This window comes from Hemitrygon akajei, unplaced genomic scaffold (assembly GCF_048418815.1).
Source record: "Hemitrygon akajei unplaced genomic scaffold, sHemAka1.3 Scf000076, whole genome shotgun sequence".
Taxonomy (NCBI): Eukaryota; Metazoa; Chordata; class Chondrichthyes; order Myliobatiformes; family Dasyatidae; genus Hemitrygon; species Hemitrygon akajei.
Window position 1 is genome coordinate 628,045 of NW_027331962.1, and position 137,978 is coordinate 766,022.

Below are 137,978 nucleotides of genomic sequence, written 5' to 3' on the forward strand. Positions count from 1 at the left end.
ACACACACACAAGTCCCCACCGGCCCTGCTGTAGCACTGTGAGTTTAACTGGCAGATCTCCTGGTTCGGTCTCCGATGCCCCCACCTTTCCTTGTGGGTTCCAACACTCAATCAGTGTCCACTGGCGTGTCTGAAGGGTGTCTCTCCAGACCTGTCTTTTATCCCTACTAACGGGGTCTCAGCTATCAATCAATTTTGAATGACTGTGTCCATCAAACCAGCCCACTCCTGCAGTCCACTGAGGAATGTTAATGTGCAAAATAGTAGAAGATAAGTAACCTTGCAGAAGTCATAATACAGTAAATCAACAGTCTCTCTCCACTCTCTTATCTGTAACAGATGTTCTTGCATGTTTTCCATCTCTCTCTCTCTCTCTCATGAGCAGCATAGCAACAGTAATGGGTCGTGATTCTCATGTGGGGGAATGGGTAACTCTGCACCCCATTGTCCATCAGATCTGTTCATCACTCATAACACCCCCATCCTTCTGGGAATTTTCACCAAGAATTTTCACACAGAATTACAGAGTTTAACAAAATACAGAAGTGTTCTTAACTACAAAAATAATGCAGATGCACATTCAAATTAATATCTAGATAAACAATCAGCAATTACATTGTCACTCCACTTAACATGTTGTATTTTAATATCGAATTCCGTAACTTCCTATTTTTATTTTTCATGTCAGCCAAAAATGCCAAGGGATTGTGTTCTCAGCTTAGGTGTATATCTAAAGTAAATTTTTCTCACTAACAACCCTTTGGCTTCTAAGCAAACAAAGTTATTTTACTTGCTTGATAATTATATTTTATGATAATCAGTTAAGTGCAACCGTGCAATACTTTGTCATATTATTAAGTATTATATGTTTAATTGTACCAGTTATACACTGAAATGTAGTGACAGGCTGTAATCTTGTTAATGTCTTAGCTAGCACTATATTTCTGTGGAGCTCTGGAATTCACATATTTCTTTCATCTTGGTTTACTGCTTGACATTATAAGAAGCCCTATATATGTCACACCCAATTTGTGTACCTGCTCATTACACGAATGGGGCAAGGAAGTTGCCCAGTACATGAAATGAACAGGTAGACAAATTGGGTGTCACACACGAAAGGTGATTGATAACTTCGTGGCCTAAGGTGGAACAAGTCAATTTTACAAAACCAAGCAATTTTCAATTAACTGAAACAGAAATACCGCAAAAGTTATTAATTTCAAACTGTGAGAGCTGAAGCCATAAATTAAAATGTGCGTTTCTGAAAGAGGTTGGGGGGGGGTCGGTGCAGTAAACAAATGTGATTTAATTATGTCTGATAAGCAGGAATGCAGAAGCCCTGACGAGATTAATTGCTTGTGGAATCATTGAAGTCCTGAGATACGGACTATTGTTTTACAGAAATGTGTAAAAAAAAACTCCAAATATGGAATGGGATAAGACTATGTACCTCCCGAGTCAGGGAGGGGAGGAGTAATGAAGAAGGATAAAACCTGTTGCCCTGTAAGGTTCGGGGTTCCCTTCTCTGAGGGAGCCCAGCTCTGCAGAACTGTTAATAAACTTTGTTTCCTTGAATTTGTCTTGAAGCCATTATTCGGGAGCGTGGCTCGTTTCTGACAAAACTTTATGCATAATCACTCAAAGAGTTGAACCACGTGCAGGTACCGAGAGTTGTACAACTTTAAGCCTTCTAACTTAGGCCACGAACTTATCAACAACGCCCCCCCCCACCCCCCCGTACAGCTCCCGCACCTAAAAAATTGCCACTGCACCCCTGCTCCAGCCGTCCGGCAGAGCTCGGGCCCGGCCCTTTCCCAATGATGCAACCGACCCACATTTACACAATTTCGGGATCAGCCCCGACTCACCCCCGCTCGAATCGGAGAACCGCCAACAGCTGCGAGAGCACTGCGCATGTGTATAGCAGACGTTTCTCCGCAGCGCCCCCCGTGGCCAGAGGTCCATGCAGCGCCACCAGTCTCTGGAGGCCCATGCAGCGCCCCCAGTCTCTGGAGGTCCATGGAGCGCCACCAGTCGCTGGAGGTCCATGCAGCGCCCCCAGTCTCTGGAGGTCCATGCAGAGCCACTAGTGGCTGGAGGCGGGAGGGACAACGGAGAGGTAAATCACAAACACCACAAAGTCTGCAGATGCTGGAAATTCAGAGCAACACAAACAAAATGCTGGCGGAACTCAGCAGGCCGGGCAGCCTCTATCGAAAAGAGTTTCAGTTGAACCCTCCTTCAGAACTGAAATGCGATGGGAGAAATATCTGAATAAAATCTCGGCGGGTGAGGAAATGTCTCGCTGGAAGGTGATAAGTGAAGCCAGGTTGGTGGGAAAGCTGAAGAGCTGAAGAAAATAGAGTCTAATAGGAGAGGGGAGTGGAGAATAGGAGAAAGATATGGAGCAGTGGACCCAGAGAGAAGTGATACGCAGGTGAGAGGACGTGAAAAGTCAGAGAGGAAGAGAGGGAGTGGGAGGGAGGGGTGTGAGGGAAATTTGTTCACCGGAAGGAGAAATCGATATTCATGCCATCAGGTTGTGGGGGTGGGGGGTACATACACGGAATATGAGGTGCTGATCCTGGACCCTGAAGGTAGCCGCATCTTGGCACAAGAGGAGGCGATGGGTTGACACGTCGGAACGAGAATGGGAATCGGAATGAAAATGTTTGGACACCGGGAACTCCCGCTCGGAGCGGATAGTTCAAAGTTTAATTTATTATAAAGCAGGTATCCATAAACAACTCTGAGTTTTTTTTGTTCTTCTCCGGAGAACCACGAAACAAAGAAAGAGCATGAAAGTCGCTCAGGGAGAAAAATCAAACTCCCACCCCACCCCCCGCATAAAACAGAACGTCATCCTGATCATCAACCCCCAAACCCACCCCTCCAGACAAAAGGGAACTATAATATTGATGCCCCCCGCAAAAAAAACAACCCTACCCCACATAACTGCGGAGGAGCCGGTGTCACGAGTGTAGAGGCGGCCGCATCGGGAGCAGCGGACAGAACAGGCGACCCCGGAAGATTCACAGGTGAAGTGTCGCCTCACCTGGAAGGATGTTTGGACAACGGAGAGAGTTCGGCCGTCCGGCCCTTTCACTGTGACACCCCGAACTCCACATCAAATCCGTCCAAACGAATCTGGGTGAACTTTAATGACCAATAAATATAATGCCTCTCAGCGATCAGCTGTCTGAGTGATCCCCTGACTCTGAGAGGAAGGGCTGTCTATGGTCCACACTGTCAGGGTGTTGAGTTTACCAGGAGACAAAGACTGCAGGGACGAGAGGTTTTCTGTTGACTAATACACTGTGTGGGGACCCCGCTGGAAATTCTGGTGTTGTGACCCGAATCGAGACAAACACCACGCTGCCCACTCCACCAACAACACGGCACAGCCGGACACATAACAGGGGACTTTACATCCCACAACACTGGATTCAGTGATGAAACCCGTCATTAATGTTGTTGTCCCACTGAAAGGTCCATTAAATGCCAGCGCTCTCCCACAGATGACGTCACACAGCTCCTCCCCCCACACGCCTGACGTCACACACGGGCTCCCGACACCGGGATCTGCCCTCACGTGCGCGGCGTCTTACGTCACCCACGCGCTGCTGCGCTCGAGCTTTATCGGTTGAACGGCTGGGCTAATAATCACGTGACCAGCCCCTCCCGCACCGCTGTCGACAGAGGAGTCAGGAGCTGCGCTACTCCCAATGGTGCGAAGCGATGTCAATCACCGGTTACAGCCAGTCGCGGAGGCGGACAGGCCGAGTGGGCGTTACCCCGCTGAGTCCGTCTCCCGCTCGGAGAAAAGCTCAAAGTAAATGTCCGCTTTCTGATTTATTTCCATTTCCCTCCGAGGGAAGTTGGGGCGTTTGTGAAGCGTCTCCCGCGGCCGGAGTCCGATGTATCGCCGAGAGGTAGGAGGAGACCGCTCGGCCCGTCGGTGTGATGCCGGCTCCCCGGGGAGGGGGGGATTTTATTGAGAGGGTGAAGATGGTGAGAGAGGGGGCGGACAGGATGTTTGTCCCGGTGGGAACAGGAGGGGCTCATCTGTGGAAATGTCTGAGCCCACGGTGGTGTCGAGCGGAGGGATTCACCACCTTGGGGGGCAAACACCGGCAGACTGTTGCCCTGCAAGCGGGGCAGAGTGACAATTATTTGTGTTTTGTTGGGATTGTACCTGGAATATGGTGTAAAATCCCGATCCCCACACTAACACGGGTTATACAGACCAAAGGACAAACTGCCGGAGGGTCGGGCAGAGTGACAATTATTTGTGTTTTGTTGGGATTGTACCTGCAATATGGTGTAAAATCCCGATCCCCACACTAACACGGGTTATACAGACCAAAGGACAAACTGCTGGAGCGTCGGGGCAGAGTGACAATTATTTGTGTTTTGTTGGGATTGTACCTGGAATATGGTGTAAAATCCCGATCCCCACACTAACACGGGTTATACAGACCAAAGGACAAACTGCCGGAGGGTCGGGGCAGAGTGACAATTATTTGTGTTTTGTTGGGATTGTACCTGGAATATGGTGTAAAATCCCGATCCCCACACTAACACGGGTTATACAGACCAAAGGACAAACTGCCGGAGGGTCGGGGCAGAGTGACAATTATTTGTGTTTTGTTGGGATTGTACCTGGAATATGGTGTAAAATCCCGATCCCCACACTAACACGGGTTATACAGACCAAAGGACAAACTGCCGGAGGGTCGGGCAGGGTGACAATTATTTGTGCTTTGTTGGGATTGTACCTGGAATATGGTGTAAAATCCCGATCCCCACACTAATACGGGTTATACAGACCAAAGGACAAACTGCCGGAGGGTCGGGGCAGAGTGACGATTATTTGTGTTTTGTTGGGATTGTACCTGCAATATGGTGTAAAATCCCGATCCCCACACTAACACGGGTTATACAGACCAAAGGACAAACTGCCGGAGTTTCGGGCAGGGTGACAATTATTTGTGTTTTGTTGGGATTTTACCTGGAATATGGTGTAAAATCCCGATCCCCACACTAACACGGGTTATACAGACCAAAGGACAAACTGCCGGAGGGTCGGGGCAGAGTGACAATTATTTGTGTTTTGTTGGGATTGTACCTGGAATATGGTGTAAAATCCCGATCCCCACACTAATACGGGTTATACAGACCAAAGGACAAACTGCTGGAGGGCCGGGGCAGGGTGACAATTATTTGTGTTTTGTTGGGATTGTACCTGGAATATGGTGTAAAATCCCGATCCCCACACTAATACGGGTTATACAGACCAAAGGACAAACTGCCGGAGGGTCGGGGCAGAGTGACGATTATTTGTGTTTTGTTGGGATTGTACCTGGAATATGGTGTAAAATCCCGATCCCCACACTAATACGGGTTATACAGACCAAAGAACAAACTGCCGGAGGGTCCGGGCAGAGTGACAATTATTTGTGTTTTGTTGGGAGTGTACCTGGAATATGGTATAAAATCCCGATCCCCTCACTAACACGGGTTATACAGACCAAAGGACAAACTGCCGGAGGGTCGGGCAGAGTGACAATTATTTGTGTTTTGTTGAGATTGTACCTGGAATATGGTGTAAAATCCCGATCCCCACACTAACACGGGTTATACAGACCAAAGGACAAACTGCCGGAGGGTCGGGCAGAGTGACAATTATTTGTGTTTTGTTGGGATTGTACCTGGAATATGGTGTAAAATCCCGATCCCCACACTAACACGGGTTATACAGACCAAAGGACAAACTGCCGGAGGGTCGGGGCAGGGTGACAATTATTTGTGTTTTGTTGAGATTGTACCTGGAATATGGTGTAAAATCCCGATCCCCACACTAACACGGTTTATACAGACCAAAGGACAAACTGCCGGAGGGTCGGGGCAGAGTGACAATTATTTGTGTTTTGTTGGGATTGTACCTGGAATATGGTGTAAAATCCCGATCCCCACACTAACACGGGTTATACAGACCAAAGGACAAACTGCCGGAGGGTCGGGGCAGAGTGACAATTATTTGTGTTTTGTTGAGATTGTACCTGGAATATGGTGTAAAATCCAGATCACCACACTGACACGGGTTATACAGACCAAAGGACAAACTGCCGGAGGGTCGGGCAGCATCTATGGAGGGAAATGGACCGTCAACACTTCGGGCCGAGACCCTCCCTCTGGACTGAGAGTGGACGGGAAATAGTCAGAGAAGAGAGGTGAGGGGTGGGGATGGGGCAAGAGCAGGGGAGAGAGAGGTGGATCCAGGTGAGGGGGGAGGTGGGAAGGTGGAAATAGTGACAGGGGTGGGAGGTGAGTGGTTGGGGCAACACGGGGCTGCAGAAGATGGAAATTAATTCCATAGAGGATGAACAAAGAGAGTATTTGTTATAGAGAGTGCGATGAAGATTCACCAGACTGATCCCTGGAGTGGTGGGGCCATCATATGAAGAAAGATCAAATGTGATAACCCTTTCATTTAGAGAATCGGGGACTGAGAGGTGAACACATTGAAATTCACAACATCATTACCGGCTGGACCAGGGATCCCAGTCTCTGAAAAAAGGGAGTGGACGGTCCGGGACTGAGATGAGGGGAAATGCATCCACTCCGAGGGTGGTGAATGTCTGTAAATCCCCACCACAAAGGGCGGTGAAGACTCAGTGATCGTCCCCACGTAAAACAGAGGCCGGCAGATGTGTGGAGATGGAAGGGATGGAGGAAATGAGGATCGGGCAGAAACATGTGGCTGAGATGGGAGAGCAGCCGCCATCTTGTTGATAGTTAGAGGGGCTGAATGGCCACCTCCTGCTGTTTCTCACTTGATGTCTCAGTGTTCCTCTCCAGTGAGGCAGGAGGAATGTGAATAGAAATTAGTGTTTATAAACATAGACTGATTTACATTAAACCTGCACAATTCTGTTCTGGATCTACAATGTCAGTCGGATCGGAATGGGATTCGAACCCGTAACAGTGACCCAGGGAGGTGGAGGGCGGGACGGGAATATACGGAGGGAAAATGTTAAACGTGTACCCGGTGGAAACATGGAATAATGTGGGAGATGCGGTGGGGAGGTCGAGCAGAGTGTGAGGGGCGAGGAGTGGAGTCACCGGGTCACGTGGGAGACCCTCCACCCGTCACGTGATCCCGTTTTACCGCGGATCCGCAGCATCTGCAACACACACAAAATGCTGGCGGAACGCAGCAGGCCAGACAGCATCTATAGGGAGAAGCTCTGTCGACTTTTCGGGCCGAGACCCTTCGTCAGGACTGACTGAAAGGAAAGATAGTAAGAGATTTGAAAGTACGAGGGGAGAGGGAAAATGCGAAATGATAGGAGAAGACCAGAGGGGGTGGGATGAAGCTAAGAGCTATAAGGTGATTGGCAAAAGGGATACAGAGCTGGAGAAGGGAAAGGATCATGGGACGGGAGGTCTCGGGAGAAAGAAAGAGGGAGGGGGGCACCAGAGGGAGATGGAGAACGGGTAGAGTGACGGGCAGAAAGAGAGAAAAGAAGGAGGAGGGTGGAAAAAAAAACTAAATATATCAGGGATGGGGTAAGAAGGGGAGGAGGGTCATTAACTGAAGTTAGAAAATTCAATGTTCATGCCATCAGGTTGGAGGCTACCCAGCCGGTATATGTTACTGTTCCTCCAACCTGAGTGTGGCTTCATCTTGACAGTAGAGGAGGCCATGGATAGACATACCAGAATGGGAATGGGGCGTGGAATTAAAATGTGTGGCCTCTGGGAGATCCTGCTTTCCTTGGCAGACCGAGCGTAGGTGTTCAGCGAAATGGTCTCCCAGTCTGCGTCGGGTCTCACCAAAGGCCACACCGGGAGCACCGGACGCAGTATACCACACCAGCCGACTCACAGGTGAAGTGTCGCCACACCTGGAAGGACTTTCTGGGGCCCTGAATGGTGGTGAGGAAGGAAGTGTAAGGGCAGGTGTAGCACTTGTTCTGCTTACAAGGATAAGTGCCAGGAGGGAGATCGGTGGGGAGGGATGGGGGGACAAGGGAGTCGCATAGGGAGCGATCCCTGCGGAAAGCAGAAAGGGAATGTGGAGGGAAAGATGTGCTTGGTAGTGGGATCCCGTCGGAGGTGGCGGAAGTTACGGAGAATTATACGTTGGACCCGGAGGCTGGTGGGGTGGTAGGTGAGGACAAGGGAAACCCTATCCCGAGTCGGGTGGTGGGCAGATGGGGTGAGGGCAGATGTGCAGGAAATGGGAGAGATGAGTTTCAGAGCAGAGGTGATGACAGACAGACATACTTTATTGACCCCAAGGGAAACTGGGTTTCGTTACAGACGCACCAACAAGAATAGTGAAGAAATATTGCAATATAAAACCATAAATAATCAAATAATAATAAGTTAATCATGCCAAGTGGAAATAAGTCCAGGGCCCGCCTATTGGCTCAGGGTGTCTGACACTCCGAGGGAGGAGTTGTAAAGTTTGATGGCCACAGGTAGGAATGACTTCCTATGACGCTCAGTGTTACATCTCGGTGGAATGAGTCTCTGGCTGAATGTAATCCTGTGCCTAACCAGTACATTATGGAGTGGATGGGTGTCAAGATGGCATGCAACTTGGACAGCATCCTCTTTTTGGACACCACCGTCAGAGCCCCTTTGTTTAAAAAAGGAAGACATCTCCTTCGTCCTGGAATGAAAAGCCTCATCCTGAGAGCAGATGCGGCGGAGATGGAGGAGTTGTGAGAAGGGGATAGCATTTTTGCAAGAGACAGGGTGGGAAGAATAATAGTCCAGGTAGCTGTGAGAGTCTGTAGGCTTATAGTAGATATCAGTAGATAAGCCGTCTCCAGAGATGGAGACAGAAAGATCAAGAAAGGGGAGGGAGGTGTCGGAAATGGACCACGTAAATTTGAGGGCAGGGTGAAAGTTAATGAAGTCAACGAGCTCAGCATGCGTGCAGGAGGCAGACCCAATGCAGTCGTCGATGTAGCGAAGGAAAAGAGGGGGATGGATACCCGTATAGACTTGGAACATGGACTGTTCCACATAACCAACAAAAAGGCAGGCATAACTGGGACCCATGCGGGTGCCCATGGCTACACCCTTGGTTTGGAGGAAGTGGGAGGAGACAAAGGATAAATTATTGAGAGTAAGAACTAATTCCGCTAGACGGAGGAGAGTGGTTGTAGAGGGGAATTGTTTAGGACTGGAATACAAAAAGAAGCGGAGAGCTTTGAGACCTTCCTGGTCGGGGGTGGAGGTATATAGGGACTGGACGTCCATGGAGAAAATAAGGTGGTGGGGGCGAGGGAACTTAAAACCATTGAAAAAATTCAAAGCGTGAGAAGTGTCATGGACATAGGTGGGAAGGGATTGAACAAGGGGGGGGGGGGGGATAAGACAGTATCAAGGTATGCAGAAATGAGTTCGGTGGATATATATCCGCCCACTTACCTGGTGACGCGCATGCTCGGTGGGGCAGGAGCAATCTCAGACAATGGGTCTACCTGGACAGGCAGGTTCAAGGTATCAAGGTATGCAGAAATGAGTTGGGTGGGGCAGGAGCAATCTCAGACAATGGGTCCACCTGGACAGGCAGGTTCAAGGTATCAAGGTATGCAGAAATGAGTTCTGTGGGGCAGGAGCAATCTGAGACAATGGGTCCACCCGGACAGGCAGGTTCAAGGTATCCACTACTTCTGGTAGGCTTTTTCTGTACATTGGTGTTTCCATTCTAGGTCTTGATGCAACCAGTCAATATACTCTTCACCTCACATCTATTGGAGTTTTTCAAAGTTTTAGATACCAAATCTTTGCAAACTTCTAAGGAAGTGGAGGCATTTCTTTGTACTTTGTAATGGTACTGCATGCTATGCTGGACCCAGAACAGATCCTCTGAAATGATAACACTAAGGAATTTGAAGTTGCTGACCCTCTTCACCTCTGATCCTCCAATGAGGACAGGCTCTTGGACATCGGTTTCCTCGGCTCCCTGGTCTTGCTGACGTTGAATGAGAGTTGTTGTTGTGGGCACCAGTCAGCTGTGTCTAATCTCCCTCCTATATGCTGCTTTGCCCAAGGACAGTGGTGTCATCAGCAAACTTAAATCTGGCATTGAAGCTTTGCTTGGCCTCCCAGTATAAAGTGAGTAGGGCAGGGAACTAATCATACAACCTTGAGGTGCACCAGTGTTGATGGTGATTGTGGAGGAGATGTTGCCAATCTGAACTGACTAGGGTCTGCAAGTGAGGAAATTGAGGATTCGATTCAAGTCAAGTCAACTTTTATTGTCATTTCAACCATAACTGCTGGTACAGTGCATAGTAAAAATAAGACAACATTTTTCAGGACCATGGTTTACATGACACAGTACAAAAAACTAGACTGAACTACGTAAATAAAAAAAAAACACAGAGAAAGCTATACTAGACTACAGACCTACACTGGACTGCATAAAGTGCACAAAAACAGTACTGGCATTACAGTAAATAATAAACAGTTGCACAAGTAGGTGTTGAGGCCTAGGTCTTGAAGCAAATTGATTTGTTTTGAGGGGTTAATAGTATTGAATGCAAAACTGTAGTAAGTGAAGAGCTAATGAAATGGCTTCTGCTATGGACCTGTGGTGGTGAAAGGTAAATTAGAATGGATCTAAGTCACTGCTCAGGCAGCAATTGGTATGTTTGGTCACCAACCTCTCAGAACACTTTTTCTGAGTGTTTTCTGGGGTCAAAAAGGACAGGGAGGGAGGGAATTGAAGTTGGGGAGAACACTTCTAATGAGGGAAAATATCATAGCTACATAAAGGGAAAGCGACACGAGGCATCATCTACAGAGTCTGTGTGGGTAACAGAACCAGGAATGGAGCAATCATCCTTTTGCAAGTATTCCATAGGTCCCCCAGTAGACACTAAGGAGCAGGTTGGTAGGCAAATTTTAGAAAGATATAAAATTAACAGGGAAAAGTCGTGGGAGAAATCAGATTCCCTCATTTTGATTGGCACTTCTGTTGTAAGAGATGTAGGAGGGGCAGAATTTGTTGGGTATGCCCAGGAAAGTGTTGTGATATGTGGACAGGCCAACTAGAGGAGAGGCCATACTGGATCTAGACTAGGCAGTGAAGCTGGTCAGGTGACGACTCTCTTGATGGGTGAGGATTTCAGGAGTGATCACAGCTCTATGACCTTTAGCTGGCCTTGGACAAGAATAGGAGCAGACAGTATGGGAAAGTATTTCATGGGGGAGGGTTGATTACAATGGTATTAAGTAGGTACTTGAGAGCATAAATTGAGAACAGATGTTCTCAAGCAAATGTATATTGAAAATCTGAATATTTTTTAGGGAGCACTTGCGTAGGGTTCTAGATAGGTTTGTCCTTATGAGGCAGGTAAAGGGTGATAAGATGAAAGAATCATGGTTGACAAGAGAAATGGAGCATTTAGTCAAGGAAGAAGGAAGAGTACTTGAGGTTTAGAAAACAAAGATCAGCTAAGATAGCTAAGAAGGAGCTTAAGAAGGGATTTAACAGTGCTAGGAGGGGACTTGAAGGCTTAGGATTAAGGAAAGACTTCAGCTCGAAAGAGGCGTTGGCTCTGGGTAAGCTTCTGTTAAGGTTCCCTTTTTTCCCCTCACTGTACATAGTGTAGTAAATGGCTGTTGTGTGTTCCTGTTAGGTGTTGGAGTCCTGAGAGACTCGATCTCCCAAGGAGCTACTTCTGCACGAAGTGCATCCAGCTGCAGCTCCTTGAAGACCATGCTAGGGATCTGGAACAGCAGCTGGATGACTTGCTTGTATGGGAGAGTGAGAAGATAATCGATCAGATTTGCAGGGAAGTAGTCATTCCAAAGTTGCAGAAGGCAAGTAGTTGGGTGACTATCAGGAGAAATGGAAAAGTGAATAGGCAGTTAGCGCCGAGCACCCCTGTGGCCATTCCTCTCAATGAGTAACACACTTTGGATACTGTTGTGGGGTATGACCTCCAAGGGGAATGCCACAGAAACCAGACTGCTAGCACTGAGCATAGATCTGTGGTGCAGAAGGGAAAGAGGGAGAAGAGAGGAGTGGTGGTGACATGGGAGAGTGTCAGTAGTCAGGAGAATAGGCAAGGGATTCTCTGAGCGTGAACGGGACACCGTAATGGTACATTGCCTCCCAGGTGCCAGAGTCAGGGATGACTCACATTGCGTCATTTGGAAAGGGAGGGAGAGCAGCCAGATGTCTCGGTATTTATAGGTACCAATGACGTAGGAAGGAAAAGCAAAGAGGTCCTGAAAAGAGAATTTAGTGAGCTAGGTGAAAAGCCGAGAGGCAGGACTTCCAGGGTAGTAATTTCTGAATTGCTGCCTGTGCCACGTGCCAGCGAGCATAGAAACTGGATGATTTGCCAGATAAATTCATGGCTGAGAAGCTGGTTCAGGGGGCAGGGTTAAGATGCTTGGATCATTGGGATCTATTCTGGGGGAGGTATGACCTGTACAAAAGTGACGGGTTGCACCTGGTCATGCACTTTGGTAGAGGAAATAAATGTGCAGAGTGTTTTCTAAATGGGGAGAAAATCCAACCATCTGAGATGCAAAGGGATTTGGGAGTCCTTGTACAGAGCACCCTAAAGGTTAACTTGCAGGTAGTCGGTGGTGAGGAAGGCAAATGCAATGTTAGCATTCATTTCAATAGGTCTAGAACAAGAGCAGGGATGTGATGCTGAAGCTTTATAAGGTACTGGTGAGGCCTCATCTTGAGTAATATGAACAGTTCTGGGCTCATTTAAGAAAAGATGTACTGGCATTAGAGAGGTTCAGAGGAGGTTCACAAAGGTGATTCCAGGAATGAAGGGGTTATTGTACAAGGAACGTTTGATGGCTCTGGGTCTGTACTTGCTGGAATTTAGAAGGGTGGGGGGGGGTGATCTCATTGAATGTTGAAAGACCTTGACAGAGTAGATGTGGAAAGGATGTTTACAATGATGGAGTCAAGGACAAGAGGACACAGCCTCAGGATAGCTGGGGATCCATTTAAAACCGAGATTCAGAGAAATTTCTTTAGCCAGAGGGTGGTGAATTTGTGGAACTTATTACCACAAGCAGCTGTGGAGGCCAGGTTGTTGGGTGTACGAGGCATCAAAGGTTACGGGGAGAAGGCTGGGGAGTGGGGCGGAGTAGGGGAGAAATAAAAGGATCAGCCAGGATTGAATGGCGGAGCAGGCTCGATGGGCCATATAGCTTAATTCTACACCCATGTCTTATGGTAAAACCCCATGTTTTTTAGATAGATAGATAGATAGATAGATAGATAGATAGATTAGATAGATAGATAGATAGATAGATAGATAGATAGATAGATAGATAGATAGATAGATAGATAGATAGATAGATAGATACTTTATTCATCCCCATGGGGAAATTCAACTTTTTTCCAATGTCCCATACACTTGTTGTAGCAAAACTAATTACATACAATATTTAACTCAGTAAAAAATATGATATGCATCTAAATCACTATCTCAAAAAGCATTAATAATAGCTTTTAAAAAGTTCTTAAGTCCTGGCGGTAGAATTGTAAAGCCTAATGGCATTGGGGAGTATTGACCTCTTCATCCTGTCTGAGGAGCATTGCATCAATAGTAACCTGTCGCTGAACCTGCTTCTCTGTCTCTGGATGGTGCTATGTAGAGGATGTTCAGAGTTTTCCATAATTGACCGTAGCCTACTCAGCGCCCTTCGCTCAGCTACCGATGTTAAACTCTCCAGTACTTTGCCAACGACAGAGCCCGCCTTCCTTACCAGCTTATTAAGACGTGAGGCGTCCCTCTTCTTAATGCTTCCTCCCCAACACGCCACCACAAAGAAGAGGGCGCTCTCCACAACTGACCTATAGAACATCTTCAGCATCTCACTACAGACATTGAATGACGCCAACCTTCCAAGGAAGTACTCTGTGCCATATACAAGTATATGAAAAAGAGGATGGCTAGAGTGACGGCAGGACTGATCAGGGAAGAGCGAAGAAACATGCCTGGAGTCAGAGGAGTTGGCGGAGGTCATTAAGTATTTTGCTTCAGTGAGGGGAATCTTGATAAATGTGAAGTCAGTGAGGAACAGTTCAATGTGCTGGAACATATGAAGGTTAAGAAAGAAGATGTCTTGGAACTTTAAAAAAATAAATATATCAGGGTAGGTAAGTCTCTGGGGCTGGATAGATTGTACCACAAGTTACTATGGGAGTGAAAGAGGAGATTCATATCACTGGCAGTGATCTTTGCATCCTCGGCCACTGGCGTAGTACTAGAAGTTGTACCAGAGGGTGGCAAATGTTTCCTTTTCTTCAGGAAAGGTAATAAGGATTACCCTGGGAATTGCAGACCAGTGAGACTTGCGTCAGTACTGGGCAAACTAATGGGGAGAGGATTCTTAGAGACAGGATTTGTGAGCATTTGGAGGAGGGCAGGCTGATTAGGGATAATCAGCATAGTTTTGAGTGAAGCAGGTTGGAAATCACGAGCTTGATTTACTGCTTTGTGGAAGTTACAAACTGAAGATGGGGCAGTAATTGTGCATATGGATTTCAGTAAGGCATTCAATAAGCTTTCCAATGTTAGGTCAGAAAATCAGTAGGCATGGGATCCAGGGAAGCTTTGCATGTATGCAGAATTAGCTTGCCTATGGAAAACAGAGGATGGTAATACACGGAGTGTATTCTGCCTGGAGGTCTGTGACTAGAGGCCTTCCACAGGGATCTATTCTGGGACCCCAGCTCTTTTGTAATGTTTATAAACAACTTGGATGTCAAAGTTGAAGGGTGGGTTAGTAAATTTGATAACAAGGGTTGATAATATTGTAGATGGTGTAGAAGCTCGTCATAAAGTACAATGGGCATTGATAGGATGTACAGATGGGCTGAGAGATGGCAGGTGGAATTGAAGCTGGAATTCATCCTTGCCACGTGTGAAGTGATACAAAGTTGAATCTGTATTACCAGGATTCTTGACAGCGTAGAGGAAAGAAGGATCTTGTGGTCCGCATCTATAGATCCCTTCAAGTTGCCACACAAGTTGATGAGGTTAATAAGGAGGCATATGGTGTGTTGGCCTTCATCAGCCGGGTGATTTGAGTTCAAGAGCCGTGACGCTGCAGCTCTGTAAAACTATTTAGACTTCACTTGGAGTCTTGTGTTCAGACCCGTCACCTTATCATTAGAAGGATGTGGAAGCCTTAAGGGAGGATGCAGAGGAGATTTACCAGGATGCTGCCTGGATTGGAGCATGTCTAATGAGGAAAGGTTTGGTGAGCTAAGGCTTTTCTGTATGGGGCGAAGGAGGATGAAATGCAATTTGATAGGTGTGTAAGATAAAGGGCATAGATAGTGGACAGCCAGCGCCTTTTTTAATTTAACACGGTGCTCAGTGCACAGAACACACTGCTGAGGATGATGATAGAGGCTGATACATTCAGGACATTTAAGACATTCATGTGCATAGGCACATGGATAAAAGAAAACTGGAGTGCTATGTGAGAAAGAAGGGTTAGATTGATCTTGGATTGGGTTAAAAGGATTGCGTAACATTGCGGCCTGTACTGTGCTGTATTGATCTATGTTACAATACTTTCAATTCAAGAGGTAACAGTATTTACTTGAAGGCCTGAAAGAAGAATTAAAAATCTGTTTTTTTTTAAATTGTTTCTAGCAGAAGCTTCTTTGTTAAGGATAGTTTCTTTTAGAAAGCAGTTTTACAGATAGTCAACAGTTCCTGGTGCCAGCAATGAGTATCCCTTTCTTAGGGAAAAAACATACTCCAATGTGTGCAGATATACTTTTCTCTCCCAGAATGGTAGTGGGATTGATTTACAAGCCATAAGGTTAATGTTCAATTGAATAGTTTTTGAGTGCTGTATTTTACGTCTCAATTTGGCACAACTATAATTTTAATGGCAAGAATCAGTAGAAAGAAGGTTGCTGCTTTTTTTTCTTATCTGAGCAATGTGATTTTCTTTACAGGCAGAGACGATGTCAATGGAGGACTTGCTGAAAACGCTTATGGTCGGAAGTCGCTGGGACAAGAGCTGAGGGTTAACAATGTGACCACTGATGTAAGCAGCATTCAGCATGGGAGTCGTGCTTTAGCTACAAAGGAGATGAGGAAATCACAGGGTAAGCTGACTATCCAGATAAACATTAATTTTGCCTAGAAAGGTATTCTGTAAAGCATCCTTAGTGCTGCAGAAATTTAAAGGCTGAAGGGTCTCGACCTGAAGCATCGACTGTTTGTTTCCCTCTATGATGTTAATTGACCCACTGAATTCCTCTAGCATTTTCCGTGTTGCAAGGAGAATTGGAGTTAATGTCCATGTCTTTTGTCAAAACTATGAAACAGAGTAAGCAAGTTAGATTTCAGTAACAGAGGTTAAGAGGATTGAGCAAACAAAATGATAATCTGTTTGAATCAGATCACATCTGGACCAACTGTTACATTCCAAGGACTAGTTTCGTAGAGTGGAACATTGATTCCTTTGTATACAGAAGACTTTCAGGGTGATGTGTTTGAAAATGGAAGAGGTGGGTGAGCTACTCAGATGGAAGAGTCTGAACACGTGGATGGTGGAACAATTCCATTCAGGGGTGATGCCCAATGGCACTTATTTACATAAAGAATAATAGAAGTCATGTCACCAGCCTCATTGAAAGGAATCAAAATTGATACATTTTCTCTAATTCTGTCAAATTGAGTTGGGGATGGCGGGGGGGTGGGGTAACACTGGGGTTGAAAGCACAGGGCAGCCATGGATCTGCAGCTTCGTTCCGAGGCCCCGCCCACTTACCCGGTGACGCGCTGACGACATCGCGCATGCTCAGTCCGGGAAGGGCGGTGTTGTTTTTCGTTCTTTGTTGAAGCGGGATCGGGAGGGGGTCCTCACCCTCGCCCCTTGGAGCGGGGAGCCGGGGACGGATCATTCTCTGCGGGGCGACACCAAGATTTTCCTTTCGGTGAGTATTGAAGCAGGTCCGGAGCGGGGAGGTCTGATGTGAGGCCGTGAAACCCATTAACATGGACTACTTGACAGATAGACCTCAGTATGTGCGGTTGGGAGACTGTAGGTCTGACACGGTGGTCAGCAGCACAGGAGCGCCGCAGGGGACCGTGTTCTCTCCGGTCCTGTTCACCCTGTACACATCAGACTTCCAATATAACTCGGAGTCCTGCCATGTGCAGAAGTTCGCTGATGACACGGCCATAGTGGGGTGTGTCAGGAATGGACAGGAGGAAGAGTATAGGAAACTGATACAGGACTTTGTGATATGGTGCAACTCAAACTACCTGCGTCTCAATATCACCAAGACCAAGGAGATGGTGGTGACTTTAGGAGACCTAGGCCTCATATGGAGCCAGTGATCATTAATGGAGAATGTGTGGAGCAGGTTAAGACCTACAAGTATCTGGGAGTGCAGTTAGACGAGAAGCTAGACTGGACTGCCAACACAGATGCCTTGTGCATGACGGCACAGAGTCGACTGTACTTCCTTAGAAGGTTGGCGTCATTCAATGTCTGTAGTGAGATGCTGAAGATGTTCTATAGGTCAGTTGTGGAGAGCGCCCTCTTCTTCGTGGTGGCGTGTTGGGGAGGCAGCATTAAGAAGAGGGACGCCTCACGTCTTAATAAGCTGGTAAGGAAGGCGGGCTCTGTCGTGGGCAAAGTACTGGAGAGTATAACATCGGTAGCAGAGCGAAGGGCGCTGTGTAGGCTACGGTCAATCATGGAAAAGCCTGAACATCCTCTACATAGCACCATCCAGAGACAGAGAAGCAGTTTCAGCGACAGGTTGCTATCGATGCAATGCTCCTCAGACAGGATGAAGAGATCAATACTCCCCAATGCCATTCGGCTTTACAATTCAACCGCCAGGAGTAGGATATGTTAAAGTGCCGGGGTTAGGACTCAATGTATTATGTAAACTACTTAAGAACTTTTTAAAAGCTATTTATTAATGCTTTTTGAGAGGGTGATTTTAGATGCATATCATATGTTTACTGTTAAGTATTTTTATGTAATTAGTTTTGCTACAATATGTGTATGGGATATTGGAAAAAATGTTGAATTTCCCCATGGGGATGAATAAAGTATCTATCTATCTATCTATCTATCTGGTGGAGATGAGATCCTGGGCTCCTAGACTGTGCTTGTCCGACCTCCCTCAGCCTGGAGCTGAGACGCTACTGTGTCAGTGTGAGGAGCTCCGACCCACTGTTGCAGTGCACAGGGTGTGGAGGGCAACAGAAACCTCAAATAAAACTCGAGTCCGACACAAGTCAGGAAGATACAGCGGTTTATTGATTTTTTATGAGAAATATAAATGAAACAATGTGTGAGCTGCTGACGTGCGGGAATAAATGATCTGCTCACGGTCACACACAATTAACTGAGCGGCGACAAGGAGTGACCGGTTGAATAATCAGTCCCGTTTCTCACCGTCACTCTGCATCGGGGAACCGATGATTATAAAATCACACTTCAGGACCGTGTCCGGGATCGCTGCAGATCCAGGGTCACTGCCGAGGGATTTGTCCATTTAACATCATTATATCGGCCAGGCTGCCGAATGCACCGTCCTCAGCAAAGGGAGCAAAAGGATTCTCTCCCGGGATCATCCCCCCCACCCCGGGACAACGGTGTCCCAGACTGAGCCCCGGACCCCCGGGCTCTTCCTGTCCGGGTAATTCCCCGGGGTGTCACGTGGGGAGTCTCGCACACGCACATCCGGCGGAAGCTGCCCCGCCGGACAGCAGGCGGAAACACGTCACTGCGGGACCGCTGCGAGCGACGCACTCAGCGCGAGGCCCGAGCCGGTTCCGTTAAAACCGTTGGGAATCAGCCCCGGCGCGCGGCCGTTAAAGGTAAGGGCGGGAGTTAAAGGGGAGGGCGGGGAGTCGGCCAAATGTCCCCATCCCGCGGGCGGGGATGTTCACACATTCAGAGGTTCAGATCCACTCTCAGTCCGGGTCTGGGTTCCTGCAGAGATCTCAGTTCCTTCTTCCCGGTCTCACTGAACCGATTCACCACCAGCCTGAAACAGATGGGAGAATAAAGATGAAATAAACAGATTACACAACAGTGTCAGTAACTGGGGACCGGGGTTAATGTTTCAACAACACTCACAGACAAATATCACCAGAAAACCCGCGGATCCGCTGATATTTTATCACATTGAACATTAACACAAACACTCACCGGATCCACTCCAGACTCGGGAGGGTCAGTATGAGGCGGCGGAGAGCGGGGACAGATCCGTCTGTCAGAGAGTTGAATCCCAGGTCCAGCCCCGTCAGTGATGGGTTTGTACTGAGAGCGGAGACGAGATCCTCGGCACCAGAATCTGTGAGACCGACCATCGTCAGCCTGGAGATGAGAGAGAGTGAGAGTGAAGGACACAGACAGACAGGAGACGGTACAAATCCCCAGTGTTTATCAGTAACACAATTACTGATCACATTAATGTTCAGTGTCAGACACCCAGTGACTGTAAACACAATCTCCCACAGTCTGGTACTTACCACAGTTTCTGTATTTTACACTCCGGGTTCCTCAGAGCCGCAGACACCAGTTTCACTCCTGAATCCCCCAGTTTATTAAAACTCAGGTCCAGCTCCGTCAGTGATGGGTTTGTACTGAGAGCGGAGACGAGATCCTCGGCACCAGAATCTGTGAGACCGACTCTGTTCAGCCTGGAGATGAGAGAGAGTGAGGGTGAAGGACACAGAGAGACAGGAGACGGTACAAATCCCCAGTGTTTATCAGTAACACAATTACGGATAACATTAATGTTCAGTGTCAGACACCCAGTGACTGTAAACACAATCTCCCACAGTCTGGTACTTACTCCAGTGTCTGTATTTTACACTCCGGGTTCCTCAGAGCCGCAGACACCAGTTTCACTCCTGAATCCCCCAGTTTATTACCACTCAGGTTCAGCTCCGTCAGTGATGGGTTTGTACTGAGAGCGGAGACGAGATCCTCGGCACCAGAATCTGTGAGACCGACACTGTTCAGCCTGGAGATGAGAGAGAGTGAGGGTGAAGGACACAGAGAGACAGAAGATGGTACAAATCCCCAGTGTTTATCAGTAACACATTTACGGATAACATTAATGTTCAGTGTCAGACACCCAGTGACTGTAAACACAATCTCCCACAGTCTGGTACTTACCCCAGTTTCTGTATTTTACACTCCGGGTTCCTCAGAGCCGCAGACACCAGTTTCACTCCTGAATCTCCCAGTTTATTCAAAGTCAGGTCCAGCTCCGTCAGTGATGGGTTTGTATTGAGAGCGGAGACGAGATCCTCGGCACCAGAATCTGTGAGACCGACTCTGTTCAGCCTGGAGATGAGAGAGAGTGAGGGTGAAGGACACAGAGAGACAGGAGACGGTACAAATCCCCAGTGTTTATCAGTAACACAATTACGGATAACATTAATGTTCAGTGTCAGACACCCAGTGACTGTAAACACAATCTCCCACAGTCTGGTACTTACTCCAGTGTCTGTATTTTACACTCCGGGTTCCTCAGAGCCGCAGACACCAGTTTCACTCCTGAATCCCCCAGTTTATTACCACTCAGGTTCAGCTCCGTCAGTGATGGGTTTGTACTGAGAGCGGAGACGAGATCCTCGGCACCAGAATCTGTGAGACCGACACTGTTCAGCCTGGAGATGAGAGAGAGTGAGGGTGAAGGACACAGAGAGACAGAAGATGGTACAAATCCCCAGTGTTTATCAGTAACACATTTACGGATAACATTAATGTTCAGTGTCAGACACCCAGTGACTGTAAACACAATCTCCCACAGTCTGGTACTTACCCCAGTTTCTGTATTTTACACTCCGGGTTCCTCAGAGCCGCAGACACCAGTTTCACTCCTGAATCTCCCAGTTTATTCAAAGTCAGGTCCAGCTCCGTCAGTGATGGGTTTGTATTGAGAGCGGAGACGAGATCCTCGGCACCAGAATCTGTGAGACCAACATTGTACAGCCTGGAGATGAGAGAGAGTGAGGGTGAAGGACACAGAGAGACAGGAGACGGTACAAATCCCCAGTGTTTATCAGTAACACAATTACTGATTTTTTTTTTCTTCAGCACAACTGTGCAAGTCGGCCAGTGAGAAGAGCGAGAAGAGTTTAAAAGGAAGACAGATTTACAGAGCGAGCGTCAGAGGAGCGGGAGACGGAGTAGGAAGGTTTTGGATCAACGGGGCTTCGGCGATAAACGGTCGAGGCGAGGTAAGTTATCTGTTTACAATACAGACAGAGAGTATGTGTGTGAGGCTGGTTTTCTGTGCTCGGTGTCAGATGTGGGAGATCCTGGAGACTCCCAGCCTCCTGGACGGCAACATCTGCACCCGGTGTGTCGAGCTGCAGCTCCTCAGGGACCGAGTTAGGGAACTGGAGATGCAGCTCGATGACCTTCGTCTGGTCAGGGAGAGCGAGGAGGTGATAGAGAGGAGTTACAAGCAGGTGGTCACACCGGGGCCACGGGAGACTGAAGAAGTGGGTCACAGTCAGGAGAGGGAAGGGCAAGAAGCAGGTAATAGAGAGTACCCCTGTGGCTATTCCCCTTGACGATAAGTACCCCTGTTCAAGTACTGCTGGAGAGGGGTGGGGACAGCCTACCTGGTGGAGACAACAGTGGCCCTGTGGCTCAGAAGGGCAGGGAAAGGAAGAGGAAGACAGTAGTGACAGGTGACTCTGTCGTTTGAGGGCCAAATAGACGATTCTGTGGACGCAGGAAAGAAACGCGGATGGTCGTTTGCCTCCCAGGTGCCAGGGTCCGGGATGTTTCAGAACACGTCCAAGATATCCTGCAGTGGGAGGGAGAGCAGCCAGAGGTCGTGGTACATATTGGTACCAGTGACATAGGTAGGAAAAGGGAAGAGGTCCTGAAAACAGAGTACAGGGAGTTAGGAAGGAAGTTGAGAAGCAGGACCGGCAAAGGTAGTAATCTCGGGATTACTGCCTGTGCCACGCGACAGTGAGTACAGGAATAGAATGAGGTGGAGGATGAATGCGTGGCTGAGGGATTGGAGCAGGAGGCAGGGATTCAGATTTCTGTATCACTGGGACCTCCTTTGGAGCAGCTGTGACCTGCACAAAAAGGACGGGTTGCACTTGAATGCCAGGGAAACCGATATCCTGGTTTGCTAAGGCTATTGGGGAGAATTTAAACTAGAATTGCTGGGAGGGGGTGGGAACTGAAATGAAGTGATGGCGGAAAGGGAGGTTGGCTCACAAATAGAGAAAATTTGGAGACAGTGCGAGAGGGAGCATAGGCAGGTGATAGAGAAGGGACGCTCTCAGACCGATGGTTTGAGGTGTGTCTATTTTAATGCAAGAAGTGTTGTGAACAAAGCAGATGAGCTTAGAGCGTGGATCAGTACTTGGAGATATGATGTGGTGGCCATTACAGAGACTCGGATGCTGCAGGGACAGGAATGTTTATTTCGAGTGCCCAGCTTTAGATGTTTCAGAAAGGACAGGGAGGGAGGCCACAGAGGTGGAGGCATGGCACTGTTGATCAGAGATAGTGTCACGGCTACAGAAAAGGAGGACATCATGGAGGGGTTGTCTACAGTCTCTGTGGGTGGAGGTTAGGAACAGGAAGGGGTCAATAACTCGACTGGTAGTTTTGTATAGACCTCTCAACAGTAACAGGGACATCGAGGAGCAGATAGGGAGACAGATTCTGGAAAGGAGTAACAATAACAGGGTTGTTGAAGTGGGAGATTTTAATTTCCCAAATATTAATTGGCATCTCCCTAGAGTGAGGGGTTTTGACGGGGTGGAGTTTGTTAGGTGTGTTCAGGAAGGTTTCCTGACACAATACGTAGGAGAGGCTGCACTTGATCCGGTATTGGGAAATGAACCTGGCCAGGTGTCAGGTCTCTCAGTGGGAGAGCATTTTGGAGATAGTGATCACAGTTCTATCTCTTTTACCACAGCATTAGAGAGGGATAGGAACAGGCAAGTTAGGGAAACCTCTAATTGGAGTAAGGAGAACTATGAGCATATCAGGCTGGAACTTGTAAGCATAAATTGGAAATTGATGTCCTCAGGGAAACGGACCAAAGAAATGTAGAAAATGTTCAAGGGATATTTGCGTGGGGTACTGAGTAGATACCTTCCAATGAGACATGGAAAGGATGGTGGGGTACAAGATCCGTGGTGCACAAAGGCCGTTGTAAATCTAGTGAAGAAGAAAGGAAGAGCTTCAAAAAGGTTCAAAAATTAGGTAATGATATGAATCTGGAAGATTATAAGGCTAGTCTGTCAGCGAGTTTGATATCAGGTTCAGTTCCGTCAGTGATGGGTTTGTACTGAGAGCGGAGACAAGATCCTCGGCACTAGAATCTGTGAGACCGACATTCTCCAGCCTGGAGATGAGAGAGAGTGAGGGTGAAGGACACAGGGAGACAGGAGACGGTACAAATCCCCAGTGTTTATCAGTAACACAATTACTGATAAATTAATGTTCAGTGTCAGACACCCAGTGACTGTAATCGCAATCTCCCACAGTCTGGTACTTACCCCAGTCTCTGTATTTTACACTCCGGGTTCCTCAGAGCCGCAGACACCAGTTTCACTCCTGAATCTCCCAGGCCATTCAACCCGAGTCTAAACACAAACAGATAGATTGATGAACATAGTGACTAAAACCGTGCGTCTGAGGCAATTTCTCTCACTCGGATATTTCAGCAAACATTAAACCCTTTATTAATTCACTGATCGTAGTTCCCATCACTGTCAATGTCCCTCACTGCCCAGCTCCAAAGAATTCACCGAATGTCAGTAATTTCGTCTGTCGGTATGACCCTGTAAACTCCACATATTCTCTCTCATTCCCTGATGGTTAGAAAAGTGTTCCTGACGTGAGACAGTCGGAAAGGGCAGGGATGAAGGGGAGAAAGTCAAACAGTGAGGAAGATTTGAGAATCAGGAAATGTCGATGGGACATGGAGGAAGAGACATCACCTAAGGTAAAGGATGGAAAGACACAGAAGGAAGCGGATGTGGAAGAGAGATCCCGCAGGAGGAAGGGGGATGGGGGAGAGAGAACCCACAGGAGGAAGGGGGATGGGGGTAGAGGGATCCCGCAAGAGGAACGGGAATGGGGGAGAGGGCTCCCGCAGGAGGACGGGGGATGGGGGAGAGAGATCCCACAGGAGGAGGGATGGGGGAGATAGATCCCGCAGGAGGAAGGGGGATGGGGGACAGAGCTCCCGCAGGAGGAAGGGGGATGGGGTAGAGAGGTGCCGCAGGAGGAAGGGGGATGGGGGAGAGAGCTCCCGCAGGAGGAAGGGGGATGAGGTAGAGAGGTGCCGCAGGAGGAAGGGGGATGGGGTAGAGAGGTGCCGCAGGAGGAAGGGGGATGGGGGAGAGAGGTGCCGCAGGAGGAAGGGGGATGGGGGAGAGAGATCCCTCAGGAAGAAGGGGGATGGGGGAGAGGTGCCGCAGGAGGAAGGGAGATGGGGGATTGGGATCCCACAGGAGGAAGTGGGATGGGGGAGCGAGACCCTGCAGGAGGAAGGGAGATGGGGGAGAGGGATCCCACAGGAGGAAGGGGGATGGGGGAGAGGGATCCCACAGGAAGAAGGGGGATGGGGGAGCGGTGCCGCAGGAGGAAGGGGGATGGGGGAGAGTGGTGCCGCAGGAGGAAGGAGGATGGGGGAGAGAGGTGCAGCAGGAGGAAGGGGGATGGGGGAGAGAGGTGCAGCAGGAGGAAGGGGGATGGAGGAGAGAGATCCCGCAGGATGAAGGGGGATGGGGGAGAGAGATCCCGCAGGAGGAACGGAGATGGGGGAGAGAGATCCCGCAGGAGGAAGGGGGATGAGGGAGAGAGGTGCCGCAGGAGGAAGGGGGATGGGGGAGAGAGGTCCCGCAGGAGAAAGGGAGATGGGGAGAGATATCCCGCAGGAGGTAGGGTGATGGGGGAGAGAGGTGCCGCAGGAGGAAGGGGGATGGGGGAGAGAGATCCCGCAGGAAGAAGGGGGATGGGGGAGAGAGGTGCCGCAGGAGGAATTGGGATGGGGGAGAGAGATCCCGCAGGAGGAAGGGGGATGGGGGAGAGAGATCCCGCAGGAGGAAGGGGGATGGGGGAGTGAGATCCCGCAGGAGGAAGGGGGATGGGGGAGAGTGGTGCCGCAGGAGGAAGGGGGTTTGGGGAGTGAGATCCCGCAAGAGGAAGGGGGATCGGGGAGAGAGGTTGCGCAGGAGGAAGTGGGATGGGAGAGAGAGGTGCCGCAGGAGGAAGGGGGATGGGGGAGAGTGGTGCCGCAGAAAGAAGGGGGATTGGGGAAAGAGATGCCGCAGGAGGAAGGGGGATGGGGGAGAGAGATGCCGCAGTAGGAAGGGGGATGGGGAAGAGAGATCCCACAGGAGGAAGGGGGATGGGGGAGAGAGATCCCACAGGAGGAAGGGGGATGGGGGAGAGAGATGCTGCAGGAGGAAGGTGGATGGTGGAGAGGGGTGCCGCAGGAGGAAGGGGGATGGGGGAGAGAGATCCCACAGGAGGAAGCGGGATGGGGGAGGGAGGTGCCGCAGTAGGAAGGGGGATGGGGGAGAGAGATGCCGCAGGAGGAAGGGGGATGGGGAGAGAGAACCCACAGGAGGAAGGGGGATGGGGGAGAGAGGTGCCGCAGGGAGGAAGGGGGATTGGGGGAGAGAGGTGCCGCAGGAGGAATGGGGATGGGGGAGAGAGATGCCGCAGGAGGAAGCGGGTTGGGGGAGAGAGATCCCACAGGAGGAAGGGGGATCCCGCAAGTGTAAGGGGGATGGGGGTAGAGGGATCCCGCTAGAGGAACGGGAATAGGGGAGAGAGCTCGCGCAGGAGGAAGGGGGATGGGGGAGAGAGGTGCCGCAGGAGGAAGGGGGATGGGGGAGAGGGATACCGCAAGAGGAAAGGGATGGGGGAGAGAGGTGCCGCAGGAGGAAGCGGGATGGGAGACAGGGATCCCACAGGAGGAAGGGGGATGGGGGAGAGAGGTGCCGCAGGAGGAAGGGGGACGGGGGATAGAGATCCCGCAAGAGGAAGGGGGACGGGGGAGAGAGATCCCCCAGGAGGAACGGAGATGGGGGAGAGAGATGCCGCAGGAGGAAGGGGGATGGGTGGAGAGAGGTGCCGCTGGAGGAAGGGGAATGGGGGAGAGAGGTGCCGCAGGAGGAAGGGCGATGGGGAAGAGAGATCCCACAGGAGGAAGGGTGATGGGGGAGAGAGGTGCCGCAGGAGGAAGGGGGATGGCGGAGAGAAATCCCGCAGGAGGAATGGGGATGGGGGAGAGAAATCCCGCAGGAGGAATGGGGATGGGGGAGAGAAATCCCGCAGGAGGAAGGGGATGGGGGAGAGAAATCCCGCAGGAAGAATGGGGCTGGGGGAGAGAGATGCCTCAGGAGGATGGGTGATGGGGGAGAGAGATGCCGCAAGAGGAAGGGGGATGGGGGAGAGAGATGCCGCAAGAGGAAGGGGGATTTGGAGAGAGATCCCGCAGGAGGAAGGGGGATGGCGGAGAGAAATCCCGCAGGAGCAATGGGGATGAGGGGGAGATAACCCACAGGAGGAAGGGGGATGGGGGAGAGAGATGCCGCAGGAGGAAGGGGGATGGGGGAGAGAGATGCCACAGGAGGAAGGGGGATGGGGTGGAGAGGTGCCGCAGGAGGAAGGGGGATGGGGGAGAGATATCCCACAGGAGGAAGGGGGATGGGGGGAGAGAGATGCCGCAGGAGGAAGTGGGATGGGGGAGAGAGAACCCGCAGGAGGAAGGGGGATGGGGTAGAGAGATCCCGCAGGAGGAAGGGGGATGGGGCAGAGAGGTACCGCAGGAGGAAGGGGGATGGGGGAGAGAGGGGCAGCAGGAGGAAGGGGGATGGGGGAGAGAGATCCCGCAGGAGGAAGGGGGATGAGGGAGAGAGGTGCCGCAGGAGGAAGGGGGATGGGGCAGAGAGCTCCCGCAAGAGGAATGGGGATGGGGGAGAGAGGTGCCGCAGGAGAAAGGGGGATGGGGGAGAGAGATCCCACAGGAGGAAGGGGGATGGGGGAGAGAGATCCCACAGGAGGAAGGGGGATGGAGGAGAGAGATCCCACAGGATGAAGGGGGATGGGGGAGAGAGGTCCCGCAGAAGAAAGGGAGATGGGGAGAGTTATCCCGCAGGAGGTAGGGTGATGGGGGAGAGAGGTGCCGCAGGAGGAAGGGGGATGAGGGAGAGGTGCCGCAGGAGGAAGGGGGATGGGGGAGAGAGATCCCGCAGTAGGAAGGGGGATGGGGGAGAGAGAGCTGACGCAGGAGGAAGGGGGATGGGGGAGAGAGATCCCGCAGGAGGAAGTGGGATGGGGGAGAGAGGTGCCGCAGGAGGAAGGGGGATGGGGGAGAGAGATCCCGCAGGAGGAAGGGGGATGGGGGGGAGAGGTGCCGCAGGAGGAAGGGGGATGGGGGAGAGAGGTGCCGCAGGAGGAAGGGGGATGGGGGGAGAGAGATGCCGCAGGAGGAAGCGGGATGTTGGAGAGAGGTGCCGCAGGAGGAAGGGGGATGGAGGAGAGAGATCCCACAGGATGAAGGGGGATGGGGGAGAGAGATCCCACAGGATGAAGGGGGATGGCGGAGAGAGATCCCGCAAGAGGAACGGAGATGGGGGAGAGAGGTGCCGCAGGAGGAAGGAGGATGAGGGAGAGAGGTGCCGCAGGAGGAAGGGGGATGGGGGAGAGAGGTCCCGCAGGAGGTAGGGTGATGGGGAGAGATATCCCGCAGGAGGTAGGGTGATGGGGGGAGAGAGGGTGCCGCAGGAGGAAGGGGGATGGGGGGAGTGAGATCCCGCAGGAGGAAGGGGGATAGGGGAGTGAGATCCCGCAGGAGGAAGGGGGATGGGGGGAGAGTGGTGCCGCAGGAGGAAGGGGGATGGGGGAGAGAGATCCCGCAGGAGGAAAGGGGATGGGGGAGAGAGGTGCCGCAGGAGGAAGGGGGATGGGGGAGAGAGATGCCGCAGGAGGAAGGGGGATGGGGGAGAGAGATGCCGCATGAGGAAGGGGGATGGGGGAGAGAGGTGCCGCAGGAGGAAGCGGGATGGGGGAGAGAGGTGCCGCAGGAGGAAGGGGGATGGGGGGAGAGAGATGCCGCAGTAGGAAGGGGGATGGGGGAGAGAGGTGCCGCAGGAGGAAGCGGGATGGGGGACAGGGAACGCACAGGAGGAAGGGGGATGGGGGAGAGAGGTGCCGCAGGAGGAAGGGGGACGGGGGATAGAGATCCCGCAAGAGGAAGGGGGACGGGGGGAGAGAGATCCCGCAGGAGGAACGGAGATGGGGGAGAGAGATGCCGCAGGAGGAAGGGGGATGGGGGAGAGAGGTGCCGCAGGAGGAAGGGGGATGGGGGAGAGAGGTGCCGCAGGAGGAAGGGCGATGGGGAAGAGAGATCCCACAGGAGGAAGGGTGATGGGGGGAGAGGTGCCGCAGGAGGAAGGGGGATGGGGGAGAGAGGTGCCGCATGAGGAAGGGCGATGGGGAGAGAGATCCCTCAGGAAGAAAGGGGATGGGGGAGAGGTGCCGCAGGAGGAAGGGGGATGGGGGATTGGGATCCCACAGGAGGAAGTGGGATGGGGGAGCAAGACCCTGCAGGAGGAAGGGAGATGGGGGAGAGGGATCCCACAGGAGGAAGGGGGATGGGGGAGAGGGATCCCACAGGAAGAAGGGGGATGGGGGAGCGGTGCCGCAGGAGGAAGGGGGATGGGGGAGAGTGGTGCCGCAGGAGGAAGGAGGATGGGGGAGAGAGGTGCAGCAGGAGGAAGGGGGATGGGGGAGAGAGGTGCAGCAGGAGGAAGTGGGATGGAGGAGAGAGATCCCGCAGGATGAAGGGGGATGGGGGAGAGAGATCCCGCAGGAGGAACGGAGATGGGGGAGAGAGATCCCGCAGGAGGAAGGGGGATGAGGGAGAGAGGTGCCGCAGGAGGAAGGGGGATGGGGGAGAGAGGTCCCGCAGGAGAAAGGGAGATGTGGGGAGAGATATCCCGCAGGAGGTAGGGTGATGGGGGAGAGAGGTGCCGCAGGAGGAAGGGGGATGGGGGAGAGAGATCCCGCAGGAAGAAGGGGGATGGGGGAGAGAGGTGCCGCAGGAGGAATTGGGATGGGGGAGAGAGATCCCGCAGGAGGAAGGGGGATGGGGGAGAGAGATCCCGCAGGAGGAAGGGGGATGGGGGAGTGAGATCCCGCAGGAGGAAGGGGGATGGGGGAGAGTGGTGCCGCAGGAGGAAGGGGGTTTGGGGAGTGAGATCCCGCAAGAGGAAGGGGGATCGGGGAGAGAGGTTGCGCAGGAGGAAGTGGGATGGGAGAGAGGTGCCGCAGGAGGAAGGGGGATGGGGGAGAGTGGTGCCGCAGAAAGAAGGGGGATTGGGGAAAGAGATGCCGCAGGAGGAAGGGGGATGGGGGAGAGAGATGCCGCAGTAGGAAGGGGGATGGGGAAGAGAGATCCCACAGGAGGAAGGGGGATGGGGGAGAGAGATCCCACAGGAGGAAGGGGGATGGGGGAGAGAGATGCTGCAGGAGGAAGGTGGATGGTGGAGAGGGGTGCCGCAGGAGGAAGGGGGATGGGGGAGAGAGATCCCACAGGAGGAAGCGGGATGGGGGAGGGAGGTGCCGCAGTAGGAAGGGGGATGGGGGAGAGAGATGCCGCAGGAGGAAGGGGGATGGGGAGAGAGATCCCACAGGAGGAAGGGGGATGGGGGAGAGAGGTGCCGCAGGAGGAAGGGGGATTGGGGAGTGAGGTGCCGCAGGAAGAAGGGGGATGGGGGAGAGAGATGCCGCAGGAGGAAGCGGGTTGGGGGAGAGAGATCCCACAGGAGGAAGGGGGATCCCGCAAGTGTAAGGGGGATGGGGGTAGAGGGATCCCGCTAGAGGAACGGGAATAGGGGAGAGAGCTCGCGCAGGAGGAAGGGGGATGGGGGAGAGAGGTGCCGCAGGAGGAAGGGGGATGGGGGAGAGGGATACCGCAAGAGGAAAGGGATGGGGGAGAGAGGTGCCGCAGGAGGAAGCGGGATGGGAGACAGGGATCCCACAGGAGGAAGGGGGATGGGGGAGAGAGGTGCCGCAGGAGGAAGGGGGACGGGGGATAGAGATCCCGCAAGAGGAAGGGGGACGGGGGAGAGAGATCCCCCAGGAGGAACGGAGATGGGGGAAAGAGATGCCGCAGGAGGAAGGGGGATGGGGGAGAGAGATGCCGCAGTAGGAAGGGGGATGGGGAAGAGAGATCCCACAGGAGGAAGGGGGATGGGGGAGAGAGATCCCGCAGGAGGAAGGGGGATGGGGGAGAGTGGTGCCGCAGGAGGAAGGGGGATGGGGGAGAGAGATCCCGCAGGAGGAAAGGGGATGGGGGGAGAGAGGTGCCGCAGGAGGAAGGGGGATGGGGAAGAGAGATCCCGCAGGAGGAAGGGGGATAGGGGAGTGAGATCCCGCAGGAGGAAGGGGGATGGGGGAGAGTGGTGCCGCAGGAGGAAGGGGGATGGGGGAGAGAGATCCCGCAGGAGGAAAGGGGATGGGGGGAGAGAGGTGCCGCAGGAGGAAGGGGGATGGGGGAGAGAGATGCCGCAGGAGGAAGGGGGATGGGGGAGAGAGATGCCGCATGAGGAAGGGGGATGGGGGAGAGAGGTGCCGCAGGAGGAAGCGGGATGGGGGAGAGAGGTGCCGCAGGAGGAAGGGGGATGGGGGAGAGAGATGCCGCAGTAGGAAGGGGGATGGGGGAGAGAGGTGCCGCAGGAGGAAGCGGGATGGGGGACAGGGAACGCACAGGAGGAAGGGGGATGGGGGAGAGAGGTGCCGCAGGAGGAAGGGGGACTGGGGATAGAGATCCCGCAAGAGGAAGGGGGACGGGGGAGAGAGATCCCGCAGGAGGAACGGAGATGGGGGAGAGAGATGCCGCAGGAGGAAGGGGGATGGGGGAGAGAGGTGCCGCAGGAGGAAGGGGGATGGGGGAGAGAGGTGCCGCAGGAGGAAGGGCGATGGGGAAGAGAGATCCCACAGGAGGAAGGGTGATGGGGGAGAGGTGCCGCAGGAGGAAGGGGGATGGGGGAGAGAGGTGCCGCAGGAGGAAGGGCGATGGGGAGAGAGATCCCTCAGGAAGAAGGGGGATGGGGGAGAGGTGCCGCAGGAGGAAGGGGGATGGGGGATTGGGATCCCACAGGAGGAAGTGGGATGGGGGAGCGAGACCCTGCAGGAGGAAGGGAGATGGGGGAGAGGGATCCCACAGGAGGAAGGGGGATGGGGGAGAGGGATCCCACAGGAAGAAGGGGGATGGGGGAGCGGTGCCGCAGGAGGAAGGGGGATGGGGGAGAGTGGTGCCGCAGGAGGAAGGAGGATGGGGGAGAGAGGTGCAGCAGGAGGAAGGGGGATGGGGGAGAGAGGTGCAGCAGGAGGAAGGGGGATGGAGGAGAGAGATCCCGCAGGATGAAGGGGGATGGGGGAGAGAGATCCCGCAGGAGGAACGGAGATGGGGGAGAGAGATCCCGCAGGAGGAAGGGGGATGAGGGAGAGAGGTGCCGCAGGAGGAAGGGGGATGGGGGAGAGAGGTCCCGCAGGAGAAAGGGAGATGGGGAGAGATATCCCGCAGGAGGTAGGGTGATGGGGGAGAGAGGTGCCGCAGGAGGAAGGGGGATGGGGGAGAGAGATCCCGCAGGAAGAAGGGGGATGGGGGAGAGAGGTGCCGCAGGAGGAATTGGGATGGGGGAGAGAGATCCCGCAGGAGGAAGGGGGATGGGGGAGAGAGATCCCGCAGGAGGAAGGGGGATGGGGGAGTGAGATCCCGCAGGAGGAAGGGGGATGGGGGAGAGTGGTGCCGCAGGAGGAAGGGGGTTTGGGGAGTGAGATCCCGCAAGAGGAAGGGGGATCGGGGAGAGAGTTTGCGCAGGAGGAAGTGGGATGGGAGAGAGAGGTGCCGCAGGAGGAAGGGGGATGGGGGAGAGAGATGCCGCAGTAGGAAGGGGGATGGGGAAGAGAGATCCCACAGGAGGAAGGGGGATGGGGGAGAGAGATCCCACAGGAGGAAGGGGGATGGGGGAGAGAGATGCTGCAGGAGGAAGGTGGATGGTGGAGAGGGGTGCCGCAGGAGGAAGGGGGATGGGGGAGAGAGATCCCACAGGAGGAAGCGGGATGGGGGAGGGAGGTGCCGCAGTAGGAAGGGGGATGGGGGAGAGAGATGCCGCAGGAGGAAGGGGGATGGGGAGAGAGATCCCACAGGAGGAAGGGGGATGGGGGAGAGAGGTGCCGCAGGAGGAAGGGGGATTGGGGAGTGAGGTGCCGCAGGAGGAATGGGGATGGGGGAGAGAGATGCCGCAGGAGGAAGCGGGTTGGGGGAGAGAGATCCCACAGGAGGAAGGGGGATCCCGCAAGTGTAAGGGGGATGGGGGTAGAGGGATCCCGCTAGAGGAACGGGAATAGGGGAGAGAGCTCGCGCAGGAGGAAGGGGGATGGGGGAGAGAGGTGCCGCAGGAGGAAGGGGGATGGGGGAGAGGGATACCGCAAGAGGAAAGGGATGGGGGAGAGAGGTGCCGCAGGAGGAAGCGGGATGGGAGACAGGGATCCCACAGGAGGAAGGGGGATGGGGGAGAGAGGTGCCGCAGGAGGAAGGGGGACGGGGGATAGAGATCCCGCAAGAGGAAGGGGGACGGGGGAGAGAGATCCCCCAGGAGGAACGGAGATGGGGGAGAGAGATGCCGCAGGAGGAAGGGGGATGGGTGGAGAGAGGTGCCGCAGGAGGAAGGGGAATGGGGGAGAGAGGTGCCGCAGGAGGAAGGGCGATGGGGAAGAGAGATCCCACAGGAGGAAGGGTGATGGGGGAGAGAGGTGCCGCAGGAGGAAGGGGGATGGCGGAGAGAAATCCCGCAGGAGGAATGGGGATGGGGGAGAGAAATCCCGCAGGAGGAATGGGGATGGGGGAGAGAAATCCCGCAGGAGGAAGGGGATGGGGGAGAGAAATCCCGCAGGAAGAATGGGGATGGGGGAGAGAGATGCCTCAGGAGGATGGGTGATGGGGGAGAGAGATGCCGCAAGAGGAAGGGGGATGGGGGAGAGAGATGCCGCAAGAGGAAGGGGGATTTGGAGAGAGATCCCGCAGGAGGAAGGGGGATGGCGGAGAGAAATCCCGCAGGAGCAATGGGGATGAGGGTGAGATATCCCACAGGAGGAAGGGGGATGGGGGAGAGAGATGCCGCAGCAGGAAGGGGGATGGGGGAGAGATATCCCACAGGAGGAAGGGGGATGGGGGAGAGAGATGCCACAGGAGGTAGGGGGATGGGGTGGAGAGGTGCCGCAGGAGGAAGGGGGATGGGGGAGAGATATCCCACAGGAGGAAGGGGGATGGGGGAGAGAGATGCCGCAGGAGGAAGTGGGATGGGGGAGAGAGAACCCGCAGGAGGAAGGGGGATGGGGTAGAGAGATCCCGCAGGAGGAAGGGGGATGGGGGAGAGAGATCCCACAGGAGGAAGGGGGATGGGGGAGAGAGATGCTGCAGGAGGAAGGTGGATGGTGGAGAGGGGTGCCGCAGGAGGAAGGGGGATGGGGGAGAGAGATCCCACAGGAGGAAGCGGGATGGGGGAGGGAGGTGCCGCAGTAGGAAGGGGGATGGGGGAGAGAGATCCCACAGGAGGAAGGGGGATGGGGGAGAGAGATGCTGCAGGAGGAAGGTGGATGGTGGAGAGGGGTGCCGCAGGAGGAAGGGGGATGGGGGAGAGAGATCCCTCAGGAGGAAGCGGGATGGGGGAGGGAGGTGCCGCAGTAGGAAGGGGGATGGGGGAGAGAGATGCCGCAGGAGGAAGGGGGATGGGGAGAGAGATCCCACAGGAGGAAGGGGGATGGGGGAGAGAGGTGCCGCAGGAAGAAGGGGGATTGGGGAGTGAGGTGCCGCAGGAGGAATGGGGATGGGGGAGAGAGATGCCGCAGGAGGAAGCGGGTTGGGGGAGAGAGATCCCACAGGAGGAAGGGGGATCCCGCAAGTGTAAGGGGGATGGGGGTAGAGGGATCCCGCTAGAGGAACGGGAATAGGGGAGAGAGCTCGCGCAGGAGGAAGGGGGATGGGGGAGAGAGGTGCCGCAGGAGGAAGGGGGATGGGGGAGAGGGATACCGCAAGAGGAAAGGGATGGGGGAGAGAGGTGCCGCAGGAGGAAGCGGGATGGGAGACAGGGATCCCACAGGAGGAAGGGGGATGGGGGAGAGAGGTGCCGCAGGAGGAAGGGGGACGGGGGATAGAGATCCCGCAAGAGGAAGGGGGACGGGGGAGAGAGATCCCCCAGGAGGAACGGAGATGGGGGAGAGAGATGCCGCAGGAGGAAGGGGGATGGGTGGAGAGAGGTGCCGCAGGAGGAAGGGGAATGGGGGAGAGAGGTGCCGCAGGAGGAAGGGCGATGGGGAAGAGAGATCCCACAGGAGGAAGGGTGATGGGGGAGAGAGGTGCCGCAGGAGGAAGGGGGATGGCGGAGAGAAATCCCGCAGGAGGAATGGGGATGGGGGAGAGAAATCCCGCAGGAGGAATGGGGATGGGGGAGAGAAATCCCGCAGGAGGAAGGGGATGGGGGAGAGAAATCCCGCAGGAAGAATGGGGATGGGGGAGAGAGATGCCTCAGGAGGATGGGTGATGGGGGAGAGAGATGCCGCAAGAGGAAGGGGGATGGGGGAGAGAGATGCCGCAAGAGGAAGGGGGATTTGGAGAGAGATCCCGCAGGAGGAAGGGGGATGGCGGAGAGAAATCCCGCAGGAGCAATGGGGATGAGGGGGAGATATCCCACAGGAGGAAGGGGGATGGGGGAGAGAGATGCCGCAGCAGGAAGGGGGATGGGGGAGAGATATCCCACAGGAGGAAGGGGGATGGGGGAGAGAGATGCCACAGGAGGAAGGGGGATGGGGTGGAGAGGTGCCGCAGGAGGAAGGGGGATGGGGGAGAGATATCCCACAGGAGGAAGGGGGATGGGGGAGAGAGATGCCGCAGGAGGAAGTGGGATGGGGGAGAGAGAACCCGCAGGAGGAAGGGGGATGGGGTAGAGAGATCCCGCAGGAGGAAGGGGGATGGGGCAGAGAGGTACCGCAGGAGGAAGGGGGATGGGGGAGAGAGGTGCAGCAGGAGGAAGGGGGATGGGGGAGAGAGATCCCGCAGGAGGAAGGGGGATGAGGGAGAGAGGTGCCGCAGGAGGAAGGGGGATGGGGCAGAGAGCTCCCGCAAGAGGAATGGGGATGGGGGAGAGAGGTGCCGCAGGAGAAAGGGGGATGGGGGAGAGAGATCCCACAGGAGGAAGGGGGATGGGGGAGAGAGATCCCACAGGAGGAAGGGGGATGGAGGAGAGAGATCCCACAGGATGAAGGGGGATGGGGGAGAGAGGTCCCGCAGAAGAAAGGGAGATGGGGAGAGTTATCCCGCAGGAGGTAGGGTGATGGGGGAGAGAGGTGCCGCAGGAGGAAGGGGGATGAGGGAGAGGTGCCGCAGGAGGAAGGGGGATGGGGGAGAGAGATCCCGCAGTAGGAAGGGGGATGGGGGAGAGAGAGCTGACGCAGGAGGAAGGGGGATGGGGGAGAGAGATCCCGCAGGAGGAAGTGGGATGGGGGAGAGAGGTGCCGCAGGAGGAAGGGGGATGGGGGAGAGAGATCCCGCAGGAGGAAGGGGGATGGGGGGGAGAGGTGCCGCAGGAGGAAGGGGGATGGGGGAGAGAGGTGCCGCAGGAGGAAGGGGGATGGGGGAGAGAGATGCCGCAGGAGGAAGCGGGATGTTGGAGAGAGGTGCCGCAGGAGGAAGGGGGATGGAGGAGAGAGATCCCACAGGATGAAGGGGGATGGGGGAGAGAGATCCCACAGGATGAAGGGGGATGGCGGAGAGAGATCCCGCAAGAGGAACGGAGATGGGGGAGAGAGGTGCCGCAGGAGGAAGGAGGATGAGGGAGAGAGGTGCCGCAGGAGGAAGGGGGATGGGGGAGAGAGGTCCCGCAGGAGGTAGGGTGATGGGGAGAGATATCCCGCAGGAGGTAGGGTGATGGGGGAGAGAGGTGCCGCAGGAGGAAGGGGGATGGGGGAGTGAGATCCCGCAGGAGGAAGGGGGATAGGGGAGTGAGATCCCGCAGGAGGAAGGGGGATGGGGGAGAGTGGTGCCGCAGGAGGAAGGGGGATGGGGGAGAGAGATCCCGCAGGAGGAAAGGGGATGGGGGGAGAGAGGTGCCGCAGGAGGAAGGGGGATGGGGGAGAGAGATGCCGCAGGAGGAAGGGGGATGGGGGAGAGAGATGCCGCATGAGGAAGGGGGATGGGGGAGAGAGGTGCCGCAGGAGGAAGCGGGATGGGGGAGAGAGGTGCCGCAGGAGGAAGGGGGATGGGGGAGAGAGATGCCGCAGTAGGAAGGGGGATGGGGGAGAGAGGTGCCGCAGGAGGAAGCGGGATGGGGGACAGGGAACGCACAGGAGGAAGGGGGATGCGGGAGAGAGGTGCCGCAGGAGGAAGGGGGACGGGGGATAGAGATCCCGCAAGAGGAAGGGGGACGGGGGAGAGAGATCCCGCAGGAGGAACGGAGATGGGGGAGAGAGATGCCGCAGGAGGAAGGGGGATGGGGGAGAGAGGTGCCGCAGGAGGAAGGGGGATGGGGGAGAGAGGTGCCGCAGGAGGAAGGGGGATGGCGGAGAGAAATCCCGCAGGAGGAATGGGGATGGGGGAGATAAATCCCGCAGGAGGAATGGGGATGAGGGAGAGAAATCCCGCAGGAGGAAGGGGATGGGGGAGAGAAATCCCGCAGGAAGAATGGGGATGGGGGAGAGAGATGCCGCAGGAGGAATGGGGATGGGGGAGAGAGATGCCGCTGGAGGATGGGTGATGGGGGAGAGGGATGCCGCAGGAGGAACGGAGATGGGGGAGAGAGCTCCCGCAGGAGGAAGGGGGATGGGGGAGAGAGGTGCTGCAATAGGAAGGGGGATGTGGGAGAGAGATCCCGCAGGAGGAACGGAGATGGGGGAGAGAGATCCCGCAGGAGGAAGGGGGATGGGGGAGAGGGATGCCGCAGGAGGAACGGAGATGGGGGAGAGAGATCCCGCAGGAGGAACGGTGATGGGGGAGAGAGATCCCGCAGGAGGACTGGGGATGGGGGAGAGAGGTGCCGCAGGAGGAAGGGGGATGGGGGAGAGAGATCCCTCAGGAAGAAGGGGGATGGGGGAGAGGTGCCGCAGGAGGAAGGGGGATGGGGGATTGGGATCCCACAGGAGGAAGTGGGATGGGGGAGCGAGACCCTGCAGGAGGAAGGGAGATGGGGGAGAGGGATCCCACAGGAGGAAGGGGGATGGGGGAGAGGGATCCCACAGGAAGAAGGGGGATGGGGGAGCGGTGCCGCAGGAGGAAGGGGGATGGGGGAGAGTGGTGCCGCAGGAGGAAGGAGGATGGGGGAGAGAGGTGCAGCAGGAGGAAGGGGGATGGGGGAGAGAGGTGCAGCAGGAGGAAGGCGGATGGAGGAGAGAGATCCCGCAGGATGAAGGGGGATGGGGGAGAGAGATCCCGCAGGAGGAACGGAGATGGGGGAGAGAGATCCCGCAGGAGGAAGGGGGATGAGGGAGAGAGGTGCCGCAGGAGGAAGGGGGATGGGGGAGAGAGGTCCCGCAGGAGAAAGGGAGATGGGGAGAGATATCCCGCAGGAGGTAGGGTGATGGGGGAGAGAGGTGCCGCAGGAGGAAGGGGGATGGGGGAGAGAGATCCCGCAGGAAGAAGGGGGATGGGGGAGAGAGGTGCCGCAGGAGGAATTGGGATGGGGGAGAGAGATCCCGCAGGAGGAAGGGGGATGGGGGAGAGAGATCCCGCAGGAGGAAGGGGGATGGGGGAGTGAGATCCCGCAGGAGGAAGGGGGATGGGGGAGAGTGGTGCCGCAGGAGGAAGAGGGTTTGGGGAGTGAGATCCCGCAAGAGGAAGGGGGATCGGGGAGAGAGGTTGCGCAGGAGGAAGTGGGATGGGAGAGAGAGGTGCCGCAGGAGGAAGGGGGATGGGGGAGAGTGGTGCCGCAGAAAGAAGGGGGATTGGGGAAAGAGATGCCGCAGGAGGAAGGGGGATGGGGGAGAGAGATGCCGCAGTAGGAAGGGGGATGGGGAAGAGAGATCCCACAGGAGGAAGGGGGATGGGGGAGAGAGATCCCACAGGAGGAAGGGGGATGGGGGAGAGAGATGCTGCAGGAGGAAGGTGGATGGTGGAGAGGGGTGCCGCAGGAGGAAGGGGGATGGGGGAGAGAGATCCCACAGGAGGAAGCGGGATGGGGAGAGAGATCCCACAGGAGGAAGGGGGATGGGGGAGAGAGGTGCCGCAGGAAGAAGGGGGATTGGGGAGAGAGGTGCCGCAGGAGGAATGGGGATGGGGGAGAGAGATGCCGCAGGAGGAAGCGGGTTGGGGGAGAGAGATCCCACAGGAGGAAGGGGGATCCCGCAAGTGTAAGGGGGATGGGGGTAGAGGGATCCCGCTAGAGGAACGGGAATAGGGGAGAGAGCTCGCGCAGGAGGAAGGGGGATGGGGTAGAGAGGTGCCGCAGGAGGAAGGGGGATGGGGGAGAGGGATACCGCAAGAGGAAAGGGATGGGGGAGAGAGGTGCCGCAGGAGGAAGCGGGATGGGAGACAGGGATCCCACAGGAGGAAGGGGGATGGGGGAGAGAGGTGCCGCAGGAGGAAGGGGGACGGGGGATAGAGATCCCGCAAGAGGAAGGGGGACGGGGGAGAGAGATCCCCCAGGAGGAACGGAGATGGGGGAGAGAGATGCCGCAGGAGGAAGGGGGATGGCGGAGAGAAATCCCGCAGGAGGAATGGGGATGGGGGAGAGAAATCCCGCAGGAGGAATGGGGATGGGGGAGAGAAATCCCGCAGGAGGAAGGGGATGTGGGAGAGAAATCCCGCAGGAAGAATGGGGATGGGGGAGAGAGATGCCTCAGGAGGATGGGTGATGGGGGAGAGAGATGCCGCAAGAGGAAGGGGGATGGGGGAGAGAGATGCCGCAAGAGGAAGGGGGATTTGGAGAGAGATCCCGCAGGAGGAAGGGGGATGGCGGAGAGAAATCCCGCAGGAGCAATGGGGATGAGGGGGAGATATCCCACAGGAGGAAGGGGGATGGGGGAGAGAGATGCCGCAGCAGGAAGGGGGATGGCGGAGAGATATCCCACAGGAGGAAGGGGGATGGGGGAGAGATATCCCACAGGAGGAAGGGGGATGGGGGAGAGAGATGCCACAGGAGGAAGGGGGATGGGGTGGAGAGGTGCCGCAGGAGGAAGGGGGATGGGGGAGAGATATCCCACAGGAGGAAGGGGGATGGGGGAGAGAGATGCCGCAGGAGGAAGTGGGATGGGGGAGAGAGAACCCGCAGGATGAAGGGGGATGGGGTAGAGAGATCCCGCAGGAGGAAGGGGGATGGGGCAGAGAGGTACCGCAGGAGGAAGGGGGATGGGGGAGAGAGGTGCAGCAGGAGGAAGGGGGATGGGGGAGAGAGATCCCGCAGGAGGAAGGGGGATGAGGGAGAGAGGTGCCGCAGGAGGAAGGGGGATGGGGCAGAGAGCTCCCGCAAGAGGAATGGGGATGGGGGAGAGAGGTGCCGCAGGAGAAAGGGGGATGGGGGAGAGAGATCCCACAGGAGGAAGGGGGATGGGGGAGAGAGATCCCACAGGAGGAAGGGGGATGGAGGAGAGAGATCCCACAGGATGAAGGGGGATGGGGGAGAGAGGTCCCGCAGAAGAAAGGGAGATGGGGAGAGTTATCCCGCAGGAGGTAGGGTGATGGGGGAGAGAGGTGCCGCAGGAGGAAGGGGGATGAGGGAGAGGTGCCGCAGGAGGAAGGGGGATGGGGGAGAGAGATCCCGCAGTAGGAAGGGGGATGGGGGAGAGAGAGCTGACGCAGGAGGAAGGGGGATGGGGGAGAGAGATCCCGCAGGAGGAAGTGGGATGGGGGAGAGAGGTGCCGCAGGAGGAAGGGGGATGGGGGAGAGAGATCCCGCAGGAGGAAGGGGGATGGGGGGGAGAGGTGCCGCAGGAGGAAGGGGGATGGGGGAGAGAGGTGCCGCAGGAGGAAGGGGGATGGGGGAGAGAGATGCCGCAGGAGGAAGCGGGATGTTGGAGAGAGGTGCCGCAGGAGGAAGGGGGATGGAGGAGAGAGATCCCACAGGATGAAGGGGGATGGGGGAGAGAGATCCCACAGGATGAAGGGGGATGGCGGAGAGAGATCCCGCAGGAGGAACGGAGATGGGGGAGAGAGGTGCCGCAGGAGGAAGGAGGATGAGGGAGAGAGGTGCCGCAGGAGGAAGGGGGATGGGGGAGAGAGGTCCCGCAGGAGGTAGGGTGATGGGGAGAGATATCCCGCAGGAGGTAGGGTGATGGGGGAGAGAGGTGCCGCAGGAGGAAGGGGGATGAGGGAGAGGTGCCGCAGGAGGAAGGGGGATGGGGGAGAGAGATCCCGCAGTAGGAAGGGGGATGGGGGAGAGAGAGCTGACGCAGGAGGAAGGGGGATGGGGGAGAGAGATCCCGCAGGAGGAAAGGGGATGGGGGGAGAGAGGTGCCGCAGGAGGAAGGGGGATGGGGGAGTGAGATCCCGCAGGAGGAAGGGGGATAGGGGAGTGAGATCCCGCAGGAGGAAGGGGGATGGGGGAGAGTGGTGCCGCAGGAGGAAGGGGGATGGGGGAGAGAGATCCCGCAGGAGGAAAGGGGATGGGGGGAGAGAGGTGCCGCAGGAGGAAGGGGGATGGGGGAGAGAGATGCCGCAGGAGGAAGGGGGATGGGGGAGAGAGATGCCGCATGAGGAAGGGGGATGGGGGAGAGAGGTGCCGCAGGAGGAAGCGGGATGGGGGAGAGAGGTGCCGCAGGAGGAAGGGGGATGGGGGAGAGAGATGCCGCAGTAGGAAGGGGGATGGGGGAGAGAGGTGTTGCAGGAGGAAGCGGGATGGGGGACAGGGAACGCACAGGAGGAAGGGGGATGGGGGAGAGAGGTGCCGCAGGAGGAAGGGGGACGGGGGATAGAGATCCCGCAAGAGGAAGGGGGACGGGGGAGAGAGATCCCGCAGGAGGAACGGAGATGGGGGAGAGAGATGCCGCAGGAGGAAGGGGGATGGGGGAGAGAGGTGCCGCAGGAGGAAGGGGGATGGGGGAGAGAGGTGCCGCAGGAGGAAGGGCGATGGGGAAGAGAGATCCCACAGGAGGAAGGGTGATGGGGGAGAGAGGTGCCGCAGGAGGAAGGGGGATGGCGGAGAGAAATCCCGCAGGAGGAATGGGGATGGGGGAGATAAATCCCGCAGGAGGAATGGGGATGAGGGAGAGAAATCCCGCAGGAGGAAGGGGATGGGGGAGAGAAATCCCGCAGGAAGAATGGGGATGGGGGAGAGAGATGCCGCAGGAGGAATGGGGATGGGGGAGAGAGATGCCGCTGGAGGATGGGTGATGGGGGAGAGGGATGCCGCAGGAGGAACGGAGATGGGGGAGAGAGCTCCCGCAGGAGGAAGGGGGATGGGGGAGAGAGGTGCTGCAATAGGAAGGGGGATGGGGGAGAGAGATCCCGCAGGAGGAACGGAGATGGGGGAGAGAGATCCCGCAGGAGGAAGGGGGATGGGGGAGAGGGATGCCGCAGGAGGAACGGAGATGGGGGAGAGAGATCCCGCAGGAGGAACGGTGATGGGGGAGAGAGATCCCGCAGGAGGACTGGGGATGGGGGAGAGAGGTGCCGCAGGAGGAAGGGGGATGGGGGAGAGAGATCCCTCAGGAAGAAGGGGGATGGGGGAGAGGTGCCGCAGGAGGAAGGGGGATGGGGGATTGGGATCCCACAGGAGGAAGTGGGATGGGGGAGCGAGACCCTGCAGGAGGAAGGGAGATGGGGGAGAGGGATCCCACAGGAGGAAGGGGGATGGGGGAGAGGGATCCCACAGGAGGAAGGAGGTTGGGGAAGAGAGATCCCGCAGGAGGAAGTGGGATGGGGGAAAGAGACCCCGCAGGAGGAAGTGGGATGGGGGAGAGAGACCCCACAGGAGGAAGGGAGATGGGGGACAGGGATCCCACAGGAGGAAGGGGGATGGGGGATAGAGATGCCGCAGCAGGAAGCGGGATGGGGGAGAGATATCCCACAGGAGGAAGGGGGATGGGGGAGAGAGATGCCACAGGAGGAAGGGGGATGGGGGAGAGAGATGCCGCAGGAGGAACGGAGATGGCGGAGAGAGATCCCGCAGGAGGAAGGGTGATGGGGGAGAGAGGTGCCGCAGGAGGAAGGGGGATGAGGGAGAGAGGTCCCGCAGGAGGTAGGGTGATGGGGGAGATAGGTGCCGCAGGAGGAACGGAGATGGCGGAGAGAGATCCCGCAGGAGGAAGGGGGATTGGGGAGAGAGATGCCGCAGGAGGAAGGGGGATGGGGGAGAGAGTTGCCGCAGGAGGAAGGGGGATGGGGGAGAGAGATGCCGCAAGAGAGAGGGGGATGGGGGAGAGGGTTGCCGCAGGAGGAAGGGGAATGGGGGAGAGGGGTGCCGCAGGAGGAAGTGGGATGGGGGAGAGGGGTGCCGCAGGAGGAAGGGGGATGGGGGAGAGGGATCCCACAGGAGGAAGGGGGATGGGGGAGAGAGCTCCCGCAGGAGGAAGGGGGATGGAGGAGAGAGATCCCGCAGGAGGAATGGGGATGGCGGAGAGAAATCCCGCAGGAGGAATGGGGATGGGCGAGAGATATCCCACAAAAAGAAGGGGGATGGGGGAGAGAGATGCCGCAGGAGGAAGGGGGATGGGGGAGAGAGCTCCCACAGGAGGAAGGGGGCTGGGGGAGAGATATCCCACAAGAAGAAGGGGGATGGGGGAGAGAGATGCCGCAGGAGGAACGGAGATGGGGGAGAGAGATCCCGCAGGAGGAAGGGGGATGGGGGAGAGAGTACCCGCAGGAGGAAGAGGGATGGGGTAGAGAGATCCCGCAGGAGGAAGGGGGATGGGGCAGAGAGGTGCCGCAGGAGGAAGGGGGATGGGGTGGAGAGGTGCCGCAGGAGGAAGGGGGATGGGGGAGAGATATCCCACAGGAGGAAGGGGGATAGGGGAGAGAGATGCCACAGGAGGAAGGGGGATGGGGGACAGAGCTCCCGCAGGAGGAAGGGTGATGCGGGAGAGATGTGCCGCAGGAGGAAGGGGGATGGGGGAGATAGGTGCCGCAGAAGGAAGGGGGATGGGGGAGAGAGCTCCCGCAGGAGGAAGCTGTATGGGGGAGAGAGATCCCGCAGGAGGAATGGGGATGGCGGAGAGTAATCCCGCAGGAGGAATGGGGATGGGGGAGAGATATCCCACAAAAAGAAGAGGGATGGGGGAGAGAGATGCCGCAGGAGGAAGGGGGATGGGGGAGAGAGCTCCCACAGGAGGAAGGGGGCTGGGGGAGAGATATCCCACAAGAAGAAGGGGGATGGGGGAGAGAGATGCCGCAGGAGGAACGGAGATGGGGGAGAGAGATCCCGCAGGAGGAAGGGGGATGGGGGAGAGAGATGCCGCAGGAGGAAGGGGGATGGGGGAGAGAGAACCCGCAGGAGGAAGAGGGATGGGGTAGAGAGATCCAGCAGGAGGAAGGGGGATGGGGCAGAGAGGTGCCGCAGGAGGAAGGGGGATGGTGGAGAGAGGTGCAGCAGGAGGAAGGGGGATGGGGGAGAGAGATCCCGCAGGAGGAAGGGGGATGAGGGAGAGAGGTGCCGCAGGAGGAAGGGGGATGGGGGAGAGAGATCCCACAGGAGGAAGGGGGATGGGGTAGAGAGATCCCGCAGGAGGGAGGGGGATGCGCAGATAGCTCCCGCAGGAGGAATGGGGATGGGGGAGAGAGGTGCCGCAGGAGGAAGGGGGATGGGGGAGAGAGATCCCACAGGAGGAAGGGGGATGGGGGAGAGAGAACCCACAGGAGGAAGGGGGGTGGAGGACAGAGCTCCCGCAGGAGGAAGGGTGATGCGGGAGAGAGCTCCCGCAGGAGGAAGGCGGATGGGGTAGAGAGGTGCCGCAGCAGGTAGGGTGATGGGGGAGATAGGTGCCGCAGAAGGAAGGGGGATGGGGGAGAGAGATGCCGCAGGAGGAACGGAGATGGCGGAGAGAGATCCCGCAGGAGGAAGGGGGATGGGGGAGAGAGGTGCCGCAGGAGGAAGGGGGATGGGGGAGAGAGATGCCACAGGAGGAAGGGGGATGGGGGAGAGAGATGCCGCAAGAGAAAGGGGGATGGGGGAGAGGGGTGCCGCAGGAGGAAGGGGAATGGGGGAGAGGGGTGCCGCAGGAGGAAGGGGGATGCGGGAGAGTGGTGCCGCAGGAGGAAAGGGGATGGGGGAGTGGGATCCCACAGGAGGAAGGGGGATGGGGGAGAGAGCTCCCGCAGGAGGAAGGGGGATGGGGGAGAGAGATCCCGCAGGAGGAATGGGGATGGCGGAGAGAAATCCCGCAGGAGGAATGGGGATGGGGGAGAGATATCCCACAAGAAGAAGGGGGATGGGGGAGAGAGATGCCGCAGGAGGAAGGGGGATGGGGGAGAGAGCTCCCACAGGAGGAAGGGGCTGGGGGAGAGAGTACCCGCAGGAGGAAGAGGGATGGGGTAGAGAGATCCCGCAGGAGGAAGGGGGATGGGGCAGAGAGGTGCCGCAGGAGGAAGGGGGATGGGGTGGAGAGGTGCCGCAGGAGGAAGGGGGATGGGGGAGAGATATCCCACAGGAGGAAGGGGGATAGGGGAGAGAGATGCCACAGGAGGAAGGGGGATGGGGGACAGAGCTCCCGCAGGAGGAAGGGTGATGCGGGAGAGATGTGCCGCAGGAGGAAGGGGGATGGGGGAGATAGGTGCCGCAGAAGGAAGGGGGATGGGGGAGAGAGATGCCGCAAGAGGAACGGAGATGGCGGAGAGAGATCCCGCAGGAGGAAGGGTGATGGGGGAGAGAGGTGCCGCAGGAGGAAGGGGGATGAGGGAGAGAGGTCCCGCAGGAGGAAGGGGGATGGGGGAGAGAGATCCCGCAGGAGGTAGGGTGATGGGGGAGATAGGTGCCGCAGAAGGAAGGGGGATGGGGGAGAGAGGTGCCGCAGGAGGAACGGAGATGGCGGAGAGAGATCCCGCAGGAGGAAGGGGGATTGGGGAGAGAGATGCCGCAGGAGGAAGGGGGATGGGGGAGAGAGATGCCGCAGGAGGAAGGGGGATGGGGGAGAGAGATGCCACAGGAGGAAGGGGGATGGGGGAGAGAAATGCCGCAGGAGGAAGGGGGATGGGGGAGAGGGATCCCACAGGAGGAAGGGGGATGGGGGATAGAGCTCCCGCAGGAGGAAGCTGTATGGGGGAGAGAGATCCCGCAGGAGGAATGGGGATGGCGGAGAGTAATCCCGCAGGAGGAATGGGGATGGGGGAGAGATATCCCACAAAAAGAAGAGGGATGGGGGAGAGAGATGCCGCAGGAGGAAGGGGGATGGGGGAGAGAGCTCCCACAGGAGGAAGGGGGCTGGGGGAGAGATATCCCACAAGAAGAAGGGGGATGGGGGAGAGAGATGCCGCAGGAGGAACGGAGATGGGGGAGAGAGATCCCGCAGGAGGAAGGGGGATGGGGGAGAGAGATGCCGCAGGAGGAAGGGGGATGGGGGAGAGAGAACCCGCAGGAGGAAGAGGGATGGGGTAGAGAGATCCAGCAGGAGGAAGGGGGATGGGGCAGAGAGGTGCCGCAGGAGGAAGGGGGATGGTGGAGAGAGGTGCAGCAGGAGGAAGGGGGATGGGGGAGAGAGATCCCGCAGGAGGAAGGGGGATGAGGGAGAGAGGTGCCGCAGGAGGAAGGGGGATGGGGGAGAGAGATCCCACAGGAGGAAGGGGGATGGGGTAGAGAGATCCCGCAGGAGGGAGGGGGATGCGCAGAGAGCTCCCGCAGGAGGAATGGGGATGGGGGAGAGAGGTGCCGCAGGAGGAAGGGGGATGGGGGAGAGAGATCCCACAGGAGGAAGGGGGATGGGGGAGAGAGAACCCACAGGAGGAAGGGGGGTGGAGGACAGAGCTCCCGCAGGAGGAAGGGTGATGCGGGAGAGAGCTCCCGCAGGAGGAAGGCGGATGGGGTAGAGAGGTGCCGCAGCAGGTAGGGTGATGGGGGAGATAGGTGCCGCAGAAGGAAGGGGGATGGGGGAGAGAGATGCCGCAGGAGGAACGGAGATGGCGGAGAGAGATCCCGCAGGAGGAAGGGGGATGGGGGAGAGAGGTGCCGCAGGAGGAAGGGGGATGGGGGAGAGAGATGGCACAGGAGGAAGGGGGATGGGGGAGAGAGATGCCGCAAGAGAAAGGGGGATGGGGGAGAGGGGTGCCGCAGGAGGAAGGGGAATGGGGGAGAGGGGTGCCGCAGGAGGAAGGGGGATGCGGGAGAGTGGTGCCGCAGGAGGAAAGGGAATGGGGGAGTGGGATCCCACAGGAGGAAGGGGGATGGGGGAGAGAGGTGCCGCAATAGGAAGGGGGATGGGGGAGAGAGATCCCGCAGGAGGAACGGAGATGGGGGAGAGAGATAACGCAGGAGGAAGGGGGATGGGCGAGAGAGATGCCGCAGGAGGAACGGAGATGGGGGAGAGAGATCCCTCAGGAGGAACGCTGATGGGGGAGAGAGATCCCGCAGGAGGACTGGGGTTGGGGGAGAGAGGTGCCGCAGGAGGAAGGGGGATGGGGGAGAGAGATCCCTCAGGAAGAAGGGGGATGGGGGAGAGGTGCCGCAGGAGGAAGGGGGATGGGGGATTGGGATCCCACAGGAGGAAGTGGGATGGGGGAGAGAGACCCCGCAGGAGGAAGGGAGATGGGGGAGAGGGATCCCACAGGAGGAAGGGGGATGGGGGAGAGGGATCCCGCAGGAGGAAGGGGGATGGGGGAGAGGGATCCCACAGGAGGAAGGAGGATGGGGAAGAGAGATCCCGCAGTAGGAAGTGGGATGGGGGAGAGAGACCCCACAGGTGGAAGGGAGATGGGGGAGAGTGATCCCGCAGGAAGAAGGGGGATGGGGGAGAGGTGCCGCAGGAGGAAGGGGGATGGGGGAGAGGGATCCCACAGGAGGAAGGAGGATGGGGAAGAGAGATCCCGCAGGAGGAAGTGGGATGGGGGAAAGAGACCCCGCAGGAGGAAGTGGGATGGGGGAGAGAGACCCCACTCGAGGAAGGGAGATGGGGGACAGGGATCCCACAGGAGGAAGGGGGATGGGGGAGATGTATCCCACAGGAGGAAGGGGGATGGGGGAGAGAGGTGCCGCAGGAGGAACGGAGATGAGGGAGAGAGGTGCCGCAGGAGGAAGGGGGATGGGGGAGAGAGATGCCGCAGCAGGAATGGGGATGGGGGAGAGATATCCCACAGGAGGAAGGGGGATGGGGGAGAGAGATGCCGCAGCAGGAAGGGGGATGGGGGAGAGATATCCCACAGAAGGAAGGGGGATGGGGGAGAGAGATGCCACAGGAGGAAGGGGGATGGGGTGGAGAGGTGCCGCAGGAGGAAGGGGATGGGGGAGAGATATCCCACAGGAGGAAGGGGGATAGGGGAGAGAGATGCCACAGGAGGAAGGGGGATGGGGGACAGAGCTCCCGCAGGAGGAAGGGTGATGCGGGAGAGATGTGCCGCAGGAGGAAGGGGGATGGGGTAGAGAGGTGCCGCAGGAGGTAGGGTGATGGGGGAGATAGGTGCCGCAGAAGGAAGGGGGATGGGGGAGAGAGATGCCGCAGGAGGAACGGAGATGGCGGAGAGATATCCCGCAGGAGGAAGGGTGATGGGGGAGAGAGGTGCCGCAGGAGGAAGGGGGATGAGGGAGAGAGGTCCCGCCGGAGGAAGGGGGATGGGGGAGAGAGATCCCGCAGGAGGTAGGGTGATGGGGGAGATAGGTGCCGCAGAAGGAAGGGGGATGGGGGAGAGAGGTGCCGCAGGAGGAACTGAGATGGCGGAGAGAGATCCCGCAGGAGGAAGGGGGATTGGGGAGAGAGATGCCGCAGGAGGAAGGGGGATGGGGGAGAGAGATGCCGCAGGAGGAAGGGGGATGGGGGAGAGAGATGCCAGAGGAGGAAGGGGGATGGGGGAGAGAGATGCCGCAGGAGGAAGGGGGATGGGGGAGAGAGGTGCCGCAGGAGGAAGGGGGGTGGGGGAGAGAGATGCCACAGGAGGAAGGGGGATGGGGGAGAGAGATGCCGCAAGAGAAAGGGGGATGGGGGAGAGGGGTGCCGCAGGAGGAAGGGGGATGGGGGAGAGGGGTGCCGCAGGAGGAAGGGGGATGGGGGAGAGGGGTGCCGCAGGAGGAAGTGGGATGGGGGAGAGGGATCCCACAGGAGGAAGGGGGATGGGGGAGAGAGCTCCCGCAGGAGGAAGGGGGATGGGGGAGAGAGATCCCGCAGGAGGAATGGGGATGGCGGAGAGAAATCCCGCAGGAGGAATGGGGATGGGGGAGAGATATCCCACAAGAAGAAGGGGGATGGGGGAGAGAGATGCCGCAGGAGGAAGGGGGATGGGGGAGAGATATCCCACAGGAGGAAGGGGGATGGGGTGGAGAGGTGCCGCAGGAGGAAGGGGATGGGGGAGAGATATCCCACAGGAGGAAGGGGGATAGGGGAGAGAGATGCCACAGGAGGAAGGGGGATGGGGGACAGAGCTCCCGCAGGAGGAAGGGTGATGCGGGAGAGATGTGCCGCAGCAGGAAGGGGGATGGGGTAGAGAGGTGCCGCAGGAGGAAGGGGATGGGGGAGAGATATCCCACAGGAGGAAGGGGGATAGGGGAGAGAGATGCCACAGGAGGAAGGGGGATGGGGGACAGAGCTCCCGCAGGAGGAAGGGGGATGGGGTAGATAGGTGCCGCAGAAGGAAGGGGGATGGGGGAGAGAGATGCCGCAGGAGGAACGGAGATGGCGGAGAGAGATCCCGCAGGAGGAAGGGTGATGGGGGAGAGAGGTGCCGCAGGAGGAAGGGGGATGAGGGAGAGAGGTCCCGCAGGAAGAAGGGGGATGGGGGAGAGAGATCCCGCAGGAGGTAGGGTGATGGGGGAGATAGGTGCCGCAGAAGGAAGGGGGATGGGGGAGAGAGGTGTCGCAGGAGGAACGGAGATGGCGGAGAGAGATCCCGCAGGATGAAGGGGGATTGGGGAGAGAGATGCCGCAGGAGGAAGGGGGATGGGGGAGAGAGATGCCAGAGGAGGAAGGGGGATGGGGGAGAGAGATGCCGCAAGAGAAAGGGGGATGGGGGAGAGGGGTGCCGCAGGAGGAAGGGGGATGGGGGAGAGGGGTCCCGCAGGAGGAAGGGGATGGGGGAGAGGGGTGCCGCATGAGGAAGTGGGATGGGGGAGAGGGATACCACAGGAGGAAGGGGGATGGGGGAGAGAGCTCCAGCAGGAGGAAGGGGGATGGGGGAGAGAGATCCCGCAGGAGGAATGGGGATGGCGGAGAGAAATCCCGCAGGAGGAATGGGGATGGGGGAGAGATATCCCACAAGAAGAAGGGGGATGGGGGAGAGAGATGACGCAGGAGGAAGGGGGATGGGGGAGAGAGCTCCCACAGGAGGAAGGGGGCTGGGGGAGAGATATCCCACAAGAAGAAGGGGGATGGGGGAGAGAGATGCCGCAGGAGGAACGGAGATGGGGGAGAGAGATCCCGCAGGAGGAAGGGGGATGGGGGAGAGAGATGCCGCAGGAGGAAGGGGGATGGGGGAGAGAGCTCCCGCAGGAGGAAGGGGGATGGGGGAGAGGGATCCCACAGGAGGAAGGAGGATGGGGAAGAGAGATCCCGCAGGAGGAAGTGGGATGGGGGAAAGAGACCCCGCAGGAGGAAGTGGGATGGGGGAGAGAGACCCCACAGGAGGAAGGGAGATGTGGGATAGGGATCCCACAGGAGGAAGGGGGATGGGGGAGATGTATCCCACAGGAGGAAGGGGGATGGGGGAGAGAGGTGCCGCAGGAGGAACGGAGATGAGGGAGAGAGGTGCCGCAGGAGGAAGGGGGATGGGGGAGAGTGATGCCGCAAGAGGAAGGGGGATTTGGAGAGAGATCCCGCAGGAGGAAGGGGGATGGCGGAGAGAAATCCCGCAGGAGGAATGGGGATGAGGGAGAGATATCCCACAGGAGGAAGGGGGATGGGGGAGAGAGATGCCGCAGCAGGAAGGGGGATGGGGGAGAGATATCCCACAGGAGGAAGTGGGATGGGGGAGAGAGATGCCACAGGAGGAAGGGGGATGGGGTGGAGAGGTGCCGCAGGAGGAAGGGGATGGGGGAGAGATATCCCACAGGAGGAAGGGGGTTAGTGGAGAGAGATGCCACAGGAGGAAGGGGGATGGGGGACAGAGCTCCCGCAGGAGGAAGGGTGATGCGGGAGAGATGTGCCGCAGGAGGAAGGGGGATGGGGTAGAGAGGTGCCGCAGGAGGTAGGGTGATGGGGGAGATAGGTGCCGCAGAAGGAAGGGGGATGGGGGAGAGAGATGCCGCAGGAGGAACGGAGATGGCGGAGAGAGATCCCGCAGGAGGAAGGGTGATGGGGGAGAGAGGTGCCGCAGGAGGAAGGGGGATGAGGGAGAGAGGTCCCGCAGGAGGAAGGGGGATGGGGGAGAGAGATCCCGCAGGAGGTAGGGTGATGGGGGAGATAGGTGCCGCAGAAGGAAGGGGGATGGGGGAGAGAGGTGCCGCAGGAGGAACGGAGATGGCGGAGAGAGATCCCGCAGGAGGAAGGGGGATTGGGGAGAGAGATGCCGCAGGAGGAATGGGGATGGGGGAGAGAGATGCCGCAGGAGGAAGGGGGATGGGGGAGAGAGATGCCAGAGGAGGAAGGGGGATGGGGGAGAGAGATGCCGCAAGAGGAAGGGGGATGGTGGAAAGAGATGCCAGAGGAGGAAGGGGGATGGGGGAGAGAGATGCCGCAGGAGGAAGGGGGATGGGGGAGAGGGGTGCCGCAGGAGGAAGGGGGATGGGGGAGAGGGGTGCCGCAGGAGGAAGGGGGAGGAGGGAGAGAGGTCCCGCAGGAGGAAGGGGGATGGGGGAGAGAGATCCCGCAGGAGGTAGGGTGATGGGGGAGATAGGTGCCGCAGAAGGAAGGGGGATGGGGGAGAGAGGTGTCGCAGGAGGAACGGAGATGGCGGAGAGAGATCCCGCAGGATGAAGGGGGATTGGGGAGAGAGATGCCGCAGGAGGAAGGGGGATGGGGGAGAGAGATGCCAGAGGAGGAAGGGGGATGGGGGAGAGAGATGCCGCAAGAGAAAGGGGGATGGGGGAGAGGGGTGCCGCAGGAGGAAGGGGGATGGGGGAGAGGGGTGCCGCAGGAGGAAGGGGGATGGGGGAGAGGGGTGCCGCAGGAGGAAGTGGGATGGGGGAGAGGGATCCCACAGGAGGAAGGGGGATGGGGGAGAGAGCTCCCGCAGGAGGAAGGGGGATGGGGGAGAGAGATCCCGCAGGAGGAATGGGGATGGCGGAGAGAAATCCCGCAGGAGGAATGGGGATGGGGGAGAGGGGTGCCGCAGGAGGAAGTGGGATGGGGGAGAGAGATGCCGCAGGAGGAAGGGGGATGGGGGAGAGAGCTCCCACAGGAGGAAGGGGGCTGGGGGAGAGATATCCCACAAGAAGAAGGGGGATGGGGGAGAGAGATGCCGCAGGAGGAACGGAGATGGGGGAGAGAGATCCCGCAGGAGGAAGGGGGATGGGGGAGAGAGATGCCGCAGGAGGAAGGGGGATGGGGGAGAGAGCTCCCGCAGGAGGAAGGGGGATGGGGGGAGAGGGATCCCACAGGAGGAAGGAGGATGGGGAAGAGAGATCCCGCAGGAGGAAGTGGGATGGGGGAAAGAGACCCCGCAGGAGGAAGTGGGATGGGGGAGAGAGACCCCACAGGAGGAAGGGAGATGTGGTATAGGGATCCCACAGGAGGAAGGGGGATGGGGGAGATATATCCCACAGGAGGAAGGGGGATGGGGGAGAGAGGTGCCGCAGGAGGAACGGAGATGAGGGAGAGAGGTGCCGCAGGAGGAAGGGGGATGGGGGAGAGAGGTGTCGCAGGAGGAACGGAGATGGCGGAGAGAGATCCCGCAGGATGAAGGGGGATTGGGGAGAGAGATGCCGCAGGAGGAAGGGGGATGGGGGAGAGAGATGCCAGAGGAGGAAGGGGGATGGGGGAGAGAGATGCCGCAAGAGAAAGGGGGATGGGGGAGAGGGGTGCCGCAGGAGGAAGGGGGATGGGGGAGTGGGGTGCCGCAGGAGGAAGGGGGATGGGGGAGAGGGGGTGCCGCAGGAGGAAGTGGGATGGGGGAGAGGGATCCCACAGGAGGAAGGGGGATGGGGGAGAGAGCTCCCGCAGGAGGAAGGGGGATGGGGGAGAGAGATCCCGCAGGAGGAATGGGGATGGCGAAGAGAAATCCCGCAGGAGGAATGGGGATGGGGGAGAGATATCCCACAAGAAGAAGGGGGATGGGGGAGAGAGATGCCGCAGGAGGAAGGGGGATGGGGGAGAGAGCTCCCACAGGAGGAAGGGGGCTGGGGGAGAGATATCCCACAAGAAGAAGGGGGATGGGGGAGAGAGATGCCGCAGGAGGAACGGAGATGGGGGAGAGAGATCCCGCAGGAGGAAGGGGGATGGGGGAGAGAGATGCCGCAGGAGGAAGGGGGATGGGGGAGAGAGCTCCCGCAGGAGGAAGGGGGATGGGGGAGAGGGATCCAGCAGGAGGAAGTGGGATGGGGGAAAGAGACCCCGCAGGAGGAAGTGGGATGGGGGAGAGAGACCCCACAGGAGGAAGGGAGATGTGGGATAGGGATCCCACAGGAGGAAGGGGGATGGGGGAGATATATCCCACAGGAGGAAGGGGGATGGGGGAGAGAGGTGCCGCAGGAGGAACGGAGATGAGGGAGAGAGGTGCCGCAGGAGGAAGGGGGATGGGGGAGAGTGATGCCGCAAGAGGAAGGGGGATTTGGAGATAGATCCCGCAGGAGGAAGGGGGATGGCGGAGAGAAATCCCGCAGGAGGAATGGGGATGAGGGAGAGATATCCCACAGGAGGAAGGGGGATGGGGGAGAGAGATGCCGCAGCAGGAAGGGGGATGGGGGAGAGATATCCCACAGGAGGAAGTGGGATGGGGGAGAGAGATGCCACAGGAGGAAGGGGGATGGGGTGGAGAGGTGCCGCAGGAGGAAGGGGATGGGGGAGAGATATCCCACAGGAGGAAGGGGGATAGGGGAGAGAGATGCCACAGGAGGAAGGGGGATGGGGGACAGAGCTCCCGCAGGAGGAAGGGTGATGCGGGAGAGATGTGCCGCAGGTGGAAGGGGGATGGGGTAGAGAGGTGCCGCAGGAGGTAGGGTGATGGGGGAGATAGGTGCCGCAGAAGGAAGGGGGATGGGGGAGAGAGATGCCGCAGGAGGAACGGAGATGGCGGAGAGAGATCCCGCAGGAGGAAGGGTGATGGGGGAGAGAGGTGCCGCAGGAGGAAGGGGGATGAGGGAGAGAGGTCCCGCAGGAGGAAGGGGGATGGGGGAGGGAGATCCCGCAGGAGGTAGGGTGATGGGGGAGATAGGTGCCGCAGAAGGAAGGGGGATGGGGGAGAGAGGTGCCGCAGGAGGAACGGAGATGGCGGAGAGAGATCCCGCAGGAGGAAGGGGGATTGGGGAGAGAGATGCCGCAGGAGGAATGGGGATGGGGGAGAGAGATGCCGCAGGAGGAAGGGGGATGGGGGAGAGAGATGCCAGAGGAGGAAGGGGGATGGGGGAGAGAGATGCCGCAAGAGAAAGGGGGATGGGGGAGAGGGGTGCCGCAGGAGGAAGGGGGATGGGGGAGAGAGATGCCAGAGGAGGAAGGGGGATGGGGGAGAGAGATGCCGCAGGAGGAAGGGGGATGGGGGAGAGGGGTGCCGCAGGAGGAAGGGGGATGGGGGAGAGGGGTGCCGCAGGAGGAAGTGGGATGGGGGAGAGGGATCCCACAGGAGGAAGGGGGTTGGGGGAGAGAGCTCCCGCAGGAGGAAGGGGGATGGGGGAGAGAGATCCCGCAGGAGGAATGGGGATGTCGGAGAGAAATCCCGCAGGAGGAATGGGGATGGGGGAGAGATATCCCACAAGAAGAAGTGGGATGGGGGAGAGAGATGCCGCAGGAGGAAGGGGGATGGGGGAGAGATATCCCACAGGAGTAAGGGGGATGGGGGAGAGAGATGCCACAGGAGGAAGGGGGATGGGGTGGAGAGGTGCCGCAGGAGGAAGGGGATGGGGGAGAGATATCCCACAGGAGGAAGGGGGATAGGGGAGAGAGATGCCACAGGAGGAAGGGGGATGGGGGACAGAGCTCCCGCAGGAGGAAGGGTGATGCGGGAGAGAGCTCCCGCAGGAGGAAGGGTGATGCGGGAGAGATGTGCCGCAGGAGGAAGGGTGATGGGGGAGAGATGTGCCGCAGGAGGAAGGGGGATGAGGGAGAGAGGTCCCGCAGGAGGAAGGGGGATGGGGTAGAGAGGTGCCGCAGGAGGTAGGGTGATGGGGGAGATAGGTGCCGCAGAAGGAAGGGGGATGGGGGAGAGAGATGCCGCAGGAGGAACGGAGATGGCGGAGAGAGATCCCGCAGGAGGAAGGGTGATGGGGGAGAGAGGTGCCGCAGGAGGAAGGGGGATGAGGGAGAGAGGTCCCGCAGGAGGAAGGGGGATGGGGGAGAGAGATCCCGCAGGAGGAAGGGGGATGAGGGAGAGAGGTCCCGCAGGAGGAAGGGGGATGGGGTAGAGAGGTGCCGCAGGAGGTAGGGTGATGGGGGAGATAGGTGCCGCAGAAGGAAGGGGGATGGGGGAGAGAGATGCCGCAGGAGGAACGGAGATGGCGGAGAGAGATCCCGCAGGAGGAAGGGTGATGGGGGAGAGAGGTGCCGCAGGAGGAAGGGGGATGAGGGAGAGAGGTCCCGCAGGAGGAAGGGGGATGGGGGAGAGAGATCCCGCAGGAGGTAAGATGATGGGGGAGATAGGTGCCGCAGAAGGAAGGGGGATGGTGGAGAGAGGTGCCGCAGGAGGAACGGAGATGGCGGAGAGAGATCCCGCAGGAGGAAGGGGGATGGGGGAGAGAGATGCAGCAGGAGGAAGGGGAATGGGGGAGAGAGATGCCAGAGGAGGAAGGGGGAATGGGGAGAGAGATGCCGCAAGGGAAAGGGGGATGGGGGAGAGGGGTGCCGCAGGAGGAAGGGGGATGGGGGAGAGGGGTGCCGCAGGAGGAAGGGGGATGGGGGAGAGGGGTGCCGCAGGAGGAAGTGGGATGGGGGAGAGGGATCCCACAGGAGGAAGGGGGATGGGGGAAAGAGCTACCGCAGGAGGAAGGGGGATGGGGGAGAGAGATCCCGCAGGAGGAATGGGGATGGCGGAGAGAAATCCCGCAGGAGGAATGGGGATGGGGGAGAGATATCCCACAAGAAGAAGGGGGATGCGGGAGAGAGATGCCGCAGGAGGAAGGGGGATGGGGGAGAGAGCTCCCACAGGAGGAAGGGGGCTGGTGGAGAGATATCCCACAAGAAGAAGGGGGATGGGGGAGAGAGATGCCGCAGGAGGAACGGAGATGGGGGAGAGAGATCCCGCAGGAGGAAGGGGGATGGGGGAGAGAGGTGCCGCAGGAGGAACGGAGATGAGGGAGAGAGGTGCCGCAGGAGGAAGGGGGATGGGGGAGAGTGATGCCGCAAGAGGAAGGGGGATTTGGAGAGAGATCCCGCAGGAGGAAGGGGGATGGCGGAGAGAAATCCCGCAGGAGGAATGGGGATGAGGGAGAGATATCCCACAGGAGGAAGGGGGATGGGGGAGAGAGATGCCGCAGCAGGAAGGGGGATGGGGGAGAGATATCCCACAGGAGGAAGTGGGATGGGGGAGAGAGATGCCACAGGAGGAAGGGGGATGGGGTGGAGAGGTGCCGCAGGAGGAAGGGGATGGGGGAGAGATATCCCACAGGAGGAAGGGGGATAGGGGAGAGAGATGCCACAGGAGGAAGGGGGATGGGGGACAGAGCTCCCGCAGGAGGAAGAGTGATGCGGGAGAGATGTGCCGCAGGAGGAAGGGGGATGGGGTAGAGAGGTGCCGCAGGAGGTAGGGTGATGGGGGAGATAGGTGCCGCAGAAGGAAGGGGGATGGGGGAGAGAGATGCCGCAGGAGGAACGGAGATGGCGGAGAGAGATCCCGCAGGAGGAAGGGTGATGGGGGAGAGAGGTGCCGCAGGAGGAAGGGGGATGAGTGAGAGAGTTCCCGCTGGAGGAAGGGGGATGGGGGAGGGAGATCCCGCAGGAGGTAGGGTGATGGGGGAGATAGGTGCCGCAGAAGGAAGGGGGATGGGGGAGAGAGGTGCCGCAGGAGGAACGGAGATGGCGGAGAGAGATCCCGCAGGAGGAAGGGGGATTGGGGAGAGAGATGCCGCAGGAGGAATGGGGATGGGGGAGAGAGATGCCGCAGGAGGAAGGGGGATGGGGGAGAGAGATGCCAGAGGAGGAAGGGGGATGGGGGAGAGAGATGCCGCAAGAGAAAGGGGGATGGGGGAGAGGGGTGCCGCAGGAGGAAGGGGGATGGGGGAGAGAGATGCCAGAGGAGGAAGGGGGATGGGGGAGAGAGATGCCGCAGGAGGAAGGGGGATGGGGGAGAGGGGTGCCGCAGGAGGAAGGGGGATGGGGGAGAGGGGTGCCGCAGGAGGAAGTGGGATGGGGGAGAGGGATCCCACAGGAGGAAGGGGGATGGGGGAGAGAGCTCCCGCAGGAGGGGGGATGGGGGAGAGAGATCCCGCAGGAGGAATGGGGATGTCGGAGAGAAATCCCACAGGAGGAATGGGGATGGGGGAGAGATATCCCACAAGAAGAAGTGGGATGGGGGAGAGAGATGCCGCAGGAGGAAGGGGAATGGGGGAGAGATATCCCACAGGAGTAAGGGGGATGGGGGAGAGAGATGCCACAGGAGGAAGGGGGATGGGGTGGAGAGGTGCCGCAGGAGGAAGGGGATGGGGGAGAGATATCCCACAGGAGGAAGGGGGATAGGGGAGAGAGATGCCACAGGAGGAAGGGGGATGGGGGACAGAGCTCCCGCAGGAGGAAGGGTGATGCGGGAGAGAGCTCCCGCAGGAGGAAGGGTGATGCGGGAGAGATGTGCCGCAGGAGGAAGGGTGATGGGGGAGAGATGTGCCGCAGGAGGAAGGGGGATGAGGGAGAGAGGTCCCGCAGGAGGAAGGGGGATGGGGTAGAGAGGTGCCGCAGGAGGTAGGGTGATGGGGGAGATAGGTGCCGCAGAAGGAAGGGGGATGGGGGAGAGAGATGCCGCAGGAGGAACGGAGATGGCGGAGAGAGATCCCGCAGGAGGAAGGGTGATGGGGGAGAGAGGTGCCGCAGGAGGAAGGGGGATGAGGGAGAGAGGTCCCGCAGGAGGAAGGGGGATGGGGGAGAGAGATCCCGCAGGAGGTAAGATGATGGGGGAGATAGGTGCCGCAGAAGGAAGGGGGATTGGGGAGAGAGGTGCCGCAGGAGGAACGGAGATGGCGGAGAGAGATCCCGCAGGAGGAAGGGGGATGGGGGAGAGAGATGCAGCAGGAGGAAGGGGAATGGGGGAGAGAGATGCCAGAGGAGGAAGGGGGAATGGGGAGAGAGATGCCGCAAGGGAAAGGGGGATGGGGGAGAGGGGTGCCGCAGGAGGAAGGGGGATGGGGGAGAGGGGTGCCGCAGGAGGAAGGGGGATGGGGGAGAGGGGTGCCGCAGGAGGAAGTGGGATGGGGGAGAGGGATCCCACAGGAGGAAGGGGGATGGGGGAGAGAGCTCCCGCAGGAGGAAGGGGGATGGGGGAGAGAGATCCCGCAGGAGGAATGGGGATGGCGGAGAGAAATCCCGCAGGAGGAATGGGGATGGGGGAGAGATATCCCACAAGAAGAAGAAGGATGCGGGAGAGAGATGCCGCAGGAGGAAGGGGGATGGGGGAGAGATATCCCACAAGAAGAAGAAGGATGCGGGAGAGAGATGCCAGAGGAGGAAGGGGGAATGGGGAGAGAGATGCCGCAAGGGAAAGGGGGATGGGGGAGAGGGGTGCCGCAGGAGGAAGGGGGATGGGGGAGAGGGGTGCCGCAGGAGGAAGGGGGATGGGGGAGAGGGGTGCCGCAGGAGGAAGTGGGATGGGGGAGAGGGATCCCACAGGAGGAAGGGGGATGGGGGAGAGAGCTCCCGCAGGAGGAAGGGGGATGGGGGAGAGAGATCCCGCAGGAGGAATGGGGATGGCGGAGAGAAATCCCGCAGGAGGAATGGGGATGGGGGAGAGATATCCCACAAGAAGAAGAAGGATGCGGGAGAGAGATGCCGCAGGAGGAAGGGGGATGGGGGAGAGAGCTCCCACAGGAGAAAGGGGGCTGGTGGAGAGATATCCCACAAGAAGAAGGGGGATGGGGGAGAGAGATGCCGCAGGAGGAACGGAGATGGGGGAGAGAGATCCCGCAGGAGGAAGGGGGATGGGGGAGAGAGATGCCGCAGGAGGAAGGGGGATGGGGGAGAGAGCTCCCGCAGGAGGAAGGGGGATGGGGGAGAGAGATCCCGCAGGAGGAATGGGGATGTCGGAGAGAAATCCCGCAGGAGGAATGGGGATGGGGGAGAGATATCCCACAAGAAGAAGGGGGATGGGGGAGAGAGATGCCGCAGGAGGAAGGGGGATGGGGGAGAGAGCTCCCGCAGGAGGAAGGGGGATGGGGGAGAGATATCCCACAAGAAGAAGGGGGATGGGGGAGAGAGATGCCACAGGAGGAAGGGGGATGGGGGACAGAGCTCCCGCAGGAGGAAGGGTGATGCGGGAGATAGGTGCCGCAGAAGGAAGGGGGATGGGGGAGAGAGGTGCCGCAGGAGGTAGGGTGATGGGGGAGATAGGTGCCGCAGAAGGAAGGGGGATGGGGGAGAGAGATGACGCAGGAGGAACGGAGATGGCGGAGAGAGATCCCGCAGGAGGAAGGGTGATGGGGGAGAGAGGTGCCGCAGGAGGAAGGGGGATGAGGGAGAGAGGTCCCGCAGGAGGTAGGGTGATGGGGGAGATAGGTGCCGCAGAAGGAAGGGGGATGGGGGAGAGAGGTGCCGCAGGAGGAACGGAGATGGCGGAGAGAGATCCCGCAGGAGGAAGGGGGATTGGGGAGAGAGATGCCGCAGGAGGAAGGGGGATGGGGGAGAGAGTTGCCTCAGGAGGAAGGGGGATGGGGGAGAGAGATGCCGCAAGAGAAAGGGGGATGGGGGAGAGGGTTGCCGCAGGAGGAAGGGGGATGGGGGAGAGGGGTGCCGCAGGAGGAAGTGGGATGGGGGAGAGGGGTGCCGCAGGAGGAATGGGGATGGCGGAGAGAAATCCCGCAGGAGGAATGGGGATGGGGGAGAGATATCCCACAAAAAGAAGGGGGATGGGGGAGAGAGATGCCGCAGGAGGAAGGGGGATGGGGGAGAGAGCTCCCACAGGAGGAATGGGGCTGGGGGAGAGATATCCCACAAGAAGAAGGGGGATGGGGGAGAGAGATGCCGCAGGAGGAACGGAGATGGGGGAGAGAGATCCCGCAGGAGGAAGGGGGATGGGGGAGAGAGATGCCGCAGGAGGAAGGGGGATGGGGGAGAGAGAACCCGCAGGAGGAAGAGGGATGGGGTAGAGAGATCCCGCAGGAGGAAGGGGGATGGGGCAGAGAGGTGCCGCAGGAGGAAGGGGGATGGGGTGGAGAGGTGCCGCAGGAGGAAGGGGGATGGGGGAGAGATATCCCACAGGAGGAAGGGGGATAGGGGAGAGAGATGCCACAGGAGGAAGGGGGATGGGGGACAGAGCTCCCGCAGGAGGAAGGGTGATGCGGGAGAGATGTGCCGCAGGAGGAAGGGGGATGGGGTAGAGAGGTGCCGCAGGAGGTAGGGTGATGGGGGAGATAGGTGCCGCAGAAGGAAGGGGGATGGGGGAGAGAGATGCCGCAAGAGGAACGGAGATGGCGGAGAGAGATCCCGCAGGAGGAAGGGTGATGGGGGAGAGAGGTGCCGCAGAAGGAAGGGTGATGGGGGAGAGAGGTGCCGCAGGAGGAACGGAGATGGCGGAGAGAGATGCCACAGGAGGAAGGGGGATGGGGGAGAGAGATGCCGCAGGAGGAAGGGGGATGGGGGAGAGGGATCCCGCAGGAGGAAGGGGGATGGGGGAGAGAGCTCCCGCAGGAGGAAGGGGGATGGGGGAGAGAGATCCCGCAGGAGGAATGGGGATGGCGGAGAGTAATCCCGCAGGAGGAATGGGGATGGGGGAGAGATATCCCACAAAAAGAAGGGGGATGGGGGAGAGAGATGCCGCAGGAGGAAGGGGGATGGGGGAGAGAGCTCCCACAGGAGGAAGGGGGCTGGGGGAGAGATATCCCACAAGAAGAAGGGGGATGGGGGAGAGAGATGCCGCAGGAGGAACGGAGATGGGGGAGAGAGATCCCGCAGGAAGGGGGATGGGGGAGAGAGAACCCGCAGGAGGAAGAGGGATGGGGTAGAGAGATCCCGCAGGAGGAAGGGGGATGGGGCAGAGAGGTGCCGCAGGAGGAAGGGGGATGGGGGAGAGAGGTGCAGCAGGAGGATGGGGGATGGGGGAGAGAGATCCCGCAGGAGGAAGGGGGATGAGGGAGAGAGGTGCCGCAGGAGGAAGGGGGATGGGGGAGAGAGATCCCACAGGAGGAAGGGGGATGGGGTAGAGAGATCCCGCAGGAGGGAGGGGGATGCGCAGAGAGCTCCCGCAGGAGGAATGGGGATGGGGGAGAGTGGTGCCGCAGGAGGAAGGGGGATGGGGGAGAGAGATCCCACAGGAGGAAGGGGGATGGGGGAGAGAGATCCCACAGGAGGAAGGGGGATGGAGGACAGAGCTCCCGCAGGAGGAAGGGTGATGCGGGAGAGAGCTCCCGCAGGAGGAAGGCGGATGGGGTAGAGAGGTGCCGCAGGAGGTAGGGTGATGGGGGAGATATTTGCCGCAGGAGGAAGGGGGATGGGGGAGAGAGATGCCGCAGGAGGAACGGAGATGGCGGAGAGAGATCCCGCAGGAGGAAGGGGGATGGGGGAGAGAGGTGCCGCAGGAGGAAGGAGGATGGGGGAGAGAGATGCCACAGGAGGAAGGGGGATGGGGGAGAGAGATGCCGCAAGAGAAAGGGGGATGGGGGAGAGGGGTGCCGCAGGAGGAAGGGGAATGGGGGAGAGGGGTGCCGCAGGAGGAATGGGGATGCGGGACAGTGGTGCCGCAGGAGGAAGGGGGATGGGGGAGAGAGCTCCCGCAGGAGGAAGGGGGATGGGGGAGAGAGATCCCGCAGGAGGAATGGGGATGGGGGAGAGAGATGCCGCAAGAGAAAGGGGGATGGGGGAGAGATATCCCACAAGAAGAAGGGGGATGGGGGAGAGGGGTGCCGCAGGAGGAAGTGGGATGGGGGAGAGGGATCCCACAGGAGGAAGGGGGATGGGGGAGAGAGCTCCCGCAGAAGGAACGGGGATGGGGGAGAGAGATCCCGCAGGAGGAATGGGGATGTCGGAGAGAAATCCCGCAGGAGGAATGGGGATGGGGGAGAGATATCCCACAAGAAGAAGGGGGATGGGGGAGAGAGATGCCGCAGGAGGAAGGGGGATGGGGGAGAGATATCCCACAGGAGGAAGGGGGATGGGGGAGAGAGATGCCACAGGAGGAAGGGGGATGGGGTGGAGAGGTGCCGCAGGAGGAAGGGGATGGGGGAGAGATATCCCACAGGAGGAAGGGGGATAGGGGAGAGAGATGCCACAGGAGGAAGGGGGATGGGGGACAGAGCTCCCGCAGGAGGAAGGGTGATGCGGGAGAGATGTGCCGCAGGAGGAAGGGGGATGGGGGAGAGAGATGCCGCAGGAGGAACGGAGATGGCGGAGAGAGATCCCGCAGGAGGAAGGGTGATGGGGGAGAGAGGTGCCGCAGGAGGAAGGGGGATGAGGGAGAGAGGTCCCGCAGGAGGAAGGGGGATGGGGGAGAGAGATCCCGCAGGAGGTAGGGTGATGGGGGAGATAGGTGCCGCAGAAGGAAGGGGGATGGGGGAGAGAGGTGCCGCAGGAGGAACGGAGATGGCGGAGAGAGATCCCGCAGGATGAAGGGGGATTGGGGAGAGAGATGCCGCAGGAGGAAGGGGGATGGGGGAGAGAGATGCCGCAGGAGGAAGGGGGATGGGGGAGAGAGATGCCAGAGGAGGAAGGGGGATGGGGGAGAGAGATGCCGCAAGAGAAAGGGGGATGGGGGAGAGGGGTGCCGCAGGAGGATGGGGGAGAGGGGTGCCGCAGGAGGAAGGGGGATGGGGGAGAGGGGTGCCGCAGGAGGAAGTGGGATGGGGGAGAGGGATCCCACAGGAGGAAGGGGGATGGGGGAGAGAGCTCCCGCAGGAGGAAGGGGGATGGGGGAGAGAGATCCCGCAGGAGGAATGGGGATGGCGGAGAGAAATCCCGCAGGAGGAATGGGGATGGGGGAGAGATATCCCACAAGAAGAAGGGGGATGGGGGAGAGAGATGCCGCAGGAGGAAGGGGGATGGGGGAGAGAGCTCCCACAGGAGGAAGGGGGCTGGGGGAGAGATATCCCACAAGAAGAAGGGGGATGGGGGAGAGAGATGCCGCAGTAGGAACGGAGATGGGGGAGAGAGTTCCCGCAGGAGGAAGGGGGATGGGGGAGAGAGATGCCGCAGGAGGAAGGGGGATGGGGTAGAGAGCTCCCGCAGGAGGAAGGGGGATGGGGGAGAGAGATCCCGCAGGAGGAATGGGGATGGCGGAGAGAAATCCCGCAGGAGGTATGGGAATGGGGGAGAGATATCCCACAAGAAGAAGGGGGATGGGGGAGAGAGATGCCGCAGGAGGAAGGGGGATGGGGGTGAGAGCTCCCGCAGGAGGAAGGGGGATGGGGGAGAGATATCCCACAAGAAGAAGGGGGATGGGGGAGAGAGATGCCGCAGGAGGGACGGAGATGGGGGAGAGAGATCCCGCAGGAGGAAGGGGGATGGGGGAGAGAGATGCCGCAGACGGAAGGGGGATGGGGGAGAGAGGTGCAGCAGGAGGAAGGGGGATGGGGGAGAGAGATCCCGCAGGAGGAAGGGGGATGAGGGAGAGAGGTGCCGCAGGAGGAAGGGGGATGGGGGAGAGAGATCCCACAGGAGGAAGGGGGATGGGGGAGAGAGATCCCACAGGAGGAAGGGGGATGGAGGACAGAGCTCCCGCAGGAGGAAGGGGGATGGGGGAGAGAGATACCACAGGAGGAAGGGGGATGGGGGAGAGAGATTCCACAGGAGGAAGGTGGATGGAGAAGAGAGATCACACAGGAGGAAGGGGGATGGAGAAGAGTAATCCCACAGGACGAAGCGGGATGGGGGAGAGAGATCCCACAGGAGGAAGGGGTTTGGGGGAGAAACATCCCACAGTGGGAAGGGGGATGGGGGAGAGAGATCACACAGGAGGAAGGGGGATGGGGGAGAGAGATCCCACAGGAGGAAGGGGGATGGAGGACAGCGCTCCCGCAGGAGGAAGGGGGATGGGGGAGAGAGATACCACAGGAGGAAGGGGGATGGGGGAGAGAGATTCCACAGGAGGAAGGTGGATGGAGAAGAGAGATCACACAGGAGGAAGGGGGATGGAGAAGAGTAATCCCACAGGAGGAAGGGGGATGGGGGAGAGAGATCCCACAGGAGGAAGGGGTTTGGGGGAGAAACATCCCACAGGGGGAAGGGGGATGGGGGAGAGAGATCACACAGGAGGACTGGGGATTGAGAAGAGTGATCCCGCAGGAGGAAGGTGGATGGGGGAGAGAGATCCCACAGGAGGAAGGGGTGTGGGGGGGAGAGCTCCCGCAGGAGGAAGGGGGATGGGGGAGAGAGAACCCACAGGAGGAAGGGGAATGGGGGGGAGAGCTCCCACAAGGGGAAGGTGGACGGGGGAGTGAGATCCCGCAGGAGGAAGGGGGATGCAGGAGAGTGATCACACAGGAGGAAGGTTGATGCGGGAGAGAGATCACACAGGAGGAAGGGGGATGGGGGGTAGGGATCCCGTAGGAGGATGGGGGATCGGGGAGAGTGATCCCACAGGACGAAGGGATTGGGAAGTTTGATGGGGGAGAGAGCTCCCTCAGGAGGAAGGGGGTTGGGGGAGAGTGATCCCGTAGGAGGATGGTGGATGGGGGAGAGGGATCCCGCAGGATAAGGGGGATGTGTGAGAGGGATCCCGCAGGAGGAAGGGGGATGGGTGAGAGGGATCCCGCAGGAGGAAGTGGGATGGGCGACAGGTATCCCGCAGGAGGAAGTGGGATGGGGGAGAGATATCCCACAAGAAGAAGGGGGATGGGGGAGAGAGATGCCGCAGGAGGAACGGAGATGGGGGAGAGAGATCCCGCAGGAGGAAGGGGGATGGGGGAGAGAGAACCCGCAGGAGGAAGAGGGATGGGGTAGAGAGATCCCGCAGGAGGAAGGGGGATGGGGCAGAGAGGTGCCGCAGGAGGAAGGGGGATGGGGGAGAGAGGTGCAGCAGGAGGATGGGGGATGGGGGAGAGAGATCCCGCAGGAGGAAGGGGGATGAGGGAGAGAGGTGCCGCAGGAGGAAGGGGGATGGGGGAGAGAGATCCCACAGGAGGAAGGGGGATGGGGTAGAGAGATCCCGCAGGAGGGAGGGGGATGCGCAGAGAGCTCCCGCAGGAGGAATGGGGATGGGGGAGAGAGGTGCCGCAGGAGGAAGGGGGATGGGGGAGAGAGATCCCACAGGAGGAAGGGGGATGGGGGAGAGAGATCCCACAGGAGGAAGGGGGATGGAGGACAGAGCTCCCGCAGGAGGAAGGGTGATGCGGGAGAGAGCTCCCGCAGGAGGAAGGCGGATGGGGTAGAGAGGTGCCGCAGGAGGTAGGGTGATGGGGGAGATATTTGCCGCAGAAGGAAGGGGGATGGGGGAGAGAGATGCCGCAGGAGGAACGGAGATGGCGGAGAGAGATCCCGCAGGAGGAAGGGGGATGGGGGAGAGAGGTGCCGCAGGAGGAAGGAGGATGGGGGAGAGAGATGCCACAGGAGGAAGGGGGATGGGGGAGAGAGATGCCGCAAGAGAAAGGGGGATGGGGGAGAGGGGTGCCGCAGGAGGAAGGGGAATGGGGGAGAGGGGTGCCGCAGGAGGAATGGGGATGCGGGACAGTGGTGCCGCAGGAGGAAGGGGGATGGGGGAGAGAGCTCCCGCAGGAGGAAGGGGGATGGGGGAGAGAGATCCCGCAGGAGGAATGGGGATGGGGGAGAGAGATGCCGCAAGAGAAAGGGGGATGGGGGAGAGATATCCCACAAGAAGAAGGGGGATGGGGGAGAGGGGTGCCGCAGGAGGAAGTGGGATGGGGGAGAGGGATCCCACAGGAGGAAGGGGGATGGGGGAGAGAGCTCCCGCAGGAGGAACGGGGATGGGGGAGAGAGATCCCGCAGGAGGAATGGGGATGTCGGAGAGAAATCCCGCAGGAGGAATGGGGATGGGGGAGAGATATCCCACAAGAAGAAGGGGGATGGGGGAGAGAGATGCCGCAGGAGGAAGGGGGATGGGGGAGAGATATCCCACAGGAGGAAGGGGGATGGGGGAGAGAGATGCCACAGGAGGAAGGGGGATGGGGTGGAGAGGTGCCGCAGGAGGAAGGGGATGGGGGAGAGATATCCCACAGGAGGAAGGGGGATAGGGGAGAGAGATGCCACAGGAGGAAGGGGGATGGGGGACAGAGCTCCCGCAGTAGGAAGGGTGATGCGGGAGAGATGTGCCGCAGGAGGAAGGGGGATGGGGGAGAGAGATGCCGCAGGAGGAACGGAGATGGCGGAGAGAGATCCCGCAGGAGGAAGGGTGATGGGGGAGAGAGGTGCCGCAGGAGGAAGGGGGATGAGGGAGAGAGGTCCCGCAGGAGGAAGGGGGATGGGGGAGAGAGATCCCGCAGGAGGTAGGGTGATGGGGGAGATAGGTGCCGCAGAAGGAAGGGGGATGGGGGAGAGAGGTGCCGCAGGAGGAACGGAGATGGCGGAGAGAGATCCCGCAGGATGAAGGGGGATTGGGGAGAGAGATGCCGCAGGAGGAAGGGGGATGGGGGAGAGAGATGCCGCAGGAGGAAGGGGGATGGGGGAGAGAGATGCCAGAGGAGGAAGGGGGATGGGGGAGAGAGATGCCGCAAGAGAAAGGGGGATGGGGGAGAGGGGTGCCGCAGGAGGATGGGGGAGAGGGGTGCCGCAGGAGGAAGGGGGATGGGGGAGAGGGGTGCCGCAGGAGGAAGTGGGATGGGGGAGAGGGATCCCACAGGAGGAAGGGGGATGGGGGAGAGAGCTCCCGCAGGAGGAAGGGGGATGGGGGAGAGAGATCCCGCAGGAGGAATGGGGATGGCGGAGAGAAATCCCGCAGGAGGAATGGGGATGGGGGAGAGATATCCCACAAGAAGAAGGGGGATGGGGGAGAGAGATGCCGCAGGAGGAAGGGGGATGGGGGAGAGAGCTCCCACAGGAGGAAGGGGGCTGGGGGAGAGATATCCCACAAGAAGAAGGGGGATGGGGGAGAGAGATGCCGCAGTAGGAACGGAGATGGGGGAGAGAGATCCCGCAGGAGGAAGGGGGATGGGGGAGAGAGATGCCGCAGGAGGAAGGGGGATGGGGGAGAGAGCTCCCGCAGGAGGAAGGGGGATGGGGGAGAGAGATCCCGCAGGAGGAATGGGGATGGCGGAGAGAAATCCCGCAGGAGGTATGGGGATGGGGGAGAGATATCCCACAAGAAGAAGGGGGATGGGGGAGAGAGATGCAGCAGGAGGAAGGGGGATGGGGGAGAGAGCTCCCGCAGGAGGAAGGGGGATGGGGGAGAGATATCCCACAAGAAGAAGGGGGATGGGGGAGAGAGATGCCGCAGGAGGGACGGAGATGGGGGAGAGAGATCCCGCAGGAGGAAGGGGGATGGGGGAGAGAGATGCCGCAGACGGAAGGGGGATGGGGGAGAGAGGTGCAGCAGGAGGAAGGGGGATGGGGGAGAGAGATCCCGCAGGAGGAAGGGGGATGAGGGAGAGAGGTGCCGCAGGAGGAAGGGGGATGGGGGAGAGAGATCCCACAGGAGGAAGGGGGATGGGGGAGAGAGATCCCACAGGAGGAAGGGGGATGGAGGACAGAGCTCCCGCAGGAGGAAGGGGGATGGGGGAGAGAGATACCACAGGAGGAAGGGGGATGGGGGAGAGAGATTCCACAGGAGGAAGGTGGATGGAGAAGAGAGATCACACAGGAGGAAGGGGGATGGAGAAGAGTAATCCCACAGGACGAAGCGGGATGGGGGAGAGAGATCCCACAGGAGGAAGGGGTTTGGGGGAGAAACATCCCACAGTGGGAAGGGGGATGGGGGAGAGAGATCACACAGGAGGAAGGGGGATGGGGGAGAGAGATCCCACAGGAGGAAGGGGGATGGAGGACAGCGCTCCCGCAGGAGGAAGGGGGATGGGGGAGAGAGATACCACAGGAGGAAGGGGGATGGGGGGAGAGAGATTCCACAGGAGGAAGGTGGATGGAGAAGAGAGATCACACAGGAGGAAGGGGGATGGAGAAGAGTAATCCCACAGGAGGAAGGGGGATGGGGGAGAGAGATCCCACAGGAGGAAGGGGTTTGGGGGAGAAACATCCCACAGGGGGAAGGGGGATGGGGGAGAGAGATCACACAGGAGGACTGGGGATTGAGAAGAGTGATCCCGCAGGAGGAAGGGGGATGGGGGAGAGAGATCCCACAGGAGGAAGGGGTGTGGGGGGGAGAGCTCCCGCAGGAGGAAGGGGGATGGGGGAGAGAGAACCCACAGGAGGAAGGGGAATGGGGGGGAGAGCTCCCACAAGGGGAAGGTGGACGGGGGAGTGAGATCCCGCAGGAGGAAGGGGGATGCAGGAGAGTGATCACACAGGAGGAAGGTTGATGCGGGAGAGAGATCACACAGGAGGAAGGGGGATGGGGGGTAGGGATCCCGTAGGAGGATGGGGGATCGGGGAGAGTGATCCCACAGGACGAAGGGATTGGGAAGTTTGATGGGGGAGAGAGCTCCCTCAGGAGGAAGGGGGTTGGGGGAGAGTGATCCCGTAGGAGGATGGTGGATGGGGGAGAGGGATCCCGCAGGATAAGGGGGATGTGTGAGAGGGATCCCGCAGGAGGAAGGGGGATGGGTGAGAGGGATCCCGCAGGAGGAAGTGGGATGGGCGACAGGTATCCCGCAGGAGGAAGTGGGATGGGCGACAGGTATCCGGCAGGAGGAAGGGGGATGGGGAAGAGTGATCCGATAGGATGAAGGGGAATGGGGGGGGGGAATTTCCAACAGGAGGGAGGGTGATGAGGAAGTGAGATCCCACAGGATGAAGGGGGTTTGCGTAGAGAGATCCCTTAGGCGGATAGGGGATGGGGAAAACAGATCTGACAGGAGGAAGGGATACCACTGGAGGGAAGGGAACGGGGAAGAGAGAACCCACAGGAGGAAGGGGAATGGGGAAGAAAGATCCCGCAGGAAGAGGGGTGGGGAAAAGACATTCCACTGGAGGGTGAGGAAAGGGTAATAGAGAGCCGACAGGAGGAATGGGGTTGGGGACGAGATCCCTAAGAATCGAAGGGGGATTTGGATAAAAAGTCCCACAGGAGGATTCCACGGGTAAACGATAATCCTACAAGACGAGAGGATGCAGAAAATGTTTGTACGTGTGTGTTGGGTCTGAACAGAGACCCAGAGGTGATGCGGCCTCGTTCTCTGTGTATCTGGTAGTGAGCAAAGTCACACACTATCAAGGGCAGGGGAGGGCAATCTCACAATGGTATTTCTTTCCTTCTCACTGGGACAGTCTGCAGACGGTCTCTTCTCCCTCACCGGGAAGGGGGTGTGAATCTCTGACCCACCTGCTGCATTCAGTGTCGGTCTGGGTGTCAGTAACAGTGAGAAGGAACATTGTCAATGGACGTGTCACAGGCATCAGGAAACACGGCCATTCCTGTGATTTACTACCATTAAATAATGGTCGTTGTTCACTGATCTGATGAAGTCTTCAACATCCCTTCACAAGGAACCACAGAACCCTCCCGTCCTTGGGTAATTACTCACCGATCCCCTGGGCATTTGTCACAATTCTTCACAATCTGATTTATCACAGTTTAACCCAAATCTCTTTACATTGAGATGACACAATAGAACAGTTTCACAGTTCAGAGTGAGAGTTAAATCAAGTTACCTCAACTCCTGGCACTTGTGCAGCCCGGGTCCCAGCCGCTGGATTCCTTCACATTGAATGTGGCAGCGCTCCAGGTCGAGGTGTTTTATTGTATCACAGAGTCTGATGGCATGAGACAGGACCGCGCAGTCAATCGGGGTCAGTGTCATTCCACTGAATGAAAGTGTTTTCACAGATCCCAGTGTTTCCTGAGCCAGTCCACGATTCTGAGACTCAAACAGGTAGTGCAATGTGTTCAGGAGGCTCCTTTTACCAGCTTCACTCCCTGTGTTTCCACTCTGGCGTTTAACCTCCTCCTTCACCCAGTCAATCACCCGGCAGGTTGTTTCATGAGGAAATGGACCCAGAAACTCCACCAGGCCCCGAGCTGTCATTGGGTTGGAGAGACCAGCAACAAAACGGAGAAATACCTCAAATCGCCCATCTGTCGTGTTGTGGGCATCAGTGAGGAATTTCAGGATATCCCCGGGATGTGGATTCAGGAATTGTGCGACTGCAGCTACAAACTCTTGGATGGTGAGGTGTGGGAATGTGTACACCACGCTCTGGGCAGAATCCTCTCTCTCCAAAAGCTCCATCAGGAACCCGGACAGGAACTGGGAAGGCTGCAGACTGTAGTTGATCAAATCTCCATCTGTAAACACAATCTTCTTCTTGTACACTCCTCTGAAGGCCATCTGACCCACCCTGAGTAACACATCACGGGGGTTCTCAATCTCACGGCCGTGGTTTTTCAGGATGTTGTAAATATAGTAGGAGTACAGTTGGGTGATGGTCTTGGGAACTTGCTGTGGGTCCCTGACTCTTTGTGTGAAGAAGGGGCCCAGTGTCAGAGCGAGGATCCAACAGTAGGAGGGGTTGTAGCTCATGGTGTACAGGATCTCGTTCTCCTTCACATAATTGAAAACAGCTTCCGCCACCATCTGATCTGCAAAATATCTGATGAAATATTCCTTCCGTTCCTCATCAACAAATCCCAGGATTTCAGCCCGGACACTGATCTCCGCCTTTTTCAATAAATGTAACGCAGTGGGGCGGGTGGTCACCAGCACTGAACACCCTGGGAGCAGCTTGCCCTGGATTAAACTGTACACAATGTCCGACACTTCACACCTCCACCCGGGATCTGGGCAGTGGTGCTTGGGTTCTGTATCTCTCTGACTGTCCGCAAAATCGATTTTGTGTTTGAATTCATCTAAACCATCGAATATAAACAGTAATCCCTCTGGGTTCTTCCAGACTTCTCTCAGGAAATTCCCAAAGTAAGGATACTGATCCAGAATCAGTTCATTCAGGTTTATTCGACAGATAATACTGTTTAAATCTCGGAATTTGAAACTGAAGACAAATTGGAACTGTTGGTATATTTTCCCCATGGCCCAGTCATAAACAATCTTTTGTACCATCGTTGTTTTCCCGATTCCCGGGACTCCGGCCGCTGCTGCTGAACTCCCAGATTTGGATTTATTCCGGGAAAAGCTGCTCTGGAGTAACTGATCAGTACGGATTTTTTCCAGCTGTCTGCGGAGTTGTTTCTCTCTATAATCCTCATGGTCTCTGCCTCTTGCCAGCAGCTCATGTTCCACCAGTCTCCGATGTCGAACAGTAGAAATGATCGTGAGCTCAGCGTATCGATCAACCAGCTGGAAAACCTTCACCTTTTCCGTCATCAGGATCGTGTTCACTTTCAGTGTTTCAGTTTGTGCCCGCAGAGTCTCCTTGTGTTTCTGTTGAACATCTTCCATGGGAACAGAGAACATATTCAAAACTTTAAATGGCTCTTCTGACAAAGAACTTTATAACGGTATTTCAGCATTCAGTGTTTGAGATCACATGAATAAATTCAATGCTTCCATGGATATTGGGACAGAAAGTAAAATTCTGTTCACAGACACGGAATTGACAGCAATGGATGTCCCTGAAAATGTCCAATCCTCATGTTCTGGTTCTAGTTATTTGTGAAGGTGAACATTCCCCTGATTGCACTTTCTAAGCAAACCTAAACAAGCATCACTTCCCACTAACATCTTAACTACATTCTACAGAGGCGTGGTTGAGAGTGTGCTGACCTTTTGCATCACAACCTGGTACTCCAGCTGCAGTGCTGCCGACAGAAAAGCCTTGCAGGGGGTGGTTAGGGGAGCAGAGAAGGTTATTGGGGTCTCCCTACCTTCTGTCCAAGTCCTCTTTCAACGTCGATGCCTCCAGAAGACACGGTACATCATTAACAACCCCTCACACCCTCTCCATGAACTGTTTGTTCTTCTGCCATCAGGTAAACGTTACAGGAGCATCAAAACTAAAACCACAAGGCTACTAAACAGCTTCCTCCCACGGGCAGTCAGACTGCTAAATAGCTGCTCTATCTGACTCTGCTTTGGACGCTTTTAACTTGCACCGGACACTTATAACCTGATTTAAAGCGACATGTGGCTGATGTGTTTTATTATTTATTGTTGTGTTTATTATTTAGTGTTGCGTTTGTTATGTTATGATTGCACTGCTCCTGGGAAACGCTGTCTCATTCTACCCTGCAGATCTGATGTACGGTTGGAACGACAATCAAGTTTTTGAATCTTGAATATCCTATTGCAGTCCTGACTGCACTCCCGTTACAACAACATTTCACTATATTTAAAGCATTGTTTGCCTCATTAACAGAGGATGTTAATGTTGATCTGGTGTGGAACTATGGAGAGCAGGACACTGTACATTTTGGCCAATCTGCACACTGGGGAGTCACAGGTGTCCACTGCTCTTGCATCAAAACAGGAGCAGAATACGCGGGAAATACTCAAGTCGGGCAGCGTCTGGGGGAGAATCACAGTGAAGTTGCGGATCGATAACCCATCGGAATGACAGGAATGAAAATGGGTCGTTTTCAATCGCAGTGATGGAGGATTGGTGGAAAGATGGAATCTGTGTTAATGGAAGAAGCCACAAGCGTCTGTCTCAGTGATGTACATCGTGTCTGTGGGAGAGGGTGGTGAAGTCTTGGCAACTGCTACTCATCGGTCTTGCTGTGGGGGTGTGGGGCGCTGTCTAATGAGGCCTCCGTCTGTCAGAGTCGACCATGGATGTCCTGCCCCTGCAAGCCGGGACACTCCGGTATGGAGAGGAAGCTTCTGCCGATGTAGCAAGCTCCCTCTCTCCATGCATCTGATGTACACAAAGGAACGGCAGAGACTGACACAGCTTGGCACCAGAGGTGTCGCAGGAGATGCCAGTCTGCGTTGAACACCATTTAACACTGACTCAGGGACTCCAGCTCCAGGCTTTTCCCACTGGGTTTACTCCCAAACTCTTCCCCATGAGGGTTACAGTTACAAGGCAGTGGAGTTTTGAGATCAGAGTTTTCTTGTTCCTGGGTGAGCTGCCAATCACAGCCAACAAGCCCCATCTGCCCAAAGCGACTGGTTGTAAGGCACCAGTAATCCACCTCTGCCCCTTCTCCTGTGGGAAGAAACACTTCCACCGGGATTAGTGGTTAAACCGCACGTGAAGGCCAAGAGCTGGACAGAGGCTACTCGCCACTGGGAGCATTTAATAGGTCGCGGCAGCTCATCCGCACTGTCACCCCCCCTCGCCCCCGGTTATAAAAATCTTAAGCAACCAAGGGGCGCTGTAGTATTGACAATGAATCGGTAAATTGGTTTATTATTGTGACATGCACCACTGTAAAATGGAAAACTTTTCTGCATGCGATCCAAATAGATCATTACATCACATCGGTGCAATGAGGTTGTACAAGGAAAAATGGAACAGAATAGTTCAGGGAAACAGTGTTTCAGTTGCCGAGAAAATGCAGTGCAGGCAGACGATAAGGTAGAAGGCCAAAGGATCATTGGGAAGTCAGCGTTGAGTTTTTTTGGGACTATGTTCCTAAACTGTAGAAATCAACACCTTAAACTACAGTACTGTGCAGAAGTCTGAGGTGTATATTAGGACTGACACATTTTGTCTTTTATTTTCTAGTTTGCACTTTATCCCGTTGTGATGCGGTTTGAACGGCATCGTCTGGATGAAAGGTGCTTTATAAATAAGTCATTATTATTATTATTATTATTATTATTATTATTGTTATTATTATTATTATTATTATTAGTATTTTTATCATCATCATCATCATCATCATCATCATCATCTTAGCCTAAACTGGTAAAACTTGAGGTACAGGCATAGATAGCCAAGCACACTCATGTCTCAATTGATAGGAGATTTCAGACTATTCTCGTGGTGTATAGTGTTATGGTTTTCGAAGATTTACACAAGTATCGCCGTGTGGGCCTAATTTATTAATACTATTCTGTAAAGCCTTTAGGATGATACCAGTTATCGATATTACGATTGGGATAAATAATACCCTGTTCGTTTTCCATAGTCTTTCATTTTGTCCTTTCAATACAACATATATCTGGGTTTTTTTTACTAATTCATTTCTGTAAGTTATGTGTGTTTGGAATGGCTATATATATTTAAAAAGTTGCTTTTGCTTGTTTATCCTGTAAAATTACATCCGAACGCAGATCATGTATTATCCTATCTGAAATAATGATCGGACGCAGTATGATATGAAGGACTCTAACTCTAAAAGTGGAAGAGGCTTGTACGTTTAGTAAATTATGGTGCTTTTCATCAGTTGTAGTTTAAGCAATGTTTTTGTGAATGTTGTCCGCCATTTTATTGTGCTTGTGCAAGTATTGAGATTCAGTTGAACTACTGCAGGATCTTGTAAAGTCGGATTGTTTGTAGTTTCTCTTATAATTTTCAGCATATATCGTCTTGGACCTATTAGTCGTTTATTCTCTATTATTGATAACTACATGTGTCAACAACCTTGTCCTGTATTGCTACAATGATCCCTTCTGTTTCTGGGAAGAGGTCTCCAACTCTGAGCCAGGGGCTCGACGCTTCCTTGTCGACATCTATGTCAATCGAGCTAATTGTGGATTTCAGAAAAGGCGAGATGAGGGAACACGACACACCAGTCCTCACAGAGGGGTCAGATGTGGAAAGAGTGAGCAATTCCAAATTCCTGGCTGTCAGTATCTCCGAGTATCTAACCTGGACCCAATATATCGATGCAGCTACAAAGAAGGCACAACAGTGGCTATATTTCATCAGGATTTTCCAACATCACTCGAATATTTCTACAGGTGTGACTTGCAGAGCATTGGAACTGGCTGCATCACCGTCTGGTTCACGAGGAACGGAGTAAGGCGCACACTCAACGATTCAGGAGCAACTTCTCCTCTACCATGCAGTTTCCGAATGGACATTGAACCCATCGATACTGCCTCACTAATCTCTTTTCAAATTTCTATTTCTGCACTACTTATTTAGTTTAATATTTCATATAATCACACAGACATGCACAGCTATATATGTTCAACTTCCAGGCCCTGAAGCCATTTCGCTGCTCAGCCAGATCCACCGTCTCACAAGCCACATGTCTCGCATGGATAACTCCAGGTTACCCAAAGCAGTACTCTACGGAGAACTCTGTCAGGGCACTATATGTTGTATCGTGCGTATGTATATTACGCACGCACACACACACACACACACACACACACACACACACACACACACACACACACACACACACACACACACACACACACACACACACACACACACACACACAATTTGGGAAGAGAACAGGATTTAGGGTATGTTTCATGATCATTAATGCTTGGTGGAACCCCGGAATGTCCATGCCCCCAAAGCCTTTAGTTCCCCGGATCTGGAGTACCTGGTGCTGCTGTGTAAACCTTTCCGGCTGCCAAGAGAGTTCCCGGCTGTTATTATCACAGCTGTGTAATATCAACATCCCCCAGTTGTGTTTTATTGTCACAGAGTGGGGATGATTTCCTTCAGAAATCGGTCAGGACTTCCCAAACCACAAAATTTGTATCAACGTTCCGTGTGAACAGCACTTGCCGTGTGACCGACTGCTTACATTGCCGGTGATCAGCAGGAGCTCAAGAAATTCAGCTCCGATCTGTGCAAAGTCATCCAGGCAGCGAAACGACAATACAGAGATCGTATTCAGGCACAGCTCTCCACCAACAACACACACAGCTTATGGCAAGTTCTGCACCCCAATGCAGACTTCAGAGCTAAGTGCAGTGGTGCTGCCAACATCACTGCCTGTCTCCCAGAGGATCTAAGTCTCTTTACGCTCGGTTCGATATCGCCATCACTGAGACCCTGAGGAGAGCAGACAAAGCGACCTGCACATTGGTCATCTCTGAGGCTGAAGTTCGCAGGTGTTTCCAACGAATGGACAGTCGCAAGCCTACGGGACCGGACGGCGTCCCAGGGCGGGTACTCAGGATGCGCGCGGCACAACTGGCAGGTGTATTTACGGATATTTTTAATCTCACCCTCTCCCAATGTAGAGTTCCCTCCTGCTTCAAATCATCCACCATTGTTCCTGTACCTAAAACAACTAAGGCAACATGCCTGAACGTCTGGCGTCCTGTCGCACTCACCTCAATAATAAGCAAATGCTTTGAGAGACTGGTCAAGGACTGCATCTGCAGCTTGTTACCACCCACACTGGACCCCCTACAATTCACCTACCGACACAACCGATCAACAGATGACATAATAGCCACTGCTCTGCACACCTCCTTAAACATCTGGAGAAGAGGGATGCTTATGTGAGAATGATGTTATTAGACTACAGTTCAGCATTCAATACCATCATTCCCTCCGGGCTTGACAAGAAGCTCAGAGACCTCGGCCTTCACCCTGCCTTGTGCAGCTGAGTCCTGGATTTCCTGTCAGATCACCAGCAAGTGGTAAGAGTGGGCTCCCTCACCTCTGCCCCTCTGACCCTCAACACAGGAGCCCCTCAGGGCTGTGTCCTAAGCTCCCTCCTTTACTCTCTGTATGCACATGACTGTGTCACTACCCACAGCTCCAATCTGCTAATTAAATTTGCTGAAGATACTATATTTATTGGCCAAATCTCAAATAATAACGAGGCAGCCTACAGAGAAGAAGTCACCACCCTGACACAGTGGTGACAAGAAAACAACTTCTCCCTCAATGTCGCAAAAACAAAGGAGCTGGATGCAATGTCGCAAAGACAAGAGGAATGGAGATAGGCTAACCCCTATTGACATCAATGGATCTGGGGTTGAGAGAGTGAACAGCTTTAAGTTCCTCGGCATTCACATCACTGAGGACCTCACGTGGTCTGTACACATCAATTGTGTGGTGAAAAAAGGCACAACAGCACCTCTTTCACCTCAGATAGAACCATAGAACATTACAGCACAGAAACAGGCCTTTTGGCCCTTCTTAGCTGTGCCGAACCATTTTTCTGCCTAGTCACACTGACCTGCACCTGGCCCAAATCCCTCCATGCACCTCTCATCCATATACCTGTCCAAGTTTTTCTTAAATGTCAAGGTGATCCCGCATTCACCACTTCATCTGGCAGCTCATTCCACACTCCCACCACTCTCTGCGTGAAGAAGCACCTTCCCCAATGTTCCCTTTAAACTTTTCCCCCTTCACCCTTAACCCATGACCTCCTTTTTTTCTCCCCTTGCCTCTGTGGAAAAAGCCTGCTCGTATTCCCTCTATCTACACCCATCATAATTTTATATTCCTCTATCAAATCACCTCTCATTCTCCTACATGCCAGGGAATAAAGTCCTAACCTATTCAAACTTTCCCTGTAACTCAGTTTCTCAAGTCACGGCAACATCTTTGTAAAACTTCTCTGCACTCTTTCAACCTTATTAATATCCTTCCTGTAATTAGGTGACCAAAACTGTATACAATACTCCAAATTCGGTCTCACCAATGTCTTATACAACCTCACCATTACATTCCAACTCTTATACTCAGTACTTTGATTTATAAAGGCCAATGTACCAAAAGCTCTCTTTACGACCCTATCTACTTGTGACGCCACTTTTAAGGAATTATGTATCTATACTCCCAGATCCCTCTGTTCTACTGCCGTCCCCAGTGTCCTACCATTTACCTTGTATGTTCTAACTTGGTTTGACCTTCCGAAGTGCAATACCTCACACTTGTCTGCATTAAACTCCATCTGTGGTTTTTCAGCCCATTCCTCCAACTGGTCCAAATCCCTCTGCAAGCTTTGAAAACCTCCCTCACTGTCCACTACACCTCCAATCTTTGTATCATCAGCAAATTTGCTGATCCAATTTGCCACATTCTCATCTAGATCATTGAGATAGATGACAAATAACAATGGACCCAGCACTGATCCCCGTGGCACATCACTAGTCACAGGCCTCCACTCAGAGTAGCAATCCTCCACTACCACTCTCTGGCTTCTTCCATTGAGCTAATGTCTAATCCAATTTACTACCTCTCCATGTATACCTAGCGACTGAATCTTCCTAACTAACCTCCCATGTGAGACCTTGTCAAAGGCCTTACTGAAGTCCATGTAGACAACATCCACTGCCTTCCCTTCATCCACTTTCCTGGTAACTTCCTCGATAAACTCTAATAGATTGGGTAAACATGGCCTACCACGCACAAAGCCATATTGATTTTTTCTAATAAGTCCCTGTCTATCCAAATACCTGGAGATCCTATCTCTCAGTATTCCTTCCAATAATTTACCTACTACCAATGTCAAACTTACCGGCCTATAATTTCACGACTTACTTTTTGAGCCTTTTTTAAACAACAGAACTACATGAGCTATTCTCCAATCCTCTGGCACCCGATCCGTGGATATCGACATAATATTTATGACAGGGCCACTGCAATTTCAACATTAGTCTCCTTCAAGGTCCGAGGGAATACCCTGTCAGGTCCCGGGGATTTATCTACCGGTACTCTGATTTGCCTCAAGACAGCAAGCACCTCCTCCTCTTTAATCAGTATAAGTTCCATGACCTCCCTACTTGTTTGCCTTGTTTCCAGTTTCTCTAGTAAATACAGATGCAAAAAACCCATTTAAGATCTCCCCCATTTCTTTTGGTTCCATACATAACCAACCACTCTGATCTTCAAAAGGACCAATTTTATCCCTTACTATCATTTTGCTCTTAACATACCTGTAGAAGCTCTTAAAATTATCCTTCACCCTGTCTGCCAAAGCAACCTCATGTCTTCTTTTAGCCCTCCTGATTTCTTTCTTAAGTATTTTCTTACTCTTTTTATACTCCTCAAGCATCTTATTTCCTCCCTGTTGCCTATACATGTTATACATCTCTTCTTCTTTATCAGAGTTCCAATATCCCTCGATAGCCAAGGCTCCTTATTCTTATTCATTTTGCCTTTAACCCTGACAGGAACATACAAACTCTGCACTCTCAAAATTTCTCCTTTGAAGGTCTCCCACTTACCAATCACATCCTTGCCAGAGAACAACCTGTCCCAATCTACGATTTTTAGATCCCTTCTCATTTCTTCAAATTTGGCCCTTTTCAGGTTTAGAACATCAACCCGAGGACCAGATCTATCTTTATCCATGATCAAGTTGAAACTAATGATGTTATGATCACTGGAACCAAAGTGTTCCCCTACACACACTTCCGTCACCTGCCCTAACTCATTTCCTAATAGGAGATCTAATATTGCATTCTCCCTAGTTGGTACATCTATATATTGATTTAGAAAACTTTCCTGAACACATTTTACAAACTCTAACCCTGCTAGACGTTTAACAGTATGGGAGTCCCAAACAATGTGTGGAAAATTAAAATCCTCTACAATCACAAATTTCTGTCTCCTGCAGTTGTCTGTTATCTCTTTGCAGATTTGCTCCTGCAATTCTCGCTGACTATTGGGTGGTCCATAATACAACCCTACTAATGTGGTCATACCTTCCTGTTTCTCAGCTCCACCCATATGGCCTCAGTAGACAAGCCACCTAATCTGTTCTGCCGAAGCACTGCTGTAATATTTTCCCTGACTAGCAAAGCCACCACCCACCCTTCATCCCTCTGTCTCTATCACGTCTGAAACATTGGAACCCTGGAACACTGAGCTGCCAGTCCTGCCCCTCCTGTAGCCAAGTTTCAGTAATGGCTATGATGTCATAATTCCAGGTGTCAATCCAGGCCCTCAGCTCGTCTGCCTTTCCCACAATACTCCACGCTTTGAAATATACACACCTCAGAAGATTATTACCACCACACACAACCTTGCTATTTGTGACTTTGCATGAACTACCAACATCATTTATTTTTACCCCCGTTCCACTATCTGCTCTGGCACTCTGGTTCCCATCTAGTTTAAACCCTCCCCAATAACACTAGCAAACCTCCCTGCAAGTATATTGGTGCCCTTGTAGTTCAGGTGTAACCGGTCTCTCTTGTACAGGTCCCACCTGCCCCTGAAGAGGTCCCGATGATCTAGAAATCTGAAACCCTGCCCCCTACACCAGTTCCTCAGCCACGTGTTCATCTGCCAGAGCATCGCACTCTTACCCACACTGGCACGTGGCACAGGCAGCAATCCGGAGATTACTACCCTCTATGTCCTGTTTTTCAACTTCCTACCAAGCTCTCTGTACTCACTCTTCAGGACCTCCTGACTCTTTCCTGTCATTGGTACCGATGTGTACCATGACATCTGGCTGACCACCCTCCCACCTCAGAATGTTGTGCAGGCGATCAGAGACATCCCTGACCATGGCACCCGGGAGGCAACAAACCACCCGGGAGTCTCTGTCACAACCACAGTATCTCCAGTCTGTACCCCTGACTATGGAGTCCCCTATCACTACCGCTCTCCTCTTCCTCCTCCCTCCGTTCTGCACTGCAGAACCAGACTCAGTGCCAGAGATCCGGCTGCCGCAGCTTGTCCCTGGTAAGCCATTCTCCCCCCTCCCCTGCCCCCGCAACAGTATCCAAATTGGTATACCTATTTTGGAGGGGAATGGCCACAGAAGAACCCTGCATTAACTGCCGTTTCTCCTTTGCTCGTCTGATGGTAACCCAATTACCTGTGCCCTGTTTCTTAGGTGTAACTACCTCCCGGAAGCTACTATCTATAAACTGCTCAGTCTCCCGAATGATCCGGAGGTCATCCAGCTCCTGCTCCAGTTCCCTAATGCAGTCTGTTAGGAGCTGCAGCTGGATGCACTTCTTGCAGGTATCGTTGTCAGGGACACTGGATGTCTCCCTGACTTCCCACATCCTGCAAGAGGAGCATTCCGACATCCTGCCTGGCAAATTCTCTAGTCTGAACAAAAAAAAAGAAAAACAGAAAAACAGATGGTTGAGATGGTTGAGGACGTTTGGGATGGGCTCCTAAATGCTAACGATTTTCTATAGGGACACAATTTTGTGCATCCTGACTGGCTACATCACTGCCTGGTATGGGAACTGTACTTCTCTCAATCGCAGGACTCTGCAGAGAGTGGTGCGGACAGCCCAGTGCATCTGTAGATGTGAACTTCCTACTACTAAGGTCATTTCAGAGATAGGGGGTAAAAAGTGCCCGAAGGATCATTCTGGACCCAAGTCTCACCAACCACAAACTGTTCCAGCTGCTACCATCCGGGAAATGGTACCGCAGCGTAAAAGCCAGGACCAACAGGCTCCGGGACAGCTTCTTCCACCAGGCCATCAGACTGATTAATTCACGCTGATACAATTCTATTTCCACAATTGTATACATAAATACAGACTCACTGCACACACTTTACTGTAATCGTGCTGCTGGCGGAGAAAAACAATTTTCACGACATGTGTCCATGATATTAACCCTGATCCTGAAAATTTTATCTGGCTGTTGTCTCATTTTTTTAGATCTGTTATTCATCATCCTCATACTGTCCTCGTTCATATCAATCCAAGTGCGCTCCAGTGCACATGGGGTTTTCCAGAAATTGCTATTTAAGTTCTTATTGTTTTGCATATTTTCCAGATCTGTTTCAGACCAGGATATTTTACCAAAATTATACGTCAATATGGGCACAGTGAGTGTTTACTACCTTCGTTATATTTTTACCGTTCAGCTCTGTTTGGCAGATTTTCTTGATCCTTGATGTAAATTCAAAATTTGTTCAGCCTTGCAGTAAATTCAGATTTTCTTCAGCCTTGAAGTAAATTTTGTTGGAAGGTTTTCCTTTATCACACTATTATCTATTTTCTTTGCTTATTGATATCCTAAATATCCGTTTCATATTCTGTTACATTGCATCCTGATGCTCTGTTTGATATTCTACCGGCTCTATTGCACCTTTCTTTATGTTTAATCATGTTCTGTACTTTCTTAGTCTAAAGTTCATGCTTATATATTTGGAAATTAGTTCCATTATTTGAATGGTTCGTTTCAGCTTTACTGCTGCAAGAGCAAATAATTTCAAATCATCAATGTATAGCTGTGTCAAGGTATAGTTCATATATTTTCTGATTAGATACCTGATTTTTGTCTGTTTCAGTAAATTATGAGTGGGCTTAAAGCTAGACAAAACCATAGTGGGCTTAGTGAGTCGCTTTGGAAAATCCCTCCATTTATTTTGATAGTGGTCGTTGTTCCTCTGTGGTTGTTAATAGGATGATTATTTTACGCGAATGCTTCATCAGTTGTAGAAATTTCACAAGTATTGTATGAATTTTATATATATTTGGAACTTCTCTTAAACACAAGGAACAGAATCAGATGTGTTTTTTTTTGATTGACAATACAACACTGAAAGTTTTCTGCTTTCCACAGGGTTTGAAATAGAATAATCTGTTATCTGTTGTTCAAACCCGAACGGTATTCTGTCTGCTCTCCTGTGAGTATATTGTGGTTATCTAAGTTGTTATCTGAGTTGTTATTAGTTACGAGATGTACGATGCTATAATTTTAGATATAAAATTGTCTTATTATTATTAAGAGCCAATAATAACATAGTAGGTGACCATTTAGTAGTCTTATAAATGCAGAATAAAGCTGTCGTTGAGGCTGGTGGTACATACCTTCAGCCTTTTATATGTTCTGCCCCGTGGGAGTATGACAGAGAGGATGTATGAGGTGGTTTGGGGTTCAGTAGCAAGGCTTTGGTTCGGGTTTGTGTCTTGCCAGCTTGATTGAGTTCCTCCAGGAGGTGACAAAGGTGATGGATGCAGTCACACATGGATATTGTCTACTTGTATATTGGTAGAGTGTTTGACAAAGTCCCACATGGGAGGCTCATACAGAATATTAACATGCTTGAGAACTGTGGGGAACTGTCCTGGCTGCCAGGGACACAAACTGGGAGAAATGTCTTGGCTGGCGGGTGGTGAATCTGTGAAATTATTGTCATAGACGGCTGAGGAAGTCACTTCACTGGGTATATTTAAAATGCAGGTCGATATGTTCCTGATTTGGAAGAGTGTCAACGTTTACTGGGATAATGGGGTAAAGAGGAATTGAAGAGCAAATTCACTAAGCCGAATGGCTTAATTCTGCTCCTAGGTCTTATGCTTTTAGGGAGCATCTGGAGTATTTGTTCACTTCTGATTTCCAGCTCATGGAAGGATTGGAGAGGGTGCAGAACAGGTTCATCAGGATGTTGCCTGGGTTCGGTGGCATGTGCTACAAGTAGAGGTTTGATAAACCTGGTTTGTTTATTCTGGAGTTAGAATAGAGATCTGACAAGGTGTACAAGTTTGAGAGATATGAGTCTGGGTTGACAGCCTGTATTTTGTTTATTTTTTACATATGACTGGTGTCTAATACCAGAGGGCATTTGGTTAAGGTGAGATGGGGTAAATTTACAGCAATTGTGGATAGTTTTTTAACAGAGTTCCGGGTGCCTGGAATTTACTGTCTGAGTCAACATGGCTTTGTGAAGGGAAGGTCGTGCCTCACGAGGCTAATTGAGTTTTTTGAAGAGGTAACAAAAAGCAATTGACGGAGGTACGGTAGTAGATGTGGTCTACATGGATTTTAGCAAGGCATTTGACAAGGTCTCTCACGAGAGACTCATCCAGAAAATCATGAGGCACGGGATAAGTGGAACCTTGGCTGTTTGGATAAATAATTGGCTTACAGGAAGAAAGCAGAGGGTAGTAGTGGAAGGGAAGTATTCTGCCTGGAGGTTGGTGACTAGTGGAGTGCCGCAGGGATCTGTCCTGGGACCCCTGCTATTTGTGATTTTCTATAAATGACCTGGATGTAGAGGTGGAAGAATGGGTGAGTAAATTTGTGGATGACATGAAGATTGGAGGAGTTGTGGATGGAGCTGTAGGTTGTCGAAGGTTACAAGAGGATATAGACAGGGTGCAGATTTGGGCAGAAAAGTGGCAGATGGGGTTCAATCCGGATAATTGTGAGGTGATGCATTTTGGAAGGACAAACCAGAATGCTGAGTACAAGTTTAATCGTTGGTTACTTAAGAGTGTGAATGAACAGAGGGACGTTTGGGTTCAAATCCATACATCCCTTAAGGTCGCTGCACGGGTTGATAGGATAGTTAAGAACTCCTATGGGAGGCTAGGCTTCATTAATAGGGGGATTGAGTTCAAGAGTAGAGATGCCAAGTTACAAATCTACAAATCTCTGGTGAGACCACACTTAGAGTATTGTGTTCAGTTCCGGTCACCTCATTATAGGAAGGATGTGGAAGCTATGGAGAGGGTGCAGAGGAGATTTACCAGGAGGTTGCCTGGTTTGGAGAACAAGTCATGTGAAGCAAGGTTAGTAGAGCTGGGACTTTTCTCTTTGGAGCGTAGAAGGATGAGAGGGCACTTGATAGAGGTCTAAAAAATTATGAGAGGCATAGATAGGCTGGATTTCTAGAACCTGTTTCCCAGGGCACCAATAGCAAACACTGGAGGGCATATGTACAAAGTTAAGGGAGGGAAGTTTAGGGGAGACATCAGCGGTAAGTTTTTTACAAAGGGTTGTGGGTGCCTGGAACAACTTGCCAGGGATGGTGGTGGAGGCTAAAAGATTAAGGGTATTTAAGAACCTCTTGGACAGGCACATGGATGAAAGAAAAATAGAGGGTCACGGGGTAGTGTGGGTTTAGTACTCTTTTTAAAGGAATGCATGGGTCGGCACAACATCCAGGGCGGAAGAGCCTGTACTGTGCTGTAGTATTCTAGTGTCTAGAGTCTAGTGACTAGGGTCATGTCGGAGGCAACTATGTTATAGATGCTCCTAGTTATACATGAATGTGCAGGAAATGCAAGGAAATGGTCAATAATATAAGAAAGGATACCAAAGTATATATTTTTTCTTTCCCAGATATATAAAGAGTGAAAAAAGGGAGAGGGTGGATATCGGACCAGTAGAAACTGCTGTTGTAGTTGCAGTAATGGGTGAAAAGGAAATGCCAGACAAACTCTGTACAAGTCACTAGCAGAATTCCAAAAGGTAAAGAACATCAGCAAACAGAATTGCGTGTAGTCCTATTACAAAGGAAAAGGGGTTTGGAAGATGAAAGGTCTGAAGATAGAAAAGTCACCTGGATTGGGTCATACAGTGTATCAGGAGCCTGCCTAGGGTGTGCGGGGATTCCCAGAGTGTTAGGACCTGGAATGAAGGCTTCAGCAGAACCAACAGCTGGATTAATAGAAAAATATATTGTAGAATATTCAGGCTGCAAAGAGAGATTCGTTGAATTGTTACTTGAATCCAGCGAATGATTAATGGCGAATTTTGATTCCCAGGCTTTGCCAAGTCACAGACTAACACTTGAGATGTGGTTTGAACTGTGCATTTGATCACTCACCTATCAGCTGAGTGGGTAATTCAGATAAACCTTGGCCGATGTTCATGTATTCCTGTGGATCAGGACCTGTTTAAATATAAAACAAATCCATGGAAACAGAGCTAAAATAATTAAAACAACTAAAATGTTTATCTCAATGTGTCTTTGTGTTCAGTGCGTGTTTTTAACATACCGAGTTCCTGTATTTCCCTCAGTATTCTGTCCAACTTCGGTAACTCAGTCCTCCACATCAGAAAGGATTCCCACATCGCCCTCCGGGCCCGGGAGCCTTTGCCATTCACCAAACTGAGGAAGAGTTTGGAACTCTCTGCCCGGTTTCCCTTCTCTGTCAGTTCAGTGACTTTCTACAAAAGGAAACAATGGACTTATTGTGGAGCAGACAGACAGACATGGAGAATGTGCAGGAAAGTATCTGTTCATGGCCCCAGTAGCTTCAGAACAGATGCAGTCACTGGGCTGTTGCCTCATCCTCTCTGGGTTCAGTCATTAACAGAGAAACAGTAACTGAAGGAAATTCTAAATCAATAGTGTGTAAGAATAAGGATTTCCTGACACCCTGCAGTAGATGCAATGTGATTAATTTCCTCGATCTGTCAATGTGCAGCATTACATCAACAAGATGTGACAACAAGAACGGGAGAGAGGCGAGAGAGAGAGCAAAAACAAATGGATGGCGGGCATCACTGAATCGTGGCTGAGAAAAGTTTATAGTTGGGTGCTTAAATCCAAGGATAAATATTGAATCGAAAGGATACGCAGGTAGGTGAAAGTGTTGGGTCGAAACTGCTGTCATTAAAAATGAAAAGTCCTGAGAAAGAAGTGTTGTCGGATTAGACGATGTGGATGTTAAGAAACTGCGTAGGTAAAATGACCCTGGTGGAAATTATATACAGGCATGTTAACAGTAGCCAGGATGTGGGCTACAAATTACAACGGTGGAGAGGAGAGGCATGGAAAAAGGTCAATGTTAAAATTGTCACGGGAAGTTTCAATATCCAGGTAGCTTTGGAAAATCAGGTCGGTGCTGAATCCCAAGTGAGGGAATTTATAGAATGCCTATGAGATGGCTTTTGAGAGAAGCCTATGGTTGAGCCCACTATAGGAAAGGCGGATCTGGATTCTGTGTTGTGTATTGAACCAGATTTGATTTGGGAGCTTCAGCGAAATAAACCCTTAAGAGGCAGTGATCATAAAATAGCAGAACTCAGCCAGCAGGTTGAAAGGGAGAAGGTAAAGTTAGAGGTATCAGTGCTACAGTAGAATAAATGAATTACCTCGGTATGAGAGAGGAGCTGGGCAATAATAAATTTGAAAATGACACTAACAGGGACAATGGCAGAGCAGGAATGGCTGAAGTTTCTCGGAGGACAAACAATCACAATGATGAAGAATCAACCGTGGCTGACGAGGTAGTCAAAGCAGCACAAAAGCAAAGGAGAAGGCACAGAAAATTACAAAATATAGTAGAAAGCTGGAGGACTGGGATGTTCCTACAAACCAACAGAAGGCAATTAAAAAACCGTAAATAGAGAAAATATGAAATAGGAAGGTAGGCTAGAGAATGATGTAAAATAGCTTACCAAAACGTCCGTCTGATATATGAAGATTGAAAGAGAGGAGAGTGGATATTGGACCACTGGAAAATGACAGTGGAGAGGTACTGTCAGGGGACAAGGAAATGCCGGAAGGTATTGGTCGGCATTTTGCGTCAGTCCTAACTGTAAAAACACTAGAACGTGCCAGATATTTGAGGATGTCAGGTGGCAGAAGTGAGTCTGTTTGCAATTATTGCGGAGAAGGCACTTGGTAAGCTGAAAGTTCTGAAGATAGATGAGTCCAGATCAACTCACCCGATTGCTTCTGAAAGAGGAGGCTGAAGAGATTGTGGAGACATTAGTAATGATCACTCAAGAATCACTAGATTTTGGAATGGTTCCGGAGGACTGATCATTTTAAACTGTAGGCCAGTTAGTCTGATCAGCGTTTGGGAAGATGTCAGCAGTCGATAATTGAGGATAAGGTTTCGGGGATTTGGACGCACATGATAAGAAAAAGGCCAACATCCATGGAAGGGAATCTTGCCTGACAGAACTGTTGGAATTTTTTGAGAGAACAGCATGCTGGGTCGACAACAGAGAGTCAGTGCAAGTTGTTTACTTGGACATCCCGAGGACATTTGACCAGGTGTCCCACATGACGCCGTTTAACAAGGGCCGAAAGTAGGACAAGAAAGACACTGGCATGGATAGAGGATCCAAGATTTTCTCCAGACAGATTTGTCTGACTGCCAGGAAGCACAGAATGGGAACAAATAGGGCTTTCTTTGGTCGAATGTTGGTGACCAGTGGTGTTATGCAGTGGTTGGTTTTGGGACAGTTTCTTTTTCCGTTATGTCAATGATTTGTAGGCTTTATGGCCATTATTGTGGGCGTTACGAAGATATTGGGAGGGAGGGGAAGTATTGAGAAAGCAGAGATTTCGCGGGAGGACATGGACCTATGAAAAAATGGACACATCAGTGGCAATTGGAATGTAGTATAGTGAGGTACGTGGCCATATACTTTAGCAGAAATAATGAAGACGTAGACTATTTTTGAATCTGGGAGAAAATTCAGAAATCAGAGTTGTAAAGAGTCTCTGGAGACCTGGTGCAGGATTCCATGCAGTTTGAGTCGGTGTTGGGAAAGGCAAATACAATGCTAGCATTCATTTCGAGAGGATCAGAATATAAGAACAAACACTGGCCAGACCGCACTCGCATATTTTGATCCCCTGATCAGAGAAAATATGTGATGGCGTTGTGAAAAATCCAGAGAGGAATCTAAACGAACAGAACCTGTGATATTAAACCAGATTTTGATGGGAATGGATCCTGGATGCACCTGTAATAGCTGGAGTGTGAGAGGATGAGGGGGGAATCTAATTGTAACCTGTGGAATATCGAAAGACATTGAGAGGATGTGGAGATGTTGTTTTTACGTGGGGGAGTCTAGAACCAGATGGAACAGCCTCAGATTAGAGGAACGTCCATTTGGAACAGAAATGAGGATATTATTTAGCCTAGGAGTAGTGAATCTGCAGAATCCATTGGAACTGACAGCTGTGGAGACCAGGTCATTGAGTATATTTAAAACAGGTGTTGTTATCTTCTTGACTCGTCTGGTCAGCAAAGTTCACTGGGAGAAGGCAGGAGAATGGGGTTGAGAGGGATAGTAAATCACCCATGATGTAATGGCGGAGCAGAATCGATGGGCCTAATGGCCAATTGTGCTCTGATGCCTTATGGTCTCATGATGTATAAAGACAAAAGAAGATTAAGGAATGTCAGTGCGGCTGTCTTATAATGGAGATGGTTACTGCCTGACACTCATACCGTAAAATGGTAATGACTTCCTGAATGCAGGCATGGGTTTCCTGATTAACTGAGGAATTATGAATTAAACATTGAATAGTCTTCAAGCAACATACACCTATGATGGAATTAAGGTAACTGAATATGGATGGGCTTAGGACATTGCTCTGAGAAATAAGAGAGGCAGCGTTTAAGGGTAAGCACAACATTGTGGGCCGAAGGGTCTGTACTGTGCTGTACTATTCTATGTTCTGTGTCCCGGATTTGAATGATTGATTTCCTAGAACAGATATCAGTAGGGAATAATGGACAACAATTATGAAATAAATCAGCATAATTCCCTGATGGCCCACTGCACTGTAAAATAATCCCTCAGTTTCACTGCTACCAGGTCTGAGGAGTTACAGTTGTGAAAGAAATTTAACCAGTAAAGCAGATGTCTCCAGATGATGAATTTATAGATCAGCATCATATTTACAGATTACCTCTTGCCTTTGGATAATGCCTGTGTGATTCATTACAGACAGCGCCAATGAATCCCAACGAGAACAGAGTTACTCACGGGTGTAACACACTTGATTTTCTAATACCACTCATGGCTGAATAGGTGAGATCCAGGACAAGACAATCACTGTTTGTGAGCTCCAAGGAGAGTGACCTGAGATGGTGTGTCCCTGTCTCTCATTAGTCAGATATTCAGCAAGTTAGCAGTTGTTTTTTTTGTTTGCCCCTTCCCTTTCAGGAAATCCTGTTGATCTTCTTCCCTTTCAGGACAACCTGTTGATTTTTTTGGGATCATGAGATATCAGCTAGTCACCAGATTTATTTTATGTTTTGTGCTTTCTTCTGCCCTTTTAGATCAAACTATTGATGTTTGTGGTCATAAGATATCAGCTTTGTGCGTGATCTTTCACATCTAATCAGTCTCAGAGTTTTTCGAGGAAGTTACCAGGAAAGTTGATGAAGGCAAGGTTGTGGATATTGTCTACATGGACTTCAGCACGGTATTTGACAAGGTCCCGTACAGGAGGACGGTCTAGAAGATTCAGTTGCTTAGCATTCAAGATAAAGTAGTAAACTGGATTAGACACTAACTTTTTGGAAAGAATCCGGAGTGTCACTATAGACTGTTGCATTTCTGTTTGGCGCCTGTATCTCGTGCAGTGTCACGGGGATCGGTGCTGTGCCTGTTGTTGTTTGTCATCTATATCAATGTTCTGGATGAAATTACGGTTAAGAGCATCAGCAAATTTGTTGATGACTCAAACATTGGGAAGGAGCAGTTGACAAAGAGGTTGATTACAAGAGCTTGCAGTGAGGTCTGGACCAACCGGAGAATGGGTTTAAAAGGGGCCGATGCAATTTAATGCTGACAGGTGCAAGATGTTGCACTTTGGATGGACCAATCAGGGTAGGTCTTACACAGCGACTGGTAGAACAAAGTGATCTGGGAATACAGGTACATAAGCCATTGAAAGTGGCAGCAAATGTTGATAGGCTCTGAAAGAAAGTTTCTTAGCGCATTATCCTTGGTAATTGAAAATATCGTGTACAATATGATGTTGTATAAGACGTTGGACAGGCCTAATTTGGATATTATGTGCAGTTCTGCACACCTACCTGCAGGACAGATGGAAATGTTTGAAAGAGTACAGAAAAAACCATTACCAGGATGTTACCTGGACTGGAAGACCTAATTTATAAGAAAAGAGTGAACTGATTAGGACTTTATTCATTGGAACATGAAAGATTGAGCGGAGATTTGATAGAAGTGTACACAATTACATTGGGATATAGATAGGATAAATGCAATCAGGCATTTTGTACTGAGGTAAAGAGGTACTGCAACAAGGGGTTATCACTAAAGGGTGAAAGGTGAAAAGTTCAAAGGGTACAAAAGTGAAACCGGTTTACTCAGAGGGTGGTGAGAGTGCAAAACTAGCTAGCAGGGAAAGTAGTGCAAGTGGTTAAGAGAATTCTGAATAGATGCTTGCGTAATGAGCGTATAGAGCGCCATGGCCCGGTGCAGGTCAATGGGAATAAGTAGATTCAGTAGTCTGGCATGCAATAGATGGACCAAAAGGCCTGTTTCTGTACAGTACTTTGCTGTGACTATGACAAGTCAGCCACACATTGTTTGGGAACTCACGGAACCAAGACAAGCTGTGGTTAGTTGGTTTCCCTGCCTCAGGTACCGCAGTGAAGCCGGTTGTCCCAATTGACAGTTTAATGCTGATCCTGGATTAATGAGATGAGGTGAAGCTTCCCGACGGTTCAGCCAAGATTTGAAATTAGTTTCAGACCGAATGCCTTTTGGAAGTCCAGATATGCAGCCACTGCTCTTACTTCACACTGATAAATACAGCAGGTGATACAAGAAAAGGTGATGCTAAACCTGCAGTTCCCAGTGCTCCCCACCTTAAAAACTGAAACCAGATCTGCGAGAGACAAGTCAGAGATCAAAGTCTCCATTCCCAAGTCGATCTCCTAAAACGTGCAGGAGATTAATGTTGATCACTATTCCCGCAGATACCAGCAGATCAGTGAGAATACACGAACTGCACTCACCTCATTTTCTTCTCTGCTGAAATGTCCCTCCTTTGTCAACATCCAACCCAGTCTCTCAACCTTTTCTTCAATTGCTTGTTTGAGTCTGTCTCTGTAGAACTTTGTCAGTTGGTAAAGTCGATATTCCTCCCCCTCTGCCAGGAGGTCGGAGATTGTAAACTCTGGCTCTGTGAATATAAAAAGGAAAATGTTGGCTTGAACTCAGATATCCCTCGTTTCCACCGCTCTCACCCAACTCAGCAAAAAACCGTGTCTTGAACCTGCCTACAGATACAAATTGGATTAATTCTCCATCTCCAACACCATCACACTGAGCACGGAGTCCCCCTACGGCTGTGTGCACAGACCACTGCTGTTCACTCTGCTGACCCACGACTGTGCTGCAACACACAGCTCGAACCATATCATCAAGTTCGCCGATGACACGACCGTGGTGGGTCTCATCAGCAAAAACGACGAGTCAGCTTACAGAGAGGAGGTGCAGCAGCTAACGGACTGGTGCAGAGCCAGCAGCCTGTCTCTGAATGTGAACAAAACAAATTTCTTGGTGTTCACCTAGCGGAGAATCTCACCTGGTCCCTCAACACCAGCTCCATAGCAAAGAAAGCCCAGCAGCGTCTTTACTTTCTGCGAAGGCTGAGGAAAGTCCATCTCCCACCCCCCCATCCTCATCACATTCTACAGGGGTTGTATTGAGAGCATCCTGAGCAGCTGCATCACTGCCTGGTTCGGAAATTGCACCATCTCAGATCGCAAGACCCTGCAGCGTATAGTGAGGTCAGCTGAGAAGACCATCGGGGTCTCTCTTCCCGCCATTACGGACATTTACACCACACGCTGCATCCGTAAAGCCAGCAGCATTATAAAGGATCCATGCACCCCTCATACAATCTCTTCTCCCTCCTGCCATCTGGGAAAATGCACCGAAGCATTCGGGCTCTCACGGCCAGACTATGTAACAGTTTCTTCCCCCAAGCTATCAGACTCCTCAGTACCCAGAGCCTGGCCTGACACCTTACTGCCCTATTGTCACGTATATTATTTATTGTAATGTCTGCACTGTTTCGTGCACTTTATGCAGTCCTAGATAGGTGTGTAGTTTAGTGTAGATGTTGTGTGTTTTTTCTTTTCCTCTGATGTTTTTTTACGTAGTTCAGTCTAGTTTTTGTAATGTGTCATGTAACACCATGGTCCTGAAAAATGACTCATTTTTACTATGTACTGTATCAGCATTTATGGTCGAAATGGCAATAAAAAAGTGACTTGACTTGACTTGAATCTAACACTTGCCTTAAAGCCTACCCAACAATGTTCTAGGCATTACGTAATAGAAGGACCACATTTAATATAAACCAGTCCATCCCCCATCCGACCCATTCACCTATTTAAATTTGGATGGGCATAAACGTTGGGATTGTTGGTAATATTCGCTTCCCAGAGATACTCTCTCCATCCTGGCGAATACATTTCCCCTGATTCACATCCCGGAAACACTCTCCTCATCTGGACAGCTGCATTTCCTCCAATTCACATCCTGGAAATCCTCAGAGCAGGTAGTACATTTCCTGTAGTGGGGTAACGGCTGCCCAGTGCACCACATGTACCACACCCACACATTTTCCCTCTCCTCTGACCAACTCTCCAACAAGGCCTCACCTTTACCCTCCACCCTGCCGCATTCTGTGAGCGCATCACGCTCATATTTCACTCACCCGCTCCTTCTTGGGGACTTGACAGTTCTGTGTTCAATGAGCTTCCGAGCCGACAGGCAGTCGCCTCACTTGTGCCGGTTCCAGGGTCCTGATCGGTGTCTGTGACGTCACTGTCTCTGGGTTGACAGACAGTCGCCTCCCATGTGCCGGTTTCAGGTTCCTGATCGGTGTCGCTGACGTCACTGTCTCTGGGCTGAATTTGCTCCTCCTTCTCTGCGGCCGGACCGCATTCCATTGGGACATCGCTCTCAATCTGACCCTGCGTTGGTACCTTGCTTCCCGTGTCCCGATCATCTTCCCTCGATGATCGGCATGGTAACATCCTCTTCAGTACGTTCCATACTAGTTTCAATTTTCCACATGAAATAAATAATGAATTGCACGTTATACAAGTATGATTTAGATCTGAGCAAAACTGATTCAGATTGCAATGGAGCCGAGACTCTGGCTGACCAGATTTGGAGTGGAACTGCGCTGGTTAATGTGAACCGTACACCCTGTCAGGTGACCAAACCGATAAGCCGGTGACTGGACACATTTACTCCCAGTAAAATAGCAGGATAGGCAGAGTAATACTAATCACAGCAGTTGAACGCACGGATGACCACGGGATCATAATGCACCGGTGTCCGGTGATACTGGGAAATATCACTGTGATTATCTTCCACAAGCTAAAATCTCCCTCGGTCACTAACTGTCCAGTAGTCTGTGTCACACAAAGACCAGCAACGGGATTACACATGGTCCAGTCTGCTGGATCACACATTCTCCAGTTGCTTTGTCACACGAGGGGCTGAAGACTGGACAAGGGGACTGGAGTTGCTTTCTCCAGTCCCCTTGCTCACAGACTGACCGTTCCCTTGAGACGCACGTTGTCCGGTCCCCTGGGTCGCAGGCTGACCATTCCCTTGCGATCTATGCTGACCTCTCCCCTGGTTCCCATCTTATCCCCCACCTGCTGATCATCATGTAACAACTATGCATGTCATTGCCAAAGTCTTGGTTATAGAGCTTTGTGTGTAGTTGCAGTTGCTAATCTATAGGATGGAGGTGATGAAGCTGGAAAGTGTGAAGTGAAGAATGAACACTACGGTACTGGGCTAGGGTGTTGTTTTTTGTGTTATATGGTTGGGCTGGGACAGCTTGCCCTGGAGCTCAGGAGCTTGAAGGGAAACCTTACACACACACATACAGTAATCAGGGGTGCAGATAGGGTAGATGGTCACAGTCTTTTTGCCCGGGTAGGGGAGTCAGAGACTCGAGGGAAGAGATTTCAAAGGGACCAAATGGGCATTTTTTCACGTGGTTGCTGATGGGTATAAATTACATGCATCCAGAGGAGGCCGCAAACACAAATAAAATTACAAAATTGAGAGCATGTGGGCAGGAAAAAGGGGAGAAGAAGTTTACTAGGGAAGTTTGGGAAAACGGCAGGAAAATGGGACATTTAGATCAGCATGAATTATATGGGCCGAAGGACCCGTTTCCAGGCTGGAGCATCGTTTTTATTCCAGCTGGAATCTCAGATCTGAGCACAATCACAATGTCTACAGGTGACACAGACATTTGGTCATTGGTTATGCCGGGTTTCCCAGCCAAGATCCTGGGAATTTAAATTCAGGTAGCAGATCATATCAACAGGGAAATATTTAGAAACTCAGGCTCACCATTTCTCCACAGCCCATACATTCACCGGGGTATTAAAACTCCGAAGCAGATCACAAATGTATCTACAATGAGCTGCTTCCCGATCCCCAGCCATTCCCAGCACCGGCAATGATCTCCGCTCCGCTACAGAAAACAGATTTCGGTGACACCCCTCCTCCTTTGCGTAGCAGGCAAGAAAAAACAGGGGGGAGTTGGTAGCTTTCCTTCCAAAACCTGAAATGCTGTGTTATCATAGAATCTCGGAAATCCCGGAAATGCTCCTATCATCTGCTTCTGAATTTTATAAATGAAAGTTGAAGATGTCTTACATATCAGGGCTTGTCTGGAGGTGAAATGGACCCTGACCCTGAACATTCACATAAACGACAAGATCTCTGTCACATTCCTGTCTGTGTTTCACTCACGACCACCTGATTCAGGAGCCCCTGCTCCTTGCACTCAGCTGAAGCTTTGTATGATGAGCGGAGTGATTCGACCATTACTGGTGTCATGTCCCTGCGCTGGAACTGTTGGGTTGATCAATTACTCAAGGCCGCTTTACCAGTGGGATAAATGACACTGCTTGATGAAACTTTTCTATGCCCTGTTAACACCTGTGTCAATTTTTTTCATCTGGACTATTGTGTACAAACGCGATAAAAGTTTAATTCGAAGATCCCTGTGATCATACCTTTGGCCATTCTGATTCTAACTGGCGATTGTTGATTGTCGTCGTCTTGTTCACACTTTGGTCGCTCTGCAGGACAGCTCCACCTGCTGGTGAGGCTCTAAATTTCACAACAAGCAGACAGTGAGTCAGAGAGTTCGACTACTTTGCAAGTATGACAGTATTTCCATCCCCTGTAGCATTTGGCATGGGGACCAAACATTCCCTGTTAGTAACCACTTCCACACCATATCTGTCCACTGATACCTGGCGCATCTGCTGACAGAGTCACAGAGCAATAAAATGCAAATTCAGAGCGTTCAGCCCAACGAGACAATGCCAACCACAGTGCCCACTGAGATGGTCACAATTTCCTGTGATGGGGCCATCTCCCTTCTGGCCTCTTCACTCCATCTACACACCCCAACTGCTTTTTGAATTATGCAACCGCACCTGTCTCATCCACTTCCTCTGGCTGTTTCCTCCACATGATCTCCAACATCTGCATGAATCCGCTGCTGATCAGATTGGGTTGGCAATCTCTTTACCAGCCCCTGTCCATTTAGATCCCCTAGATGCTACGATAATCTTCTCTGTGAACAGCAACTACTAATGTTGTGCATTCTGCAAACTTACCTGTTAAGTAATCCTTGTGCAACCGCATCCAAATCATTGCTATAAAATAACGAATATCAAAGGTCCCAATTTGTAGCCTCACGGCACACCGCTAATTACTCGCCTCCATTGCGAGGAGAAACCTTCAACCAGCACTCTTTGCTTGCTACCTTGAAGCTAATTTTGAATACATCCAATTTGCTCTCTCCGGACAGCATGGGACCTAATCATCGGGGCCAAGCTGTCATGTGACACTTTGTCAAAGGCTTTACTGAAGTCCCATGCACAACATCCATGGGAACATAACTTTGAATTTCCACCTCTGCTTAATGTCACGTTTACGGGTTCTGACAATGTAATTAGCAGAAAAGTACTTGATGAGGCCAAGGTATGTAAATGTAAATTATGGGTTGCCATGTGCTAGTTAGGACTGAATAAAATGCAGTGTTGGGATATTTTGCTTTATAAATGGTCTGTTCTCAGCAGAGGCCTACGCGACGATATATTCGAGGGTAAGTATATCACTGCAGATTGCAATAGCCAATGGGATCAAGGGCATGTTGCTGCAGTTCATGATAATTCCACATTTCTGCAATCACGACAACACAACACACTTGGGGCTTCTTATAAAGGGAGGAAATTGTCAACGCATTTTAAGATGATTATAACGTAACAAGGAAACATCAGAACTGACCAAAAGCTACTTCAGATGATGCAGCACCTTGAAATGAGCAAACACTCAGAGAATGTGAGTGACTGTAAAGAGCTGGGCTTCTGAAAGCACATTACCAGACCTGGAGTGATTGCAACTTGGTCTGACCGAGGCATCCCACCTATTTCGTACCTTCCTTTGTAAAGATATGTAATGTTCACAGGACCAGTGTTCGAGTGAATGAGACTCACCAAACATTCTCCTGACTGAATCAATGAAAACTCTGAGTCAGAGGGTTCTCTTCAGTTGGTACTCTCAGTCCTCGGGCTGGTTCACTTGTCGCTGTTCCCTCGTTCTCATTCGTGGCTTCTTTCCAGCTGTGGGCTTTTCTTCCAATAAATCTCTCACCGCAGGTCTAACTTTAACTAGAGAGATAATGAAGCACATTAACAATACAAAGGAGAAAAAAATATTTCTGCTCAATTTTTTCAAAAGCGAATCTCACCGAAATTTAAACGCTGAAGACAAATAAAAGAATCTCATTGAACTAATCTGTAATTGTCCCTCACACGTCACAAATCCTGATACGGGATATGAAGGAATCATCATTCAGTCATGATAAGATATCAGAGCAGAATGAAGTGATTCAGTCCATCGAGTCTCCTCCATCATTCAATCATGGCTGATTTTTTTTCGCCCCAATGCCATTTTCCTGCGTCCTCTTATAAAGTGCTGGAAACTCGGTACAGCAGATTGCATCTGTGGAAAAAGACACTGTGGAAGACCCAGTATCAGAACTGGGATTATCCAGGATGATGCATGATATGCTGAACGCTTAATTGCGCAATTTGGCCCAGATCACATCCTTGCTCATACCTATAATGGGGGAGGTACTAAACACAGTGTTCTGAAAAGATAGTAAAAGTGATTATCGGGGCATTAATAGTGATCTTTCGAGAAACGAAAACGAAAAGCTCTTGAATTTATAGTAAATGGACCGTCTAGTTATTCGCTGCTCAGAATTAGTTCTATATTGTTAAGCACCTGAGCGTCTTTGCCTCACAGTACGCTCCCACGGACAAGGCGAAATTATTATTAATTTTTCTTGCGTTATTCCTTACTATTTCCTGGATACCAGACAGGCTCCCAGTGAAACTGTTTTGTCCACTCTATTGACTTTTAACATCTCCTCGATAACAGGAAGCACGATAATGTACCATATTCAATCGTGATTAATATGCATAGAATGTAACGTGGTTCGGTCTCCAATGTTCCCTCTAATTACTATTTTTGCAGCTACATGGATCAACCATTGCTCTGAGCCGGAAATTTTCACACGGACTGAGAAAAGCACAACATCGTAGATGTGTCCTCTTTTGTAAAATGCAACTATGAATATTTTAGGATGAAGACAGACGAGAGAAAAAAAAATTCTTTTGATTTTAATTACTAATTAAAGGACAGGATAAAAATGCAGTACAACAAAGAAAAACGTTCAGGTTTCATAAACGTTTATCCGACAGTGTTTAATTCCATCTGCGCTGCAACAAAGGCTCCGTTCGTGGGAGCATTTTGCTTCTGCAGACTAAAGTCCCTTCCCGTACTGAGCATGCGCGATGTCGTCAGCGCGTTATCGGAGCTGTGAGCGGGGCCTCGGAAACGAACCTGCAGATGCTGCAGCCCTGCGGTACAACGGGATCACCTGACGGGTGGACGGTCTCCCACGTGACTCGGTGACTCCGCTCCTCGCCCCTCACACCTGCCCGACACACCCCCCCACCGCATTTCAAACATCATCTCATAATTACACTGGATATATTTTAAAATTTACCTCTGCACCTTCCCCGTCCACATCCCTCCACCCCTCGGGTCACAGTTACGGGTTTGAATCCCATCCCGGTCCGGCACACATTTTAGACCCAATCCAGAATTGTGCAGGTTTTATTTAAATCAGTCTATGTTTCTATTCACATTTCCCCGGCGTCACTGAAAAGGAACACTGAAACATCAAGCGAGAAGCAACAGGAGGTGGCCATTCTGCCCCTCCAACCATCAACAAGATGGCGGCTGCTCTCCCATCTCAGCCACATGTTTCTGCCCGATCCTCATTTCCTCCATCCCTTCCGTCTCCACACATCTGCCGGCCTCTGTTTTATGTGAGGACGATCACCGAGTCTTCACCGCCCTCTGTGGTGGGGATTTACAGAAATTCACCACCCTCGGAGTGGAGACATTTCCCCTCATCTCAGTCCCGGACAGTCCATCCCTGTTTCAGAGACCGGGATCCCTGTTCAACCGGTAATGATGTTGTGCATTTCAATGTGTTCACCTCTCAGTCCTCGATTCTCCAAATGAAAGGGTTATCACATTTGATCTTTCTTCATATGATGACCTCACCACTCCAGGGATCAGTCTGGTGAATCTTTGTTGCACTCTCTACAACAAATACTCTCTCACCTCTTTGTTAATCCTCCATGGAATTCCACCTTCCACCTTCCCACCTCCCCCTCACCTGGATCCACCTCTCACTCCCCAGCTCTTGCCCCATCCCCACCCCTCACCTCTTTTCTCGGACTATTTCCCGTCCACTCTCAGGCCAGAGGGAGGGTCTCGGCTCGAAATGTTGACGGTCCATTTCCCTCCACAGATGCTGCCCGACCCACTGAGTTCCTCCGGCAGTTTGTTCTTTGGTCTATATAACCCGTGTTAGTATTGGGGTGGGGCAGGATTTTACACCATATTCCAGGTACAATCTCAACAAAGTCCACATAATCGTTAAAGTCATTTTCATTCTTATACCTGATAAATCTTACAATAAATACAATGTATTTTCTACCTCCCTCCCTAGCTACTGCACCTCAGTCCCTCATTACTTAACGCACAGATGGTGCAGAAGAGGTTTACCAGGATATTGCCTGGATTAGAGGGCATGAGCTATAATGAGAGGTTGGACAAACTTGGGTTGTTTTCTCTGGAGCCCTGCAGGCTGGGGTGAGACGATGGAGGTGTATAACATTATGAGAGGCAGAGATAGAGAAGACAGACAATATTTTTTATCCTGGTTAGACATGTCTAATAGAAGAGGCCATGCATTTAAAGTGAGGGGGAGTAGTTTGAAAGGAGATGTGAGGGGCAAGTGTTATTACCAGAGAGAGTGGCAGGTTGCTAGGATGTTTTGCCCGGGGTGCTGGTTCTGGCAGACACAGCGGTGACTTTTAAGAGATATTTAAATCAGCACATGAGTGTGAGGGACGTGTTGGCAGAAGGGATTAGTTAGCCATTTAATTCCTAATTTAATTAGCTGAGCAAAACGTTTTGGGCCGAAGGGCCTGTTCTGGTACTGTACTGTTCAATGTTCTGTGTCTCTTGTCAAGAGGTTTCAGGGAAACTGAGGTAAAAGGAGTGAGTTGGAGAAACAGGTCAGCTGGAGCCCAATGTGGGAACTGTGAGATCACCCACTTCTGTAGCAGAAACAAATATTGAATTTATTGCCAAGTGCACAATATGGGAAGGTACAGGGACAGAGAAACACTGACTTGTAGCAGCATCACAGGCAAGTACATTCAGATGACAAATTATACAATTCTGCGCCATTATCAATATAGAAATACGTTTTATGTCATTAAAATATACAAATATATATGTTGTGTCAATAATCATAAATATAGATTTTCTGTCATTAACAATGTACAAATATACATTATTTTCAAGAGCAGTCTTGAAAATGTTAAATTTGTTCCCTCAGCCAAGTTGTTGACACAGTTTGGAAACAACTGGGCTCCAAGCACCGGTCCCTACAATACCCACTGGGACATCATGCAGACCCAAGAAGGGTCAGGCTATTCATTCCCTTTTAACACCAAGGCACCAGAAACAGGAGCAGGCCACTCAGCCCGTTCAGTTCATCCTGTCATTCAATAAGACTCCAGACCAGTTCATTCTTGCCCCCCAACACGACTCCAATCCACTTTGCCCGGACCATCGGCCACACTTGCAGATCAACAGTGTGCCGGTGTTTGCTTCCCAATGTGGTGAATCCCTCTGCTCGCCTCTGTATCCTGTCCGACCCCTCTCACACCATCTTCATCCTTTCAGTAATATACCCCCTTCCCCACTGTCAATGGGCTCCTTCCCCATCCTGCTCCTTGACACAAACAACCTCTCCGACTCACCCCCCTCTCACACCATCTTCACCCCTTCCCCACTGTCAATGGGCTCCTTCCCCAGAGACAAACAACCTCTCAGATTCACCCCCCTCTCACACCATCTTCACCCCCTTCCCCACTGTCAGTGGGCTCCTTCCCCATCCTGCTCCTTGACACAAACAACCTCTCCGACTCACCCCCCTCTCACACCATCTTCACCCCTTCCCCACTGTCAATGGGCTCCTTCCCCAGAGACAAACAACCTCTCGGACTCACCCCCCTCTCAGACCATCTTCACCCCCTTCCCCACTGTCAATGGGCTCCTTCCCCAGAGACAAACAACCTCTTAGACTCACACCCCTCTCACACCATCTTCACCCCCTTCCCCACTGTCAATGGGCTCCTTCCCCAGAGACAAACAACCTCTCAGACTCACACCCCTCTCACACCATCTTCACCCCCCTTCCCCACTGTCAATGGGCTCCTTCCCCAGAGACAAACAACCTCTCAGACTCACCCCCCTCTCACACCATCTTCACCACCCTTCCCCACTGTCAATGGGCTCCTTCCCCAGAGACAAACAACCTCTCTGACTCACACCCCTCTCACACCATCTTCACCCCTTCCCCACTGTCAATGGGCTCCTTCCCCAGACAAACAACCTCTCAGAATCACCCCCCTCTCACACCATCTTCACCCCCCTTCCCCACTGTCAATGGGCTCCTTCCCCAGAGACAAACAACCTCTCAGACTCACCCCTCTCTCACACCATCTTCACCCCCCTTCCCCACTGTCAATGGGCTCCTTCCCCATCCTGCTCCTTGACACAAACAACCTCTCAGACTCACCCCCCTCTCACACCATCTTCACCCCCCTTCCCCACTGTCAATGGGCTCCTTCCCCAGAGACAAACAACCTCTCAGACTCACACCCCTCTCACACCATCTTCACCCCCCTTCCCCACTGTCAATGGGCTCCTTCCCCAGAGACAAACAACCTCTCAGACTCACACCCCTCTCACGCCATCTTCACCCCCTTCCCCACTGTCAATGGGCTCCTTCCCCATCCTGCTCCTTGATCCCCCAAACAACCTCTCAGACTCACCCCCCTCTCACACCATCTTTATCATCTCAGTAAAATCCCTCACCCTCGTCATTCTGCCAGATCAGTCACTCTGCGAGCAGCCTGCATCAAGCCAATGGGCCGAGCGGTCTCCTCCTCTCTGTCAGCAATACATTATAATCCGGCTACAGAAGTCACTTCACGAACGCACCCAACTTCACGTGGAGGGAAATGTAAATAAATAAAAAGGCTGGACATTTACTTTGAGATTTGTTCTGTTTTGAATGGGAGTTTGAGGACGGGAGCAGAAGTCGGTATCAGCAGGGGTAACGCCCTCTCGGCCGGTCCATCTCCGTTATTGGGTGTAAGCAGTGATTGACATCACTTCTCACCAATGTGAAGAGGGTAACGCCTCTGTTGACTGTCGGGTGGGGTGGGTGGGTCAGGTAGCTGTTACCTTAGCCGGTAAAATTCAACCGTCTCAGCACCAGTGTGACGTAAGGAAGTGCACACGTGACGTCAGATCCTAGTGTGGGGGAACTCACACGTGACGTCAGACATGAGGGGACGCAGAGTGATATCAAATCCCAGTGTGGGGAACCCACACCTGACATCAGGCATGAGGGGGCGCAGAGTGACGTCACATGTGGGTGAGAAGTTGTTTTCAAAAGATGTTCAATTGATATTTTTAATGATTTCAGGAGAACAATGAAGGAAACTTAACAGATTTCATCACTGAATCAGGAGAGTCCCCTGCTATGTGCCCGGCTTTCCCATGTTGTTGACGGAGTGGGCATTGGCCCTTTTCTCGAACTGGGTTACAAAACCCAAATGTTTCTGGAGAGGACTTTCCAGGGTGATCTGGTTTGGATTGGACCAGTCAATGCAGTATCCTGTTTGTTTACTGATTTCATAAACAATGGTTATACTGATGTAAAATGGATTTGACAGCAGTGTAAACACAGATTTATATCAGTTAACAGAAGACCTCTCATCACTGCAGTCTATGTCTCCTGACAAACTAAACACTGGCAATGTGGACCACAGATACCCCTTCCTCTAAGTCAGTGTATCATTCAAACAGCTGATCGCTGAGATACACTATAGTTGCTGGTCAGTGAAGTTTGCCCAGATTTGGTTGGATGGAGTTGATGTGGAGTTCAGGGGTGTGAAATTGAAAGGACAGGTCAGTCAAACCCTCTGTGTTGTCCATTCGCCCTCCAGTGGTGCCATAGGGACGTTCTGCAAAGTGCAGCACAGTTCCGAACCCAGCTGATGCCGGTAGTTCTCCTGTTTAGGCGATGGTGAGGAAGGGGCTGATCACAGGTTTGTGTAAATCGAGCGTCGGCTGCAGTGGAAGTGGGCTGGGACCGAGCCGGATGGCTGGACAGTCCAGGCTGTCTGGTCTTGAAGATCTGGTTTTAGTTTCATGTCTGAGCCGAGACTGTGGGATCAATTAGTTGTGGTTCCCCTCGCTGGGAGGGAGGATGTGGGTGATGTGGATCAGTCCACGTGTGGGGGTGGGGGTTAAATGGGGAAAGAGTGTGGGGCCATTGGCGGGGAGAAAGGAGGTTGGGAATGTGGGTTATCAGACGCAGCGTGACCCAGAAGGATAGGACCCAGGATAAATTAAGCCATAAACAAGGGAGGAGTTGGTCCATTGAATCAGACAGGATACGTGACCTTTCAGGAAGCAACAATTCCCTTTTCACTTTAATTATTGACTAAACTTCCTGAACATTGTGTTTGCTACAGAGCCCCAGAGTCTGGGAACAGCTGAATGGCAGGAATTAGAGGGTGATGGTGAGAGGCTGTTTATTGGACTCGAGGCCAGTGCCTAGCGATGTTCCCCATGGTTACACCTATTGTTACTTGCCATCTATATCAATCATTTGGTTGGGAATATATAGGGTATAGGTAGTAAGTTTGAACATGGAACATAGAAACCAACAGCACACTACAGGCCTTTTGGCCCACAACGTTCTGCCGACCATGTAACCTACTCTAGAAACTGTCTAGAATTACCCAACAGCACAGACCTATTTTCCCGAGCTCCATTTACCCATCTAAAAGTCTATTTACCTATTTAGCTCCATTTACCTATCTAAAACCCTATTTTATCCGCCTCCACAAGCGTCGCCAGCAATGCATTCCACACCCACCACTCTGTGTGGAAAATTCCCCTGACATCCCCCCTCTACCTACCTCCAAGCACCTTAAAACTATACCCCCTCATATCAGTCATTTCAGCCCTGGGAATAAAGCCTCTGGCTATCCACATGATCAATGCCTCTCATCATTTTATACTCCTCTATCAGGTCACCCCTCATTCTCCGTCACTCCAAGTAGAAAAGGTCAAGCAAGTTTGCAGCAAGTAAGTTCAAAGAATTACTTGTTTTTAAAGATATTAAGTATAAACTCTCCCCTTTGTCTACCTCTCCCCACTCAGAAGTGACCAAAAGCTTTTTCACAAGATGCAAGATATTGAAATGAGCAAACACTGAGGGAATGTGAGTGACTTTAAAGAGCTGGGATACTGACAGCACATCACCTGACCTGGAGTGATTGTAACTGGTCTGACAGAGGCATAACTGGTACTTCTGGGCACTTTCAGTCTCGTCCCAACTATTTACTACCTTCCTTTGTGCAGGTATGTAATGTCTAAAGGACCAGTGTTTGAGTAAACGAGACTCACGAGACTTTCTGCTGACTGAATCACTGGAAACTCTGAGTCAGATGGGTTCTCTCCAGTTGGTGCTCTCAATCCTCGGGCAGGTTAACTTGCTGCTGTTCCCTCGTCTTCACTCGTGGTTTGCTTCCATTTGGGGCATTTCTTCCAATAAATCTCTCACCTCAGGTCTAACTTTAACACAACGGGTTCGACGGACTCGGAGTCCGCTGTGGTCGGGGCGCTTTCACTGTGTGCTGCGTCTGCGAGGCTGGGTCTGACGGAGCTTTCATTGTCTGTGAAGCTGAGTCCACAGGCGCCTTGGAAGTCCATAGCGAGGGTAATCCCTTCTGCCGACTGCGTGGGATGACGAGTCTATCGGGACCCTGAGGACTTGTGGAAACTGTGTCATGGTTTCTTTCGAACTTAGAATCTTTTAACATCTTTGGACTATTTTTTACTGTGCCCATGGTTTTTTTTTAATCAGTTATGGTATTGGCTGCACTGTTGTAACCATACGTTAACTGCAACTATGTGGTTTTGTGTAGGTCTTGTAGCTTTAGTTTTTGGTTTGTTGGGTGGTAGAGTTGGTCTCTTGACTTGGTGTGTCTGGGTAGTCTTGCTTTGTCTGGTGGGTTTGGAGCTCCTTTCCGGGGAAACACATTAAGATCGTAGCGCCTTCCGGTTCACAGTCCGGTCCATGTTCCTTATTCCAGGTTTTCCCCAGTTTATGTTGAGGAAACTGATTCTTGTCCATACCCCCTGTCTGTATCCCTTCCCTTCACCTTCCTCCAGGAGCCTTGCCTTGAGCCTTGCCTTCACCGCTGTCAAGTCCAACCACCGGAGCAAGATAAGGAACTGTCTTTCATTGTTTTCAGCTGGCGTTCCAAGGGTTTGCCCACCCCGATGTAACACTCACTGGTCTATAATCCCCAGGATTAAACCCATTGGGTTTATTGATGTGGCACAGAGCGACTGAGCAGAACCCAAGTGCAGGACACCGGCATGGAGATTGAGTTGGGGATGCGGGCGGAGGCGTGAACGTTGGACAGCAAACCGGAGGAATCTTGGCACGGAGCTCTGACATGGAGTCTTGACACGGTGACGGGGTTTTCATGGAATATCTTGAGACTGGAGTTGAACTTAGAACAAACAGTTCTAAGCAGTCGAGAAACAAAGTATCACATGGGAATAGACCAACAAACTGGCAACCTGTGATCGTGTCGCCATCGTATTTATTTCACAGTCTCTGATGAAAACCAGGTGTATGGTAATTGAGTAAACTAGCAGCAATGGAGATCTAATGACTGAAATTAGGGCATAATTAGGGAGAAAGGAGCGTTAAAGGGGAACAGCCAACCGGAACCATGACAGTTGAATTATGGAACAACATTTGACAGCCTCCAATCATGTGTTACCATCCCTGTGGCCAGAGAGGATACAATGATCATTGTCAATGCCCGGTAACCTCCCCCCTCACTTCCTGTAGTAATGTGGTGTATATTGGTAGATTGAACATCTCTTTCTTAATATTGCCATGCTGCTATGCTATCATCACAATCACTGTCCACCTCATTGGTAACTGAAGCAAAGCATTCATTAAGCACCTCACCTATCACCGCATCCTCCAGCCACGTTTCCACCTTTGTTCCTGAGTAGTCCTAGTCCTACCCTCAATCTATTCACCCTCCTCTTCTTCACCCACATGTAGAATGCCTTGGGTTTTCCTTCGTCCTACTTCCCAAGGACTTCTCAAGTTGCCTTCGACCTCCAAGTCGCTTCTTAAGTTCCTTCCAGGATACCATATAATTCTCTAGAGCCTCGCTTGAATGTTGCTCACTGTACCTAAACAATGCTTCATTTTCCCTCTTGCTTAAATGTTCTCATCCCTTGTGAACCACGGTTCGTTTATATAAACATTCTTTCACTGTGTGTGGAACAAATCTACCCCGAACCGCATTCAAGTGTTCCTGAAACAAACTTCACAGTTGCATCTGGCATTTCCCTTTGAAAATGTTTTCCCAATTTACACCCCCAAGATACTTCGAATACCATTGTAACTATCCATCCACTGGTTAAATACTGCCTCGTATCGTCTGCTACTATCCTTGTCCATGACAATGATAAAAGTTGGGGTGTTGTGGTCTCTATCTCAAAAAGGTCACCCATCGTGACATCTGTCACCTGACCAGCATCATTGCCTCATACTAGATACAGTATGGCAAATCCTCCAGTTAGCCCATCCACATACCATGTCAAGAATCCTTCCTGGACACAGAACACATTCTGCCCCATTGACACATTTTGGAACAAGGAGGTGGGATCAACATCAGGAAAGTTGAGATCAATAGTGATAATAACCTTGTTGTTTTTGCACCTTTCCCAAATCTGCCAAGTTATCTGCTCTCATTATCCCAGTGGCTTTGGGGGAGGCCTATAGAATACTCACAGAATGATAGCTCCCTTCTCTTTTCTGATTTGCACCCACATTGATGTCCTCTGTTTATGTAACTGTCATATGATTCCTAATTAGTAAAGACAATTCTCCGCCTTTCACCCCCCCCCACCCCCCCCCCCCCATATGTATTATGAAACAAGTAAAACCTGGAGCATCAAACACCAAACCTGCCCTTGTAACAGTCCGGTCTGTGTAATGGTGATAACATGTACCATCCATGTTCTAAGTTACTCGTATTCTTAATACATATTGTATTGAATTAAAGACATTTCCAACTGACTACATGATGCCCTGTCCACATCCGATCCTTCCACAGTCTCTGTGAACTTCGCATCTACCTTTATATCAACTCTTCTATTATCTGACCAAACACTCTGGTTCCCATCCCGCAGCGACTGAGTTTAAACTCACCCCGGCAGCTCCAGAAGTCCCGGCTGCAGGGACATCTCAAGTACAGATATAACCCATGCCTTTGGTACAGGGCCAAATGGGAACATAACTTCATTATAAAACCTAAATATGCTTAATCACAGCTTCGTAGGTTCTGACAATTTATTAGTATAAAAACATTTGATGGCGACAGGGTATACAAATGTAAATTATTGGTTGGCATTTGCTGGTTAAGACTGAAATGTGGTGCTGGGACATTCGGCTTCAAGAGGGTTTGCGGAGGCTTGTGCGACAACATACTCGAGGGCAAGTATATCGTTGCAGCTTGCAATAGACAGAGGAGTCAATGACATGTTGCTGTAGTTCACGGTAATTCCACATTTCTGCAATCACTAGAGCAGGAGAAAACTGCGGCCTCTTATAAAGAGAGGAAATTCTCAATGCATTTTGAGATTGTTGTGACCTAACCCAGCCAAGCAAGGAAACAGCAGAACTGATAAGAGTTTGAAATGAGCAAACAATATGAGGGAATTTGCGTGGCTTCTCAGAGTAATTAGCAAATCTGCAGTGAGTGCAAATGGGTCTGACAGACGCATACTGGTATTCCGAGGCTTATTCAATCCCACTCCAGCTATTTCCTACCTTCCTTGGCACAGAAATGTAATGTCTAAAGGACCAGTGTTTGGGTAAATAAGACTCACCAAACTCTCTCCTGACTGAATCAATGGAGACGCCAAGTCAGATGGGTTATCTCCATTTGCTGCTGTCCGTCTTCGGGCTGGTTCATTGTTGCTGTTCACTCGCCTTCAGTTGTGATTTTCTTCCTGTCGTGGTCTTTTCTTCCAATACATCTCGCAGGTCAGGTCTATCTTTAACCAGAGAGATAATGAAGCATGTTACTCATACAAAGTAGAACAAAGAAGTAAACTTATTGGAACTTAAACTTGAACTCATATATAATGATGCGAGTGAAGAAATCTGTAACTGCCCCTCACACTTTCCAAAGCCTGACATGGGATACAAAGAAACACACACAAAATTGCTGCAGGACCTCATCACACCAGGCAGCATCTGTATGTCGACTCTACTCTCTTCCATAGATGCTGCCTGGCCTGCTGAATTCCTCCAGCATTTTGTATGTGTTGCTTGGCAGCATCTGAAGATTTTCTCTTGTTTGTGATGGGACACAAAGAACTGATTACTCAGTCATGGTATAAGATACAAATCATAATGCACAGGAGTAGAATTAGGTGATTCGGTCAATCTAGTCTGCTCCAAAATCAATCATGGAGGATTTTTTTTCCAACACCGTATTCTTGCTTCCCTGCTATAGCACGCAACCTATTTAGCAATCCAGAACATGAATATACCCAACGACAGCCTCCACCACCCTCTGTGGCATCGAATTCCACAGATCAACCAACACTTGGCTAAAGTAATTGCTCTCATCTCAGTTTTAAAGTGAAGCTTCTTTATTCTGAGGCGGTACTCTCAGATCCCAGACTCTCCGTCTAATCAAGACACCCTCTCCATTCTCACTGCAACCAAACTTCTTGTCATTCAGTCGGTGTAAATAATCACCCCTGTCCTAACCCGCCAACCATCTGAACTCCACTGAACACAGGCCCAGGGCCATCAAATGCTCCACATGCATAATGCTTATCATTCCTCGGATTATTCTGGCAACAAAGAGCCCTGGGAGAGCTGGTGCTTGAGATACAATCTTGCGATGGGGGCTCCAGGAATATGGAGCTGTCAGTGTTTGGGCTTCAGTCTCCGTTGGTGCTTTTACAGATGCGGCTGGATGTTCCTCCTTCCGCAATGAAGCAGACGTCTCCGGGGGCTGGATCTTTGTAGCGTGAATCTCTCAGTGTGAGATGTGGAAACGATGTGCGAGGCTCTGGGTGCGGGCTGTGACCCTCTGAGGTTGCATCCTGGGATACCACACATGTCTTGACCCAGATAAAATGAATCGGGGAATCAAATTGTCCGCGTTTATGAGATGTTGAGCGAGTATTTCTGTTCTGTGCTCAGATGTTTGGTTCTGAAGTTCCTTTGGAAGCAAAGCAAAGAATGAGTTCCCATTCCATCTCTCACAGGGAGAGGCTGTGATTAAATACCCTGTTTTGTGTTTGCACCGGTAGAAATAGACCGGGGTTTCAGAACTGAATTCACATTTGGAAATTCCCCCTCACTCTCACCTGTCTATCTGCCAGTGGAAGTCAAAGAGAAACTCTAGATGCTGAAGATAGAACAGAACATGGAACAGTACATCACAGGAACACAATAGTGTGCCAAACCAGCTGAAAAGTAAATCAAACCCCCCCAAAAAAACTACACTACATTTTCTGTGTAGCCATGTACATTCATATACAAATCAAGGGCATGAATAGTAAATTACAGAGATCTCAACACTGACACTCACATCCCACTCGTCACAGGCCTCCATTCGTTAGAACCATCTACATTCATCCCCCTCTCCTTCTTGTTCTCTAGCCCGGTGTGAACCCACCTCGCCAGCCGCCTGTGAATCCCACGTGACCGAACCTCCCCGATCAGCTGCCATGCAGGATCTTGTTACAGACTTTACCAAAGTTCAGATGAACAACGTCACTGCCCAACTTCACCTAACGCCTAGGTCATTCTTAAATAATCTCCAAAATACTTGACAGATATGATATCCTATTGGACAGTGTTGACTGTGATTTCCCCATAACCAATGCCCAACCGCCCGGGATTTCAGCTTCACTGCAGACTGAGAAAATTCCGATCCCAGCTGCAGAATTACCAACCTGGACTGTAGTCCGTATACTGCCAATTCCATATCATCAGAGTCACCAGCCCAATATTATCACCCATACAAAGACGCCTTGGTGCCGGCAATTTGCCGTGGGGTTCCTGCCATTTCCGATTCACAAACTAAGGTGGAATTGGAACCTAATGACCCTCTGCCGGGGCCGGTGCTCAGGCTGGTTCCCCGGTCTGTATAGAGGATGCGGATACACTTCAGCCTGACACCAGCAGCTAAACCGAGCACATTTGATCTCTATGTCATCGCTGTGTGGGATCTTGCACAGCAGAGCGGGCTGCCATGTTTCCTGCAGTGTAGCAGGAACAAAATGTAAAATTATAAAGTAGAAAAAGCTGGGAGCTCAGTACATCAGACTACGTCTCTGAAAGGAGAAATGGTGGAAGACCCAGTTCCAGAACTGAGACTGTCCAAGATGCTGCCGATCTGCTGAGCGTCTCCAGTATTTTCCCTTCCTTACTTTAAATTTCCTGCAACTGTGGTATTTTCTCCCTCTTCATTTTAATGCACAGATAGTAACTGATTGCCACCCTGAACTGTAAATGCCACCCCCACCCCAACCACTCTGTTAGTTCTGAGTTCATTCTGACCCTGGTTTAACACATCCCATACAGTCAATGCTCACAGCATCCTTTCCTCCCACTATCACTCTGTTACATTTGCTCCCGAGGCCACTGTCTCTACGCTGAGAGGCGGTGACCACAGAGCGATAAAAACTGCAACACTTGCTGCAGCTCTGACGGGCCGTTACCCTGGAAACAGAGGAAGTGGCTCACCGAAAATAACCGAAAAAGGAAATAACAAACTCAACATCAGATGCTGTGAGTTCCGTTATGACAAAGATTAACACTGCAGCCATTTTGTAACGGTGAATCTAAAATTGAAATGGTTGCTTTTACCCTGTCACGTGTTGTGTCCAACTAAACCTCTGGTATTCCTAGCGAACAATAACTAACTAACTAACCAACTAACTAACTAACTAAATAAATAAATAAATAAATAAACAAACAAACAAACAGACAGGCACACAAATAAATAAATAAATAAATGGAAAGCTGCAATACTAAACTTCACAATGAAGACAAAGTTAAGAAGAGAGATTGTTGAAATATATCATTGCGGCATTGGGATACAGGCTGGACTAACATTGAGCAAGCAGGTTGATATATATATATCATTGAGCTGGTGGCATACAGGCAGGACAGAGATTGAACTAGAAGGTTGATATATATCATTGAGGTAGTGGGATACAGGCTGGACAGAGGTGGAACAAGATGGTTGATATATATATCATTGAGAATGGTTTGTTTTACCGAACGGCCGCTTCCAGTGTGCTGGAAATATGTAAAACAATTATCGACCCCAGGCGTCGATCCAGGTGGAGTTTGGATCCGATACCGGGCCGGGTGACGGAGGTAAAGTTCACCAGGTACATCTTAATGGATGGGTTCAGTCTCGGCATCACCACCTCATCCCGCTCCTGGGACCAGAACACCAGGGGCTGAGCATCGGCTCATCTCAGGCGGTTCGGTGTGAAGGTCCCGTAACCCGGACCGACCACGACAGTTTGTATCCAGGAAGCGGGACGAGGCCGCCAGTTCGAGGAAGTTAACGGGACTCTCTGCCCAGCATGAGGTTCCCCGCCCCCGGGATCGACTTCAGTACTCACCGATGGGAAATTGTCGGTTGCGTTCAACCCCAGTGACCGGCCTCAATACTGACCGATGAGAACTTCATCAATTTGTCCGGAGAGCAGCGAGATCCGTCCGCCTGCTACCCACAGACAATCAGCTTCAACAGAGAACGGAAAGAAAACCCCGCCCATCCGGAGTCTGTGAGAGCGGGGGCGGGGCCTCGGAAGCGAAAACCTGAGATGCTGCAGATCTGCGTTTGAAATGGGAGCGAGAAACCGGTGACTCCGCTCCTCGCCCCTCACACGCTGCCCGACCTACCTGCCGCATTCCCCACATTATTCCATATTTACACCACCTACATTTTTATTTTTCCCCTCTGTATCTTCCCCGTCCCCATGGCTCCATCTCCCGATTCTCAGAGTTAAGGGTTCGATTCCCATCCCGGTCTGACATACAATTCCCACCCGAAAAGGAATTGTGCAGGTTTCATTGAAATCACTTCTATGTTTATAAACACTCTTTTTCTATTCACATTCCTCCGGAGCCTCACTGGACAGGAACACTGAAACATCAAGTGAAAAACAGCAGGAGGAGGCCATTCAGCCCCTCTAACCATCAACAAGATGGCGGCTGCTCTCCCATCTCAGCCACATGTTTCTGTCCGATCCTCATTTCCTCCATCCCTTCCGTCTCCACACATCTGCCGGCCTTTGGTTTTTTTGTGTGAAGACGATCACTAAGGTGTTGCTCCTCCACCCTGAGGGCGGTCTGATCGAAACGTCCGAATGGGAATCAGAATTAAAACGTCTGGCCGCTGCAATGTCCCCCTTGTGGCAGATGATGCAGAGATGCTAAACAAAAACCGTCTCCCAGTTTATGGCGGGTCTCACCGATGTGGAGGAGGCCGCATCGGGAGCACGGGGCACAATAGATGAGCCCAGCAATAGATTCGCAGATGAAGCGTTGCCTCATCAGGAAGGACTGCTTTGTGTCTCTGAATGGAGGTGAGGGAGGAGGGGTACGGCAGGTGTAGCACTTAGGCTTATGCAGGGATAAGTATCTGGAGGAAGATCAATGAGGAGGGATGAATGAACAAGGGAATTGTGGAGGGAGTGATCCCTGTTGAACCCTGTTTGTGACATCCTAAACAGATTTGCATGAATGCAATCCCTACATTCATTGGTTATCTCTTTCCTGCGATAGAAACGTTATATATTCCATACAGTGAATGCTCAAGACATCCGGGCCTCCACACCGGCTCCTGAGGTCACTGAGGGGCGGTGACCAGAGAGCGATAAATATGTTCAACACTCTGCAGCTCTGCTGGGCTGTTACCCTGGTGATGGAGGAACTGGCTCAGCAGGGCTAACTGAAAATAGGAAGTAAGGAATTCAGCTTCACATGTTCTGTTTCATGAATTTATGAACATTTGGAGAGGCATAACATGATCAGGAATAGTCAGCTTGGCTTTGTCAAGGGCAGCTCGTGCCTTACCGGCCTGATTGAATTTTCTGACGATGAGACTAAACACATTTATGGAGGTAGAGCAGTTGATGTAGTGTATATGGATTTCAGCAAGGCACTTGATAAGGTACCCCATGCAAGGCTTATTAAGAAAGTAAGGAGGCATGGGATCCAAGCGGACTTTGTTTTGTGGATTCAGAAATGGCTTTGCCCACAGAACGCAAAATTGTTTGTAGATGGGTCATATTCTGCCTGGACGTCGCTGACTAGTGCTGTTCCTCAGGGATCTGTTCTGGCACCACTTCTCTTCGTCAGTTTATCAAGGACCTGGATGAGGAAGTGGAGGGATAGGTCAGCACATTTACTGATGACACAAAGGTTAGAGGTATTGTGGATAGTGTGGAGGGCTGTCGAGGTTATAGCAGGATCCCGATTGGAAGCGAAGCTGGGCTGAGAAGTGGAAGATGGAGTCTGACCCAGATAAGTGCGAGGTGGTTCACTTTAGAAGGTAAATATGATGGCAGAATATAGTATGAATTGTAAGACTCTTGGCAGTGTGGAGGATCAGAGGGATCTTGGGGTCTGAGTTCATAGGACACTCAAAAATTCTGCGCAGCCTGACTGTGTGGTTCTGAAGGCATACGGTGTATTGGCCTTCATCAACCTTGTGATTGAGTTCAAGTGCCAAGAGGTAATGTTACTGCTATATAGGACCCTGGTTAGACCCCACTTGGAGTACTGTGCTTGGAGTGCAGTTCTGGTCGCCTCACTACAGGAAGGGTGTGGAAGCGATAGAAAGGGTGCAGAGGAGATTTACAAGGATTTCCCTGGATTGGGGAGCATGCCTTATGAGAATAGGATGAGTGAACTTGGCCTTTTCTTCTTGGACAGATGGAGGATGAGAGGTGACCTAGTAGAGGTGTATAAGATGATAGATAGAGGCATAGATCGTGTGGATAGTCAGAGGCTTTTTCTCAGGGCTGAAATGGCTAACACGAGAGGGCACAGTTTAAGATGCTTGGGAGAAGTTACAGAGGCAATGTCAGGGGTAAGTTTTTTTACGCAGAGAGTGGTGAGTGCGTGGAATGGGCTGCCGGCGACGGTGGTGGAGGCGGATACAACAGGGCCTTTTAAGAGACTTTTGGATAGGTACATGGAGATAAAAAGAAGAGGGCTGACGGGTAACCCTAGGAAATTTCTAAAGTATGTTCATGTTTGGGAGAGCACTGTTGGACGAAGAGCCTGTGTATTATGCTATGGGTTCTCTATGTTTCTCTGGTTCTATGTTCTCAGTTCATTCCATACAGCCAATGCTCACAGCATCCGTTCCTCCCACTATCATTCTGTTACATTTACTCCCGAGGCCACTGTCTCTACACTGAGAGGCGGTGACCACAGAGCGATAAAAAAAATGTGCAACTCTTCTTGCAGCTCTGCTGGGCCGTTACCCTGGAAACGGAGGAAGTGGCTCACCGAAAATAACCAAAAAGGGAAATAACAAACTCAACATCGTATGCTGTGAGTATAATTTTGAAAAAGGTTAACACTGCAGCCATTTTGAAATGAAGAATCTAAAATTGTAAAGTCTGCTTTTAACATGCTGTATTCAATAATCCTCTGATAGTTCTGGCTAACAAAAAATGACAATAGTTAGCGACCAATAATATATTAGCCTCTGCGGGAAATATATCCAGTGACAGCCCCAATCACCATCTGTTGCAACAAACTTCACAGATCGACCACTCTTTGGCTGGAGAGGTTTCTCTCAGTTTTAAAGGGAAGCTTGATTATTCCGAGGCTGTCCTCTCAGACCCCAGACTCTCCGTCTGATGGAAACATCCTCCACGTGTCCACTGTCTCCAGGCTGTTCAGTATTCTGTGGGTTTAAATAAGATCCCGTCCACCTCTGTACTTCTGAACTCAATAGAGTACAAGCTCAAAGCCATCAAATGCTTGTCATACGAGCGGTGGTTGATACGTTCGTGGCCCAAGGTAGAAGGAGTCAATTTTACAAAAACCCAGCACGTTTATTTTTCAACATAGTCCCCGCTTACATTTACACGCTTAGTCCAGCGGTCGTGGAGCAAACGGATCCCTTCTTTGCAGAATTCGACAACTTGGACCTCCAGAGTTGGTCGACAGTAAGAGTGATTGATAGGTTCATGGCCTAAGGTAGAAGGAGACGGGTTATACAGCTCTCGTTACATGCACATTCAGATCAACTCTTTGAGTGATTATACATAAAGTTTGAAGTTAATAACTCATCTCCTTCCACCACAAGCCACAGACTTATCAATCACCCTCGTACAGAAACCCTCTCGTTCCTGAGGTTACTCTTGTGAACCACGTGAGCCACAGTTGTACTGAACACATCTGCTTCATTTCCAACGATTGACAGACAGGAGACAATGAGGGGGGATTTCCAAACACAGTTTGAACACCAAACTCAGGGTCTATTTCTACTGTTGCAAACACGGTACAGCCCCTTTACTCACAGCCTCTCACTGTGAGGGATGGGATGGTAACTCATCCTCTCCTCGGTATAACAGTCATTTCTTCCAAAGAAACTCCCGAAACAAACATCTGAGCCCAGAACAGAAATACTGGCTCAACACCTCATAAACCTGGGCAGCTTGAACCCCGGGTCCATTGTACTTGGATCTAAAACTGTGATATCTCAGGACCTAACCTCACAGGGTCACACAGCTGAATCTGCCACTCACCGACCCCCGAATCCTCACACATCGTCCCCGCATCTCACACTGCGTGGTGTAATCAGAAATTTCCCCATAGCCAATGCCCAGCACCCCGAGGCTTTTGATTCATTGTGAAAGGAGGAACATCCAGCCCCCATCTGTGGAAGTATTGACCTGGGTCAAATCCCCGATACTGACAGCTACATAGGCCCAGGGTTTCCCAGGGTTACAGCTCAAGCAGCAACTCGCCCAGGACTCCTTGTTGCCAGTAATATGCTGCTGTGTCTCGGCCATTCAGACTTCAAACACCAACACTCCGACATCAACCTTTGTCAGAACAGGAACCTGATGAACCTCTGACTGGGCCAGAGATCGGGCTGGAAAACCTGGGCGCGGGGCAACAGCAGGCGGGTATAATGTTACACATTGTCTCCACTAGATAAACTGAACACATTTTATCATTATGCTATTGTTAAATGAGATCTTGCCCAGCACAATTGCCCGTCACATTTCCTGCAGGCGAATAGGAATAAAACATTTTAAATGTAAAATTGAAAGTCATGTATTGGAAACTCGGTACATCAGATTGGATCAGTGGAAAGAGAAACTGTGGAAGACCCAGTATCTGAACCGGGACTGTCCAAGACGCTGCCCGATCTGCTGAAGATTTACACCATTTTCTCTTTTTACTTTAAATGATGCACAACTATTAACTGATTACACGATATCTGTGACGGTCAGAACAAATTAGCACAAATGTAATACCAATATTCATTAGTTTTCTCTTCAATCCAATACAGGGATAAGCAGTCAATGCTCACAACATCCATCCCACCCAACTATCAATCTGTATTATCTGCTTCCAACCCTCCTTCCGACAACGATTAATACAGCAGACATTTTAACTTTGAAGCTAAAATCGCAATGGCTGTCTTTAACTTACTACGTGCTGTATTCAATAAACCCTCCGGTAGTTCTAGGTAACAAACACCGATTTCAGTATCAACTCAGTGAGTCAAAAATACGTCATAATGAAGACAACGGCAGAAGAGAGATTGTTGATATATAATCGTTGATGGGATACAGGTTGGACAGATGTTGACCAAGATGGTGTATATATATATATATATATCTTTGAGGTGGTGGGATACAGGCTGGACAATGGTTGACCAAGATAGTTACACTTAAATCCTTCATATACTTGAGTAAAAATCTTTACGTTTCCGTCTAAATATGCAAAGTGCAATTTATAGTACTTTATAATAAATAGTATGTTCAACAATAGAACATAAAATACGATTTTGTCAGCATGAATTAATCATTCTCATAGCCTGGTGGAAGAAGCTGTCCCGGATCCTGTTGATGTCCTGGCTTTCATGTTGCGGAAACACGAGGAAATCTGCAGATGCTGGAAATTCAAACAGCACACACAAAATGCTGGTGGAACACAACAGGCCAGACAGCATCTATAAGGAGAAGCACTGTCGACGTTTCGGGCCGAGACCCTTCGTCAGGACTAACTGAAAGGAAAGATAGTAAGAGATTTAAAAGTAGTGAGGGGAGGGGGAACTGCGAAATGATAGGAGAAGACCGGAGGGGGTGGGATGAAGCTAAGAGCTGGAAAGGTGATTGGTGAAAGTGATACCGAGCTGGAGAAGGGAAAGGATCATGGTTTCGGGAGGCCTAGGGAGAAAGAAAGGGGGGGGAACACCAGAGGGAGATGGAGAACAGGCAAACAACTAAATATATCAGGGATGGGGTAAGAAGCGGAGGAGGGGCATTAACGGAAGTTAGAGAAGTCAATGTTCATGCCATCAGGTTGGAGGGTACACAGCCAGTATACAGGGTGTTGTTTCTCCAGCCTGAGTGTTGCCTCATCTTGACAGTAGAGGAGGCCATGGATAGACATATCAGAATGGGAATGGGACGTGGAATTAAAATGTGTGGCCACTGGGACATCCCGCTTTCTCTGGCGGACAGAGCGTCGGTGTTCACCGAAACGATTGAGCCAATTTAATCCTTGCTGATAGCTCCAAACGCCTTGTTACGACTCATCCTCCCGGCCTCAGTTGGGCGAATCTAATCTTTTGATCCTATCTCTCTTGCTTCCTTGACTCTGCTTAATAGAAGAGACCTCTTCTAGTTCACGGGCCTTCAGCAGATCCTCCTCAGATTAGCCAAGACATTAATGAAGGTCTTCTGTGCGAAGTCTCTCACTGCCAAACCCAAAACAGAGATCTACAGGCAACCTCGCATCGCGCCCGAGCGTCAAATAGTCCGGCGAGTGTCCAGGACCTTCATTCTGTGCCCAGCTGTACCCGCGGACCAAATGCCTGGTATGGAGACTGTATGTGTTCCTCTTGTTGATATCCATGGCTCCGAGCAGGTCTCGCCGTATCCGGTTGAAACCCCCAGGCTGGGGATCATCCTGAGGGCGATGAGGCGGGGTTTCCACTGGATCAGTCCTTCGCGAATCTCCTGTGTTACCCACAGAATCTAAGGGACGGGCGGACAGCACGCAGGTTCTTGAGCCGTGATTTTAGAGAAGAAAATTACAGCACAGAAACAGGCCCTTCCGCCCTTCCTGGCTGTGCCGAACCATTTTTCCACCCAGTCCCACTGACCTGCACCTTGACCATATCCCTCCATACACCTTTCATCCAGGTACCTGTCCAAGATTTTCTTAAATGTTAAAAGTGAGCCCGCTTTCACAACTTCAGTTGACAGCTCATTCCGCACTCCCACCACTCTCTGCGTGAAGAAGCCCCGCACCGATGTTGGTTTTAAACTTTCCCCCTTCACCCTTAACTCATGTCCTCTGCTTTTCTTTCTCCCCGAGCCTCAGTGGAAAAAGCCTGCTCGCAAATTGACCATAAATCCTGCCTCTCGCGATCTTCTCCAACATCCTTCCCACCGCTGAGGTAAGGCTCACCGGTGTATAATCTTCTGGGTTAATTTAATTATTCGTTCATTCATTTCTGTCATCAATTTACTCATTTATTTGCTTCGTCTGTCTGTCTGTTTGTTTATTCTGCAGCTACGTTCGCCCGGAGAATGGAGTCGATTGTCTCACCAATCCGCACAGGTAAAGTCCACCACAGCGAGAGGAAGGACAGATCGGGGCTGTATTTTGGACAGTATTTTAATATCAAATGACACCCGAGTTACTGACTCAGAGACGGGGGTCTGACTGTCACGTGACAGCTGAAGGATTATTGTTCAACTTAGCAAGTAAATCAAAGTAAAATATATTATCAGTGTACATACATACACGTCACCACAAGCACCCTCAGATTCTTTTACTATGGGCATATTAGCAAATCTATAGAACTGTAACTCTAAACATGATCAGTGTAACTGTGCAAATGCAGATATAAATAAATAACAAGAAATCACGACTATGAGATAACAGGATAACAGGGTCCTTAAATCAGTGTGGTAATCTCCTTTTGGTGAAGAGTCTGATGGTTGAGGGTCAGTGACTGTTCTTGATCCCGGTGCTGCCAGTCCCGAGGCAGCTTTACCTTCTACCTCATGGCAGCGGCGGGAAAAGTGCACACACTGGGTCGTGAGGATCTTTGTGATGGTTGATGATGGTTTTCTCCGACGCGTTTCACGTGGATCTGCTCAGTGGTTTGGAGGGTTGTGCCCGTGACGTGCTGGGACGACTGCGCCACCTGCTGGGTGATTTTCCGCTCGAAGACATTGGTCTTCCCACACGATGTCTGACTGCAGACTCTCAGTGCACTTCCCGCAACACATCCACAGAGGTTTGCCGAGGTATTTCATGACATGCCGGATCTCGGTAGGCTCCTGAGGAATTAAAACAGTTCTCGTGCTTTCCACGCAATTACATCTGTACCGCAGGACTGGTTTTATGAGAGAGTGGCTCTCAGAAATTTAAAGTTACTGACCTTCTCCACCTCTGATCCTCTGATAATTACTGGTTCATGGCCCTTTGGTTTCTCAAAGGCCGAACATTTATGTGATGATTACGGAGCTTTGTTTGTGACTCTCGCTCCAATGAAAACAATTTAATATCACAGACAGAGCTGTACAATGCAGGAGCAGAGCCTTCGCCATCGAAAAAAAAGTGAATCACATGCCCTCTCCATGACCCGGTGGAACATGCCCTCCTCTTCATGAGCTGTCATTCATTTGCCATTAGGACCAATACATCGGTCACGATCGGAATTTGGTCTACAGCCTCCCAGCTGAAATGATTGGACTGCAGTAGAAAGGAATAATTCCATTCCTCTTTCAGTTCTATTGGCAGAGCCCGTGTCTCGTGTCAATGTAAACATCAACTATTACACTCTCAGAAAAACAACGATACAGTTGTATTCCCCTGTGACGCTAAGGGCTCAATTCAGATAGAACATGCTGAGAAGACATCTGACCGACCCAATATCTTGTAGGTACGCAGTTAGATCATTACGTTAGTTTACACTCAATATCACCGATCACAGAAACAGCATACAATCTCTTTTTCTGTTGTAGATGGGTCAGGCAACATCGGGATTCAGCCGCAGGGTCCGGTTGTCACAGATACTGTCACAAGTCTGAAATTAACTTGTTCTGTCCAGTCAGTTCCCAATGCTGTCTGTAGATGGCGCAGTGGAGCTGACAGCAGACAGGACAGGGCGATACCATCGAGTCAGTTGTCAACTTTGCCAGTGGAAATTGTACTTGCCAGGTTCAGAACAACGTAACGGTGAAACGCAGCGGCTTTTCAGTAAAGATCAGCCTGTCACGTAAATAAAAGTTTCTGCCGATATTCCGCTTCAATGGACAGCTTAATCGTCCAAGTAATTTTCTTTTGCAAGTTTGCAATTTTCATGCTGTGGTCTTCTGTCGAAGTCGGTCATCAAAGGAAAAAGAAAGTATGTGGTAAATATGGAGCAGCGCATCATGGAGGGTCTGGAGGGATTTATTCAGAGGGCAGTTTGCAGCGATGGGGTGTGGGATATTTTAGCATTAACTTTGTGGCATATTCAGCGATTTAAAATACTAATTTAAGGGCAAGGCGCATAATATTTCATGTTTCCCAGACGATACAGAACTAAAGAGCGGGTAGAACACTCCGCTTAAAATTATGGAGTGCCATGTCGGCCTTTCTGCCTCAGTAACCGAGGGCCGGTGCTTGTCATCAGGATCGCTCAAAGCCGTTCTTCACAGTAGCAGCTTCAGTTGACGTCACGGCGTATTGTCGAGTGAAACTCCTGACGTTTTGAGAAGTAGATGCGTTTCTCAGAATACAGATCCCCGATCAGTGCAAGCCTGACTTCACTAAGTTAAGGAAGCTACCCCTTTGTGAATAAAATGCAGCCGGCGGACAAAGCGAGCGAACCAATCTTGGAGCCAGTTACCGGGGGTAGGAGTAACATAACATTAAGCGGTAGAAACATAAAACGCTGGAAACACTCAGCAGGTCGGGTAGCATCTGTAAAACGAGAAGCAGGAGTCGAGATTGCAATGCAGGACGGGAAGGCGGGGAACAACAAAATGGCACAAAAATATAAAATTCACCTTTACTTGAGTAAATCTTCAAAAAAGATGGTTCCTTCAAATCTTCCAAAAATCTTCAAAAATCTTCAAAAGGTGGTTCCTCAGGAATACCAGGTCCATAATTAAGAGCGATCACCGTTAGGTATATGCTCTTGTCTCATTACAACCATTCGGGATATAGACCCTTCCATTGGTACAATCTGGAATATGCTCTCTTCCCAACAGTACCATCCGTGATATGCTCTCGTCTCATTACTACCAGTCGGGACATGCTCTTGTCTCATTACTGCCATTCGGGATATTTTCTTGTCTCATTACTATCATCCAAGATATTTTCTCGTGTCCTTACCACCATTCGGAAGTAGGTACATGACCCTGAATACCCACGCTCAGAGATTTACCTAAATCTTCTGCAATCAGATTTCTGAACGGTCCATCGACCCATGAATACGACCTCATAATTCCTTTTATACTTGTTAGTTCATTTACTTTTTCACTAGTTAATTTATTCGATCATTCGTTTGTTTATTTACCTAAATACTTTGCATCTTTTATGCATATATTACTTATTAATGATCTGAGGACGCGTTGCGCCACCTGGCGGTTATGACAGCAATGACGGGACTTCTCTGAATTGGCCATCCAGATGTAGAAGGATTCTCCATTGTTGGAACGGCCATTGCTGGACTGGTGAATTGTTAGAGCGGTCCGGCTTTTGTGAAACAGGCTTAGGCGAGAACACGCTTGGACAAACACAGCCGCATGCTCGAAGTAAGGAGTGAAGTTCCAAGTAAGTTGATTTTTTTTTGTAATTACATAGCTAGTGCGCTGAGAGTAGATGCCGAGTCAGTGTCATGTGTGAGATTTGTGTGAGATTTAGATGAACTGAGATACCGCCTCTGTCCCGCATAAATTGATCCGCACAATGTCCATCCGGTGCAGCTCCTGAGCGAGCATGTTAAAGAACGGGAGCTGCTGGTCCATGAGCTTCGATTCACACGGGACAATGAGGAGGTGATAGGTAGAAGCTACAGGGAGGCAGCCACCCGAGATGAAGGCAACCGTATCACCGGTGACCTGCACGAGAGGCAAAGCAGATATACCGCCAGAACAGTGCCCCCTTGTGGCCATACCCTCAATAATAGGAGTACCGCTTCAGATGCATTTGGTAGGTTGCCGGTTGTGGAGATTACCAGGAGGAAGGTACTGAGACTGGCTCTGTGACCCAAAAGGGGATGGTGAAATGGGAGTGCAATAGCGATTGAGGATCCTCAATTAGAGGATCGGAACGCATATTCAGTGGACATGGAAGAGACACCCAGTTGCGCTCCGAATCCATGGTTTATCATGAAGGAGTCGCCGCTGCTCTGTTCTTATCTGATGCAGCCTATCGGTCTGCCTGGTAGGCTGAGAAACCTTCGGGCTGGAGAGCTCATTCAGAGTGTGGCATGTGAGCCGTCTCAGTGAAAGAGAGGACTCAGAAATCCTTTGTGTCCCTTCGAAACAACAATCTTGTCGTTAGGCCCTGTGCTCTGCTCTCTAGTAAATGTACATTGGCCAGGAAGATGCGATGGAACAGTGGTCGTGTTCCCGTAGCTTCACTCTGGCCAGATACCCACCGCACCCACTCCTTCCCTGGTCGACCTCTCTTCTCTGGTGGAATTCTTCTCTCTTCCAGGTGCAATAGTTGCATTGCTGGGAGTTTATCTTCGACGAGTAGTTACTGTTCACGTGGAGTTCGTATGATCGCTGGCGCATGTAGAGAATTCGCGTGTCTGTTTTTGTGCTTAATTGGCAGAAGACTGCGGCGATAACAGTTCAGAAAATGTACGTCTTGTAGATCAGTGAGCTGACGGAAATTGTCGCCCTATATCGCCAGTGGTGCAATGTTTTTAAATCGGACGGGCGATGTTAAGGACACAGAAAAGATACTCGAGTTTGAAGGAGACTGCGAGGTGGAGCGGCTCAGGGACGCGCGTGACCAATGCATCCATTCTCACCTCGAGTCTGTATCTTCCACACTGCCCCCTGGTGGTGACAGCGTCCTGCCTGACTTCTGCACTGATGCCCTTAGGACCTTGCCAGTGAAAGTCTGGCCGTCTCTGTGTTGCCGCCGGTGTCACTTATCGCCGGGTGCAGTTGTGTTTCTCCTTTTGTCATGCCCAGCTTCTGAAATTCTTCGAAGTGAAGCTGCCTTATACAGAAATACCCTTCTCATATGCGGGAAATTCTATTTGGGCTATAAATGAGAGACACCTCTGCATTATCGCGCCTTTACATTAAGGAGAGAGAGAAAGGGAGAGGGAGAAAGGGAGAGAGGGAGAGGAATGAGAGAGAGAGAGAGAGAGAGAGAGAGAGAGAGAGAGAGAGAGAGAGAGAGAGAGAGAGAGAGAGAGAGAGAGAGAGAGAGAGAGAGAGAGGGGGAACTCTGAGATGAATGAGTCAGTATTGATCGGAGGATGTGAGGTGCAGAGGTTCAGTGACTTTATATTCCCGGATGTAACCATCTCAGAGGACCAGCCCTGGACCAAATATATAAATATAATTACAAGGTGAGCACAACGGCGCCTCCTCTTCCTCAGGGGTCTGTGGAGATTCGGCATGTCATCGAAAACCTTGGCAAATATCTGCAGGGTTGCGGCAGGAAGGTGCTGACTGTCTGCATTCCGGCCTGGTGTGGGGAAACCAATCCCTTTGACCGGAAACCCCTGCAAAAGACAGTGGATTTGTCCCGGTAAATCACGGGGAAAGCCCCCCCCCCAACCACTGAGAACATTATTTCCAGCGTTGCCCTGGAGAAGTGGCAACCATCAGCAACTGCGCTCACCAGCCAGGGCACGCTCTTTGCTCGCTGCTGCCATCAGGGAGAAGGCACGAGTGTCTCAGGGCTCGGAGCGCCTGGGTCAAGAATGGTTACAAACCCTCAACCATCGGACGCTTGAGCAAAATAGAATAACGGCACATATTCTCTTCCTGCTCTTCCCATAACCAATGAGCTGACAATTGTGGTCCCGAGGGTGGGGGAGGGATCGGGTCTGGCTTTGTGTTGGAATTGCATATGTGTTGGAACATTTGCGGAGTGGGTCCGGGTCCTGAAGATCATTCGGTGTTGCTGAGGGTCAGGGGGCGGGAAAGTTCAGTATAATCGGGTGCGTTGCCCGGAATTGGGGTGGGGGGGGGGGGTCTGTGTAGGGGCATGAGGTTGGGAATTGTCGTTGTGTAGTTCGGTTTGGGACTATGATAGAGTGACGGTGGTCAGTGTTAAAATGAAGGGTGACTGAACAGGTCAAAGGAATGACGAAGATGCCTGAATAAACCTTGAACTGTCCAACATTATATGATCTTAACATAATTGCACAGCAAACGAGCTGAAATTGCGCGCAGGAGAAACGAGGCAAATAAATGATATCCTCCTCAGATGATATTTAGTGGGATGAAGAAGATGTGAAGAGTAATGACGCAGTGCATCCTGGCTACTGATACTGGTACCTGGATTATGAGGATTCACCACCTGCAAGGTTCATAGAAACACAGAAAACCTACAGCACAATACAGGCCCTTCGGCCCACAAGGCTGTGCCCAACATGTCTTTACCTGAGAAATTACCTAGGGCTATCCATAGCCCTCTATTTGTCTGAGCTCCATGTACCTGGCCAGGAGTCTCTTGAAAGACCCTATCGCATCCGCCTCCACCATTGTCACCAGCAGCCCATTCCACGCACTCACCACTCTCCAAGTCGAAAACTGAACCCTGACATCTCGGCTGCAGCATTCACTCATCCTGGGTCCTTGACTGCACTACTGCTAGAGTTATAAAGCAAATTACTGAAGGTTGTTCCTGGTCTCCACTAGCTACCACACACTGAAATTCCAAAAACATCTGCCCTGCCATCCCTGACCTGTCTCATATCAGAAGGATCATCCTATTTTCACTTGATATTTGGTTAAATCCAACCAGATAAATTATCCACTTTAAATTAAGCTGGTTTAAGTTATTAATTTGTGCACATGATGACATTTGAGCTGTTCTGTTATCTCAGATTCTCCCAACCCAAACTTAGAAAACTAAAATGATGTGATATTTATCAGCCAGTCAGTATGTTTCTAACCATTGCAGACGTTTTTACTTAACCCATAACGCGGGGTTTCATTTTCCCTCTTTGGATAGGTTGGTGTTTTTTTTTTTAACTTAAGGCTTTATTTATGTGCACAACTCTCACCTTTTCTCCCATTTGTCTCGTCATATTGCTTCAGCCAGGCAGGTTGAATTAAGCCAGTTTCAAGAAAAAAAAATAGTTATTCACATCCTTTCCTGAAATCCGAAAATGCTTTCCTAGATGACGAAGTACTTCTGAAGTGTAGCCACAATTTCCAATGCAGGAAATACATTTTCATATTTGTGCTTATCAAGCTCTTCCAGACCAAAATGTGATAATGAATAGGTAGTTGCGTTTTAGAGTTGTCTGTGGGATTCATTGGACATGTGATTAGGAAAGAGGAGTTAGAATGCACGATGACTATGGGAACGATTGAAGGGAAGAAAGCAAGAGGAAAGCAAAGACAAATGATGATGGAGACAGCAGCCAGAGAACTGGAAATGAATACCAATGAATTGATCCACTTGACCCGAAACAGGAGTGTGTGGGCCATGACAGTCAAAGCTCACACTGGACACGGCACCTGATGATGATGATGATGATGATGTCTGTGGGATACTTGGGACAGCTCCTGCTTCATCATTGAAGCGAGTCCATGACACTCTTCGGCCGAGAGAGCTGATGTACTGTAGTGCTGATGTGCTGTAGGATTCAGTGCTAAGCAACTGAAAGTGCGCTTTCCTCGGAATGCCACATAATAACCATTTTCCAATGTCCTAAGGCCCAAATACTCCATTGATCAAAACTTCAAATGCCAAGCCGATCACAGACTCTGACTGGGTGTAGGAGCCTTCTCTAATTGCCCACATCTCTAAGTATCCAGCCTTCATGTAGTCAGCTTTGCACAAAAGGGCTCCAGAAGTGACGATTCAGCAATGTCTGAACAGCCCCATTTGCAGTGATAGACTCATAAGTAGCAGTCAGTACAATGGCATCGTACTGCGCTCATCATGCTACAGCATGATGTTTGAGTCTTCATGTTCGTATGAGAGCAGCGTAAACCTTGGATTAATAGATGGACATCTAACAGAGTCTGACTGTTACCCTGGGGAGGCAGCATAGATGCACTGGAGTGGGACTTAAGATCTAGAGGTGCGACTGCTACTAGCTGACTCAGGGTGACAAACCAAACCTTCAGGGATATTGATTAGTATCGTCCAGTCCTCTATAAACTTAGTGCAATAGTTAAGTTTTGCTGATTGGAATTACGGGCGCTGAAACTTGAGAATTCTTCAAAGCTTTTACACTATCAAGGGTAGAAGCCAAGAGTTACTGAATCACTAACGGTACTGCATATGCCACTCCATGGGGTATCTAACTGAAGAGCATCATCTTGTGCTGGGGCATCACCTCTCGGATCCTAGGTTATTTCAGATCTGGTATAAAATTGGAGGCTCCGTTGATTTCAGTGAAGAGTCTTTGCCTGCAGATTCATAAGCAAAGAAGCAGGCTTTTATTTTAATTATTTTACCTCAGAGTAATAGATTTAATTATTTGCAAATGGTTTAATTTGTTCCCGTTAGCAACTCAAAATATTTAAAGAAGTTATTATTTGATTTACAAAAATTTTTAAATAACTCTTATCAGTGGTGATACCTTTGACAGAAGTTGAAGCTCCACGCGCAGTCTTTACCTTTCATCTGCAAGGAGTGTGTCAGCACAGAGCTATTGTGCCAGGGGTAGGATATGTTAAAGTGCCGGGGTTAGGACTGAGCTTAACTTACCATTCAATGTATTTTAGTAAACTATTTAAGAACTTTTTAAAAGCTATTTATTAATGCTTTTTGAGAGGGTGATTTTAGATGCATATCATATTATACTGAGTTAAGTATTGTATGTAATTAGTTTTGGTACAATAAGTGTATGGGACATTGGAAAAAATGTTGAATTTCCCCATGGGGATGAATAAAGTATCTATCTATCTATCTATCTATCTATCTATCTATCTATCTATCTATCTTCATCTGAGTATTACCTCGCTAACCTAACCATTTTAGAATTTCAACTTTATACTTTTACAAAACGCAACCAAGTTGTATCCAGTAATGAAATACAATCACAGAAGATTCAGCAGGTGCTGCAAACCTTGAGCAGTACACACAAAATACTGGAGGAACTCTGCAAGTCAGGCAGCTTTTGTGGAATGGAATGAACAGTGTACGCTTTGGGCCAAGACCCCTCATCAGGACTCGGGAAAAAGGGGCAGAATAATTTTATTTTGAGTTATGCATTGCAACATTCAGCAAGTCGTGTCAGTACCCTCACTGACTATAACAAATTGTTTAAACTATTCTCCGTATAGATCCTTATCTTAGCTGGTTGCTGCATATAATTATTCTTGGAATTGTCCGTTTGACTGGAAGGACTTGTTGAATTTGACTGAACGGGATGATGACTCCTCTGACTAATCAGGTCAGCTCTTGTTCTGAGTGCAGTAGCAATGTTCATACCTCCTTACCTTTATTCCCATTGACCACCAAAACAATGTTCTCCTAATTGGTCATGTTTTCCCATTGTTTTGTTGTTACATAGGCCTAGGTTCCAATGTCTTGGATAATCTCATGCAAGATTTATTATACTACTGTTCTCTTGTATATTCTAAATCGTCTTTCAGTTGCTAAAATAAAGTACAAATCAATACTAGGATCTAGTCTAATGGTTTTCAGCAATTGTAAGTTGTACTTTGAAAGAAAGGGGTTTTTTTTCTGTTCAGTTTGTTGAGGCCAAGAGAATAATTCCATAAATCACCTACCGCAATGATGCAGGAGCATATGGAAATCAGTCCTCCAGAAACGACCCCTGGGAAGGGGGCGGTACGGTAGCGTAGCAGTTTATGTAACCCTGTTACAGCCACAGTGACCCTGTTTCGATTCTGCCACTCTCTTTAAAGAATTTTTATTCTTTCCCCCTGACCATGTGAGTTCTTCTGGGAGCTCCAGTTTCCTCCCACATTCCAAAGATGTGCGAGTTAGTAGGTTAATTGGTCACATGGTTGCAATTGGGAGACACAGACTCATTAGGCCGAAAGGCCTATTACCATGCTGTATCTCCAAATGAATATAAGTAAGTGCAGATGGGCAAACCCAGCAAGATCTGGCCATTCATAAAATGTTAACCATCAGTGATGGCTTGCGAAGATGCAAAATACATCTACTGTTTAGCACGTTCAAAAGAATAATCAACGCATTGTCAAGTTGTACTATTCTCCTACATACCACTCTCAAGATAGTCTCTGAAAATAGTTCCTCCATTTGCTATGCTAGTGCAGTTCATTAACACAACAACAGCAGAGACTAAATTGCATAATGTTAAAAACACAAAATGCTGGCAGAACTCAGCAGGCCAGACAGCATCTATGGGAGGAGGTAGTGAAGACATTCCGGGCCAAAACCCTTCCATGTTACTTCACTCCTGATAAAGGTTTCGACCCGAAACGTCGTCACTACCTCCTCCCGTAGATGCTGTCTTGCCTGCTGAGTTCTGCCGGCATTTTCTATTTTTATTTATTTCCAGCATCTGCAGATTCACTCGTGTGCCTTTGCATAATATTATTCATTTTGATAACTCGTCAGGTTTTCTGACGGGTAAGGCCACGGATAACCATTTCTTTCACAATATAAAAGCAGAAAGAATTTGATCTCTAAAACACCTATTAAAAATCCGTTCACGAAATGTTAGAAATTGACTTAAGTATTAATATTCACTATAAATCTTTGGCTTTATTCTTTAATGTTTTCCTTGGCCAGTAAATATAAATGTTGTGAAGCCCTACCTGCTGAGCAAAAGTCAAACTATTATGAATCAGATTTTTGCAATGAGGAATAACAGATATTATCTTTGTCCCGGTAGAACCTAAAACTCATACATGGGGAAAATAAAAACACTACTTCATGAGGGGAAAACTGTATTTAAGGTTTATATAGTGGAAATAAAGAGAGTAGTGAATCAGACATTTAAAGTTGAGTCTGCTGGTCAGTTCCTTGTAACATGTTCATTTGTGCATTAAATATTTATTCCTAAATCATGTCAAAAACATGAACTTTGGTCTTCATTAGTGACCTTCTGAGATATCTGTGCAAAATGTCAGGCAGAATGTTGATCGTGAGAGATTATATGCTTACAACTCATCTTGGAAAATTTCCTTTTGATCAATTTAAGTATAGAAAAATAGACAAATTCTAACAGGTGTGAATTTACCTGTTATATTGTCCTTTCATTGTAATACTGTAACAATACTTAAAGGCCAGGCAGTTGACTCCTTAATGAATCCATTGCAGATCTTTTTCTTATTTCATTGAATCATTGGAAGCTAACATGAATGATATCTGTCCTTGTGTTAATTTTGTCAATTGTCATCTCATGCCTAGGTGTCTGCATCCCACAAATACTTTCTAAGCAACTGTCACATAAATTTCAAAATGGCCATTTACTTTTCTGCTGAAAACCACCCATCCAAAGGCTGAAACTATAGGCCATCTGGGTGCTGTGACAGCTACCTCACATTTCCGGTGGCCCAGGTTGAACCCTGAAGTCCAGTGCTGTCTGGAGTTTGCATGATGTGCAACTGCTTGACGATTAGCCCGGAATCCATAGCGCTTTGAGCCTCTTGGATGACTCGATGACAATCGTTGGGTTTCTTAATCACAATTCAAGTTCGAGGAATAAAGCTGTTGAAATAGCAAATTTGCTGTCCTTTACAAACTGTAGGATACCAGTTTCCAGTAGAAAACACTAAAGCATGACTTAACAATTAGTTACATCAGGTGTTGAGCTAACCAGTACTCACAAAAGAAATAGCTTGAGGCTCCTTTTCAGAAAATAAACAAAAGATACTTATTTTGAAGGTTCAGTTTGTATGTTGGAGATCAGATACCTATTCACAAAGGAACCTCGTATGCAAATTGCTATTTTTGTTTACTTCTGTTGCAGAGTTCTGGAAATGATGTGTATTAACTGTTTCAATAGCCATTACTAGATAGTATGCAGGACCCAGGGATGGGATAAATTAACTTGAGTGCAAAGAAGGATTCTGTGAACAAATAAATGATTATGAGCTTCATCTCCATTCAAAAGGCTGAAGTAAATGCAGAACAACCTATATGTAGGTAGTTGAGCCAAAATGTTGCATTGAGACCTAAGTAACTTTTGGCCTGGAAATTGACCATGCATTCAGAGTAGTTTTCTACTTTCATCCACCCATTAAAGCAAATAGATTCAGTAAATAAACACAAATGGAGCTGATATAGATCAGCAACCATAATTTATTTTTAATATTTAAACAATACAATTATGAGAAGAGTACCCCTTCTTGTTTGAAGATCGTTGTGGATTATATGGTCTGTGGCTTCTTCTGGTTGACTGGGGTTGTACACTGGAGACTTCATTTACATTTGACCATTTCTCTACATTTGTATGAATGATCATTGGACATCATTGGATCAATAGTCTGTGAGCATTGGACCAATAACAAGGTGTTGGCTTAGTTTTTTTCTATCTGTTTCAGTTCATTGGGGTTGAGTTTGTGTGACTGAAGGACAATCATGACTGCTAAATATCAGTCATGATCAAATGGCAGAGCACACTCGATGGGCTGAATGGCCTAATTCTGCTCCTATGTCTTGTGGTTTTATGGAAAGGCCTGAGCAGCTTTAATCAAATGTGAAGAGCGGGGAGACAATTGATTTCTTAGTTTGCAGGGATTAGGTAGACTGCTGTTTCACAATGAGTGGGTGGAGAGCAATGTGTGACAACATGGGCACCTAGAATCTTGTGGTGGAACTTAGGATTCCAGTAATGCATCACATCTGAATTTTCATCACTTCACTAAATCATGTGTGACTTCTTCTGGTGCAAACTGCACATCAGAACTAATTTCTAGCAGATATCTGGAATCAGTTTAGTCTCTGCAGACTTGTCATAACCTGGATTAAATGTCTGATATTGCATTTTTACAATGCCGTCTTGCCTCGAAGCACTGCACCTGCTGAATAATAGATTTGGACTGAGATGGGTTCAGTTCACTCTGGTTTTTCAAACACCACAAAGTTCAGTGCTTTTACCAATGCTCTTTAAAGGACGTGTACTCAAGCTGCTGATGAAATTGCTCAAACTTATCCCAATGAATAAGCTAGCCCTGGTACTGCAGATCAACACCTTCACTTCCATCATCCACCTTGAATGCGAACTGAAATAACACAGAGGAATATTACTGGAAATGAAGACACTGAAAGAGGAACAGTCACTACCACCTTGATAATAGGAATTGAAGACTATTACAACATTTATGGAGTTTTAAGTGACATCTGGATAGGCAATATGAATGAGCAGAAAATGGAAGGATATGGACATTATGTAGGCAGAAGAGTTTAGTTTAGTTATTTAATTACTAATTTAATTGGTTCTGCACATCATTGCAGGCCGAAGGGCTTGTTCCTATGCTGTACTGTTCTGCGTTGTATATTCTATGACCCTCTTTAAGCTCTTACGGAATGACGTTTCACTGCATGCAAATTTTCAATGACCACTTGAAGGAAGGTCCCTGGGTCCAGAAACCAGAAAACTCAGGCTGAGAAGTAATAACATCAGTGCTACAGATATCTGCGTGTCTCTCGTGTACTGCAAAGCCAAGTACTAAACCAGAAATAATCACTCACTACCTATTTGACTTCATAAACTGATGAGCATTTTATTTTAACAGGCTTATTAGGGCATTTTTTGTTCACTTGAAACATGAGATAATGAAAGTGCGCAGAATAACTTATTGCAGTTTGTTTAAGAAGGTTACTCAGTGATATAGCAGTGACTGGAGCAAGGCTTAGGAGGGCCACCAGAGAGGTGGCTGAAGAGGCAGAAAAGTGAGGCTTTTGGCTGTGGCTGAGGAGGAAGGACAGAAATTTGGCGATATTCTAATCCCATTGAAAGGAGAGGGGGGTGGTAGGGAGATGTAGCTGCCAATGCTCCGCCACCAGGAGATATACCAGGGCTAGGAGAGTGAAGCATCGATGAATGGTGGTCTCCAGCTGATTACCCTGCAGCAGATTTAAGGGCACTGCTGGAGGTGCGGCGGAAAACAACGTCTTATTCAGTTGCTCCTCAGTCACTCCAGCCCAGTTGGAGTCGCAGAAATGCAAGAATCTAAATTATTCCTGCTGTTTTACAGGCAACCAGTATATCAGGATTAGAGCTAAATCACAGGTGGGGGAAATACTCTCTTACTTCAGCATTGCAAATGTGAAAACTAACAACTATTGAGCAACAATGCCACTGTAACAGAATTTAATCATCTTCTAATTTATGTATGATTAGTTGACAATTTGTTGATGGAAATCACAGGATGAAGGAGTCTGCCTATAATTACAGCAATTATACTTTAAGAAACATTCACAACAAAGAAGTAAAAACAATAGGTTTCATAAATTGGAAAACTCTTCTTATTGGATATGCTGATAAAATTAATTGAGCCGCTATTATTACTGCTATGAAGATGGATGAAGATGCTATGAAGATGCTTCTAGCTAACCAATGGTACTCAAGGAGATTGCTTCATTTTTCACATGGTCCTTTGGTAAAGGGATAATTTCCTAAGAAACAGATTTTCAACACCATGAACTGCTCTCCCGTCAGTCTTGGAAGACAGGATTACTGCGAGGAAAAATAAGTTCCCATTTAGCGTTTTCATTTGGAAAAATACCATCTCTAAATTTTCAATAATGCAGTGTTATTTTAGTAAATGATGCATATTTTCAAATAATATGTGTGGTTATAATAAGTAAATAATACTTAACTATTCAATTTTCTTTCCACACTGTTTTAACATTAAGGCAATTATCTCAGAGGAATTTGCTGTTGATCACATAAATTAAAATGTTCAGTTTTATAGGCCAAGCATTACTTTTGTCTTTGAACTTTGTGAACTCACAAGATGAGCCTGGGCAAGACTCCTTTTAGTTCTCCTCCATACCTCTGATCTTCCCTGGGAGTAGAGTAGGTAATAAAAGAATGAAATTTGATATGCTCTTCTATTTACTTTGGGAGCAGTTTATTGAATCAGTTCATTTGTAGCATTTGACCACATAATTTTCTTTCCTCTTTTGCCTCTTGGTAAGAATTATACAAAATGTTGAATGAGTTTGCTTCATTTGCTTCCTTAACCCTATGAAATGCAATTTTCTGTACTTGAATTTGTGTACATTTTAAACATTTAATCAGCTTGTCTTAATAAAACATTCCATTTATTTATTTAACAAAATTATGTGTGGGTTTTAACCCTGGCTGTACAGATGGCAAAAACCTATCTATCTAGTTGTCTTTGGTTTATTTATATTGAAAGAGGAACTGACTTTTTTTCCCCTTAAAATAAAGGATATCAAAGGTTTTTTTTTTGTCTTCTGAATGTGAAAGATTACAATTTTGATCAATATGGTTCTGGAAAAGAGTGGAGTGGTCTAACACATGTCGTAAAATTACATCATTTCTTTCCTAGTAAATGATGAGTCTTTGGCTCCTCACCCGACTTCCAAGTGGTTCTCGTCTTACCCCTCTCACGAAGGCACTGGTGTTTTCTGAGGACAGCCATCCAATATGCTTCAGACCAGTTTTCTTCTGTGAGCCATGCCAGTGAAAATTGTCAGCTTATTCATTCATGAAGTCTGACCCAATGTATCCTTCTCCTGCTGTGTGCATACACAAACCTTGCAGCTGATGCTGCTGGATGACAGTCAGGAGCAGAAAGCCCAGCTAATATTTCTCTCTTCAACCTCAGGACAATGGAAGGCTATTGGCTATGATCAAATACCATCCCTTTAAAATCTATATAACGTCAGAATTGAACATTTTAATGAGCCAGAAGCTCCCCAGAATGCCTTTCTAAACTGCAATGAAAGTGTTATATTAGACATCACCACAGAGTAGGCTAGTAAAATGGTAATATGATGCACATCGTTTTGTAAGCTGAAAATAGCATGGCTTGCATGGAGCTAACCTGACCACAATGGGAAGAGCATAAATCTTCAGTCCCATTATAAACAGTAAACACAAACTTTGTCACTTGGTATTGCTTAGCCAAACATTCAAGAAAAATTAACTGGATGAAACTTTGAATGCAATTTGCTATGTATATCTAAAATAATGTAAATTTGCTGCATTCTAACTGGTTCCTAACTGAAATAATGTAGGTGGATAAGAAAAACTGGTCAGGTGTGTTCACACTGGGGAGCAATATGGCATTACAGATTACTGTCATTCCTCTTGTTCAATATTACAATATCTTAACTTCCCTGCCAATAAAGGATTAGAAAGCAGAAAATATCCTCAAATGATTTTCAAACAAATGTTACAAACGTGTTCAACTGACAGAATAAAAAATAAGTACAGGCATTGGGAGAAGTTTAAAGCATGTATGCCATATTTTGAGAGTAAGAATTATTTTCTGGCCATGCTGGAAGACATCACTCTTCTCATTAAATCGGAGATGTGGCACTAATATTAAACTCCTATAAGTATAATTATCCATCGGTCATCAAAATTAATTGAGTTCTCAACAGAAAACCAGAGATTTTGCTATTTTGATACATCTGAACTTTTTTTATGAATGTAAGAAGTGCAATCTAAACCAAGGTTTAAGTTTAGAATGCTTCAACATTCCATATTGAAGAGAATCTTTGCCTTGCAAAGATCTTACCTTTGACAGGTAAATTTAATCTATTTTTTTCTGTAATTTATTTAGGAGCATTGTCCATAGAAATGTGTTATTTGCTAACATTGGTGTGAATTGAGTCCTAGAGTATTCAAGTCCATACCTCAGTTTTGTAATAAGTCAGTAATGAACAATGTTGATGCTCAGGTATCTTGTTTTCTGATCTGTGAGGAGCAACAATTTGACCCACATGGTACAAGTCTAATAGTGATGCAGGAACAGTAAAGTCTGAGGATGTATGTACAGCAATCATTGAAGATGACTGGACATTTTAAGAAAGCTCTTTAGAGAATGGTAATTAAGATCCTTGGTTTTATCAGTAGAATAAAAGTAATAAAGAATGTGCTAATTTTATAAGCAGGTTGTAGTCTAACCAGTGAGGAAAAAAGCAGCCTTGATTCTAATGTCTATTTTAGTCTAACAATATAAATTCCTGAAATAGTTTTGAAAAATGTTCCCTCAGATTTTAAGAGCAATTTCTTTAAATTTTGTTAAGTGATACTTATTCATTTAAGATCACCCTAAGTTTTATTAAGATTGTTAAAGTTAATAAAATGAGATAAATGTTGACAAATAGTTAGAAAAATGTTACCAAATGGCTTCATACTGCTGCCAGTGCAGTTCTTGGCCTTGAATAAATTCACTTCTCTTTAATGTTCTATAAATATTTTCCTCTCTGGCTGTGCTGTGCCTGAGAATGCTGTTTTTTACATTACCCACGCCCTGGTCCCCAAACTATTTGTGTATTAGCTATTCATTATTAAATTTAATAACTTTTCAACGGATTGGATAGAAATCCTAAGTACAAATGATACTTATGAGATTGGCATACTCATAAATTTTTGATTCAAAACGATCTGTAAGTACCCTCACTAAAACTATATTTTACGTTGTTAAATGATACTAAATTTTCTTAATAGTGTGAAACATACTCTAGACTATCTATTGTGAATAACCTAATGCTGTATTTTATTTTCAAATCAGGACACAAAAGACTTCCAGTTAAAAGCTAACAACATAGTTTAAAATACACCAATAATATTTCTGGAAGAGCTACAAATTAACTATTACGATCAAGGCAGAATGGCACAGATTAGAGAGGGAAAGCGAATGTCAACATAAAGCAGAAGCCTAGCGAGACAGGTTACAACAGGAAGTCCTGGAATACCGGCAAAGAGCTGACGCCGAGCGAGAGAGGTTACAACAGGAAGTCCCGGAATATCGGCAAAGAGCTGACGCCGAGCGAGAGAGGTTACAACAGGAAGTCCTGGAATACCGGCAAAGAGCTGACGCCGAGCGAGAGAGGTTACAACAGGAAGTCCTGGAATACCGGCAAAGATCTGACGCCGAGCGAGAGAGGTTACAACTGGAAGTCCCGGAATATCGGCAAAGAGCTGACGCCGAGCGAGAGAGGTTACAACAGGAAGTCCTGGAATACCGGCAAAGAGCTGACGCCGAGCGAGAGAGGTTACAACAGGAAGTCCTGGAATACCGGCAAAGAGCTGACGCCGAGCGAGAGAGGTTACAACAGGAAGTCCTGGAATACCGGCAAAGAGCTGACGCCGAGCGAGAGAGGTTACAACAGGAAGTCCTGGAATACCGGCAAAGAGCTGACGCCGAGCGAGAGAGGTTACAACTGGAAGTCCCGGAATACCGGCAAAGAGCTGCCGCCGAGCGAGAGAGGTTACAACAGGAAGTCCTGGAATACCGGCAAAGAGCTGACGGCGAGCGAGAGAGGTTACAACAGGAAGTCCTGGAATACCGGCAAAGAGCTGACGCCAAGCGAGAGAGGTTGCAACAGGAAGTCCCGGAATACCGGCGAAGAGCTGACGCCGAGCGAGAGAGGTTACAACAGGAAGTCCCGGAATACCGGCAAAGAGCTGACGCCGAGCGAGAGAGGTCAGGAGGAGAACACAAACGGCCCCAAAAGGAGCAGAAAGCTTCAGAGAAAGAGTTACTGAGTTACAGGGTCAGAGAGGTCCGGGCTTGATGCATATCAACCAGTTTCAGTGAAAGTGAGAGAAATTACTTAAAGAGAAAATAATAACTAATCTGGAGGTCAGTGACGCGCCCCCAGCTGACGTGATCGTTCTGTTCACTTTATGTTGACGTGGGGGGTCACTTTGAAGGAGAAAGGCCTGCCAGTGATTTCAGTCATGTTCCAGAAATGCAATAAAATTAATTGTTCATCCTCACGCTCGATGGTGAAGGTTTGCTTTCGTTCGTGAAATACACGAATCTATAGAATATTGTTTGCGTGAAGTCGTGGTAACCTGTGCAGTTCAGGAATCTGTCAATATGATCCACTGCAGATGAACGGTATTCGCTGGCTTACGTCATTAAGATTAAAGCGAAGGATTTTTCCCGCCCAACATAACCTGGATATAGAAACGCTGGTGGGAAGTGCTGGTACTGCAGGGGGACGATACGTGCAATCTAAACTTAGAGAGAGGACACAAAAGTAATACTTCCCGTCATTATTCGTCAGGAAAGCGGTCTTTACAGTTGCAGTGTTCACTGAAGGGAAGGGGAAATTCTGCCGCTCTTCTTCATAAATAATGTGGATATTCTCATGTCCGTAAATAAGAACAAATCCCCAGGGCGGAGGGAGATCTTATCCCATGGTGTTGTGTGGTAGGCTGGGTGGAAATTTCCAAAGAGATGGAGAAACACAGCACAGAAACAGGCCACTCGGCCCGTGTAGTCATGCTGAACTATTCTACAGAGTCCCATCGACCTGCACCATGACCATAGCCCTGCACTCCACTCCCGTCCGAGTACTTATCCAAACTTCTCTGAAATGTTGTAATCCATCCTGCGCTCGTCACTTCCACAGACACCCTGTTCCACTCTCACCAAACTCATGTACCCCTTCATCATTTCACCTTGCACCCTTAACCTATGACCATCAGTCCCACCCAACCTCAGTGGGAAAGATCTGATTGAAACATATAAGATTATTAAGGGTTTGGACACGCTAGAGGCAAGAAACATGTTCCCGATGTCGGGGGAGCCCAGAAACAGAGGCCACAGTTTAAGAATAAGGGGTAGGCCATTTAGAACAGAGTTGAGGAAAACCTTTTTCACCCAGAGAGTGGTGGATATGTGGAATGCTCTGCTTCACAAGGCAGTGGAGCCCAGTTCTCTGGATGCTTTCAAGAAAGAGTTAGATGGAGCTCTTAAAAATAGCGGAGTCAAGGAATATGGGGAGAAAGCAGGAACGGGGTAATGATTATGGATGATCAGCCATGATCACACTGAATGGCAGTGCTGGCTCGAAGGGCCGAACGGCCTACCCCTGCACCTATTGTCTATTGTCTATAAAACTGCACCGTCTGGCACCGACAAAC

General features: G+C 51.5%; 1 protein-coding gene and 1 long non-coding RNA gene across 4 annotated transcripts; one reads left to right on the plus strand and one right to left on the minus strand.

Annotated features, from left to right (window-relative positions):
- Positions 1–18,296: 18,296 nt before the first annotated feature.
- Positions 18,297–111,261, minus strand: LOC140722398 (NACHT, LRR and PYD domains-containing protein 12-like). Of its 3 annotated transcripts, none has more exons than XM_073037149.1 (17): positions 111,145–111,261; positions 107,368–107,531; positions 96,195–96,362; positions 94,701–94,797; positions 92,363–92,704; positions 90,651–90,817; positions 84,903–85,074; positions 84,731–84,796; positions 69,064–70,801; positions 23,562–23,648; positions 20,843–21,013; positions 20,517–20,687; positions 20,191–20,361; positions 19,865–20,035; positions 19,539–19,709; positions 19,216–19,383; positions 18,297–19,051 (listed from the first exon to the last, which is right to left on the minus strand). In XM_073037149.1, exons 4-17 carry the CDS (start codon positions 94,708–94,710, stop codon positions 18,958–18,960), a joined length of 3,699 nt encoding a protein of 1,232 aa, XP_072893250.1. In that variant the 5' UTR covers positions 94,711–94,797; positions 96,195–96,362; positions 107,368–107,531; positions 111,145–111,261; the 3' UTR covers positions 18,297–18,957. The 3 variants fall into 3 exon arrangements, with proteins under 3 accessions (XP_072893250.1, XP_072893248.1, XP_072893249.1); XM_073037147.1 differs by having other exon boundaries at positions 107,368–107,535; XM_073037148.1 differs by having other exon boundaries at positions 96,195–96,368; positions 107,368–107,535.
- LOC140722376 (uncharacterized) lies at positions 73,044–81,804 on the plus strand. Its single transcript, XR_012097600.1, has 3 exons — positions 73,044–73,091; positions 80,947–80,998; positions 81,739–81,804. It is a non-coding gene; the product is annotated as an uncharacterized lncRNA (long non-coding RNA).
- Positions 111,262–137,978: the final 26,717 nt, after the last annotated feature.

Bases quoted from the DNA above. Each gene is read 5' to 3' on its own strand.
- LOC140722398 (XM_073037149.1), bottom strand. The intron at 21,014-23,561 runs GTAAGTACCAGA...TCTCATCTCCAG, and splicing joins TGTAAAATACAGAGACTGGG to GCTGTACAATGTTGGTCTCA. The intron at 20,688-20,842 runs GTAAGTACCAGA...TCTCATCTCCAG, and splicing joins TGTAAAATACAGAAACTGGG to GCTGAACAGTGTCGGTCTCA.